The sequence below is a fragment of the Micromys minutus genome (genome assembly GCF_963924665.1).
Source record: "Micromys minutus genome assembly, chromosome: 1".
NCBI classification, from domain to species: Eukaryota; Metazoa; Chordata; class Mammalia; order Rodentia; family Muridae; genus Micromys; species Micromys minutus.
The window spans coordinates 241,753,760-241,866,635 of record NC_137969.1 but is presented as its reverse complement, the minus strand read 5'-3'; the positions used below and the strand labels follow the sequence as shown (position 1 = coordinate 241,866,635).

The 112,876-nt window shown below is 42.9% G+C and overlaps 2 protein-coding genes across 6 annotated transcripts; one reads left to right on the top strand and one right to left on the bottom strand.

The window, feature by feature from the left end:
* Positions 1 to 911: 911 nt before the first annotated feature.
* PTPN21 (protein tyrosine phosphatase non-receptor type 21) lies at positions 912 to 60,381 on the top strand. Of its 2 annotated transcripts, XM_080937076.1 has the most exons (19): positions 912 to 1,119; positions 4,634 to 4,993; positions 22,323 to 22,492; positions 26,675 to 26,772; positions 27,914 to 27,981; positions 28,657 to 28,727; positions 32,435 to 32,522; positions 33,002 to 33,090; positions 36,721 to 36,808; positions 37,584 to 37,663; positions 43,791 to 43,851; positions 44,434 to 44,518; positions 47,653 to 49,097; positions 53,329 to 53,466; positions 54,168 to 54,389; positions 56,698 to 56,826; positions 56,979 to 57,213; positions 57,792 to 57,952; positions 58,535 to 60,381. In XM_080937076.1, the coding sequence occupies exons 2-19, from the start codon at positions 4,814 to 4,816 to the stop codon at positions 58,661 to 58,663; spliced, it is 3,537 nt and encodes a 1,178-aa protein (XP_080793202.1). In that variant the 5' UTR covers positions 912 to 1,119; positions 4,634 to 4,813; the 3' UTR covers positions 58,664 to 60,381. The 2 variants fall into 2 exon arrangements, with proteins under 2 accessions (XP_080793202.1, XP_080793203.1); XM_080937077.1 differs by lacking the exons at positions 912 to 1,119; positions 4,634 to 4,993; positions 22,323 to 22,492 and adding an exon at positions 23,355 to 23,460.
* Positions 60,382 to 67,561: 7,180 nt separating this feature from the next.
* On the bottom strand, positions 67,562 to 104,404 carry SPATA7 (spermatogenesis associated 7). Of its 4 annotated transcripts, none has more exons than XM_080917559.1 (11): positions 104,292 to 104,404; positions 101,807 to 101,881; positions 96,496 to 96,543; positions 87,932 to 88,065; positions 77,350 to 77,783; positions 75,823 to 75,889; positions 72,828 to 72,943; positions 71,649 to 71,702; positions 71,002 to 71,079; positions 68,394 to 68,451; positions 67,562 to 68,169 (listed from the first exon to the last, which is right to left on the bottom strand). In XM_080917559.1, the coding sequence occupies exons 1-11, from the start codon at positions 104,308 to 104,310 to the stop codon at positions 67,600 to 67,602; spliced, it is 1,653 nt and encodes a 550-aa protein (XP_080773685.1). In that variant the 5' UTR covers positions 104,311 to 104,404; the 3' UTR covers positions 67,562 to 67,599. The 4 variants fall into 4 exon arrangements, with proteins under 4 accessions (XP_080773685.1, XP_080773688.1, XP_080773687.1 ...); XM_080917562.1 differs by having other exon boundaries at positions 101,807 to 101,856; positions 104,292 to 104,316; XM_080917561.1 differs by lacking the exon at positions 101,807 to 101,881 and having other exon boundaries at positions 104,292 to 104,366.
* Between the last annotated feature and the right edge of the window lie 8,472 nt (positions 104,405 to 112,876).

Here is a 112,876-nt window from a genome sequence, read left to right as displayed (position 1 = left end):
TAGCGGGGCCTAGAACGGAGTGAAACCATTCACATATATTATACTCACCTTTACTGGATAGTGATCCTTAGTCCCAGCTCATAGGAGAGGACGCAACTGTACAGAGGCTAAGGGATTTGCCAGTAAGAGTTGGAGCTGGGGTTTGAATCCCAACAGTCTGGCCCCAGAACTTCTCAATAGCTCTATTCTGCACAGAGGTACAGCTATCCTTGGGGGACCATGTACCTGAGGGGTCTTAATCCTCTGGAGTCCTGGTGGGGCAGCTCCTCAGATTTTCTCTCTGAGCTACTTCCATGGTTACACATTGACAGCAGTCCTTCCCAGGGTTCCCCAGGGTAAAGCTGAGGTAGAATTAGGGGAGATCTAGAAGGGCTTTCCTGGTCATCCCCATTTCTAGAACTCCTACGTGTCCTCTCCTGCCTATAGAGTGGATTCTGGGGAGCAGCACCTCCAGCCTGCTGCCCATTTGGGTCAGCTTTCCTCTTGTCACCGAGTTCAGAGTTCCTACAGAGAGGAGAGGTGTGGGCTTGACTGAAGGAGCAGGCGCTTAAAAGCGGGTGTGGGGTGGGCGTGTAGAAAGTCTTGAACTGTCTCCAGCAATGTACAAGAGTATTCCAGTAACCCCAGTTACTCTACAGACCACCACCTAATAATGCAACCGAGTCCTTTCTACCTGGACTCAAAATAACCTCCCCTTCACCTCTTTTTTTTTTCTCCCCTCCCATCAAAGCTCTGCTTTATTTGGAAACTTAAAATAACTGGTCACACGGTTAACTACAGCAGCGGCGCGCCCCCTCCCCGGCGGGCGGCCGCAGCTGTCCGGCCTCCCCCGCGCCCTGCCGCCCGCATTCCAACTCTCTGAGGTCACGCGCCGCCGCCTCCCCGGATCCGCGCGCCCGGCCCAAGGGGGAGGGACGCGGGCCCCGCAGCTCCGGCCCCGGTCCCCGAGCTCCCCCAGCGAGTGCCGCCGCGGCCCGGCCGGTGCGGGCAAGGCGTGCGGTCGGCGCGCGGGCCCGGGGCGCATCGGGCGAGCCGCAGCGGCTGCGGCGGCCGTGCGGAGCCCAGGGAGGCGGGACGCAGAGCCGGAGCGCGGCCCCGACCCGGCCGGAGCCGGAGCAGGTGAGGCGCGGGGCAACTCGGGCAGGGGCGTAACAAAGAGCGAAGTCTTCCCTTGCCACGCTCGCTCTGATCTCCTAGTCATTTCTAAAAGGAGTCTGGAACTTCTATTCCGGACTCCTCCGCGGATGGCTGCGGCTTATTTCTGGATCAGGGTTTGAAATCTTGGGCGTATTTGTGCCTCTCGGAATATGTGGAGTATGAAGGTTGCTGTGCAACTTTGGCAACAAGGGGCATAAAGGAAGGTCTATTTGGCAACTCCTTGTTTCGGTTTTGGAGCAAAGCGTCTTTACTCCTGGAAGAAGAATTCTTGGATCTGCAAATTCCGACTTGTGATTTCTGCAAACCCTGTTTAGATTGGCTGCTCTGAGCATGCTTGTCCTAGCCCCAGCCCCCGCGGCAGAGAAAGCCTTACGTTAAAGAATGTTAGGAAAAACGTTCTGAATCTTTATGAGCTCCTAGGGACCACTGCAGTATGTCTAATATTTGCTGGCCGATGTTTTTCCTTTTTCTTTTTTAGTTTTGGACAACAGTTTCACACTGAAAATAGTTGTTTTGTTTGTAGGCCATTTAATTATAGATGATCAATGCACAAATGTTCTGTGAGAGACACAAGATTGAATTAAGCACTAAGATATAGACGTTCTAAAAATGTCAGACACTTGCTTTTTAGTGATTATTTAATGTTAAAGGAATAATGGCAGAGCTCCTTGAACATGTGAGTGACTTGAGGTGTGGTATCTAGTGAGACTCAGAGTTAAGGTAAATTTGAGAAACCGTTGGAAGGGGATATATGGCTAAGAAAAATGAAAATGGACTCCATAACAGTGCAGACCACCTTTTGTAAACATGTGAGGCAGAATTTAATATGTATCTTTTCTTATTCTAAAATGAGATGGTTTTATAGAGAAATCATTCTGTTTTTTAAAAAGGCTATTTATAGCATTATTTTCATTTAGTAGTTGACACCTAAATCTACCCTCTCCAGAGTATTTTAAATTTCTACCTCTTGGCTGTAATATGCAAACATAATTTATGACATCATTGAGATATCTTAATCAAACGTAAAATCGTAAGCTACTAAGCAGTTATGCCACAGTTGGTTTTAAATGAATAATCAAGAAACCAGACATTCTTAGGAGAAAATGCACAGAAATTTAACAATCAAACGATAACAGTTGGTGAAATTTAAAAAAGGGAAGACATTGGCTTTTCCTCCTCCTCAATGCTGTGAAACATGACAAATCTCAGCGAAAACTGGAAATTTCAGTTTGCCTAAACAGAACTTAAGTTAATAATTAAGTTATATAGTGTTGTACACTGTGTTGAAGGCATGTTTCCATCTTTATAGTGAAGAAATTGACACATTTGACAGTATAGAAATCAGATGTCTCCCCTTTGGGCATATGAAACTTTTTAGGTATACCTTAATGTGTCAGTTGCCGCCGTGTGAAGACTGAAATCTACAACTCTGTGAGGTAATGCTTTGCATACTACTCCGTTGTTGTTTGGGTCTAGAGAAGCACTATTCATGTATCTTCTGGTTAAAAGCTTGCTTACATTTTAAAAAATATTTTCACTTTCTTGATTTCTTTTTCATTTTTGCTCCATTCATACTCTGGAGACAGCAAGGAATATTGAAAAATATTGCAGATAGGCTTTGTCTTATTATAGTACCCCTCCTCCCACCTCCAATTCTTTCTATGGAATAGTGCTTTGACCCAAGTAAGGCATTCAACAATTACTAACATACTGCTGCAAGTGTCTCCTTTTGTTCGTCCTGGCCTTCTTCAACCCCAAATTTTTTAAACTTGTCTTTCTGGAGAGGGAGGACTCTCACTAGATAGCTCCAAAAAGCAAAACAAACAAAAATTTTAGGAACCTTGATCATGTCCCTATTAGTAATACAACTCTGAATATAATTATAGATGCCTGCAATCTCCTTAAGGACAGAGACGGCTTAGGGTTCGTCTTATATTTCCTCAAGATGCTCATTACGCTGCCTTGGGCTCTGAAAGGCAGAGCACATTTGTGGAATGGAATCCCAAGACGTGAAGTTTGCCAGTCTAGGGTCATAGCTAAACCTCATTTTCTAGCTCAGCCATTCTGCAAGCCAGGTGCTGATAACCTCTGTGGCTGAGTGTCAGATGGTGAGCAGGACAGAAAGGAATAGTGGGAAGAGTGATGGAGAAAGCCAGGAGGTGGGGGGGATACAAAATAGGTCATTATTAGCTTGAAACCTAGAAAGCTGTTTCTGTTGAGGCCTGCGTTCGGTTTGTCCTGTGAGGCTTAGGGACGAATTGTCCCATCGCGCAGTCTCACACAAATAGGTAATCGGCTAGGATCCAGCCTTGCTAAATGATTTATCCTGGGAGGAAGGGGTGGAGGTGAGAATGTTGGCAGTGTGAGGGATGGAAATACCTGAAATTTTTGTCAAATTGTTTAGAAAATGTTTCTAGTTGACATACATCCCAAGTTGTTGCTCGCCCCCAGTTCATTCATCGCAGAAGTTACTATCAAGAAGCATGGTTAAAAAGTAGTATGTTTTGGGGGACTGCTGTTACGTGGATAAGGCCTGGAAATGTGCGCCCAATCTCTCTCTGCCTGAAGGACTAATGCCGGCCCCTTTAAATCCTCCCTCCTCAGATCACAGGGGGCCGGTCCTTCGGAGCACGTCCGCCCGGAAACGCGGCTGCAGGCAGAGGGTTCCGGGGCTTCTGACATTCCCGGTTGGCCAGGCAACGCTGCTTGTGCTTTTCTCCCTGGGGAGGGGACTTGGAAAATCGCGAGCGGCGCCCCCCCGCTGCCTGGCTTCGTGGGCTTGCCCAGCCTTGCCTGTCCTCTTTAACCAGATGGTGTTTAAGGCCTCGCCCTTTTCTGTAGGTGAGCGCCCACAGCTTCCTTAGGTGTCCCTGCTCAGGAGAGAAGTTCAGAGCAAGCTTATTAGAACTTCTATTATATGGTTCGAGAACTAGCATCACTAGTGCGCTTATAATTTGTTTATACACAAATCTTTGTGGTGATGTTCATAATGAACCAGAAGGGACCTTAGACATGCTCGTTAAGCTCTTCGTCCCCGTTGAGCCTCACAGTTGCCATATGGTAGTTAGAGGGGATTAGTCTCCCCATTTGGAGTTCAGAGTTAATTTGCCTGGAGGACTGGTTCTCTTGTGCACTTAACAAACACAGGAACCGAAGACACCTGAGTACTAAGAAACTCAAAAAGAGTTATCCATGAAAAACAAACTAACAAATTCTGTACCTCCAAACTAGCAAGATGACCAGTAATGCTTTGTAGTTAGTTATAGAGGTGCTGGACTTTATCTCATTTAATTCTAACCAGCAAGGTCTGGTGAGGTGGAATAAGGGGTGGGGTCTAAGCCTCAGCCCCACCCCCAGCCCGCGAGATAAACTGTCCTGCCACCTCCCTGCGCCTGTTAGAGCCTTATTCCAGCAGAGAGGCAAAAGCTATTCTTTATTCTCAGTTCCATCTATTTTTATTTTCGACTTTCCTCAGCGCTGGCGTGGATGTTCCCATCACTTGGTCTTTGGAGACTCCGTTGCTTTTTAATGGCAGCAGCGGCTGTTGGGTGAGCAACTGGAGACTAGAGTTTATTTTAACGAGAGGGTCGCTTTTGCTTGGCACCATCACTGCTGGATTGGTCCTTCCTGGCCCTTCCACTGTTGAAGGGAGAAGATGCCGCTGCCATTTGGATTGAAATTGAAACGCACCCGGCGCTACACTGTGTCCAGCAAGAGCTGCCTGGTTGCACGGATCCAGCTGCTCAATAATGAGTTTGTGGAGTTCACTCTGTCTGTGGAGAGCACTGGCCAGGAGAGCCTAGAAGCTGTGGCCCAACGCCTGGAGCTGAGAGAGGTAAGCTGAAAAGGAGGCTGCAGGTTTTTCTGGCTTGTTTTCACTCCTTACCTCATGGTCTACCTGACACCAGAAGCATGTGCTTCCCGTCTGTGATTGCAGGGTGATGAATCTGAAAGCCCTCCTCCCAGTGAGGAAGAGATCAGAGCAAAAGCACCCATGGGGGTGCTCCTAAAAGAATTTACAGTGTAGCTTTTGAACGTTTCTGTATCCTATGTCTCTCATAAAGGTTGTGGACAATAAATTGTGCATGCATTTTGCATTATCCAAGTTCTCACTTATTATTAAATCCCAATTTCAGGTCGCTCTGACCAGTTTTCATGCATGCACGTATGTATTTATTCATCTGTACAACATATATTTTTCTATTTTCTGTAGGCCAAGAGTCATACTGCTTGAAGCTTGAAATTTGATTTTCTTACCAACTAGTTCTATAACCTTAGGCACATTACTTGAGATCTCTGAGCGCCAGTTTCTCCATCAGAATTGTGACTCTTAACAGTGGTGCCTATTCTCAAGGTGGTTGTGATTTAGTGTGCATGTTTCACCATGAGCACCAATTCTCAACTATTACAGTAATCATAGGAACTTGTGCCCTGGGAAACTCCTCAATTAGTGAGTAGAAAGCTGTTGAACTCTCAAATATCCCCAGGATGTCCTAAATTTAAAATCTTTTGTGAGTCCTGTTAAAAGAAAGCACTCTAAATGTGGGACCCTCCCCATGTTTGGCTCTCTGGACCAGAGGAAAAGAAACCAGGTCTAAAATACTCTTGTTATACTCCCGGCTGGGAATCCCACATAAGTATTGTATAATTCATAAACAGTCAGGAATAGATAAACTTTGCTCTAGGGAAAAATTAGCTGATTATTTGGTATTGAAAACCTATAAGTGCCTAATGCATATTGAGAGGTAGCTACCAGGAGTCTAGTGTTGAGACCACTGAGAAGGCAGGTGTGGTGCTTGCTCTAATAGGAGCAGGGTGGGACAGCAGAGGGAAAGCTGCTTACACAAAGCAGTATCTGACCTATGACCTCAGTGCTAGGACCATGGTCCTATCAGGCTGCAAATCACTGTTCCTTAAAAGTAACAAAAGCATTTCTCTGTCCTTTAAGGATTTAGACCTACCTTGATAGTCTAAAGATAAGATAGGCTTTTAAACCAAAGTGTGTTTTTGCCTCAGCCTGTCCTCTCAAGGATGATTTAAATGTGGTTCAGGTGAAGACAGTAGCCACCTGCATTTCCTGATAGAGAAAAGTGAGTGGGGTGAAAGCTGGGGATATTTAGGACCAAAGAACAACTGCTGGGAAGAATTAGCCAAGAGCTGGAGTTGGTACTCAGGTTATCAGTAGATTTGCGGGGGAGGGGGAGAGTTAGTCAAGAGCTGGGGTTGGTACTCAGGCTACCAGTAGATTTGGGGGTATGTAATTAAGAGAGGAAACATGAAAGAGCTGGGCTCAGCTCGAGAACTAAGACACTAAGTTTGAGGTGCCAATCGGTACTACTTGGTCTAACTGGAGATGTTGAATGGAGAGGTAGGTATGCTTTTTGGAGGGCCAGGCAGGAGATTTCGGCTGAAGGAAAGAGGCTTGGGAATCTCAGTCTAGCTGGGAGTGGTAGCCAGGATAGAGGTAAGGCTGTCCAGGGAGAATTGGAGGTGGGACAGTAGAGGAGAGAGAGCCTTGGAAGACATTTAATGGATTGGAAAAAACCCAAACCAAACCAAAAGAAAAACAACCTGGGAAAGTGGACCTCTGTGATTGTCTTTCTTATGTGCATTGATTAGGTTGCCTTTGTATTTTCTTCACTTATTTCTGTTCCCAAACCCCCATTTGTCTTTCTAATTTCCTCCACAGATTTTATCCAATTATACCACGTGTGCTATACAGCCTCAGAGAATCAGCTCCTTAAGGACTATGTTTTTTATGTTTGTAACCAGAGCATAAAGTGTGCTCAATAAATTCAGGAAGAATTGAGCTTGCCAGCATGTATGTTTGTTTGTTTGTTAGTCAAGAAACTCAGGGCTGGAGACATGGCTCAGAGGTTCGGAGAACTGACTACTTTTGCAGAGGAGCTGGGTTCAATTCCCAGCACCCACATGGTGGCTCACAGCCGCCTGTACAGTCTCTGTGGGTACCAGGCATGAAATAAACATGCATTATTTAGACAAAAGTCTTGCACACATAAAATAAGTAAATCTTTAAGAAAACGACAGCAACCCAGGGAAATTGTCATCTTTTGTTAGAGGCTCAGCCTGAGGAATCCAACAACTTTATTCAGCTATGGGTATACCCTCAGCCCAAGTTACCTTCTCTTCCTCCTCCTCTTCCTCCTCCTTTTTCTCCTCCTCGCCTCCTTCAGAAATGTTACTGTTTTTGAGAGACAGTCTTATGTAGCTCAGGCTGGCCTGGAACTGACTGAATTGCTTCTCTCTCCTGCCTGGGCTCTGTAGTGTTGGGATTGTAGCAGTGTGCTGAGTGATTGTCTCTGAGGACAGTTTTTAAGAGTAGAGTACACAGGGAGAGGGAGACAGAGAGAGAGAAAGAGACAGAGAGAGGGGGGAGAGGGGAGAGGGGCAGGCATAATCCTTAGGGGAATGTCTTTTACTTGGAAAGATCATTCACTGCTTCAGTAACAACAACAGTCATGGTTAGAAAGTTTAGCAAACTTTCATTTGGAAAGCTCCAGAAGGTCTGCTCTGTAATGTGTAAACAGATGGCTTGATCACCAGGCCTAACCTTTCCAAATGAGTGTTCAGAAATAATCTGAGTGGGGTAACACCTGTTCCTAGATTGTGTACATTCAGCATGTGTGTGATTCAAGCAAGAAATGTCAGTGTGCTGGTATCTCTCCCGAGTCTCCCGAGCAGCAAACCTAGAATTATTGTTGTAGATTTTGGTGAAGAGTTTGGCTGCTGTCAATTATAAGCTGCAGGAAATGACTCCTTTTGCTTACTTAAATATCATTTTGCTTCCATAATACAATAATAAGGACTTCACAGTAATGCTCTATAATGTTAGAGACAGTCTCTAGATTCTAGAGGACTTTAGTAGCATCTATTAGCATTTTACTCAGGAGGCTGGGGCAGAAAGATCTCAAAAATTTTTTTTATTAATTTTATTTATTTACATTTCAAATGTTGTCCCCCTAACCAGTCTTCCCTCTGCAAACCTCCATCCCATTCCTCCTCCCCCTATGAGGGTACTCCCCCACCCACCCACTCACCACTCCTGCCTCACTCCTCCAGCATCCCCCTTGGCTGGGCATCAAGCCTTCACAGGACCAAGTGCCTCCCTTCCCATTGATGCCAGATAAGACCATCCTCTGCTACATATGTAGTGGGAGCCGTGGATCAACTCATGTACACTCTTTGGTTCGTGGTTTAGTCCCTGTGATCTCTGAGGGGTCTGGTTAATTGATACTGTTGTTCTTTCTATGGGGTTGAACTCCCCTTCAGCTCCTTTAGTCCTTTCTCTAACTCCTCCACTGGGGTTCCTGGGCTCAGTTGTGAGTATCTGCATCTGTCTTAGTAAGGTGCTGGCAGAGCCTAGGATCTCAGATTTAAGTTTGAGGCCAGCCCTGTTTCAAGAAATCAAACAGACAACAATTATAACAAACCGTAACAATCATAACCCCAAATAAGTAAGGATTACTCAGTTCACTCAGAATGATATGTCAAACCAGGACAGTTCAGGAACATAATGAGACCTGCAACTTCCAAGAGCCCCATGTTTTTGTGCTCTTAAGAGCCAGGCTGTGACCTACCTCCAACCCCAAAGGAAGCCAGCTGGGAGAAGGCAGAGCCTACTGGAAGAGGTATTGCCTGGAAAATGATAGGTTTTCGTTTTTATAGGGGGAAATCCCACTTCCTCCCAGGCAGGTTCTCTTGAGTGGGGAAAGCCCCTTTCAGAACCAGTGTATCAGTTTGCCTCTGGAGAGGCTGTTTAAGCAGTAAACTTCCAGAGACAATCTGTAGGCTGGGCCGATTAGATAACAGTTTTTGCACTTGCTAGGTATTAGATTACAATAAATCTATAGGTATTTTACACTGAGGTGAATAATGGTGTTGGTGGTGGTTAAAGAATTTATTATTAAAGTGTAACATTGAGCAGGGAACTGCTCTGTAGGAAACTCTCACTGTGTTAGTCCTTATCAGGACTTACCAGCCCTTATCTTTTCAGTCTCACAGTGTAGACCAGGTCTGGCCAGGAACCTGAAACCTCCTGCCTCAGCCTCCCTAGTGCTGGAATTCTAGGCATGAGGAACTACAGGAGCCACCTCCCTTTTGTATTTGCTTGTGGTGTCTGTGCTGTGCCTCTGTGGCCCATGTCCTGGTGGGCGGCTGACTTCTCTTTGCAATATCTCTTTCCTGTATAGAATCATCTCACAACAGCCATCAGTAGTCACACGTTGTGCACATTTCTACAATATTGAAACGGTAGCCTGCCATCACAGATGAACCACTGCTTCTGTTCAAGCTGATAAAGCACTTTATGCAGTGCCCTGTGCATTGTCCTGTGCATTGTCCTGTGCAGCGCCCTGTGCAATGAGTGTCCAGTGCAGTGCCCTGTGCATTGTCCTGTGCATTGTCCTGTGCAGCGCCCTGTGCAGTGAGTGTCCAGTGCAGTGCCCTGTGCATTGTCCTGTGCAGTGCCCTGTGCAGTGAGTGTCCTGTGCAGTGTCCTGTGCAGTGTCCTGTGCATTGTCCTGTGCATTGTCCTGTGCAGTGAGTGTCCTGTGCAGTGCATTGCCCTGTGCATTGTCCTGTGCAGTGCCCTGTGCAGTGAGTGTCCTGTGCAGTGTCCTGTGCAGTGTCCTGTGCATTGTCCTGTGCATTGTCCTGTGCAGTGCCCTGTGCAGTGAGTGTCCTGTGCAGTGCATTGTCCAGTGCAGTGCCCTGTGCAGTGTCCTGTGCAATGAGTGTCCTGTGCAGTGTCCTGTGCATTGTCCTGTGCATTGTCCTGTGCATTGTCCTGTGCAGTGAGTGTCCTGTGCAGTGCATTGCCCTGTGCATTGTCCTGTGCAGTGCCCTGTGCAGTGAGTGTCCTGTGCAGTGTCCTGTGCAGTGCATTGTCCAGTGCAGTGCCCTGTGCAGTGTCCTGTGCAGTGAGTGTCCTGTGCAGTGTCCTGTGCAGTGCATTGTCCAGTGCAGTGCCCTGTGCAGTGCATTGTCCAGTGCAGTGTCCTGTGCAGTGTCTCTGCCTGTTGCCTGCCAGCATAGCTTTGAACACTGGAGTCAGTCTTCCATTAGGCTCAGGCCAAATTCTAGGCAACAAAATATTGGATCCAGTTTATATTACTTTCTTTAGAGTATGCCTTTTAGAAAAATTTATATTTAACAATATTATCTCACCTTTTCACACTAACATGGACTTTAACTAGGTTTATTGCATACTTATTTCTTGTATATCTTGCCTTGATTCTAGGGTCCTTATGTGACTTAAATTTACATTTTCTTAGAGTTTTTCCAAAGTTTTTAAACTCTCAGTCAGGATACAGGGCAGTTGTAAAAAGGGGGCTGGTGTATGTGTGTATGTGTGTGTGCGTGTGTGTGTGTGTGTGTGTGTGTGCACACTTGAGCATGTGACCCTCTCTGTAGGTGCTCTTGGGAAAATATCCTTTGATTATTCTCTGTGCACACCCCGTGTGCATGACTGCACTTCTGAAGTTGAGTTAAAGGCTCAGCAGCCTCTAGAATCATCTTTAAAGCATGTTTTTGAAGATGGGATACTGCAGACAAAATCTTACCTCTCACGTTTTTACTCCCTGGCTTTGGGTATTTGTTTATAAGGCTTTGGTTTATTATAGATTTTCATGAAATGAGTTTTGACAGCACTATGTCAGAGACATCAACATTTTGGGTTTTAACATGTAAACTCTATTGGCAGTGGAGGGCTGTTTTCTGATGTACTTCTCCTGTCCAGAACTGCGCCTGACACCTTATTGCACGTAGTTCCTGGCTAAATACCGTTTAGTTTAAGCCTTGAGATGGTTTTACACTTAGAATGGTAAGTATGATTGCAGTTGGTTCTGTCATCTCTGCTCTGCACCACATTTTTACTTTCTGGAGAGTGGGGAACATTTCCAAAGCTTTGTAGGTAGTTATAAAAGCACTTTCTCCCCTTCCTCCTCCCCCCTTCCTCCCTTTCTCTCTCCCCTCCCTCCTTCCCTCCCTATCTCTCTCCCCTCCCTCCTTCCTTCCCTCCCCTCCCTCCCTTTCTCACTCCCTTCTCCCCCCCTTTTCTCTCTCCCTTTCTCCCTCCCCTCATTCTTTCCCTCCGTTCCCTTCTGCCTTTCCTTTTTCTTTGCCTCTCCTTTCCTATCCACACTTGCCATCTTCCTGCCTCAGGCTCTGAGGGAGTGTCTGGACGGGCCACCGTACCCAGCCTACCATTTTCTTGTTTATTTAAAAAAGATTTTGTAGGTTAACTTTATTTTATGCTGATGTGTGTTTTGCCTACATGTATGTGTGTGTACCACATGTGTGTCTGGTATCCACAGAGATCAGAAGAGGGTGTGGGATCCCCTGGCATTGGAGTTACTGAAGGTTGTGAGCCACCATTTGGGTGCTGGGATTCCAACTCACTCTAAACCACTGGACCATCTCTCTAGCTCCTATTACTTATTTATTTAATGGTGATACCAGTGACTTTATTGGACTTGCTTATAGAGCGCAGGTGAAGTTACTTATGGGAGCACAAATCATTCCCCCAAAAAGCTGTAGGACACGTTTAGTTTATTTCACGTTAACTTTGGGGGTTCTTCTGGGAAGTTAGGAGCACTCTAGTTCTCTGGCTTTGGGGAACATTGCTGTTTCCGGCAGAGTCGGCTTCCCCCCTGCACTAGGAAGCACTCCTGGCTGGCAGTGTACCATCTTAAGTCAGCCTGTCAGGGTATTCCACTCATCCACTGACCTTATCTCTGCTGCAATCTGAGGAATTTCGTGTGCCTTTCTCTTCCTGGGCTTTCATTTGGACTCTAAAAATAACCAAAACATGATAAAGAAAAAGTAGATCACATGGCAAACGTTTTGGGCTGAATAGTCACAAATTGAATTCAGGTATGTCTGTGTAATAGATGAGATCGTCGCATAAAAGAAAGAAAAGTACTTTGCCGATCTTCCGAAAGGTCTCCTGAGCCATGGACTTACTGAAGGAAGTGTAATTTTAGATTGATCTCTTCATCTGAGGAGTATTCCAAACTCCAGATCAAAGGAATTCTTAGATTTCTTTTACTTTCAATAATTTTTTTAAAATTGTGTTTTGATTTAGTGTGTATTGATGTGGGTATACACGTGTCCAGGTGAAAGTCGGGACAACTTCTCTCCACCACTTAGATTCTGGGGATCAAACTCAGACCATGAGTTTTGGTGGGCAAACTCTACAAGCTAATTTGCCAGCACAGGCTGTCACGTTTCTCCTGGTTTTTATCACGAGAGAATCGTATGTATGAGCATGTGTATAGGTACGCATTCCGCAGTCCATAATACAAAATCATACAAATTACTGTTAGATTAGAAAACCCGTTTGCTTAAATGGTAAGAGTGTTGTGCAGCTTTAGTTTAATGTTTAATAAATTTTAAGTGTAACCCAACTGATAGAGTGTTCTCCTGACACACACAAGAGCCCAGGTTCAGTCCCTAACAAGGCATAGGACTGACTATGGCGGCTCACACCTGTAAGCCCAGCCCTTGAGAGGTGGAGGCAAGATCAGAAGTTCAAGTGCTTCTTGGGCTACCTAGGTACTTGAGATACTGTCTCAAAGACCGAAAAGCAGAGCTGATGTAAAGTGCGTGTGTTCAGTGTTGGGGATTTCAAACAGTACAAGTGTTGTCCGCTGCCCTCAGCATGCCTCAGAGGTAGAGTCTCTGGGCTTTATGGAGTTGAGCTCCCGAGGTTTGGGGTGTGTGTGGGGTGCTCACTCAGTTCTGTCCTTGTCCCTGCAGTGTATCTATCTCACTGTGTGCCCCAGATTAACCCTTACCCCTCAAACCTCTTGCCTGAACCTCCTGACCTTTGTCTTTAAACATTGATACACATTTTTGGAGTAGAGTACGGTATTTCCACATGTGTACGTAACGTGGAAAGATCAAGTCAAGACACTTAGCGTTCCCATCTCCTCCAACGTTTGACGTCTCTGCATGCTGGGAACCTTCAAACTCTCGTGGTGATTTTGAGACGGGTTGTAGAAGGTTGTAGACTGTACCTACTGTGATAGTCTGTGTTTCCATAGTCTAGTCTCTTTCCATCTACCTCGCTTCACTATTCAGACACAAACTGCCTCTCAGTATAGTGTTCTTTCCTCTACAAATGCTCTTTTTTCTGTGGCTTTTCTCCACAGGGCTCAGGAAGGTCATTGACTATTATTATTATTATTATTCTTAGCCACTGCTTATTTACTTATTTGTTGTTTATTTGTTTTAAAGATTTGTTTATTTCAATTGTGTCTGAATGTTTTGCCTCCATGCCTGTCTGTGTGCCACTTGTGTGCAGAGCTGGGGGTCAGAAGAGAGTAATGGATCCTTTGGAACAGGAGTTACACACAGTTGTGAGCCACCATGTGGGTTGTGGGAATGGAACCCAGGTGTCTGGAAGAGCGGCTAGTACTCTTAACCACTGAGCCATCTCTCCAGAACCCTATTTATCAGAGTTTTGAGACAGGATCTCATTCTGTAGCCAAGGCTTGCCTGGAATGAATTCAGGCTGGCCTCCAACTCAGGGTACTTTGGCAGCTTCATTTCCTTGATAGGGCAACTTATTGCTAAGGTAAAAGCTCCTGGATGACAGAGAGAGAAAGGGAGGGAGGGAGAGAGGCAGGGTGGAGGGGGAGAAAGAGATGGAGGGTGGGGGCGGAGCGGATGGGGGCGGGGTAGTTGGGGGAGTGGGTTGTGAGTGAGAATTCCTCACTCAAGGATTATAGATCACCTTTCCTCCCAGGCATCACCTCTGTGTCCATCTGGACAGCGAGTATGTGACCAATCTTCAGTGTCTGAACTGGTGACTCACAGGTCATTTTAACGTTAATTGAATTCCTGGGCCGTTTACTAAGCCTTCTACTCCGTCCTTGTCAGATGTGCACTAACCTCTGCATGCTACCCTCTCTTCTAATAACAAGGACTCGTTGTTTTCTTATAGCGTGGTGGGTTAGCAAATACTTTCTTACTGTGTTCTTCAAGCAACTTGTGCACTCACAGCTGTTGGTTAGATTGTCCTAATTTAACTTTTCTCCTTTCTCTTGTTGCTTTGGAGTTGGAGGTTATACGCGTACATGCCTTTGAGCACACTCGTCCAGTACTGTAGCTCTGAGCCGCTTCCTGCTCATTTGTTATTTCATGTTTGGGAGTTTTCAGATAGGATCTTACTCTGCAGCCCAGGCTGGCCTAGAACCCACCCAGGCTAGCCTCCGATTCTAGGCATGGATACTCCAGGCTGAAATTAGACTCTCAGCCCTTTTGCTGGTTTAAACTCTTTTCTTAGCATCCATTTCTGTGCGTGCATGCTGCTTCTCTCCTTCTACCACGTGGTTCCTGGGCATTGAACTTGGGAGGTTATCAGGCAATATGTGTCACTACCTGTTGGGCCATCTCCAAGGCCCAGTGTTTGTTTTGAGGCAGAAGTTAACTGTGTAGGGCCAGGGTAGCCTAGAGCTCCAGATCCTTCTGCTTCAGGCTCAGGAATGCTGGGGTTGCAGATGTCTGCCATTCCTAATCCTCACATATCTTTTAGTGGACTAGTACAATATCGAGAGGCTATTGAAATTTATGCTGAAAATGCTAATTTCAATAGCAGAAATGGTATCCCATGTCCTAAGAACAGTTGGTATGTAAATTATATATACAAGGTCAAGGGTTTTTTTTTTTTTTTTTTTTTTGGCTTTCTATTAATTACCAAATGAGATTGCCTAGAAGGTAGTTATTATAATGTTTATTATGTGTGGACAGAATAAGAAACAGGCTAAGAACATTCTCAAGTAGTATCATACTGGGGGCAGATGTTCTTTTTCTTTGTTTTTGCTCTCTTGTCTGTTTCTCCCTCCTTTCTGAGCAGTGTCTTTCTTTGCAAAGGTTGGCCTTGAACTTGCCGTTTCCCGCCTCAGCCCTCTAGGTGCTGGTATTGTAGACAAGCATCACAATGTCACTCCTCATTTACTTGCCTAGTTGATCTCGATGTTTTGTGCATTTTCAACAAGTAGAACTTTGTACCACTAAATTAGATGGATATCGGGCACCAGACGGATTTTGGGTTGCATTCCTGAAGGGTAGCTTTTTAGGGCCACCGGCTGTGTACAAAGCCATGTTTGGAGCCTTCCATGTGCTGACTGGAACCCAGAGTAAGTGGCCGAAGATGAGCAGTGTCCCTGAGGCACTATTGGCAGACAACACACTAACACTCATGTAGTAGTGTAGAGTAGTTTGCCTTTGTCTTCTCCAGTTTCTTCTCACTTGTAAGTTTATTGATTGTAATCATACAGTAAGGGCGATTGGGTCAGAAAAAAATGAGTTTGGAGGTTCACTGCTTTTGAACAGTGTACCACCAAACATCTCTTTTCCTGCCGGGTTTGATGTATATTATGTAGGAAATAACTTAAACCCTCTGTTCCTCGCACTTTGTATCCACAGATACTATTTAAACAATTACATACTTGGCTTTACCTGCTTAATGACTGACACACCTTTTGAAGTGAATTTATGTTTGGGTGGCATAATAACAAAGAATGGACCGCTTTTGTTTACATCATTTACCTGTGTGTGTCCACTTGTGGGGTATGTGCATGCCGTAGCTTGCGTGCAGAGGGGAGTTGGCTCTCTCCCTCTGCTTTGTCAATGTCAGCGACTGGACTTTGTTAGGCCGAGCAGCAAGTGCCTTCAGCCCCTGAGTTGTCCTGCTAGCCCTGCTTGTTTAGTTGCTAGGGCAGGGTCTCCCATAGCCCAGACCTTGAACTTATTCTGTAGCTAAGAAAATGGCCTTGAGTTCCTGACCCTCTTGCCTGCACCTCCCAAGTACTGGTATTACAGGTGTGTACACCTCACATGCAGCACTTGTGGTCGTAAGGAGTATTATCTGTGGGCATCAGAGATGGCTGTGGTTAAGAATTCTTGCTACACATAGAGGAATGATTTGGTTCTTAGCACTGTGCTGTTTGCCTCAGTGTTATATGCTGGGGGTCAGGATGGCACTTGACCCCTAGGGGATGATCAGTCAAAGTGAGCTGAAGGTGTAAATAAGCCCAGAACATCTAAGAAATATTGGTAGACTTGTTTTATTTTTATAGTTAATTGGGTAGTGCCAGGACCCAAACCCACAGCCTGTTATGTGCTAGGACAGTGATTTACCACTTAGTTACATTGCCAGCCCAAGAAAGTGTCTTTTTTTTTTTTCTCTCTCTCTCTCTCATTTTTAGTGCTGGGATAGGACTTGCTAGGCAAGGTCTTTACCATGGAGTTACATTCTCATGCCCAAGAATCTAGCTTTAAAATTTTTCCGTTTACAGTAGTCACGTGCTTCATAGTGTCTGACTGGTATGTGAATGGGAAAAATGAGAGCGGTTTGTCCAGGTGGGCAGAAGTCCTGTTCACAGGGACTTCATTGTAATAAGTCTCCAGATTTGGCTTTTCCCACTTTACTTAAGTGTTAAATGTTATTTTCTGCCATGCTTAAATGTTAGAGCTACAGTAGAAGGAACTTGGACACAGAGAGTTTTAATTACTTGGACTTCAGTTTGATACATCTAGTGTAATTAGATTTGTTACTTTCCTGAGTCTTCCTTTATATGTGATAATATTTTCATATTGTATATTGTCCTATTTCCTATAAAACAATGAATATGTAATTTGATTAAAGTGAGGGAAGGGGCGAGCTGTGCTGGGCAGTCTGACCACTGCCATCTGCTGAAGGAAGAAGCTCCATCCTTTATAATTTATGGCAGACTCGGTGTGGAGGTCAGCTCGGGGCTTGAATTAGCTTAGAGCTTGCTAACCACCTTTGTTAGATGATCTCTACTGGGGTAGACTTTATCTTGGGCTGTCTCATCTCTGTCCTGATGAAAGCCTTCTAACTTCAGCAGGTCGAAGAAAGGCACCGGGATAAGATTATATTTGCAATTTTACTTGGGACTAACTCTTATTAAACATAATGCACTGGTGGCTTTAAAAACCCTCCAGCTAATTTGTGTATCTCTCTGGTCTGTTTTAAAAATAGAGTACAATCAAAGAGAGTCTTAAAATAATTAGACAAGAACCAACCTGGGAATTAGAAGGAGGTTTGCAGTCTGTTAGGGTTTGGACCTGCCTGGAGCAGCTGCTGTCTGTCCACTTAGAGCAAGGCGACCATATTGTCTGGAAAGAAGCCACGCTCTATTTAACTTTGTTTTGACTCTAGTTACACAGCAGGCTGCTAGCTACAAATTTAGGAGAATGGCAGGGAGACTTTTTAAACAATGAAAGAAGCCATCAAATATTTTTGAAGGTTATTGTGACTTTTTTTGGGGGGGGGGATAAACTAGAAAAAAAAGATAATGTAAAATATCTGACCCTGTAAAAGCTTCACAGAAATCTAGTTAATGATCACTGTAAATTTATGTAAGGATTCCAGAAAATTCAGTGTTTAGGAGATTTCTGTAGGGATGAGTTTTCTACTGGTGCTCACTACTAAATACAGACAGGAAGAGTAGGCACCTGAACTTCCTATTAAGGAAAGATTCTTATCCAGAAGTTCTTGGAGGTGGGCACCAGGTATGCGGGAGACAGGAACAGAGCCAGCGATGAAGGACTGTTGGCAAGTCACATGGTTGTTGACGTTCTTCATGCCTTTCTGAGGAAGGCAGAGCACTCCTTCACCCCTTCTGTTCTTTACTTTCCCCAAGAGGAAACTGAGGCTTGGTGATGCGGTTTGGTCAAGAGCTTGTTGACACGGGTCCTGGAATTCAGAGGCGGGTCTGCTCCTTAAGCGCCCTGAGGCAGATCTCCTCAGAGGAACTACAGTTAGTTCCTATGCTACCGGCAGGCAAAGCTTTCTAAAAACCCATAAATAAGGGTAGGCATCAAAAGAATGAGTGTTTGGCTTTGGGGAAAATCTGCTTGTCATCTAACTGTAGTTAGAGTCTTGTAAAGCTTGAGAGAGAACAAGTCATTCTTCTGTTTCTGGGAAATGAAGCTCACTGGGTAATGGACTTTGTTGAATAGTAAGTACAGCTTATCTCTTTCCTAAATATCACTGCTCATCTCTGGAACTATTTATACATTTCCCTACCTCTCCTTTTGCTGCTATTTGTTATTTTCAGGCAGGTTCTCTCTGTGCCCAAACCAACCTGAAGCTCATTGTGTAGCCCAAGCTGGTGTGGAACCCATGCCCATTGCTGCTTCAGTGCTGGGATTGCAGCTGTATGGCTGCTGTGTCTGGCTATTTAAAGTTTGAAGTAGCCAGTCTAGCTGTATTTAAAGGGTAAATTAATACACATAGAATAAATTTAAGATTCTTTAATTTTAATTATAAGAGATGGTATGCTGTTGGGGGATTAGGAGGTTGGTGTTTTGAGCCAGGATCTTTGGGAATTTAATGTGTAGAACAGGCTTGCCTTGAACTCAAGAGAACAGCCTGCCTTTGCCTCTTGTGGGTGCCACTATATCTAAGGGATGATATTCTTAATTTTTAAAAATAAATTAATTTTATTATTTTATGTATATAGGTGTTTTGTTTTCATTTATGTCTATGTACTGTACACGCAGTACATGCAGAGGCCAGAAGAGGGCATCATATTCCTTGGAACTGGAGCTACACATGGTTGTGAGCTGCCATTTGGGTGTTGAGAATTAAACCTGGGTCATCTAGAAGAGCACCATTCCATCCTCTTAACCACGGTCCATCTATCTATCTAGTCCAAAGAGCAAATATACTTACCTCCATGACCCAAACAGTTTTCAGTCCTGTAGCATGTCTGTCCTGGGCTTAATATCAGCATAGAAAAACATGATTGACTTACAAAGTAGAGGTAGGAGGATTGGGAGTTTGAGGCTAACCTGGGCCACAGAGTAAATTTGAGGTCATCTTGGGTTGCACAGTGGGACCCTTTCCCAAACAAAACTAAATGTAAATAAAGAACAAATGCCTAAAAGTTGTGTGCACATGGTGTATGTGTACTCCAAAGTGGGGGTCTTAGGATGCAGGATGGAGCCGTCACACATGCTTTAAAGAGAATTGTACCCATCCTTGGCCAAATTCCTAAAACTGTAAGTAGAAAAGACTTTTGGAGGAAGGAACCAATAATTGCTTTTTGTTGGCATTTGGCAGAGTTGGCAAAACTAAATCATCCCTCGTACACAGGGAGGGGTATGAACATAATATGTTATGTGAAAAACTAAATAAATTTAGTTAAAAAAATGTTACAGACAAATATAAAGTCGTTCTTTCGGCACTGTGCATTTGTCTCCCTTCCGTCTCTGTGCTGGAGTTGTGGCATACTTCTCATGGGAACAGGTCAGACCGGCTTCCAGTTCCCAGGTATCATCTGCCTGCCGTAAACCAAACCTGGAACTCTGGACTAGAAGCACCAACCATGTCTGTTCACCAGGCTTTTCTGTTCTATGAATTGTGGAAGGCTGAACAGTAGTTGCTTTCTCGTAAATGATGTACGTGGGATATAGAACACAGCAATGGTTCTGGACTTTTGACTTATTAAAGTTTGTGGATTAAAAGAAAATTGAAATCCAGGCACCTTTTCAAGCATAGGTGTGTGTCGGGGGCTGGGGCTGGGGAGCTCTTTCTATGCAGCTCAGGCTGGCCCGGAACTCACTTAGTGGCTCAGACTTGGCTCCAGTTTGTGATCCTTTTACTTGCGCTACAGCTGCGCTGGGCTGACAGGCATCACCCGGGTGGCTAAATTATAGGTTGTGGGCACAACTACCTGTATAATGTTGGAGGGACAGTGTGGTATGCTGTAATGTTTTAAAATTTTTAATGGCAATAAGGTTTACCTAGGAACTCAATAGCTTTTTATGGTCCCAGTAACATTCTAAGGAATTCCAGTAGGGTGGCCTATGGTCAGTACTTGGAGAGACACTGGCTTTGGAGTCTCTGCAGTGTCTCTGTGGTTCTTGGACTACAACTGAATCCATGATGATTAAACTGTGCTATTTATTTGCACTGTCTTGGGTGACAGGAAGAGGAGACTATTCATCCAGCCAAACTGAGTGAATCCCTGCAGTATTCTAGTTTGTAGAAATAGCGGGACAGTAGGAGCTCTCTGTCTGTATTCCGTGATAGACTAGCATTAAGAAGCTTTTCCTTTGTAAAAAAACGATAAGATAAACGCTGTGAGTATCCAGGGAAACCAAACATTCTTAGATTTTATGCGTCTTGCCTGCATGCATGTAAGAGTGCCATGCACCTGCCTGGTACCCTCAGAGGTCAGAAGAGGGCTTCCCTGAAACTGGAATTTAGAGGCTTGTGAGCTACCATGTGGGTGCTGGTGATAGAACCTGGGTCCTGTGCGAGGGCACCAATCACTCTTGGTGCACAACCATCTTCCCTCCCAGTCAAAGTTCTTCTTGAGATCAGGTCTCGTTTTATAGCCTAGACACCATCCTCCTGATTCTCCTTTCTAAATGCTTTCTAAGTTACAAGCCTGCATTACCATGCCCAGCTTTAGTTAATTAACTAATTAATTAATTAATGAGCTTATCTGCTTATTTTTTTAATTTTTGAGGCAGCTTTCACTGTATATCCCACCAGGATGGCCTTCAACTCACAGCGCAGCCAAGACGGGTCCCTGAACTCACTGCAGGCTTCTTGCCTCAGCCTCCAAATCCTGAGATTATAGGCATTCAGCACCGCGCCTGGCATAAAGTTTATTTTTATTTTAATAAGTAATTCAGGTCAAATAAAATACCCCAGATATTTGTAAGTTTGACTTATACTATGGCACTAAGCGTCCAGTCTGAGAACAGTAGCTGTTTCATTTGAGAGCGTTGGGATGGGAGTGGCATTGAAAAGTGCACTTTCTCAGTGGCACTAGTCACAGCAGGCACCAGTGCTACCTGTGGCTGGGGCTGTGCACAGTGCAATTACAGAACATGGCCATTGCTGCACAAGCTTCTATTTGGCAGTGTTGCTCTCAAGTCTAGAATAACAGAGCAGTCGTTTTCCAATAGCCTTGACCTGCCGATTGATTTTAAGGTAAATATTAGCAGTGTCTAGGGGAATATCACCTGCTGTGTGCTGTCATCCTTGTTCAGGTTGACCAGGCCAGGGCTGCTACTGAGTTATTCCCATAGTTCTGTTATACAACAAGTACAGACTAAATGCTAATCGCCCCCCCCACCCCCAGTGTGTGTGTGTGTGTGTGTGTGTGTGTGTGTGTGTTTTGGGGTTTAGGGTAAGACAGAGCCTTAGTATATAGGTAGCCCTGGCCTTAAAATCTGTGGAAGCCTATAGCAGCCTGTTGCCTTAACCTTCCAGGTACTGGAGTCACAAGCCTCTGCCCCCATGCCTGGCTGTAGTCCAAAGCTTCAGCCTCTGACTCAGTAATCTACCTTTATTGCACTACGTATAACTTTTCCTGTTGGGTGTGTGTTTATATGAGAGAGAATGATAGAAGTGCACACTCACACACACACACACACACACACACACACACACACACACACACACATAAGAGAGAGATCTCTACATCCTGCTCTTTAGTTCAAAGTTCATTCCTCATATTAAACAATAAGTTTATAATATTCCAGTTGCTTTGAATTTTTACCTAATGGACTTTGAGGGCAAGGAAGAGCTGTGATTGCATCTGTTTCTAAAATTTTTGGCAACTTAATGAAGTAGTTTTTTATTTATAGAGAAATCCCAGAATAGGGAAAAGTTGGATTAGCATGATGGTTTAGAATTAAACTGGGTAGAGCACTCCTTAAGACATTTAAAGTAATTTTAGTTATGGGGCTGCTGCCATGGTCCAGAGCGTAGAGTTTCTTATCATGCAAGCCAGGGGACCTGAGTTTTATTTCCAAGAATCCTTTTGTAGAGAAAAAGAACCAACTCCTAAAACTTTTCCACTGAACTCCACCCTGGTGTACACAGATGAGCAGGCACACAAATGGTGACGGCAGGGTTTTGGTAATGGAAGAAAACTTTTTTCCTGCCTCCATTTCCTGAACACTATTCTCTATATGCAGCTTGGCATTGCCTCTTTTTATTAATTTTTTTTTTCTGTAAGCCTTGGCTATTGTCCCTTCTGCAAGACACAGGAGGCCATTGCCGCTTGGTCCTGGGTCTTTGGGGGGTGGAGGTTGGTGGGATCTTTTTTTGCATGACTGCCTGCTTCAGTGACCTTCCTTCCTTCCAGGTCACGTACTTCAGCCTCTGGTACTACAACAAGCAGAACCAGCGCCGCTGGGTGGACTTGGAGAAACCCCTGAAGAAGCAGCTGGATAAGCATGCCCTGGAGCCCACTGTCTACTTTGGGGTGGTGTTTTACGTGCCGTCGGTCTCCCAGCTGCAGCAGGAGATTACCAGGTGAGAAGTTTCCGCTGCCTGTGGTAGAAATTAGTCTAGTGAGGTAGAAGAGGGAAGCCGGGGTCAAAGGTCCTTGATATAAAGGCCTGTGACCTGCTTTGCCCTGCGGCCCACATTTTTTAGTCACTGGATTACTAAGAGGTTCTGGAATGTGCTATGTCAAACCGAATTAGGGCTCGCTGGGCCCAAAGGCACAGGAAAGATGATCAGTCCACCCCGGCCGTGAACTCTTGTGATATCCTCTTTAATGTTTTTGTTGTTCTGTTCCTGGTTCCTTGTAATAAAGAAACAGGAGAGGGCAAATTTAAAACATGTAGCCCTAAACTCTGTGTTCTCTCCTCAAGGACCTGGCCAGGCTCTTAGAATTCTTCCCCTGGAAGCTGTGTTCTGTAGCTGGGTCGGCCATGGGGGACGGGTTGGGGGCCACAGAGAAGGAGGATGTTTGTGGGCAGAGTGTTAGCTAGTAGGCACACTTGCAGGCGTAAGCGCGGGAGGGACTGGGGGCTCTTGCTTTGCTACATCCTCCTGGTTATGTGAGATCTTTGTATGTGATGAATGATGCCCTGAGCATGTCCCCTCTAGTGTCTGCTTCGTGTTCGTCAGTCCACTTTGTCCCCCTACGCGGTTTCGTTTCTTCTTTCACTTCACGTACCTTTTATCTCTGTCCCCTAATCTCTCACACGTCAGTCATATTCCTCTGACTCCAGGAAGCCCTGGGATGCCCCAGGCTGCGTGCATGCACTTTGTCTGTGCCATGCTATCTCAGCACTTGCTTGTAGATCTGTCTGTTAAGGTGGCTGGTATCACAGCCTCCTATAATGGTCATTTGTGTTCCTGTCATATCTTCTTTCTGTATCTTCAGCCCGTGTTTTCCTTGGCTTTGCCTTCTATTTGAAAGCTGTAGTGCCCTGCAGATAGTAAGAGTTGCTGCTGCCTCATGCTTGTGGAATGCTGTTTGACTCTGCTAGGTAATTATCGGGAGACACCAGGAACCGGACGCAGCAAGGGTCAGCTCGTGGGTTTAGGCACAAACCGACTGTGGAACAGGTCTGAAATGTAAATATTGGAGAGAGTAAGTGGAAGCCCAGAGGGAAAATACTAGCTGGCTGCTTAACTCATTTAAACATTTACTAAAGATATTCTGTGCTCTAAGAGCTGTTGGGTAGTCACTTGAATCTGATCTTGGAGGAGTTGCTCACAGTCTGCTGGAACTGGCAGTTCATATACATTAGTAGTCACGGTATCCTATGATAACAAACATCTGATGTAAAGCTCCAGATTCCTAGGGGCAGGGCATGGAGAATGCGACTCAGGAGGGGAAAGAGCTGACTTCTTGACAGGCTGTAGAAGAAATTTTCTGGTTGGGAATGGCTTGTGGAAAGCAGGTAGAATAGAAAGCCTCGGATAATAGCGGAGAGGAGAAAAGAGGCTTAAAAGCCAGGTGTGTAATCATAAATACACGGTACACTAAGGCTTTTTCAAATTTTAATGGTGTGAAACCATCCAATTTGTATCTTACAAAGACCATTTACTTTAGCTGATAGATTAGAGATTAAAACCAAACAAACATACAAACAGCAAAACTTGTGAATTCAATTGGAAGTGACAGGAGACCAGTTAGGGAGCTGTTGTTAGACTAGAGTTCAGACCTTACTTCAGGAAGGCATGAGCCACTGAAGGGCAAAAAAAGGAATGGGTTTATTGGGTTCAGCCAGCAGGACAGCTCTGATCAGGTGTCAGAGACCTAGTAGAGAAGTTCTCGAAATAAGAAGTGTGCTCATGAGAAGCAATACGAAGCCTCTAGATCTGAAGTGAGGCCCCCAAGGTCAGCCATGCAGACTTAGGTGACAGCTCTGCAGTACAAAGCCGGTTCTTTTTCTTACATCCTGATGCCCTCAACATCTCCTTCAAGGTTTCCTCTCAGTCTAAGACATCTGGACAGGTTCTAAGTCTCAGAGTTGTAGAGTCAGGAAGCAGAACAGTGGTTTCTAGGAAGGGGGAAGGTATAGGAGGAGGATTACCTGTAATGCAGAGAAACTCTTGCAGGTGATTGGTACTCAGGCTCTTTGTCCTGTAGCAATGACTTCCTGTGTTTTTTATATGACAAAGCTGTAGTTGGAACAGTTTATTACATGCCGGTTATACCTCAGAAAGGTCTTATAAAAACGCAGTCAGGGCTGGAGATGTTCAGTGGAAAAGCATTAGCGATGCTCTGGGCTTAGTCCCTCCACCCTAAGAAAATAACTCCCTGCCCCCCCAAAAAAAACATTCAAAAGTACTTTTTTAAAAAAAGGCAGAGAACAGAAATCTGAATCACATGAAGACTTGTCAGGAAAATGTAGTCATAAGGCAGCAGAAAACTGTCACCCACATGATAAGACCTCACAGGGATTGTTTGCAAAAGATAGTAAATTTTGAGAATAATAAATGACTGTCTAGATTGAATTTTTACAAATTCATGCGTTGCTAGCATGTAATCTCTTGGTTCCGACACTAGTCCATTTCTGTTACTTACAGCAATGTTGTTACAGCCTGTCTGAGTCTTAATGGAAAGAGACTTATCTTGCCTCACCATTCTGAAGTATACTTATTTGTAAATGTGGCACTTTCCTGGTATGTCATTTACAAGGAAATTTTCACACGGGACTTTACATAAAAGATACTGAACTAGCAGCGAACAATTTATAGCACATATGGAAGAATCGGCTCTCAAAATAAAACCTGTTCAAGGCTAAGGTAGGAAGCAAGCCCAAGCTAGTTTGTTCTATGATGTAATGGACGCTGCATTCCAGGGTTTTTACTTGATGTAGTGAAAGAGTCTAGAATAATGAGGAGCGTGTGGCACATACCCACTAGATGTACCTCCGTAAAAACCATCTCTTTTGGCATTTGAAAGCCGTATAGAATGTTGCAGGTTTCCTCCCTCTGACACCCCAGAATTACCAGTGTTCTGTTCAGTTCACTGATTGCTAAAAACCTGTGATGCGTGCTAGCTGGTAGAAGGGGAAAGCTGGATCTAAATTCTTTTATGTGAGTAGATGGTGCGTTGGTCAGGCCGTTTGGTAACAGAGGGCAGAGACTTAAAGCCTAGCTAAAAGGGTGCCATAGGAATGCACATGAATTCTGGGGAAGTCAGATACAGTCTACACTTGGACCACTCAAAGAAACAAACTTAGACTCAGGCTGAGATGGCGCTGTAAACTGCACTGGCAGCGATGGGCCAAAGCTAACACTGTCTCCAGTGTCTAGAACCGTGCCGTAGAATGAACAGGGACAGGCTGTAGCACGGCCTAGTCAGGGAATAGAAGGAACATCAGGTTTTGACTCTGGAGCTTTATCCTAACGGAGAGATGATTGGATGACACAGTACTGCCTTACTGGAGATGCACTGCTGATAATCCCTTGCTGTCCGAGTGCCGGCACATGTCCATTGTTGCTAAAGGCTTTTTCAGCCCCGTGAAGGGGTGGGCACATCTTCATTTTATTGATAATAACATGTGAATCTAAAAACTATGACTTGACCAAGGTCCTGCAGAATCCCAAATTTCAGGGCTAGAATTTGCGCCTAGGTCTGCTTAATACTAAGGGGGCAGAAGAAGAAACTATGTTACTGAATATTAAAATCTTTTAAAAGTTATACTTTTTAGGATTATAGTTTAAAAGCTTAACAGTAGCCTGATCTGAAATATCAAGAATTATTTGCTTTAAATTTTACAGAGCTAGTGAAGTTTTTATCTAACTACATACCTAAAGTCTTATTACCAAGTTACAAGTGAGAGGCTTAAAAGTAAAGATTGGTCATTGAGCTTGTGTTTTCTTTATCATGAAGAATGGATAGCCAGGACTGTTTTACAGGGCAGAATACAAATGGGGAGCTCTACCAGAAAAGACTCTGAGGGGATGTGGCAAGCCAGGCTCACACATGCTAAGAAACATTCACCTGAGAGCTACATCCCTGATCCATTGTTTTGACTTTGAAATGGTTTCAGCAAGGGATAAAGAACAAGTCGCTGAACAGAGCAGATGGTGTGCTTATAGTGTTTGTAGCTGTCTTTCCCATTTTTGTAAACATCTAGGGCTACTTGACAGTTTCTGGTCCCACACTAAATTATGGTAAAGTGCAGTGAGTCTTGGCCAGAGATTATGGTGATACTGGTTTCATAAACTCATCCTTTAAAACAGGTATCAGTATTACCTGCAGCTGAAGAAAGATATTCTGGAAGGAAATCTTCCCTGTACATTAGAACAAGCCATTCAGCTGGCTGGCTTAGCGGTTCAAGGTAAGCAATGCATGTGAAGATGTGCGTTAAAACAAAACCTGTATAGGATCCTGTAAGTAACTGACTTTCTATATGAATTGTCATCATATTTATGTATTAATGGAATACTATGTTTTTATCTGGAGACTTGTAGGAAGGCTATTTGGATCACTTCAATGAAATGTGAGACTTCTGGACATTTCTGAAATACGAGTTATGTATCATGTCAAAGGAGCAAACATATACATATATGTACATATATCATAGTATTTAACATGCTAAATCTTAATTTCACTTCAAGACTTGATTTGAACTTAATATTTTGGGAGGAATGACATATCTATCAATGAGTTTGATGAGATTATATTCACTTATTTTTTTAAGAACATCCCATCTCTTTCATTTCTCTAAAAATAACTGCTTTAAATTATGGGGCATCCTCACTGATAATAGAAGTGGTTTAGTTTCATAAATTTTTTAAATCAACTGTATATGTCTATGTGTATATCTATGCTGCATGGAACTTTCTGCTGGTGCATTGTTTCAAGTGTTAACTGGTGTTTAACCATGAAAACTGGAATATAATCAAAAGAAAACCTAAGCTGGACACAGTGCCATATAACTTCAATTCCAGCAAGGAAGCAGATCTCTGTGAGTTCAAGGCCAGCCTGTTCTTCATAGCTAGTTCTAGGCCAGCCAAGACCACAGAGTAGGTCCCTGTATCAAAAGAAAACAAAACACAATGGAAAAAGAAAAAAATGATAAAATTCCTCCAGCTCCTAGCTGCATGGATACCTGTCACCTTGAGAATAACAAACTTCCGACACCGTGGTGTGCAGTTTCCCGTATGTTGCCTAAATATATGTATTCACGGGACACGTTCCCTGTCCCCACTTGGTTTCTTTTGACACTTATCTGTGCACATGTCATGTGCAGAGCAGGCTTGTCTCACTTTGTAGACATTTTCCCCAGCCAGCATGCATAAATCCACCTATTGTTCTGTAAAGGACACCCTAAAACCTTGCCCTATTATCTGTCAGACAGAATCGGTTTCTGAATCATATAAACACATCACCCATACTACTTACTGATTTTTGTTGTGCAAGTGTGTTGTTGTGAAAATTAAATGTAACCAACATGGATGTTTATTATTTTTATCTAGCTGATTTTGGCGACTTTGATCAGTATGAATCCCAAGATTTCCTTCAGAAATTTGCCTTGCTCCCTGTGGTAAGACCTCTTCTGGCATTGGGCCCTTTTCTGTGTAGTTTGTCCTTATACTCTTGCTGATCCCCGATTGCCCGAGTGGTAGATGCTCTGAGCAGGACTAGCATTATAAAGTCAGTTTCCTCCTGAAACATCTCGTGTGCCAATTTTCCTTGTTACAGTCTCCCTGGTCTTTGTAAGTCCACAGAAACTGAGGTGTTAGTTTCTGTGCTGTACCTACAGACATTCCTTTTGCCTTTGGTTATGAGTCTAAGGAAAGGGATTTGGTTTCAGTTTTGAAGAATCACAAAGCTAATGTTGGAACGAGCTTGACTTGTTAGCAGTGTTAAAAACCTGCCCTCTACTTTCTAAAGTTACTGTTGAAGAAATGGATGAGAGCATCTCATTGCACCAGAGGAGGATGGACTGTTCTGAGTAAGCGCTAAGCTCAGAACCAGCTCATGGATGTTTCCAACCTTAAAACTCAGCTGAAACGTCCCTTTGGAGGAGTGGAGAAGGCAGGGCAAACCTTTGGCTTCTGAGCAGAAACCACTCAGTTCATTAGATGCATCATGGCCATATATAAAAGCAGAGTCCCCAGTGCCAGCACTGCTGAGCATTGCCCGAAGCATGCTAGTCAGTGACTGTAGCATGACTCATTGTAAACCATGCACATGCTCACCACTGTGTTTCCTTCAGGGCTGGCTACAGGATGAGAAAGTCCTGGAAGAAGCAGCCCAAAAAGTGGCCTTGCTACATCAGAAATACAGGTAACAAAGACCCATGGCCCATGGCTGCTTGATTTTGAAATGTGCTTTGTGTATTAAATTGGGAACTTTACTGCAGCTTGTTTGTGAAGTGAGTGCGTAACGTTCACTGTGTGCCAAGTACTTTCAGTTATTGTCCATATACCAGTGAGGGGACAGGGGATGTTGAAAGCAGCCCGCCCTTAAGGTGCCAGTTCATCACCCATATATTAAGCGTGTGATAGTAACTAAACCTGTATACATTAGTACATGACCAGGGATCCTTCCTTCTTTCCTTCCTCCACCTCTCTTTCTCTGTTCCCCTTTCTCCTTCCCTCCCTCCCTTCATCCTTCCCTCCCTTCCTCCCTCCACCTCTTTCTCTGTCTCTCTCTCTTCCTTCTTCCTTCCTTCCTTCCTTCCTTCCTTCCTTCCTTCCTTCCTTTCTTCCTTTTTTAATAGTATTAGAGTTCAAACTTGGGCTCATACATAGTAGGCAGACACTTTACCACTGAGCTACATCCTCTGCCCTTGAGATTTTTGAGAACGAGGTTGGCCTCAAGCTTTCGACCTTGCTGCCTCTGTGTCCCGAGTGCTAGAAATGCATTGCTGTGACCATTGCCTCCCCTGTACACTTTTAGAAGCAGGATTTCTGTCCCCTGGGGAGCTTTGATGAGAGTCCTCATGTCTGTTGCCCAGATTATCCTTGTACATTCTCATCTATGCTGGTCCATGTTGACTTTCTTCAATGGTGAACCTCTATTGACTATAAGAATCTCCTAAGATGCGAGCTCTTACTCCAAGCCAAGTACAAAGAATTACAGTACTTTATATATGAAATTACATTCTGATAGCTCCAGTATTCTTTATGGAGAATATTACCTTCAGCTTAGAAACAAAGGAAACTAAACTCAGAATGACTTAGATCCCTGATTATGTTAAAAGTGACTTGAAAGTAAATGTGACTGGTCATAGCCTCAGCCTTTGTATGTAGTTGCAAAAGAGTAACTTCCAAAAGTACCATCCTCTCATCTCTCCCTGTGCTCCTTCCCAAATGCTCACAGTATTTTCTCTCCAAAAGTCACTATTCCCACTCTTCTAGCTCTGTGTCTACACAAAACTTATTCCCCTTAGTGCACTAACTTGATCCCAAAGGCACACAACCCAAAGGCTTACTGACCCAAAAACACACTGACCCAAAGGCACACATGACCCAAAGGCACACATGACCCAAAGGCCCACATGACCCAAAGGCCCACTGACCCAAAGGCCCACTGACCCAAAGGCACATGACCCAAAGGCCCACTGACCCAAAGGCCCACTGACCCAAAGGCCCACTGACCCAAAGGCACACATGACCCAAAGGCCCACATGACCCAAAGGCCCACATGACCCAAAGGCCCACATGACCCAAAGGCCCACATGACCCAAAGGCCCACTGACCCAAAGGCCCACTGACCCAAAGGCACACATGACCCAAAGGCCCACTGACCCAAAGGCACACATGACCCAAAGGCCCACTGACCCAAAGGCACACATGACCCAAAGGCACAGGACCCAAAGGCACATGACCCAAAGGCACAGGACCCAAAGGCACAGGACCCAAAGGCACACATGACCCAAAGGCACAGGACCCAAAGGCACAGGACCCAAAGGCACACATGACCCAAAGGCCCACTGACCCAAAGGCACACATGACCCAAAGGCCCACTGACTCAAAGGCACACATGACCCAAAGGCACAGGACCCAAAGGCACACATGACCCAAAGGCACAGGACCCAAAGGCATACATGACCTAAAGGCCCACTGACCCAAAGGCCCACTGACCCAAAGGCACATATGACCCAAAGGCCCACTGACCCAAAGGCACACATGACCTAAAGGCACATGACCCAAAGGCACACATGACCCAAAGGCACAGGACCCAAAGGCATACATGACCTAAAGGCCCACTGACCCAAAGGCACACATGACCCAAAGGCACACTGACCCAAAGGCCCACTGACCCAAAGGCACAGGACCCAAAGGCATACATGACCTAAAGGCACACTTGACCCAAAGGCCCACTGACCCAAAGGCACACTGACCCAAAGGCACAGGACCCAAAGGCACACATGACCCAAAGGCCCACTGACCCAAAGGCCCACTGACCCAAAGGCACACATGACCCAAAGGCCCACTGACCCAAAGGCACACATGACCCAAAGGCACAGGACCCAAAGGCACACATGACCCAAAGGCCCACTGACCCAAAGGCCCACTGACCCAAAGGCACACATGACCCAAAGGCACAGGACCCAAAGGCATACATGACCTAAAGGCACACTTGACCCTGGTTTTTGTCATTTTATTTCATTTGTTTTTACGGTCACTTAAATAATAGGACTTAGGAACCTGTAGGTACTTTCTATCCTTATGAGACAGAATGCTGGGTGGCTTGGCTTACAGATAAATAGACTAATTCTCTGCCTTTCAAGAATGTGTTCCCAGCAATCATAGGATAGGCAGCACAAGCCATTGCGATAGTATCTAGCAGTAGAAAAAGGGTGCTGTGGTGGAGGTGTGGACAGATTGTGCAAGGACTCCATAGGGCAGGGGTGGGTACTGGGGATCCCCAGAGAATCTGACAGTGGGAACGGCATAGTCACAGAGCCCCAAAGAAACTAGTGATTGCCGGGTCTGTGTGTGGTTGATAGGTGTGTGAGGAGGAGGATGTGCGTGCACAAAGGTTCAGAAGTGTGAGGAATGCAGTACAGCCAAAGCAATGCAGTCTGGGCTGGCCACAGTGGGAGGAGCCTCGGCACATGAGGGAGCAGCAGCTGGGAGGGGATTTGATGCGTTTAAGGATCCTTCCTTTCTCATGTCCTCCTAAGGCTCCAGTCATCTGAGCTAAAAGGGATCCGTGCGTAGCCTCTTCCTGTCCATTTCTCACACTTATCATTTAGTCTTTAAAAGACATTTTAGGGGCCTGGAGAGATGGCTCAGCAGTTAAGAGCACTGGCTGCTCTTCCAGAGGTCCTGAGTTCAAATCTCAGCAACCACGTGGTGACTCACAACCATTTGTAATGGGATCTGATGCCTTCTTCTGGTGTGTCTGAAGACAGCTACAGTGTACTCATATACATAAAATAAATAAAATAAAAAAAGACATTTTAAAAGATTTATTCATTTTATGTATGAGTGCTTTGCCTGCATGTATGTATGTGTATCATACACATGCCTGTGGAGGTCAGAAGATAGCACCAGATCTCCTGGAACTGGAGTTAGAGATGATTGTGAGCAGCCTCTGGGTGTGCTGGGAATCAAACCCAGGTCCTCTGGAAGCTCAGCCTGTGCTTTGACCACTGAGCCATCTCTTTACTCCCGTTACTTGTTTTTTAAACCAAATTCTCAGTATTTCCTGATATTTTGGGAACTGCTTGTTAGTTTAGGTTAAAAACTTGTGGATTTGCATTGCCAGCATCTTGATAGCTGCCTCGTTCCTTGACCCTTGTCTGTCCGTTTTTTTACCTCCCTGAAGCACAAGGTTAGGTATACTTGCTTTCTGCATTCAGCACAGCGCTTCATAGTTCATTTTCCATATGTTTTAGAGGCTCGATATAGCCAATTACAGATGCTTAGAAGCCTGAAATTTTTATAACGCTCTATTTCAGATTGATGTACGTTGTTTAAGAAAAGCGTTTACAAAGTTTAGATTTGGGGACAGTCTCACTAACATGTGTTGGATTGCAGAGGGCTCACTGCTCCTGAGGCGGAGATGCTGTATATGCAGGAGGTGGAGAGGATGGACGGCTATGGAGAGGAGAGCTACCCTGCCAAGGTAGGACGACTGCGAAGGCTAAGAGTAGAAAGCTGGGCGTGGCCGTGTGTGCCGCATGGAGTTTGTGCTTTCGTAGGGTCAGGAAATAGAGTTCTAAGAGTCTAAACTTGACTCAGAGGGTCAAGGCACTTGCCACCAAGTCTGATGACCTGAGTTTGATCCTGGGATTCACACGGTAGGAAAAGAAAACCAGTCCCCACAGGCTGTCCTCTGACCTCTGCATGTGCGCCATGGTATGTGTGCACCACATCCAAAGTAAATAAACATAAGAGCAAATCTATTTCCAAGAGTCCATACTCCTGCTCCTCCCCACTCCATACTTATGGCAGGACACTGGGTTTGCCCGTCTCTGTTCCTTCTGAGTGGTTGCCCTCTGGGTCTCCTGGACACTGTTCACCTGGGAAACAGGTTTAGGGAAGTGGATGCATTTGTCCCTGTGGTCTGTTTCCCAGGGGGCTCCCCTTTCTTCTCACGTCTAGGACAGCCAAGGAAGTGACATATCCATCGGTGCTTGTCTTGATGGCATCTTTGTGAAACACAAGAACGGAAGGCCTCCCGTGGTGTTCAGGTATTGTTCTGTGTTAAATACTTAGGTGGTTATTGCTGACTGATCTTCCCCCAGTTCTCACTGGAAAATGGAGATACTCCTTTTCTAAAGCTAAACAGCACCCAAGTACATCGCTTCATTAACCTGCTGCTGTCCTCAAGAACAGTTGTGCAGCAAAAAAGGCGTGCAGTGACCGCCTGCTTGTAAATGCTTAACATGGTCCACTCAGCCGCCACGGAGAAGCCGTTCTCTGCTTTAATAGGGAATTTTTCATTTGACTTCAGTTTCTGGGACTAGTTATTCACTCTGGAAAAACCTAGGCTTCCTTTAGACTATAGTTATGTGACAAAATGACTAAAATGCCAACATCTCAGCAAACTTCAGTTTTTGTAAAGTTGATTTCCCTCCAGTTATAAAAAAAAAACAGTGCTGTTTGTTTGTGTAACTCTTGGAGTGTATGTAGTGGGAAGGCACAATGACAGATAGGGCTGTGCTCAGAGTGGCATGCAGTTTCTGAGAAGTGGACTTAGAGGTGACTTAAGATGACTTGTAGAATTCTGTGTTCCAGTTATGTCTTTTTTTGGACACATAATAATATTTAGTTGATTCTTTGAGTTTTTATATCTTTATATAATGTCTTTAGACCATATTAACCCCCATTCTTCTCCCTAACTCCTTTGGATAAAATCCCCAACTTGGTAGCAATATACATAATATATTTGAAACCTATGGAATCCATCTACTCGTGGGTATGAAGCCATACACTGCAGCATAATCAGTGTGTTTTAAACAAAGCTGACTTTTCCTGCCCAGGAGGTGTCACCTGTCAGTAGCTCCTCAGCTAGGGTTGGAGATGAGTTTGAACTTGTGCAGACAGACACAGCTGCTGTGAATTCACAGATGCCAGCATCCCACTAGTGTCTAGATGACACCGTTCCACTCCATTCTTCTCTGACCTCTGGCTTTTATAATCAGCTTCCTTTTCTTCCGTGATGGGCCCTGAGCCTTGGCGAGAGGATGAGGGACACAGAAGTTCCATTTGTGACCGAATACCCCACGAACACTTACTCTATGCACTTTGACCAGCTGGGCTTCCTGTGTTAGCCACCTCCCACCACCGCACAAAGACCCTTCTCTAAGAAAGTCTGAGAGCAGCACTGATGGGAGGGCAGTTTGATATTGTGACCATTTAGCAAAATAGGAGGTTTCCCCCCCGGGGACAGTGAGCTCCCACCACATCCTTCCCCATGTGGATCTAGCCTTTCATTTATCCAGAAAGCGGTTGGTAGCTAGTACCTGTAGGCCTGTCCTGCCATGCCTGTCACTGTAGCTGAGCTCTGGAGGCTGGTAGGACCACTGCTGTCCCTTTCTCAGCATCCTGCCTCTCACCTCCAGGTACTATGAAAGCTGGCCAGCAGGGAGCAAGTTCAAGCTCTGATCAGAACGAGCTTGACCTCTCCCATCTATACTTAAAACTAATAAATCAGGTCCTGTTGTTCACTCTTATGTATAATTCCTTAAAATCTGTAACCTTAGAAAGTCTGTGGTACGATCTTCTAAAAATATTTGCAATTTCACTCTATTCCGTTTTCTGTTTTCCCATTCTGTTTTCCATTCTGTATTCTATTTTACTCTATTTCTATTTTCTGTTGATTTAAACAACACAAGGTGTATATTGTTTTCACAAAGTAGGGAAGCACTTTTGTGGTTGGTTCCTCTGTGTCCAGCACTCATTAGTGTGATTATCAGGAATCTGGTGCTGAGTTGACTGTTTTCTTTATATTTTCTCACATAATTGCCTTCATAATGACTCAGGGAGGGGGGCGGACATCACCATCAGTTTTCACACAGGATAAGAGAGGAATAAAAAAGCCAAGTAATTTTCCAAGGTCACTGCATTCACAGCGTTAGATTCTCTGCTGCAGCTGGGGCTCTTAGGCAGTGTACCACACGCCTTTTTATTTTTATAGCTCTTTTTATGCTCCTATCTTTTACTTTATTCTTCAGAACTGGTCTTTCCCTTTAAGAACTTTTCCACTAAAATGACAACTCTTCTCGGTCTTGCTTTGTTCTGCTGCCTTTGGGCCCTGAATTAATCTGAGTGACAGTGGCCACAAAATGAAGATCTGGCTTAAGGGAGCAGTGCCCCTCTTCTACACTGCACTGTGCGGGGCTGCACACTGGGGCTGCTTCTGTGCCATCGGGGCTCTTGTCCCCAACCTGCTTACAGTAAATCTTCCCAGTGTGCTGAGCTGGGGGCACAGGGACCTGAAAGTGGATCAGGATTTACTCAGACAGCCGGACTGTACCTCGAGGCCATATGGAAGTCTCAGGAATTCAGTTGGTTGCTTTCTTCATTACACAGGAATCTTCAGATTTGCCTCATTTAATACAATGCAATTAAAATCTTTAGGTTTAACAACTGAGCAGTAAGTCAGTAAATTAATTCTGATTTAACAAATGTTAGCTAAATAAATATGTTAGCTGAACATCCCGAGTCTAAAAATCCCCAATTAAAGATGTGGGGAACAAAGGATAGGGTTCAGTGGTAAAGCACTTGCTTTATGTTTGTGAGGCCGAGTCAGTGGGTGAGGGGAAGGAGTTTCCCCTTGAAGAGCTTCATTTTCAGGAGCTTTGGATTTCCAGGTTATGGCTGCCCAGCTACTGCTGGATTCCGAATATTTCAAAGCTTGCCAGTCCCTGGAATTAGCCACTGTTCTGATCCCCAGTGGTTCTGAGGGGACTGATGGCTCAGAACTGCTGAGCATCTTCAGACTCAGTTTCCTTCTGACAGTATCGCATAGCTAGGTAATAAAACCAAAATCTAGTCCCTAAAAGCTGAAGATGATAGAATTAGATGCAGGGTAGAGTTTATGCCCTGCTGACAACACTCAGAATAATTCGCCCTTGGTTTCTGAGCACTGCTTTCTCTTCATGCCGTAGATTTCCAGAGTCCACACATTTCTAGTCCCCCACTTTATCCTGTTTGTCTTCACTGCTCACCAGTGTGTTTGCCTGTTGTATGGTGCCCTCTGATTTTAGTATCCCAGGGCCTGGTACAGTTATCGTCATTGTGATGGTGGATGTCCTTTAAAGCGTTTGCTTACAAGCACTGAAGCATGAGCCACAGGCTAACATGAGGATCTTTGACTGTTAAACCAAGTCAGGTGCATTAGTTACTTTCCTGTTGCTGCGATAAAATTCTTTGACAGAAAGCAACTTCAGGACATTTATTTTGGCTTACAGCTCCAGAGGTTTAGAGTCCACAATGGCAGTATAGTGTGGCAGGAGGCATGGCCGGAGATGTGGTGGAAGGAATCTGAGATCACAGATTCAGGGCAGGAAGCTGAGATCACTCAGCTCACACAAGTGGAACAAGTCTATAAACTGTGTGTGTGTATGTATGCACATATATACACACATATATGTGCATATATATACACACATAGATATACATAAAACAAAACATATACTAGATGCAAATTCATATATAATATTTATATAGTAATATAAATATAATGTATATATTGACATATTTTTACATATATATGTAAAATAAACTATTAAGTCACATATCAAACTTGAGTAAAAATGACACATTACATGTCTCAGTGTACATGTACACACTCAGCATTTTCTGTTTTTCTTTAGATGGCATGACATTGCTAACATGTCGCACAATAAGTCCTTTTTTGCATTAGAGCTGGCGAACAAAGAGGAGACCATTCAGTTTCAAACTGTGAGTGAGCACAAAAATTCATGGGATGCTTCTCAAAAACATTGGCAAGTTAGCATTTCTGAGTTCTCTTTTGTGTATTAGGGTATAGGGAGTTTGGACTAATTTAGGACTCCACAATTCTATGTGTTATAAAAACTTAATGCTTTAAAGGTTACAAAATGGCACTTGGGGAAAATGCTCACTTGTTAAATGTTGTTAAGCAAATGAGTCTTAGAATCCATATTCTTTGATTCAAGTGACTTTTTAAAATGTATATGAGTGCACTGTAGCTGTCTTCAGACACACCAGAAGAGGGCATGATCCCATTACAGATGGTTGTGAGCCACCATGTGCTTGCTGGGAATTGAACTCAGGACCTCTGGAAGAGCAGTCAGAGCTCTTAACCACTGAGCTGAGTGCCTTGTGAAATAATTGTAGAGACCTAAGTAGGGAGAAAGTAAGCCTAGCTACTGGCCCTGTGCTGCTGAGCAGCTGTGCAATGCTGTTTAGCCTTTATTTGCTCTTGCTGTCCTAACAAAGGCAAAATTAAGACCCTGGAGCAGATATTTTGTTCAGAAAATCTCTGAGTGTTATTTCTTAGGAATAGAGTTGATACTTAATACAAACATGATGTTGAGGAACTGTTTGCTCAATGGGGGTTGGGATGAGGGAGTCACTGTGGGGATGAGGGACTCACCATGGGTGGGAGATGGTGTAGACACAGTGTATCTGCATTACAAGTGTATTTCTCTCTGTGTGCTTCCCTCTGTGACTCTGCCTGTCTTTTATCTGCCAGGAAGACATGGAAACAGCAAAGTACGTGTGGAGGTTGTGTGTGGCACGGCACAAATTTTACAGACTGAACCAGTGTAACCTGTGAGTATCTCCTACTACGGAAATTGTAGAAAATCATTTGGGAATGAAAGAAAATATAAAGTTGCATTTGTCCAGTTTGTATGTGTGTCAGGGAGGTAGCATCTAGCATGTAGAAGCCAGAGGACACCTTGGGGAGTCGAGCTCTCCACTGAGTGGTTTCTAAGGGTCTAACTTAACCCATTGAGCTTGGCAGCAAGCACCTCTCATTGTCATAATCCTTGAAGTTTTTTTTTTTTTTTTTTTTTTTTTTTTTTTTTTTAAAGGAAAGGATTTCCCCCCCTTCTCTCTTTTCTTTGGGGATCAAACCCAAGGCCTCCTACATGCAAGGCAAGCATTCTAACACTGACCTATAATTCCCAGTCTGAGGGCAGTAGTCTTTGTTGTTTTGTTAAGACAAAGATCTCAGTGTGGAGCCTTGAGGGGCCTGGAAAGTGTTATGTAGATCAGGCCTGGAACTCACAAACACCTATCTGATTGTCTCTGCCTCCTGAGTGCTGGGATAAAAGTTGTGGGCCCTTACTGGGAGTAGTATTCTTTATAATTTTTAGTAAATATCCTCATCAGCATTTTGAAGAAAGATTATTTGTCTTTTAATATATAGAAATTATAAAAAAAATAAGACGCTGTTGTGGCATGTTTGCACATGTGTGTAAGGGACTTGATGCTGTTGTGACATGTGTGCACATGTGTGTAAGGGCCTTGATGCTGTTGTGACATGTGTGCACATGTGTGTAAGGGCCTTGCTGCTCTTCTGACATGTGTGCACATGTGTGTAAGGGACTTGATGCTCTTCTGACATGTGTGCGCATGTGTGTAAGGGCCTTGATGCTGTTGTGACATGTGTGCACATGTGTGTAAGGGCCTTGATGCTGTTGTGACATGTGTGCACATGTGTGTAAGGGCCTTGTTGGTCGTTATCCTCTCTCATACACTCATCCCTCATCAGTCTACATCTTTAACACTTAGCTATTCCTTCAGTTTATTTGCTTGCTACAGAGTTTTGCTTTGTGGGTCTGGCAGGCTTTGTACTCACTGTGTAGCCCAAGAGGGCCTCAGACTCGAAGTCATCCTCCTGCTTCAGCCTTCCAAGTGCTAGGATTATTGCCATGAGCTACCATACCCACAGCTTCTTTTACTATCACATGTGCCCCCTACTTCCATGTGTGCACTCGCGCACACACACATACACACACACAGACACTGAGTCTTGCATATGAGAGGGAACATGTGATACTTGCCTTTTTGTGTCTGGTTTATTTTGCCTGATGGTGTCCAGCTCCCCATGTTCGTGCAAACAAATAATTTCATTCTTTGTGGCGTGGCCACCTTGTCTGCTTTCTGCTCAGTTTTGAATTTGTGTAAGAAATTGTTACATTTAGAGGAGCCAGGAGTTCTGAATTTGGGAAAGCTCTTTAGCTGGCCTGAAGATGAACGTTTGGGACATTAGTTTTGTGTATAATAATTACATCCAAATAATTGCAGAATCTGTTGGAACATAGCATCTTCATCTTGAAGCTTTTCACAAATGTAGGACCATTCGTGATGAGCCATCACCACCTCAGTGCATTTTCTTCTTGGAAACAATGGTGACAGCCATCATGAAGAAGCCATTAAGTGGGATGCTGTCCAGCAAACCTTGTACTGCATTGTGGCTAATGCCTTTTTGAAAAGCGTATTTTAGCAGTTTTCAATGTTAATGGTTTTAAAATTTAGAGACAGAAGCAATGAATATGTGTGGGAATTGTTATAAGTAGAAATATAATTCTTGGCATATTGCCAAATGTGAGTAAGGCTGCATGGATAATTTTATATAATTTTTAATAAAAGCCACATGTACTATTCTACGTGTATTATTACATGTATTATTAGTGGTACATATTATTCTTTTTTTTCCAATGACATTTTACACTTATTTGGGGAGAGAGACAAATAATCGCCACAGAGTTAAATACATAACTGGAAATTTTGTGGGGAGGCGGGAGACTGGAGGAGCCAGCACTGTAAATGGAGCACGGTGGCAGAGCGGGGACACTGCTGCAGCTTGGAGGGCTGTCAGGACAGCTTGGAGAGAGACCGACACCCTGGAGCAAGGATCTAAGGATGTGTGGACAGTGCTCTGTCCAGGGCTGAGGGGAGGCCGTCCTCTGCAGGGCATCATGTGTGGGACAGAGCGTGTTTCTGTTTCAATCCATTTCACATATGAAAACTTTGCAAACCCACCCCTGCAACTGCAAGTGTGGGCTTTGCTTGCTGGTGACGTCATTATTTTCTCTACGCTGCCCCCGATGTCCAAAAGCACATGTGTTATTCTTGTATGAAGAATATTTGATTCTCTGTAGAGCTACTCTGTATGAAGGAGCATTTTCCAAATTTTGTTTTTAATTTCTACATATTCAGGAACTATTAGTGTATTTATTTAAGAGTGTGTGAAACAAATATATTCCCTTGTGCAATTTGTTTTCTGGGTAAGGTAAATGAAGTGTATACTATTAAATCCTCATGATTTGATGGGTAAGAAAACCAAACTTTTAGAAACCTTAGTGTGGTAGACAGGTAGCTATGGCTAAGTGGTAGTTACCCCTGTTTTGGAGATGGAGTCTGCTTCTACAGACAGGAGTCACTGCCTCCTCCAGTGTCCACCCCCTCCTCATGTTAGGGTAGTGGTATTGGGGTGGCCCAGGTGATATTTACACTGACAGAATCCAGTATTTCTTTTTCCACCCAGACAAGGCACCGGAGGTAGCAGGGTCATCTTTTTATGTTAGCTTAAAAGCTCCCTTTATTTTTTATATAGAAACAGGAATAGTGAGACCTTCCTTGATATTCCTCAGGACAGTACTAGATATTAAAGGAGAATACAGTGTCAGTCACGTCAAAAGGCCTCTTCTGGTATCCCAAGCCCAGAGCTGGCTGGCAGCAGTCAACTCCCCAGGCTATTTGAGGAAAAGGTGAGCAGAGATACATTTCTTGGTGAGGGGGCTTTTTCTTCCTTTTTTTTTTTTTTTTTTGTGGATTGTATCCTCTAACCAGCAAAGCTAAGTGAGAGAGAGAGGGCCCAAGAACCTTGAGAAAGGCAAATTTTTGAGTCAGCAGCATGCTAATGGCTGAGCACAGTGAGATGACTGGCCCTGTAGTTTAAGGAGGAACGAAGCAGCCGGTCCACTTCTGTTTGGAGACTTGTGTGGTCAGCAGACTAACCACTGGCTCAGGGGAGTGGAAGATGTAGCACCCTCCTTCCCTTCTGGCTTCCTGGGTTCCCAGAGGGGAGAAAGGACTCACAGAAGAGTATCAGTCCCTGGAAAAAGTGGGAGTAGGAGATAATGGGGATTGTCAAAGGTCCCCACAGTCAGATGGGTCTCCCACTGTCCCTAAAAGCCTTGTGGACAGGAAGCTGTCCTGGAATTGGAGTTAGGCGTTTCCTTTTCTGTGCAGGTGCTTGGGTAGATGGGATCACTGTTACCTACTGTGAAGCTAGCCCCTAAGCTCAGTATTTCCTGTAGCCTGGTTTGGTATCTGCTTGCCCACAAAGGCAAGTTTGGGTAGGGATCCAGAGCCAGGTCATTGACCTTCTATATAGCCTGTATATGCACCTCTGGCCTGCCCTAAACAGCAGCTCGGAGTATTTCCACTCCCTAACACATGATCAAAGCCTGCCCTTTGCTAGCTGTGAATAAACCGATGGCCTACTGAAAAGAAGCTCACAGAGCAAGTGAGACATCTCTTACAGTTTTAAGTTAATAGATTATTTTAGTGCATAGTGTGTGTGTGTGTGTGTGTGTGTGTGTGTGTGTGTGTGTGCATTTGGAAGTTGGCTCTCTCCTGTCACTATGTAGGTGAGGTTGTTATGCTTGTGTGCATGTGCCTTTGCTCACTGAGACAGCTCACCTGCCTGAGAAATGTTCACTGAGCATTAATTTCTGTCCCTATTAACTATGCTATCCATGTGTTCCTTGCACACTTGAGGGCTGCTTACGTGTAGGCATGTGCTGGGCAGTGGTTGTACCCCTTGAACTGCACTCAGAAGAACAATGAGAAAACTAGGCAGAGTGTTAGAGAGGTTTGTCTTCGTGGAGCTTACTTAGAGACAGTCACTAAAATGACTGCAGGGACTGAGTGCACTGACATTCAGCAGACCTGCCCGTTCCAATGCTGGTTCTGCCACTTGTTTGCCTTGAGACCAGGTGTGATCTGCCTAATCTAAGTATCACTTTCCTCATTTGTAAAACAGAGATAATGACCTCCCCGATGGCATCCTTGAGATTAAGATAACTACAAGTAGTCTTAGCACAGTTTCACCAAGCAGTATCAGGTATTTCACTGGAGCTGACAGCCATTTTATGATTCTCTCCAGTGCACACTCTAGCTCCCAATCTAAGGAGTTCTAGCTGCGTCGCCTCTCAGCATCGCTGGCTAACACAGTGTCCCAAGAGTTTGAGACACGGAGCCAACTGTTGTTTTCCTTTACGTGGGAAGATGATGGCTGGCCTCTCCTTGAACTGCACTTAGAAGAACAATGAGAAAAAGGGGCAGACTGTTAGAGAGGTTGTCAGGGTCAGACCTTTCTGCAGGTGGGGCTCCATTGTTCTGTTTTTAGTAGAACTGGCTTCTGTTTTTCCCCTCCCACTAGATGCTGCCAGCAAATGCCAATGGGTAAGAATGGCTGCCACTGTTTGTAGGCCTGTGTCCTTGGGTTTTGTACTTCATTCTGAAGATGTGTGTTCTTGCCTGGCATGGCCATCTGTGCAGATGTGGCTACACATTTGTTGACAAATGTGTTATGACAGCAGTGCCTCCCACTTTTGAATATGATATTTGTTTTTTTGTCTGTCTGTTTTGGGTTTTTGTTTGTTTTTGGTTTGGAGAGAGCATTTTTTTGAGACAGAGTCTCTGTAGCCCTGGCTGTCTGGGAAATGGTGCTGAGCACCAGGCTGGCCTCGAATTCAGAAATCTGCCTGCCTCTCCCTCCTGAGTGCTGGGACTGAACACATGTGCCGTTACACTGCGCGTTGATGATTTTACAAGTTCAGGTCATCTAGATGGAGAGCCAGTGATAGGCTGAACACAAAGTCCCTTTAAACTAGGCCTGACTGTGGCCAGTGCCCAGCGGCGAATTCATATCAAAGTAGCAAAGATCAGAGTTTTGTACATGTTTAAGGGGTACTCTAAAAGACCCCCACACACCCTGCAGGCTCCGGCACTTGACATGATATTGGAAAGGCAGACGTGTGTTTCGGAAAACAGACACAGCCATACCATAAAGCCCTCAAGTTCACTGCCAGGAAACGAAAAGAGACCTGTGCTATTCTCCAACAACCTGAACACTTCTCAGGTGTAGGAAAGGGGGTTTTGTTTTTGTTTTCTAAATTGCCCAGTAAGTGCATAGGAATCACCTGATGTCCAAGAGTTTTCATTTTTAAAGGTCTTGTAAAACTAAGCTAATGTTCAGAGTGTATACAGATGCCGTTTTCAGAGTGCTAAGAACAATGTTAGTTTAGAAGAAAAGAGACTCTTTCTGGCACATTTGCTTAGTCCGTGAATTTATTTTGTTTACTCTGTGATGGTGGAGTTTTAGTAATGGTCCTTAGAGTGCAAACCAACGTCACAGAATGAATCAGTTATGAATCATATAAGCAACGAGCCAGGAGTAGGTGGTAAGTTAAAATGTCCTTAAAATTATGGGCATCATCAGCATTAGCAAGATTCCAATGCACATCTCCATACCATACCTGCTCACACTTACTAAGTAATACAGATGGAAAGAAAGAGGAAGTGTGTGTGTGTGTCCAAACAGAGAAATGTGTGCTTGTTTTATTCTGGGAGGCTGTGGAGTCAGTCCTACATGAGAAAGGACTTTTCTGTAATTTGTTTGTCCTTTAGTCATTTGCCTTAGAATACACCTGACTGTGTGTTTTTTTGTTACTGTTTTGTGACAGACAGTGTGTCACTCTGTATCCTAACTAGCCTGTAATTCAGGTGTCACCCAGGCTGGCCTCAGACTCCAGCATGCCTTACCCTCTTGCACGCTGGAGTTACAGGTGTGAGCCACCACAGGGCTCCCTTCCTAAATCCAGTTTATGGTTGTAGACTAGGAAGTGTCCCCTGGGCTCACAGTTGTCTTCTCCCACAGGCAAACTCAGGCTGCCACGTTGAACTCAGTCAGGAGGGGCTCATCTTCCAGGATGTCTCTGGTAAGAGAAAGAACATGCTCACCTTTTCTCTCTTAATTAACATGCTTTGGGCAGTATGTTTAGTTTGAGCCACAAATGTGTGTTGATGTTTGATGATTTTTATCCAAAATAAATAGTGACTTCTGTAAGTTCGACTTAAGATTTATTATCCATGTTTAAATATTAGAACAACGAAGTATAATGAATTTTTTCTGGTTAGCGAGAAATCCTAAGTAGGTATTTCATTTACCTGATGTCTTATAGGGTTGAGGGTAGTACATAGAAGGTTTTTCTGTTCATGAGTTTAGACAAGAAGGTTTGTATTCATTCCTTCTGTTCTTAACTTTTTGGATGCAGACTTTCTTGTGCTATCTAGTATCCTTGGTGTCAGTGCATAGAGCTTGCTTTTGCCACATGGGAGACATTGGAAATGACAGATATGTTAAGACCTCCTTCATCTTTATGTTTATTCTCCATTTGTTACTACCATTTAACTCCCGTAGAAGTCTTTTTAGTGAAGAGAAAGAATCCAGCAAAGAATGACTTTACCTTTTTCACCTGGGCAATGTGTTTTAACTCTATGTCCAACTTTCCATTCCTTAGCCTAAACCCCAGCCCTATGCGATGCCTCCCCCACCCCAGCTGCATTATAATGGACATTATACAGAGCCATTTGCTTCTTCCCAAGGTAAAGTACACTGAGTCTGCAAAGCTGTGCAGTTATTGCTATGACTAACTCTGTGAAGACCTAGAATCTTGACGTCTGGATGGTTTCTTTTGCAGTTGTATCCCAAATTGTTGCCCCAAGTACAGCCATCCTGGAATCACAGAAGAAGCCATTGCATTCATTTTTGAATGTGTGTTTCTCAGACGACCCCAGATGTATCCAGTGGCAGCTCCCTAAGCTGGTTTCTAAGTTCCATAGCTCTCCCCTATTAGTGCTGTTTAAGCCAGGCTTCCCTTAAGTTCATGATTCTCTGGTCTTTCTCTCCCAGGTGATGGGATTACAGGCATGTGCCACCACATCAGGCAACCAAAAATCCTTGGTCACAAAAGATACTCAGACTTGTTTTTGTTTTATCCCTCCCTGAGATACCCTAGTGTAATGCTTTAAGTTACTGCTACTGCAGTTGTGTGTGCCCAGCAACGCCACACGCCGAATCCTGACCATCTGTGTCATGTTGGCTTTGTAAACTGTATCTAACTGTACCGGAGACCAGAGAAGATGCATACAGACAGCAGTCAGTGTAAAGAAGCTTAGGATCTGATTGTACAAACAAGGCTTATGATGTGGTCACAGTTATCTTGCTAAGAGAGCATGTACTAGCATGCCATTCACCATGTTGTGGGTACTTGAGAAGTTTTCTGGATCTAGCAGGATGGCTGGATTTTATCAGCTCCAGGCAGGTCTGTGACTCGGTCTGCTGCTCTGGCTGGTGAGTGCAATGGTACAGAAGGGGCTGCTTGGAAGTGGGTCCATTGCCCATCATGTGGAGGCTGGGATCTGAAGGGACATAAAGAAAGGTGTTGACTGAACTTGTTGTTGTGGCCTTCTCAGTGAGGAGGGCAGTAGGGGAGCAGAGCTGTGGTGTGGATTAGTGTCCCCTGGGGCTGTGCCATTGTTGTCCCATCTGTACTTGCACGCTAGCCTCTCCAGCCGTGGGAAGGCTTCTGCTCACTCTCCTGCCTCAGTCTGTGCTGATCCTGCTGTTTCTTTCTTACCTCTGTCTTCAAACAATGGTTTGTGTTACTTTATCTTCCAGATTTTACTACACGGTGTCCGAGAGTGATGTCTCTGTGCTCTAGCCCATTGGTTCCCTCTTACTCCCTTTCAGGGGTTTTCATAAGTCTCTTCCTGTCCTATGGCTTCACAAGGCCTGTCTGTGCCTTTTCTTTCCTGTTGGGGCTTCCCCAGTAGCTCCTTCACACAGTTTCTATAATGGTGACTTAGTCTCTCCTTCCCACCCTGTCATTCCTGTGTCCTTCCCACTGTCCCATGGCCAGATGCAGGAACCCTGCATGGAGGCTCTCTAGCTAATAATAAACAGGCATTTAAGAAACGGGATCAGCTATCAGGGCTTGCTGTAAATTGAATATTAAATTTGAACTCATTGCTTACCCTCAGTTTGTTTTTATGGTCCTTTATTATGATGAAGTCACTCAACTCGCTTGGCTATTTGGATTCCAAGCTGCATGTAATTTCACCCAGTCATCTAGCTAGCTATGACCATAACACTGTATGCTTTGTTTTCCATATCCCTTTCTCCATGTCCCCTGCTCCTGCTCCAACATAGGTGTTTATCCTTTCAGACCGCCCACTAGCAGCTCTGTCCCATGAGCTGTATCCTCTGTCTTCAGACTCAGCTCACCCGACACAAAGCCCCCAGCTGACCCCTGTGATGAGCACAGTCATTCCTCGCCTGTGTCTAAGCTCCCTTAGCCTGCCCTCCTCTTTCAGCCTTTCACTGTTGGCTACTTTCTAGCTTGTTCTATTTGAGTGGACCCTGGCTTTGGCCCTTTGCTCTGCCACCCACAAACACTTACCCCGACCAGTCTGCAATCCACACACTACTGTGCAGCCAGAATGGGCAGATTCTGCTGTGTCAACTCTTAGTGGATTTACTTCTTGACCAGAGTCCTTGTCTGTCTGTTGTGTCCTGCCGGGTGGGGCTCTGTTCCATGTTAGCCTGATGGGGGCTCAGACTGGAGGAGCCTTTTCCACTGTGGAAGACCAACTCCATTGGCCAGGGCACTGGGGGATGGGAGGAAGAACTCCTCAGAGACTGGCTCTTAACTTTCTGCTCACGTTCTCCTTCCTGTCACAAGTCTCACATGTGTGATCGGCAAGCAAGGGATGAGGAGGTATATAGTCCTGTGTGCTCTTAGAGAGTATGGAGACAGGGGCACCGGCATGGGTGTCACTGGTCTAGACAACCTGGGTGAGGGCTCTGTGACAAGAAAGGCATCCAGAGATTTAGCAATGGCCAAGAGCTGTCAGGTGGAGAAGCACAGGGCGCAGCCGGAGGAAAGGACAGGCTCTGAGAGATGTGGGGACACCAGAACAAAATGTGCCCAGAGGGTAATCACACATCATCCCTCCATGGAGCTTCTGAAGTACACAAACCATACTTTCCACAGGACTTGACGGCTGATGTTATTTTTACGCATTGGAAGTGGTGCTCAGAAGGCGGTCCCGGTGAGCTGTAGGTTGATGGAGGAAACACAGTCTCTTCTAGCCCAGACAGGAACACAGTGCTGGAGAACAGCATCCTGAGCCTGGAGCCCTGAAGCCCTGGATCCATGTCTCACCCAACTGGAGGCTTGGTGGGGGCAGCTATAGTTACCCTAGTTATTCTTCTTGGCGTCGGGGCCTTTGGTGAGGCTATGACTACCAGTGACCCTCCTGTTGGGCAGGGAAGCTTTGTACCTGCTGTGCCCTCTTATAGTGGGATTCTTTTCATGGAAATGTGTATAGATAGTTGGTACTTTCCCGGGCTCAGTGTCTCAGGGTTGTATCCCTTCCCACACTGGCTCAGTCCGTCAACACTATTTCTTACCCGAGTTCCACAGTGCTCCAGAATGCCTTTATCAATACTGGACTTAGATTTGGCTAGACCCTAAGCACCTCACTTTAAGCAGACAGACCTACCTCATCCTGTAGGCAAGGAAGCTGAGGCTCCCGGGGCAACAGTGTGCCTGAAGATGTGTCACTTTGGCAAGAGAAATTACAGGCTCTTTCAGGGCCTATCTCAGTATTTGGCTGGAGTGATGGGTCCAACTTAATACATTTTCAAAATCTTTTAAAACCTTTTTCCTCCCCAGACAATGTCTTTGTGCCCAACAAGAATGGATTCTACTGCCGCTCCCAGACAAGCTTGGACAGGACCCAGATTGACCTCAGTGGTCGCATCCGTAACGGCAGCGTCTACAGTGCTCACAGCACGAACTCCTTAAACACACCTCAGCCCTACATGCAGGCCTCCCCTATGTCCTCCAACCCAAGTATTACTGGCAGTGATGTCATGAGACCCGACTACATCCCATCCCACCGGCACAGCGCTCTGATTCCCCCATCCTACCGCCCCACCCCCGACTATGAGACTGTGATGAAGCAGCTCAACAGAGGCATGGTGCATGCAGACAGGCACAGCCACTCCCTGAGGAACCTCAACATCGGCAGTTCCTATGCATACAGCAGGCCCGACCCCTTGGTCTACAGCCAGCCTGAGATTCGGGAGCACCCACACCTTACCTCTCCCCAGTCAGCCCACTACCCATTTAACTTGAACTACAGTTTCCACAGCCAGTCTCCATACCCACACCCTGCTGAGAGGCGGCCTGTGGTGGGTGCAGTGAGTGTGCCTGAGTTGACAAACGTGCAGCTGCAGGCCCAGGACTACCCAGCTCCAAACATTATGAGAACCCAGGTGTACCGGCCACCCCCGCCGTATCCTTACCCAAGACCTGCCAACAGCACCCCAGACCTGTCCCGGAACCTCTACATCAGCAGCAGCAATCCGGATCTGATCACCAGACGCGTCCATCACTCAGTGCAGACCTTCCAGGAGGACAGCTTGCCCGTGGCTCACTCCCTGCAGGAGGTGAGTGAGCCCCTCACAGCAGCTCGGCACGCCCACCTACAGAAGAGGAACAGTATTGAAATCGCAGGGCTCACGCATGGTTTCGAAGGTCTGAGGCTCAAGGAGAGGACGATGTCAGCTTCTGCAGCCGATGTGGCCCCGCGGACCTTCTCAGCAGGCTCCCAGTCCAGTGTCTTCTCTGACAAAACAAAACAGGAGGGGACTGAAGAGCAGGAGAATGGCAGATACAGCCACAAGAAGTCCCTTTCTGATGCCACCATGCTGATTCATAGCAGTGAGGAGGATGAGGACTTGGAAGAGGACAGCAACAGAGAACATGCCATCTCAGCTGTGTCTGAGCCCCGCCTTATGGCCGCTTTCTCTCAGGAACAACAGCTAAACTACCCCCGTGCCTCAGTGACTCCGGTCACCGGCCCTCTGCATATTTTTGAGCCCAAGTCCCAAGTTACAGAGCCTGAGAAGAGGGCGAAGGACATCAGCCCTGTCCACATGGTTGTGGACACCCATCGGCCCCGGAGAGATGGTCTGCTGACCCCCTCCATGTCTGAGTCAGATCTCACGACATCAGGGAGGTACCGAGCTAGGAGGGACTCTCTGAAGAAAAGGCCTGTGTCAGACCTCCTCTCTGGGAAGAAGAACATCGTGGAAGGACTTCCACCACTAGGGGTAAGCTTCCCTGGGAGCAGAGGTGCCTCAGACATGGAGGACTGGCCCCTTAATCTGTGTTTTCAATCTCTAGTTGGTCATCTTCCCTCAGTACCAATGGTTCTCAGTCTTTTCCTTTTCTCTGAACTGTCTTCCTGCCCCAGCTCTGAGTTTTGCCTTATTTGGGGCATGTACGAGTGTGTGTGGGGACAGTGTGAGTTGACAGGGTGGCCATGGCTTTGCTAGAGGGAAGTTGGGTGCAGAGAGAAGGCCTATGGACAGCAGTGGGAGGAGCCCATGTCTTAGTAGTGTGCTGAGGAAGAGGGAGCAGTTCAGTACTCTAGCCAAGATTGCTTTGCTAGCCACCCATTAAAGTACTGTGACTCCAGAACTGCATCTCTACAGATTTTCCAAGTGATGTCTCCAGAGAGGCATCTGAGACTGTGTCCCTAAATCTTATCCTTACGTAGTTGTCAAGGTTCGAGACTGGATCCAACTTGACTATCTCAGCCATGACCACTGTGGGCTGAGGCGACTGTGGACCCAGGAAGTGTGTCTCTTTAAAGGGATGAGTGAGTGAACTGGGTGTTCAGAAGAAGGCCCTTGTGGACATGGTGGCTCTCCTACTCAGGGAAGCACTTCCTACACATTTTAGCAAAATGCAAGAGACCAGTGCTGTTTTATGTAGCTACCTTTCAGAACATTCACCACGTGCAAAGATTTCATCTTCGCTGTGCCCAGTTTACAACGAGCCCATTGTTAGAGCCTCTCACAGACAAAGACTCTGACTTGCAAATATTAAGTAGCGTTTCCAAGGTCATACAACGAGCGTGTGACTGACCTGGAATTTTCAGCTTCTTTTATCTCTAAAATCTCCTCCTTCCACAGTATTCTTTGTCTGGGTATAGTATATAGGGCGTCTTAGTGAGTAGTAACTGCCCCCTGAAACCTGGCTGCTCTGCACTGAATCTCTGTTGAGCTCTCAGCCTTTGACTAAGCTTTCATGGATCTGCGTCCACGCATAGTCACTACCGTTGTGTTGGCCAGCTCTGTATGGCCCTTGCCTCCTTGGACCATGCCCTGCACTAGGACCAACTCAAAGAGATGTGTGCATTCGTTTGGCTCCCTGTATCCTGGTAGCCAAGGTTTTCCTCCTCCATCTCCTGTTAGGATGGACCCAAAGATTGAGGAGCCATCACAGGTGAACTTCTGTTCTGGTGTCTGAGGGCCTCGGACAGAGGCAGGCCTCCCGGCAGGACTCACATGGTCCTGATGCTTATGAAAGATCAGTACACACAAGAAAAACAGCTTAAAGGGCACAGGCTTAAGGGCATCTTAATTAGCTAAAGGATTATTTTTTTCCTGAGTGTACAAAGGCCAGTGCTCAAGAGGATCATGGTGGGGGTTACAGGCCGAACAGTATCAAGGCAGAGACAGTATGGGGGTTTCCAGCCTGAGTCCCCAAGTCAGGGGAATGGGGCGTTTGATGACTCGTGGTGAGAGAAGTCTAGCATGTTTTGAATGGAGTCTGGCAGGCTCAGCTTAGACTGGAGCTTTGATAAGTTACTTCTCTTAAAATAATATTTTTTTCTTATTGTTTTTTAAGACTTTTTAGCAAAGTTGTATAATTGGACCATCTTTTGGTCCCTTCTTTTTTGCACAGGGATTTTACCTATTCAAGGATATGCATCGAGGCTGTGCTCAAGAGGAAACATATAGGCCCTTACTGTGAACAGCTTGGGGCTGAGTATAGGTCTTGTGTACATTATAGTTCATCAGTGGACAGGACCCTTCATGGTCCTGCCTCCGCTCGGCTCTTCCACCTCCAGAGTTCCCAACACTGATCCTTTATTAAAGAGGGAGCTAGTGACCTTGGGCAAACTGTAAAGGAGGTGACCTCAGAGAGTTCCGGGGACTAAGATAAACCTTTTAAACATGGAGAGTGCTCAGTCAGAACTAACTCATGAGTGTGATGCTGCCTCACAAGTTTAGTTCCCCAACTCCCGAACAGTTGAAGAGGTCACCCACCTGCTGAATCCTTTGCCCCCTTCAGGGTGACATTACAAGACCTTAAAGCAAGGCAAAGTTAAGTAATGAGTAAGTAGCTGACAAGGAGGGGACACCTTAGAATTCCCCACCCATGGGCTCCACCCCCAGGACTAGATGGTTATCTCCAAGGCCCGACTGGTTTGGGTGCTCATGCATCTGCATACAGATTGGCTCTTTGATGCATCCTTCCTGCAATGCGGTTCTCACCGAAGAAGCCCTGCAGAAAGGGGTAATCACAGCTAGTCTTGAACATCTGGCTTGAGGATGTGAGGTGTTTAGATTTTAGGGTGAGAAACACTAGAGCCAGCTAATACTGGTCAGCAGGCTCTGTGCGGTTTGGGAAATCTTGTGAGCCAGATGACTGCCTTGGGCACGGGAAGTGGCTGCGGTCAGGCAAAGACAGAACCTTTCTCTTGGCAGCCGGTTGTTAAACTTGGTCTCGCCACTCTTTTCTGCAGACTGTGTTGTGCCTTCCTCACTGTCCTTTCTTCCTTCCTGTTTAGGTAAGGCTCAGACAGTAAAGGCAACTTACCTGAACGATGTTAGTTAATTTCATGCTGGGTTTTAACCCAGGATTCCGTCCATCCTAAGTCTGAACTGCATTATGTGGGAAGCTCATAGGCACCATGAACTATGAAGTTAAAAAATAAACTAGAGGCTGGAGAGATTGCTCCTTGAGTAAGACTGCTTGCTATGCAATCAAGGGGACCTGAGTTCAAATCCCTAGCACCCTCATGATAGCCAGTCCTGGTTGTGGGTGTCTGTAGGTAGCATCAGCATTGTGTGTGGGCATGGGTGGGTGGATCCAGGGGATTTCTGGGAAGTCAGACTGGATCCACTGAGGACTAAGGTGGGAAACACTAGAAGAGAACTGATTCCCATTGTTCTAGGCTCTGGTTATCTACACAGCGTGCACACATGTCTTTCTTACCAAATGTTTCTCTTTCTGTGCTTTTGATCCTGGGTGTCATGGCATTTTGGGCTAAGAGAGCTAGAGTAAGCTGGTTTCCTTACAAGAACCAAGAAAGGCTTTTCTTTGAATACTGGACGCTTTATAATTACAGAATGTCTGTGAGGACTAGTTCTCAGGTTTCCCTGCCACGGAGGGAAGTCGTGAGGCTTGAGCTTTGGGAAACCCATTTCCATAGGACAGCGTTCCACTGATGCATCCCTTCTACTCTGGCTCTTGATAGAGATCTCAGCTATGTGTCTTCCTTTCTTTTTATATGAGTACAGTGTAGCTGTCTTCAGACACCAGACCTCTGAAGAGTAGTCCGATGAGCCATATCTCCAGCCTTCCCCCTTTAAAATTTTCTTTTCTGAGCCATCTCTCCAGATCCCTCCCCCCTTTTAATTTTCTTTTTTCTTTTCTTTTTTTTTTCCTTTCTTTTTTAATTTCAAAATGTGGTCGCATTGAGAGGCTCAGGTCACATGGTTCTTCAAGACTGTAGAACGCAAGATGTGAAAGCAATTTACATTTCTTCTGTTTTTTTTTTTTCCAGAACCTTTGAAATGTTTATTTTAGAGATAGTAAAGGCTTCTGGGTGTCAGGGATGCATACACCTTCAATCCCATCATTCAGGAGGCTAAGGCTGGCAGATCACTGAGTTTGAGGCCAGCCTGGTTGGTCTACGGAGTGAGTTCCAGGAAGGCAGGGTTACACAGAGAAACCCTGACTCAAAGGAGCTACCAGGCATGGGTGGGGGCGAGATATGCATTTTATCCCAGCACTCAGGACAAAGTGCCCAGTGAGTTAGGACCAGGCTGCTATGTATAGAGAGTTTCAGGCCAGCCAAGGCTACAGAGTGAGACAGTATCAAAATTAAAAAAAAAAAAAAGAAAAAAGCTGTTACAATCCACAGATACCTTGTCTGTTTTTGGGTGGACTCCATCTGAGTTTTGGTGCTGTGCTTTGAGGTTGGGCAGCTCTGTAAGAACTGCCTGCCTACAGCCTCACCTTTCATTGCGACAGAGCCTTGTAACCAATTGGAATCAGAGCCTCTGATAAGTCAAGCCTTATCAGAACTCTGGCCTTGAAAGGATTTTCTTCCTAAAGCTCCTGAGGCAGCTGGGCTAGGAGTGGTGTCTCTCCTCTGGTTGACTGAGCAAGTTCTGCCTTGGTTTCCTTGTCAGCCCATTGACATTTTTTTTTCGAAAGGTATCTGGGTACACTTTCTATGCGTGTGTAAATATTTTCTTACAGGGAATGAAAAAGACTCGAGCAGATGCAAAAAAAATCGGTCCCCTCAAGCTGGCAGCCCTCAATGGCCTCTCCCTGTCCCGGCTGCCCCTGCCTGACGACGGGAAAGAAGTGTCCACCAGAGCGACAAATGATGAGAGGGTGAGTGCGCAGGGCCCGGCTCGCTGCAAGTCCAAAGGGCCCTTGTGCAGTTATGGTGGATGTTCTTTCTAAGACAGTGTCTGAGTTATACATGGATGTTAGGGAATGTCATTGTCTGGGTCACAGCTGGAGTGAGCGTGTGATTTTAGGCTCCGATGTCAAGGTTTTTGCTTCTGAAAGTTCTTGATTGTTTCATTTCCTCAAAGAACATGTGTATAAGGGTATATAGGAAAGAAAGCGGACATTTTGTTGAAAATTCACTTTGTTTTAAAATTAAAACTAAATATACTGAACTCAAAAAATTCTTTGTGAAGTTTTGTTTTAAATTAGGACAGGTGTTCATTTCCTATAGCTACACCCAAAGGTGACCCTCAGGGCTTGTTGCTGCTTTAGGTATTTTACAAACATGCCCACAGATTCTGGACTGGATTCTCCTAGTCCAGGAGAATTCAGTTTCTTAGGGATTACAAAAGACCACAGGTTTAGAAAGAACTCAAGTTAGCAGACTGCCTTAGGCCAGCATTCAACTTGAAACTGAGTTTCACATTCTACGTCTTGCCAGCATCATCTTGTCTTTTGTCCTAATTTTTGTGACTTGTAAAAATTTTGGTTTGGTTTCATGTGTAAGGTCTTGAAGCAGAAATCGAGACTTTTAAAAGACCGGGCAGCTGCGGTGTGTGACCCTACGCCCTGTTTTGTAGTGTAAGGTTCTGGAGCAGCGGCTAGATCAGGGAACGGTCTTCACCGAGTACGAGAGGATTCTGAGAAAGCGTCTGGCTGATGGCGAGTGCTCAATAGCCCGGCTCCCTGAAAACGCAGAGAGAAACCGATTCCAGGATGTGCTCCCCTATGATGATGCCCGAGTAGAGCTGGTGCCAACCAAGGAGAACAACACTGGCTACATCAACGCGTCACATATTAAGGTGAGGAGAGCATCCTAGGTAATCAGCACCGCTAACTTGTAGAGATGGTAAGATTTACACTGGGTGCATATTGTGAGAACATAAGCTGGAGATTCCAGACACAGTCAGAGCCACACCCACTCTCTCCATGTGGCCGCCTTTTCCTACCCACATTGTTGCTGGGACTCAGAGCCTTTCATTTATTTGTCTTGAATCTGAAGACTCTTTCTCACAGGAGCTGCTGAATCGGAACGACTAGTTTCCTCATCACATAGACGTGTACCTCGCATGTGACGGATGTGCCTGGAATGTCTTTCATGTCTTTTCTCTTCCCATCGACCTGGGAACCAGGCGACCAAAGCCAAGTCTTTGTGCTGGGAAGACCCTGGAGTGCTGAGCTGTATCCCGGTCCTGGGCCCTGGGACTTTGGGGGACACTCACACGCTTTTGCTTATGAGGATACCCCTGTTCTTTTCTGTCTTCCTCCTGATCTTCTGGTCCCCAGAACAGTCTGATGTAACATCAGGTGATGTTACAGTTGCTGAGTGGGAGGCTCAGCACAGAGCACTTGGCTCAAGCCAGGCACATGGGATTCTCTACTGTGGAAAGGAGAACTCCTTACAGTGAATGAGTTGTGCCTTTTTTTTTCTTTCTTTCTCAGTTTTCTTTAGCTTGTAAGTCATATTTGATAGCAGTCTGACCTCCAAGGATTTCTGAGGACTTGGCAACTATGTATGCTGCTTAGTGGTTATCTGTCTGTCTGTCTGTCTATCTGTCTATCTGTCTATCTATCTATCTATCATCTATCTATCTATCCATCCATCCATCCATCCATCCATCCATCCATCCATCCATTTATCCATCCATCCATCCATCCATTTATCCATCCATCCATCCATCCATTTATCCATCCATCCATCCATCCATCCATCCATCCATCCATCCATCCATCCATCCATCCATCCATCCATCCATTTATCCATCCATCCATCCATCCATCCATCCATCCATCCATCCATCCATTCATCCATTCATCCATCTATCCATCTATCTATCCATCTATCTATCTATCTATCATCTCTCTGCCTATCTTCCTACCTACTTACCTACATCTATCTATCCACCCATATATCTTGGTTTGGGTTTGGGTTTTGGTATTTTTGAGACAGGGTCTTGCTACATCTCCTTGACTGGCCTGGAACTCTCTATATAGACAAAGGTGGCCTCAAAATAATGGAGACAGCCTTCCTCTACACCCCAGGTGCTGAGACTAAAGGCATGCTTATGGTTTTGAGGATTAATGCATATACTGCCTTGCTTTTTATATGGGTATCGTATATTTAGAAACCAGCCATGTCTCCAGAATAACTTATCTACTCTCTTATTGTGATTTTTTTTATGGCGGTTTTCTGAAGTTCAGCTATCACTTGAGTCATGGAAGGAATATGAATTTCAGACCTGGACAGATTACGTCAGCTCCTAGATCTCAGCGATTTTGGGACCCCTATTTATTTAACCAACTGTATGATAACCGGTGCCCATCACATGCCGCTGCTGAAAGGGAGCCCAGTGAGAAGGCTCAGAGTTGGTGCTGAGGACTGGCAGCCTTAGAGGGAGTGTATGGATCCCGGCTTGGCACAGGCTTTAACATTTAATGGATACTCATTAAGAAGTGGGTGTCAGCAGTTACTGGCAGAACATAGTTTAACTTGGGTTTCTTGACTATAAATTATCATGTTAGCACTTGGGGGGGCATGAAATTGTGCCCCACCCAAGTGGGAACTTGGCTTTACAGAAGATGATCTTGACTCAGTTCAAGATGGAGACCATCCTAAATTGAAGATACTTTTCTCATAGACATCTGTCATTAGCTTAGGTTTTGACACACTTGCTAATACTTTCCTGTCTCAAAAACTAAGTGTATTTAGTATTTTACTATGGGAACTGTTTGTGACTTAGGGTACCATGATGTTGTGTCACCATCACAACAGGAGTAGCTATTTACCTAGGACTTGTTATGAGCCGGACACCATATCCGCCAAGTCTGTCCTCACAGCCCTGTGGATTGGGCAGTTATTGTATTTTGTAGATAAAAACTGAAAGTGAGCAGATGGTTCCAAGTCACACAGATGTATGAACCGAAGGCACATATGTTTATAGAGATGTCAGCAGTCGCAAATGTGTTAATGAGGGAAAGGTTGAGGCAGATTCTATCCCTGCTCTGCTGAACAGCCCCATCGGTTTCTGGTGCTCCCAGGAAGACATAAACAGCCATGCGCACACATTCCATGTACACACACAGTAAGCTTTTAACCTTCTCTGATTTTAGGTCTCTGTCAGCGGAATTGAATGGGACTATATTGCCACACAGGGACCATTACAAAACACCTGCCAGGACTTTTGGCAAATGGTGTGGGAACAGGGAGTCGCAATTATTGCGATGGTGACAGTGGAAGAGGTAAGTGCCTGTTCCTCTCAGTTTCTTTGTCCAGGTCTCCAGAGAGCTGCTAAGGTTAAGCACTCAGGTTAATGTGGCCTGGTAAAGGCTTGTGTGAAGAATGCCTCAGGCCGGGGCTTGTGCTGCTGCTGAATTACACTTGTCTTTAACAGGAGGGAGGTCGGGAGAAGAGCTTCAGGTATTGGCCACGGCTTGGTTCCAGGCACAACACTGTCACTTATGGAAGGTTTAAGATCACAACTCGCTTCCGCACGGACTCTGGCTGCTATGCCACTACAGGTTTGAAGATGAAGCACCTTCTCACGGGGCAGGAGAGGACAGTTTGGCATCTCCAGTACACAGACTGGCCTGAACATGGCTGTCCCGAAGACCTCAAGGGATTCTTATGTAAGTGTCTTTGTTTATAGGTGGGTCTCTAAAATAGTACCTCTCTGTTGTTTCCTGGAAGCGTTGGACTTATTTTTAAAATAACGTGTTTGAGGAGGCTTAATAGAGCGTGGATTTGTAGGTGTGTGTGTGTGTGTGTGTGAGGAGGCTTAATAGAGCGTAGATTTGTAGGTGTGTGTGTGTGTGTGTGTGTGTGTGTTCATCCATGTGCCACATCCTGTGTGTGGAGGTCATGCACCTTGGGAAACTTGCTCTTCTTTCCACTGTTGCTCCCGGGGATTAATCAGGTTGTCAGTCCTGGCTAGTGTCCTTACCCACACTGCCATTCTGCCAGTGCAAGAAGGCGTGGTTAAGGGATGCCTGGCCTTGAGCAGAACGGCACTGCTCACTGATATGTCTCCTCCGGCTACTTGTGTCTAAGGCACCAACTTTCCTTCGGCCACCATCAGGTTGGCCCTGGTATCTACGTGCCCAGTGCCCTTATCTGTGGTCTTCTCAGTAGAGAGAATTGAGAAGATGGCTGTTGGTTTTATGTGCTGTTGCCCTGAGTACTTTTGTATTTCACTGTCTCTTCACAGCATACCTTGAAGAGATCCAGTCAGTTCGACGTCATACAAACAGCACAAGTGAACCCCAAAGCCCCAACCCCCCGCTGCTGGTGCACTGCAGTGCTGGTGTGGGGAGAACTGGGGTGGTCATTCTGTCAGAGATCATGGTTGCCTGTCTGGAACACAATGAGGTGAGTTGTAGGGCTCCGTGTTCCTGGTGGGGAGAGTGAGCTCTGGGAAGGAGATGGGCGTGATGTCCCATAGCTCTCTGACATAGTTTTAGGACTGTGGTGGCCACAAGATTGATGTTAAAAAAAAGGCTTTGTCTTAGAGGTTCTAGGCTCTGCCTGTCAGTAAAGACTAGGATGTCATAATATCGAAGTCCATTCAATTTTTGTCTCATCTAGTGTTTTTCCACTGTGAGCCGAGTGCTTTTTCTGTAAACCAGTCACACTCCTAGCATTAGTGACAGCCAGCAGCCAGTGTGGGGAATGTTGGATTGATCCTAGCAGCACCCAGCACTGTTTTGTTGACTCTTAGAATCTTGTGAGATGTGATGTGTAACTGATTTACAAGTCACTGTGCTGCAGTAGGAACTGTGGAAGAAACAATCCACAGGCACATTGTATTTGTAGCTAAAACAAATCAAATCGTAGCTCATCACAGAGGACTCTCAGGTAGACCGTCTCCTCAGCAGATTTCTGTGAGGGTGGCAGTCTTTGCACTGTTGGTTTCCCTCAGAAGTGTTCTTTATCCCTGTGTCTCTCCACCAGGTGCTGGACATCCCCAGAGTGCTGGACATGCTGAGGCAGCAGAGGATGATGCTGGTGCAGACACTTGGCCAGTATACATTTGTGTACAGAGTTCTCATTCAGTTCCTGAAAAGCTCCAGGCTCATTTAAGCTCCAACACTTTTTTATGGGGACCCAATCATGTGAAGTGTTTACAGCTTTTAAAAAAAAAAAGGAAGGAAAAACGCACAGCTCCTACTTTTCCCCAGTAGTCCCATGTGGAGATCCTGAACAGGAAGTGTGTGAAGAGCTGAGGCAGCATGCTAAGCATGAGGCTGAGGAGGTCTGTGGGACCCGGGACAGAGGAGGCCCACGTGCCCAGTTTGCTGCACTTGCACACGTTCTGGAGATTGTATTTTCTAGACAGTTCTGTCTTACTAAACCTGTACTGGGCGGTTCTGGCAGTAAGTAAGGCGCACAGACCTCTGTCTTAAACTAGGTTTTCATATGTACTTTTATGGCTAAATAGGGCTTTTTCATTTTTAGCTAGAAGCTGAACTTTTCTGTGGGACAGCCACAGACTGTGTGGTTTCTTGAGTAACTGTATTTAAAACCATTATTAGCTTTTGTTTAAGAACAAAAACCATGGGGGAACTGTTTTATTCATGAAAATCCAAAACTAAAGAAAAATCTAAAAGTGTTATTTTGAAACATAGAAAGAATTTTTATATTCAGAATGTTTTTTAAAGTTATATATTTGTACCTTCTATATTTTCCAAATAAGAGCTCAATTTGTTACGATACTGAGTCAGTTAATGTAAAGTTGGGGATAAAGGCACATTATTTAAAAATCTAAGAATCAGATTCACTATTTTTTCAGTATTATCATTAAGCATAAAACGAGTTTGATTTTATTGAAAATGAAGAGCAATTGCATAGGATGGTTTTAAGCACTTTTTTGTTAAAAATGAGTTTAATATATGTGGCTTTATATTTAAGCAACAGTAGACACTACTTCAAAGAGAAGGGTCTGAGTATGTATGACTAGGGGAAGAGTAAGTGTGTGTGGTGCTCACACAGAAGGTTGTGTTACACAAACGCAGTATTGCCCATGCTCACACCGAGAGCTGCAATGGAAGGGCTGCTCTGAACAGGGAACTCAAGGCCTGCCGCCATCGATGACTGGCTTTGCTGATTGGGGTTCTTCCTGTCTTTCTTTTCCCCACAAACAAGTTCAGGTGTACATTACCATTAAAGAACCCCCGAAGAGGCTTTGTTTCCTTTAGAGAAAGAAGGAATATGAACATGAGGTTTCTTTCCCTAAACCACAGCCCAAATTTATGGGGCCACCAGAAATTGCTGTGGTGTTCAGGGGGAACTTGGATTTAGCACCATAATTCTGTCCTCACCCCAGGATCAGTTCTGGGTACTTGGCTCCCCTTACATCCCATTTGGGCACATTCTCTACTGGTCAGGTTTGAAGTGGAAAGTGTTCTTGGAGGACAAGCTGGCACCCTTAGCTGAGGTGTCATGGTGTCCAGTATACCCGTGCCCCCGCATCCTAGATCGTCACAGTGTAGATCTTCTAGAATGTTCGATCTACAGCTAGCTCCCACATATGTCCTGCCATCATTCTGATTTGACTGTTTGTGGTGAGCAGCACCCTCCATGACAAGTGTGCCAGCCCAGCTGAGCACAGTAGAGGCCAAGTGGATAGCACCCCCAGGGTGGGATGTGTGTGCTATAAATTCCACCTCAAGCCATGTGAAGGACAGGACTTTTCTGAAGCTTTTCTTCCAATGGTACGTTGTTTGAAGATGCTTTTCTATCATACTTAAACATTTGGAAATATCCCACTGACAAGAACATATTGTAAAACAAAACTTTAATTAAAGAGTAATATATGGCATGTTTGTGTTCCTGTTGCAATACTTTGATAAGTAAATTCCTTAAGGGCAAAATTATAGTTTTAATCTGTTATCCTTCAAATATCACATGCTTCACATCACTTCTATGGAACATTAATTTTGAACTTAATTACAGCTAGCAAATGAAAATTTCTGAGTGAAAATAACTGTTATTGCATGCATTTAGGAACAATGTAACTTTCAAGGGCCAAATCAAAATTGGAGTTTAAAGGTTTACCACGCCTGACTTGAGAATGTGACTGGTCTGTCTGCCAGATGTCTACAGTGCTTCATGTATCACTGAGGAGTTTAGTTTCTTGACAGTATCGATATCATACCAAAATGATCAAGATGTACAGTCCACAAAACCAGGCTGTAAGCCAGTGTTTCTCTTAGTTAACTTTGGTATTTCTGGCACCAGTGTTCCTGACTGCTAGTGGCTTTTGCTGACATTTCTGTTTGTAGTTTTGGGCCTAAGAAGCCACATCTTAGAGTGTAAAGTGTTAAAACTGTAACCAGTCATTGTTTTCCTCAGGAGCTCCTACTGTGAAGTACTCCAAAAATTATTGAATTTAATATTTATAACTTTTTGGCAGGTTAAAACATGTGCTTGCTCCCTTAGAAACTTCCAGAAAGAGAATTGTCTAGCTAGGAACACAGAAGTGGGGAGGACTATGTTGTGATACAGCACTTTGTGTTAACAGCATGGCATGGCCAAATTAATTTCAGATAGACAGATACATATCCCTTTTCCTTGCAGTGTAGAGATAGAAGTAAGTTGTTTAATATAAATTTATTATATATGTATATAGTATATAAATTATATAAAGTATATCCTGCATATGTAATATATAAGATATATACAATATTTATATAATATATAAAAATATTAGGTATATATATATACAGCCTCACTGTGTAGTCTGATGGACTGGAACTTACTCTGTAACTCAGGCTGGCCTTGAACTCTTTGAGCTCTGCCTGCCTCTGCCTTTTACCATCATACCTGATTTAAATTATGCTTTTAAAAAATGTTTATTTAATGTATGTACACTGTAGCTATCTTCAGACACACCAGAAGAGGGTATCAGGTCCCATTACAGATGGTTGTGAGCCACCATGTGGTTGCTGGGACTTGAACTCAGGACCTCTGGAAGAACAAACAGTGCTCTTAACCACTGAGCCATCTCTCCAGCTCCCTAAATTGCGCTTTTAAAGGAAACCCTCTTGAGTATAAATTTAGTAAGAAGAGAGCACATGAAACAAGTTAAAATGATCTTTTACTTGAAAATTCATTAAAAAAAAACTAAGCCTCAGATGGGTCTTTGATACAGCTGAGATAACTTTTTAAATTTCTACTCTAGTCCTAGTAACTGAAATAATGTCCAGAAAATGGATAGAGGATTTCAGAGAATATTTGACGGGTTCTTTAGTTGCATAAGTGGCATCTGGGCATTTCTGTCAACTCTCAAGCATTCTAAAGGCTTACTGCATGTAAACAGGATAGTCCCATTTACTTTTGCAAATGATGTAGTAAGTGCTTGTGCTAATTCTTTTGGCTTGTCCCCCAAAGCCACGGTAGAGTGGTAGGTTGGGGGCTGTGAGGCCAGCAGGGGAGGTGAAAGGTAGGAAGTGGTAACCATCAAACCTCCGTTGTGCCACCAGAGAACACAGAGCTGCTGCTCTTACTGCTTGCACCCTGGTGGCCAGAAGGGAGAATGAGCCCTCCCTGCTCTGCCGGGCACTGGGGACTGGCCTGAGGGTTCATAGGAAAACTCACAGAAGTGGTTGTCTCAGCATTTTCTGCAGGAACATGAATGGCGCACGGGCGGTGAGTGCCAGATGTAGGGCTTAGGGACAAAGCCAGCATGAATGCAGCCTGAGAACCAGGGTGTGAGGTGGGGGTGGAAGGGCGAGTTAGCATCAATGGCTACATTTCCCATCATGCTGATCTGCCACCTGCTTCCTGGGCTGGATTGAGATGGGAAGAAAGGTTTATAGTGCCTGCAGAGGGGCACCGCCAAGTACAACAGCGCCATCTGGAGGCCGTTTTTAAGATCACGGGTATAGGAATCAGGACTTCCTGACAGGATTTCTTTCTCTTTTCTTTCTGATTTTATTGGATATATTTTATTTACATTTTAATGTTATCCCCTTTCCAGGATTCCCCTCCGTATTCCCTATTCCATCATTCCTCCCCTGCTTCTGTGAGGGCGTTCACCCACTGTATTAGTCAAGAGTCACAGAACTAATGGTAGTCTCTATATAGTAAGGTATTTGTTGGTGACTTACAGTCTATAGTCCAACTCCCCAACAGTGGTCGGCAGCAGCTGTGAATGGAAGTCCAAGGATATAGCAGATGCTCGGTCTCACAAGGCAAGCAGGCAAAGAGCAAATGCCTTCCTTCTCCCAATGTCCTCATGTAGGTCTGTCTCTAACAGGTTTGTCCCAGATTAAAGGTGTGTACCACCTCACCTGGATCTGGGGCCTTACTTTGTTCCAGATGACCTTGAGCTCAGAGATCTTCTTGCCTTGGTGTTCTAGGATCCATAGCCGCTGTGCCTCAAGGTCAGGATCAAAGGTGAGCCTCCAAAATCTGGATTGTGGTTCATTCCCGAAAGAGTCAAGCTGACTACCAGGAATAGCCAGTACATCCTCCCACTGATGCCCAACAAGGCCATCCTCTGCTACAGGTGCAGCTGGAGCCATGGGTCTGTCCATGTGCACTCTTTGGAGAGTGGTTTAGTCTCTAGGAGCTCTGGTTGGTTGGTATTACTGTTCTTATGGGGTTGGAAACCCCATTCAGCTCCAATTTTCCCTCTAACTCCTCCATTAAGGACCCAGTTTTCAGTTCTATGGTTGGCTGCGAGCATCCACCTCTGTATTTGTTACGCTTTGGCAGAGCCTCTCAGGAGACAGCTATGTAAGGCTCCCCGACAGGGCTTCTAAAACCATTAAGATTGGTGATGTGTGCTCACAAAATTAAAGCACATTGAATAATCTGGAGTTCATGAACAATTTTTAATATACTGAAGATTAGGATAGGGGTATTAATAATATATCAAGAATGTGTGCATGTGTGCGTGTGTGTCTGTCTGTCTTCCTAATTCAAGCAGGGCCCTTTTGTTTCTGGACCTTTACCTACTAAGCTGTTTTTTTTTTTTTTTTAAACTGTATGTTATTTTAGTTGTGAGATATGAAAATACCCATGTGAGTATGCACATGTATTTTAGATTTTTACTTTTTAATAACGGACACACATCACAGGTTGGTGTTGTGGAGACATATCAGATCACTTGGAAATAATGGACATTGAGTGACACAAATCTTTTTACTGCATTAGTTACTTTTCTATTACCATGACAAAACACCATGACTAAGGCCAGCTTGTAAGGAAAACATTTCACTAGGCTTCCAGTTTCAGGTTAGAGTTCATGCCTACCATACAGTGAACATAGCAGCAGCATGGACAGGTGGTGCTGTTTCAGTAGTAGCTGAGAACTCACATCCTGCTCCACAAGTAGGAGGCAGGGTGAGCTGTTAAATGGCATGGTCTTTTTGAAACCTCAAAGTTTGTCCCCAATGAGACATCTCCTCCAACAAGGTCACACCTCCTTATCCTTCCCAAACAGTTGCCTTAGTTATAGTATTTTGTCATAGTAACAGAAAAGTAACAAAAATAGTCGGTGGTGGAACAAAGGCATGGTGGCAAGAACAGCTGAGCCTTTTGAAACCTCAAGCTTGACAATCCCCTTTCCCCCTTCCCCCCTTTCTCAGTAATACCTCTAACAAGGCCACACTTCCCATCCCTTCCTAAAACGTTCTATGAACTAGGGACCAAGTATTCAACATAAGCCTCTAGGGGGCCATTCACATTCTCATTCAAACCACTACATTTATAGTATTTTTTTTAATGTAGTTTAGAGTTGTGTGTAAAAAGGATTTTGGTAAATCTTAGAAAAAATATGTAATTATTTATAAAACACTTAAATTGTATATGTATAATTTAAGTATAGATTTTTAAATAGCGTTTATATAACATATACATTAATAGTATATATTTATATATACACACATAATTTTAAGTAACATAAGGGTTATGATATACCCCTCAAGAGTCTAAGTACCAGACATGAGAAATCCCTAGTTGGTCAGGGGAATTCATGAGATCCCCAAAGCAATATAGACTACTGCTATTGCCCTTGCCCTTGATTGCCTCCTTGACCTTAAATGTAAGTCCCTATTGCTGATAACACCACACACTATAGATATAGGACTTGGAGGAATTGAGCTGGGTCTGAGCTTCTCTCTGGACTAGCACAGCACCATAAGGTGCCATTTAAAGCTGCCAAGGAAAAAGAGTAATCAATAATCCTATCTAAAGATGATACCTACAAACCACAATGACCAGATCTGCAAGATATTTCCAAAGGTAAGACAGCAGCACTTAGATATTGTGTGTGTGTGCTTGTGTTGTAGTTAACAACTCCCATCACTGAAGGAGTCAGGGAAGGAACCAGAATTCAGTGGAGCAGAGATCATGGAGGAGTGCTGTTTACCAGTTTGTTCTCCATGGCTTGCTCAGCCTTTTTTTCCTCATACAATTCACCTGCCCAGGGGTGGCTCTACCCACATTAATCAAGAAAATGTTCCACAGGTCAATCTTGTGATGGCACTTCTCAGTTGAGGTTCTTTCTACCCATATGGCTAGCTTAGACCAAGTTGACATAACTAGTCAGAACAACTGTCAACACAAACATAACACTCTTTAACTATAGCCTTTCATGTTTACCCCCAAGATCTCAAATTAGTATCAATATCCCAGTGAATGTGGGAAGTTGGTATGGAGTGGTGGCGGCAGGCAAAGGGCATCAGCATTTATAGCTTGGGGGTGGGATGGGATAACCAGCAGGTGTGTGATTGGACTTAAGGCCCACACAATAGGAGGTAAATCATGCTCTTAAAAATATTTATGTCTACCTATCACCAATTAAGACTACCTGGATCTAGACCCTCCTTCTCCAGCTCCATCTTGATTCCTCCTTGAATCTTCCTTTCTCTTCCCCTCTTCAGTTTTCCTAGCCTTTTCCCCGCCTACCTCTCCATTGTCCAACCATGTATTACCTTAACATCAACCCACATAGCACCTTTTCTGTTTACTTAAAAAAAAAACAAAAACAAAAAACTTTAGCCTCAAATGTAAACTGTGTACACTATTACCACTTGAAAGTATTCTAAATGACTGTTTTCTCAAAGTTACTTAGCTTGGGTAGGCTATAAAACTAAATTAGTCTTCAACTCCGTCAGAAATCTGAGAGTGGCCAAATATCTAAAAACATAGCCCTACACGACGGTTTCCATAGCAGAGAGAGGTTGTAGAGACAAATCTTTACTAGTAGTCCCGTTAGCAACATGTGAGAGGAAGTCTTCAGCCTTCTGGCCCAGGATCACTGACAGACTTTGAAATGCAGAAAACTTGAAGGACTGATAATTTTGGCTCTGCAAAGATTATCAGTTGATTATTCTGCATAATGTGTCTCTTTCTGGACAGTATTAGTCTGTAGATAAAATAGGCAGTTTCCGCCCAGTGGCTGCCTAGCCACAAAGTACACCTCACCTGGAGGTAGAGATGCTCAATTTCTTCATTAAATCCACCAGAGGGGAACTGTAAGGAACAGATATGTCTCAACAAAAGATAAATAACATTAAATATCATAATTTATGGATTTCTGATGTTTTTGAAAATTAACTATAAAAAGCATTTCTGAAATGTTAAGCCTTGAATACTCTTGGCCATTTTTAATTGCAATATATCAAAAACACCCTTTTATTAACTCAGAACCATGAGTTTGCTATCTAGCCCTTAACTGGTATGGTTTAATCAACTAAAAACAGTGTATAAACCTTAAATCTGTATCAAATAAATTCTATAGCACTGTAAAGATTATAACTTTAACTTTGTATCAGTGAGAGTATTTTCAAGTGGTAATAGTTGTACACTGCTTACATTTAAAGGTAAAGTGTTTTTAAAGTAAACAAAAGGGTGATATGTAGATTTGTTAAGTTGATATATGATTGGACATTAGATAGGCGGGAAAAGGCGTGAAAGCAGAGGCAGGAGGAGAGAGGAGACATCAAGATGGAGCTCAAGAAGGATGAGCTGGGTCCAGGTGGACTTAACTGGCATTAGGTAGATATAAATATTTTAAGGAATTCTATAGGTCTTTAATATAGAAGGGCAGTTTGTATTTTTGTCCATTGGATATATTATTCTATAGAGGGTTTGTGAATTGAGAATTTAATATATAAACCTACATGAAAAGCTGTCAGGCTTTGGAGTCCTGTTTGTGCCGGGTGGTAGAGGAAAGAAAGTTCCGGGGCTGACGTATCCACCTGGGACAGAAACAACAGGGGTGGTGGAGTGAACTAGGCCCGAGTTCTTAGAGGTGGCCTGGAGTGCCAAGTGGTGTGGGGATGGCATGTGTGTGATCCACTCTGGTGCAGCGTCCACGGAGTGAGACCATGGAGGCCGATAAGAGGATAAAGCACCCATTTACTGCAACACATCCCAGATTATAAACCACTTCTCAATGCTCATGAGATCGCTATGTTGGATCAAACATGTTCCTCTGAAAAATGACTTTAGAATTGGTGGTTGAGAGAGCCTCAGTTAACCCAGTGATTTCCACCCTTGCGTCTGCACTCCTGTGTATCATCTCCTTACCCCTGAAGAGTACAAGAGACCTGTGACCTGCCTGCTTCTAACCAAAAGAGTTAAGGCAAAAAACAACGAAGAGTTAACTATCTTGCTAACAGACCTGCTTAGGGAGAGTGCACACACGGCAGGAGATGGAGAGCAGCCATCTATCCACCTGCCAGCCAAAACCAAGTGAAACTCAGATCTATGATGCAAAACAAGCGGAGAAACAGCTGCTCCCTCAGTCAAGCCTCTGATGTGATCACAGCCCTGATCTGCACAGTGGCTTTTCAACCCAAGGAGAGACCCAATCACTCTGCTTCAATCCTGAACCAGACTATGAGATACATAATAAATATGTGGTGTTTCAAGACACTAAATTTATGGTAATTTATTACATAGCATTGAAATTACAGAAATCTTAATATGTAAAAGGGGACCAAAGAAAAAAGTAATATTGCGTTACTGGCCACATGGAGTATTTATTAATGAAGATCCAAAGGTCAGTCTTCAATGCTCATTTCCATGATTTTTAGAGTCGATAATTCCTTATCATGATTACTGCCACCTTCTATGCTGGGGAATGGGACAGATGGGGACAGTGATGTGCTCAGACAACAAAGTTCCCTGGAAGGCTCATTCCTTTCAAAGTCACTGTCACCTTCAATGACATCCACAGAGGTTTCCTGGTCTATTAAACTATTAAAAACACCTGGATTGTTTTTGTCCCAGGGTAAGGTGTCAAGATCTGTTTCATCATTGACCTGCTGAATTATAACACCTTCTGAATGCCTGACTTTATGGGCGGGTATTAAAAATTCACCAGGTAACGAGAACATCTTGTTTTCATCCTTCGGCACAGATGACAGCATGTCCAGAGCCTCCTGGTACTGCTGACTTTCACGATGACTTACTGTTTCTTCATCACTTGTAAATTCATTTTCTCTTGAAATTAGAGCCTTTTGAAAATGATGTTGATTCAGCATTCTGAAATGTTTTTGCTTTGCTTGCTCTTCCTCAGTTACGCAGCCTAAGTCAACCTTCAGCCCATGCAGCAGGCAGCGCATCTTCCCCTAGGATTAAGGGGGAAAAAGCAATTCTGAGGATCATTACATTAGCTAAACTATTAAAACTGAGCCTCTTCTCTCTGCAGTGCTGCTAGTCTCAGAGGATTAACATGTCCACAGCCCTTGCTCCCTTTACCCTCATAAAAAGCACACGGGGGAAAGTGCCAGTTTTCAATAAAATACATTCTTTTAGAGGATAGAAGGACCTTAAATTACAAAGAAAGACAAACCTCCTCCAAATGATGTTTATTTTTTTTTATATGTCGCTCAAACAGTTGTTCTAAAAACCTACAAATAATAAAGAAAAATATTAGTATCTTAAAATCAGATAATCCACTAAATGTAAAACAGTTACATAATGTAAAAACCGACAAAGGCTGGAAAGTGCTTTTCAGATGAATAGTTTTCTCTGCGAAACTAGAGACTAATCTTTCCTGCTCTGTCAAGTTCTCGAACCTGGCAGACAGCCTGGCTTCTGTTAGGCATTTGTTTTTAAGTTATATAACAGATGCCAGTCTATCTGAAGGACTGTGTACTGTTTGTGTTTCTGTGAATGCTTTAGGTGAAGAATAGAACTGCCTGCCAAGCTCTCTCCCCATTAGACACACAGATGCTCAAAGCTCTCTGTGCCTTTCACCAGATCCTACAGAAAATGCTCTCACAGAACTGCTTAACCTTGACTCCTAAAGTATACACACCATTGATGCCAAGCCTACAAAACAACCTCCAAGTGAATGCCAGGTATTTATGCTAAATATAGCTAGATATACAAGTCTGCCCCCACTCACCCCAGACACAGTCTGTTATGTATGTAGCCTTGGCTGGCCCAGAACTCTAAGCAGTCCAAACTGACCTGGAATTCAGAGACCTGCCTCAGTGCTGTGATTTAAGGCGTGTGCTACCATGCCTGGCACACAGCAACAGTTTTACCTCTCTTCCTGCCACAGCCAGGATATGAAGGCCACTGAAAACCATGTTAAGTATGAGAACTTACATCTCTAGGATGAGTTTCCTCTCCCCTAAGGTTAAAGTCCCTTCAGAGAATTTTAACTGAGAAGCAATGAGCTTCAGGGAATGCATTTTTTTTTCTACAACAGGCCCAGTATCACATTAACATATTCACAAGCTTCCTAGAAACAACCAATTTCCTTGGTCACTCAAGTCACCATCATTGATGCTTGTCAATGACGTACAGTGATCCAGGGGGTCTGGGTTATTCTATCAGTTTTAAATAGAAACTTGTATCCTACTCTTTATAGTTACTGTTAACATTCTGGAATTGTACACCTTGACAATTTTCTGTGCTTATGTATTTCCTCAAGCTGGGATTAAATAATAAATATTATTTGGGTATAAGCGTGCGCACACATACACACACACACACACACACACACACACACACACACACACACACACACACACTCTCTCATCAAACAGATGCATACTGAACACCTTTCCGTATGAAGAACTCCATCTTGCACCATTTAGTTTCTTTCTCGGTCTGGTTCTATGTGTGTTCTTATGACAATGCTAAATCTTAAGACGAAAATATAAACACTTAAGAAAACATGTAAATGTTATGCAAATTTTGGGGTTGTATTAAAAACCATAAAAGTTTACCATTTCAACCATGTAAAATGTGTAGTCCAGTAGAGTTCCACATATTGGTACTACTGGGAAGTGGTTCTCTAAACCATCTCACTTGAAACTCAGAAACTCGTTATGCAGTTCTTACATGCCTGTGCATACACTGAAGGTCAAGGACGGCATCTTCATCTCTTTCTCTGCCTATTCCTATGAGCCAAGGGCTCTCCTCAACTGAAGTTCCTGTTTTTAGGTGGGCTAAAAAGCAAACCCCAGTAACCCTCTTGTCTCTGCCCCTGACAGCCCTGCACAAGACCATGTAGGTTCTGAGGTCTCACTTGGGTTCTCATGGTTGAATAGCAAGTGCTCCTAACCACTAAGCCGTCTCTCCAGCCCCCATTAAACACTGTTTTTTAAACAAAGAAAGGTTTGAGGGCACTGGTGCATTCACTCCTGATTTTTTATTCCAATTACAAAAGTGTCTTCCTTCATTAAAAAGCAAACCCTACTGTGCGGATATAAAAAGCCACTGCAATGTCTGCAGTTGCACCTATGACTGAGAAAGTGTGGAGTGTGCTTGGAGGCCTGTGTTCTGCTACATGGAGTGGAGTCCTGTGCCTGGGGGAATTTTAAACTAAACAGTGCTTGAGCTGCACTACACACAGCTTCCTTAAGCAGTGCAGTAGCAGATACGGTTTTTCTAACTCTATTTCACATTAAGTGTACAGTTTTAAATTTGTTTTTATTAGATCTTATATAAGATGTAGTAAACATGTTTGTGGGCTGCTAAGGTGGCTCACCAAGTTAAAGGTACTTGAAACCAAACTTGATCTGAGTTAAGTTTCTAGGACTCATGTGGTAGAGTACCGACTACCATGAGTTATTTTTTAACCCTTACTGTGACATGTGACCACACACACACATATAAATGTCATAAAATTTTGAAAACATCTTTTTGATTCCCATTACTGTTTCTGAAAGCAAAGGGGAATAAGGAAGGGTATCCAGATAGCAAAACTTTGGTTCATTATATATTCTGATATAAGCCAAGATATAATATTTGAATGAAAATCTATTGTTTCCTATGGCCTGTGAAACAGCTTTTATAATTTTCTATCAATGATAAGAATATGATCATAAAAACAATATAGCTTTTTGCAACCTTATAAGTAACTTAAAAAAAATCATACAGTGTGAAAAATATTTAACATACATCTCAAATACCATAAGCATTAAAAAAAAAACCCCTCTAACCTGTTAGAAAATAAACCAAGCTTCAAGATTTCGTCTGTCACATTTTCCATGAAACTGAGGTACAGCAGCTCTTCTTCACTGCAGAGAACACAGAGCATCAGAACCGCTGCACAGCGAGAGCCCAGGCAGGGGCGCCCAGCTCTCCTGTGCAGGGATGCTACCCCAGCTCTCCTGTGCAGGGATGCTTCCCCAGCTCTCCTGTGCAGGGATGCTAACCCAGCTCTCCTGTGCAGGGATGCTTCCCCAGCTCTCCTGTGCAGGGATGCTACCCCAGCTCTCCTGTGCAGGGATGCTACCCCAGCTCTCCTGTGCAGGGATGCTACCCCAGCTCTCCTGTGCAGGGATGCTACCGTGAGGACAGGGAGTGTTCTGAAACAATTTTTTCTCATGTTCAAAAAGGAAAAGAGTAAAAGCACCCAACAGAGTAAAATTTCATCTTTCTGGATGGAGTGTTCACAACAGAAAAAGACTAAGATGCCATCCAGGGAGCAGGGTGGGTGTGATGCTTACTGAGTACCAGCACTGATTAAATGACTGATATTCCAAAGCTGGGTGGAGAGAGATGAGCTCCAGCCTTAAATTATTCTGTTTCCCTCAGTCTTAATTCTGCTTCCCACCACAGTACGAAGAGGTCAACATGATCTTACTCAGAGTAGATTTTACTGTCTGGAGAAAACTGTGTAGAGAGCTTACAGGGTGTCCTAGAAAAAGAGAAAGGGAAAATATTTTAACAACATAAAAGGTTGTCATATAGTCTGTGACTGGTATTCTTCATTGGTAATGAAATGCTTTGGAATCTGTCTGTGCATTTTCCTATTGTGATTTAATTCTGGGGGTACGTGCATACATGTGTGTGTGCACATGTCCAATGAGTTTCCAGGACAGGGAAGTAGAACTCAGCCTACTTGAGGCCTTTGGCTCCCTAAGGCATGAGGGCTAAGCTGGGCCCTGAGGGTCTCTACATTCCTTTCTGCTCCCAAACATGTCCTTATTCTTCCTGTGTGAAAACTCTTCTCCTTTTATCTTATACCCAGTCTCTTTTAGGGGAAATGCAGTTGAGAGCCAAAACTTGCTAGTCCAATATTTTGTTGGTGTGACTGTTAGTCACTAAACATGAGAAGGGGTGTTGACAGAGCATCTCCCACCAGCAGGGCCAACCAAACACTGGCATGTGGGAATGGTCCACATCACCATCTTTTGGTTTTTGAAAATCTTATTATTGTGTGACTGTGTGCGTGTGTGTGTGTGTGTGTGTGTGTGTGTGTGTGTGTGTGTGTGTCTGTGTGTCTGTGTGTGTGCGCATGCGCACACATGTGTATAGGCAAGTACCATGAGATCAGAGGATGAATTTCAGGAGTCAGTGCTCTCCTTTTATCGTGGCTTTTGGGGACCAAGCTCTGTTTATCAGGGTTGCAAGGCACACACTTTCAGTTGCCAGTCTCCAAATCACAGGTTTCACTCACCAAGTGGTAGGTCTGCCAGAGAACTGGCTCTGCAGACTATCCTTTCTGATATGAGGAGAGAGAACAGCTACTGGAAACTAGTGTCCCTTTCCCTTTATCAACACATTAGCAAAACCAGGGCTAACCTTTATTGAGCATTTTTATAAAATTTCCTTATAAGACTAACAGTGCCATCGAGTTGTATAATACTATGTTAGCACATGTAATTACAACAGCGCTTAAGGGGAGATGCTGTATATCCATTACATAGAAAGCAAATGGAAACAGGGCTCCACTCTGTAACCTAGGCTGACCTCAAACTTGCAGTGATCCTCTTGCCTCTGCCCCGCCATGTTTGGATCCAGGTGTGAGGCTGCCACCCACCTTTCTGAGGTCTGCTGCAGAATCCCATCTTTAATCTTGTCCCATGCTAAGTTTTGTCCTTGCAAAGGCAAAGGAGCTATTTTGTCTTCAGCACCATTTCTCAAGTAATTAGGTGCCTGGAAGTGGAACAAAGAATACATTTTTATTTTGTTTCCAAAGTATTTTGTAAAAGAAATAAAACAGCAAATCTTAATGAAAATGAAAACATGGAAGTACCTGATATATTATAACAAAACCATTTTAGAATAGTTTACCTAGTCAGCATTGCCCCATGCCTATTTAAAGATCAAATGACTCCGTTTTATGTTAATGAGCAACATTATAAGGACCATTAGGAAATCACAAGCACGTTACAAGTCACAGGCTGGAGCAGGAGTCTGTATATATGTAACCAGCTCCGAAGAGCCTGAAACACGAGGGCACAGCTCTAGATAGACTGGGCCACCTGCCAAGACAACCTAGTCTCACTGCAAGGGCTCCACAGCCATACTGTCTTTTACATAAGGTCTCACTATGTAGCTTTAACTGTCCTGGAACTTGCTGTGTAGATCAGGCTGTTCTTGACTGCCTCCCAAGTGCCAGGGTTACAAGTGAGCCCTACACCTGGCTATCCCTGAAAGTGCCCGTCTTGTCTGATCCCAGAAACTAGGCAGAGTTGGTCTGGTTAGTACCTGGATAGGAGACACTATCCCCCTACACATACACATGTGCACATCCACATCAAAAAAGAAACAAAAAAGAATTGAAATCCATGAGAATGATACAAATTTGTAGCTTTTATGTAAAATGAAAAAAATCCATGATTAAAAAGCACATCTGGGTCAAATACCCAATATGTCACATATGAAAGCAGCTGCAGTAGTAATGCATATGAACAATATTAACAAGCAAAATAAAAGCTCATCACCTGAGCAGAATCTTATGTGTCATAAACCTGGCAATATTTCATTTCCATTATTTATAAGTCATGTTTTTTTCTTTTCTTTCAAACAGGTCTTCTGCAGCTCAGGAGCCTTAAAAATCCCCTTGTGCCTGAGGCTGACTCTTAACTTCTGACCCCTCTGCCTCTCCTTTCCACGTCCTGCGAGTACAAGCATGCACTTGGAGAAATGGCTCAGTGGTTAGAAGGACCCAGCTCCAGTTCCCAGTGTCACATGCAGCTGTCCTTAACTCCAGTCAGGGGATCCAGCACCTTGTCCTGACCTATTTGGGCACCACACACATAAACAAAACAAGCAAATATACCAAACAACTGCTGGGCATGATGGCACATGCAGAAGTGGAGCTGGGCTAGCCTGGACACCCAGGGCTACACAGATATCCCTTGTCTCAAAACAAAAACCCAAACAACATCGAAAAATGAAAGAAAGGAACAAGCATGTGCCATTTATGTCAAGTTCGGATGCACAGCTTACCCACTCTGTTCATGCTAGGCAGGCACTCTACCACGGAAGTCATGCCAACCCTACAAAGCTGACACATAAAATATGCTTCACAGTTCTCAAAGTGTAAAGTGTAGTACTGTAGTTAGTACTCCAGCAGCACTCTCAGCTCCTACACTACTGAGAGGACACAGACTTTTCTCGAAGGACTATGGATATTTGGATCCCAATGTAATAAACTGGACTTCTGAACATCTTCACTTACACTATGACCATCATTGCAAGGATGACGATGCTGTGTGCACTGTGTGAGTGTAGGCACATGCATCTGCATACCACAGTGCACATGTAGAAGTCAGAGGACACTTGGGAATCAGTTTTCTCCTTCCACAGTGGGTCCAGGGAACTAGGTCATCAGGCTTCTATGCTAAGTGCTTTTGCCTGAGGAGCATTCTTGCTTGCCCTAGGTCAATGTACTTAGTTATCTACAGCCCTAATTATGTTCATAAACACTCAGGTAAAACCAGGCATCATTTATGAAGCCTTTCCCAGGTTAGGAACGTTGCCTACTTTGCCTTCTCCCAAGGACACTGCAGGTTAGGTAATTTCTTAGGAAGACATTTGGCTCTCAGAGGATATTTTCTCTATGACCCTCAAGTGGTCCCTCTGTCAAAAAACTATCAATGGCTGAGATGTAAGCCTATCACTTCCTACCCATTTTCAGAGGAGGAAAGAGAAGTTGAGTGTGATTAATTTGTTTTTGTATTCCTAAATCTGTGCTTGACATTTAAATATGTAAAGTATGTTTATGAATAATAAATTACAATTATAAATTAATTAAGTTAGAGCATAAATACACGATTGAAATTACTCATATTAAATAAGTTTACCTGAAAAATCATATTTAAGCTATGATGTGTTAAAATAAATCATTGTTAAACATTCAAAATACAAACAGTATAAAAAATTATAAAAGTAAAGGCAAACATTAAGAAGATATTATCTTATATGATGCATGATTTATAATAATATAGTCATCAACAATTCTATAAAATGTACATGCATTGAAAATTGAAACTTCTATGTAGCTTTGATAGCACCGTTAGGAACTTATGTACTTTTTTGTGTCTGTCAGGAGTGGTACTGAACCCAGCTTTGTACATCTTAAGCAATTTCTTTACCACTGAGCTATAGCCCCAGTTCTTGGTTATTTTGGAAAACAATCTTGCTATATAGCTCAGGCTAGACTCGGATTGGCTATATAGTCCATGATGGCCTCAAACCCATGGTCCTGCCTTTACAAAGCACTGGGATTATAGGCAAATGTCAATGTCTCAGAATCTGTATTTTTGAAAATGTTACTAATATATTTTATTCATCTACCCGTTCAGCTGGCCAACCAGCCAGCTGACCACTTGGGTGCTAAAAACAAATAACTTCCTAGATTTGGCAGGATCTATCTGGCTATTCTGACAACATGGTTACCACCCGCAAACTGTCACATGTTGACTGTTATATTTAACAGTATCAGTGTCTCTTAGAGGTCACTCCTGTTATCTGTGTGCATTCTACACAAGTCAAAGCACCTACAACTCCAAAGATTTGTTTAGTACCTGTTTTATGTTCACTTCTGAATCCTTTGAGCTCTTTTTCTCAACTGTCCCAAGCTCAGAGTTCAAGCTACATTTACAAAGAAATAATTGTTACTTCTTTATAAATACAGTGACAACAAACTTTATTGTCAAGAAAAAGTATAGTCTAAACGAATAAAATTTCAACTATTTACTTTTTAAAATGTGTAATTTCTAGGTATGTATCTGAAAATAGACATGATTTGGTTCACATATGCTTTCTTTTCCCTACTTGAAAAGTAGATTTCAGTTAAATGTACAGTGAATAAGAGAAATGAGACTATAACATTATAAAGATATGATAATTTCTGCATCTTTCTTTTCTTACCGATTAAACTTGTTCTTGGGTAATTTCAGGCAAGTATATAGTCTGTTCTGTTTACTGTCCCCGCCCCCCAGCTCCTCCCTACTGTGGCTGCTGACCACATTCATGAAAACTATGGACTGCACCCCCAGTTCGTTGTCACGCTTGCACAGCGGCCATGCTTATCTGTCTCACTTCAGTTTTTGTATCTGTGCTGGCAAATCTGGCAGTGGTTTCTTCATTCGTCCTCCAGTTGATCATCTCTATTACAGATCTAATTCCTTTTAAAAATAAATACTTCAGATGAATTTGCTATCATTGCACCTCTTGTCTGTCCTCAGAAAACCAATCTTACAATGTTTGACTTTTTGAACAACTGAAACCTAGAATGAAATAAATTTCAATCACTTTACAAACTTACTGTATATTGTTCATGACCCATCTACTACAGCAGGAAACCCTACCAAGGCAAATCACACTTAATTTCTAGATGTTCTCTCAATGGTCATGCCTGCAGCTGTTACCATATTAGCTGTGAACCTGTGCCATGAAGAGACACAAAGAACTGAAAAGGATTTTATGTTCCTCTCTAGGCTTCACTGTTTTACCACTGTTAACACGAATACAACTATAGTATCTGGTAATATATCAAGACTTCTCTGAAAATGTACCATTCAAGAATGTCCAAAAGTTCAATAACTATGTTCACAACAACAATTTATATAGCACTCATAGTTATAAGAACTTAACAAATCTAACAGCTTAAACAAGTTACTGTGCTGCTTCTAAAGACCCATTGGAAAGTCTACTAACTCATTATAATGAAAAGGCCCAGCTGGATCTTAAGGCTTGCATATAAAGTATACAAAAAAATAAAAATAAAAAGAAGAAAGAAAGAAAGAAAGAAAGAAAGAAAGAAAGAAAGAAAGAAAGAAAGAAAGAAAGAAAGAAATCCTGGGGCTGGAGAGATGGCTCAGTGGTTAAGAGTACTGACTGCTCTTCCAGAGGTCCTGAGTTCAAATCCCAGCAACCACATGGTGACTCACAACCATTGGTAATGAGATCACATGCCCTTTTTTGGTGTGTCTGAAGATAGCTACAGTGTACTTATATACAATAAATAAATCTTTAAAAAAAAAAGAAAAAAATTCTGCTTATTAATCATTTCCATTGCCTTCAGTCAGCTCTGGACATGTCATACAAACCTGCTTAATTCAGTTTGGGTTTCGGCTTCCATCCGATGATCTGAAAAGTCCTTTCTCCTTTTGGCGGGTGTGTAATAGCGGTACTGTGACAGGAAGGACTTTGCTTCCGTTTTTAAAGTTCGTGGAGTGAATGGTGATTGCTTGTTAGAAAAGAGCTCAGAGTGTTTTTCCAAAAGATCTCCACTAGGTGTCTTGGAAATGACTACTCGGAACTGGTGGGCACTCCTTGGCCTCCTGGCACAGCCATGTCCACAGCCTGAGTACCTGGGCAGAGAGGTGCTGGGATGCTTCTGGGTGCCATTCATGAGGATTTTATTCGATCCAGGCAGACTTAGATGCAGTCCCTCTGAAGAAGGGACAAGTGACTTTGAAAATGATGGATATCTTGTCATTTCTTCTATTAACACATCCTGGTCTTGTGGTTCCCCTGAGGGCTAAGAACATTTGATATGATAGCCATCAACTGCACTGTCACTGGGGAATCTCGGGACTAACTCATATGTATCTTGGCTCTAATCTAGCACTTTTTTTCTAGTAGTGATGGGGCTGGATCCCAGGGCCTTGAGCTGTCAGGCAAGTGTTCTACAACTGTCCTTATTTTCTAGAAGGGAGGACCAGAGCCACAGATACAAGATGATTTACTTTTTAATATTATATTATTATCTGTTTTAAAAGTTAATCTGAAAAACTATCAATTTTAGAATTTGTTTACAGCACAAGGAATCTCAAGTTGATCTTAATTCCTTTCTTGATAATGTACAGGTCAGCTAACTTACAAACTGATATATTTAAATAAGGAAACTATATGACTACTTCCTAAATAGGTCTAGACACATAATTTACTTTTCAACCTTTCCTTCCCAAAATAAAAGACAAAATGAGTTAAAATGAGTATTCTGTCTTAAATCATGAGGTCATATGTTACTACTTCAGCACATTAGCTTTAAAATGTGCTCCCAAACTAGGTTCATATTACTGTTGGTGTACAAAGAGCTTGTCTCTTTGCAAAGAAATTTCTGAATTCTGCAGAGCTATTAATTAATAACCATAAGAATTATTTATACCCAGAGGAATGATGTAAGCTAATTCCAGAGTAAGGAGAAATATATAGGGCATTAGGTTGACTTTAAAAGGAAATTGTATCAGTGGAAAGTTTTACTAAAATGAAATACCAAAGAGAATCTTTAAGGACAGAAATACAAAGGCTGGAGGCCACTGAGATGGCTAAGTATATGTGATTTGTTATATATACTGTTTCTGTGATTCGGATTTATGTAAAGTTCATGTCAAGAACACCTACCCAATTTATAACCACAGAACAACTGAGTAATGAATCTCTTTCATGGACAACAGCAGAAGAATGCTGGACCAAGATCTTACAACTGTCAAATACTCAAACAGTTGAACTTAATTCAGTTGAAGACCAGGCTAGGTACAAATTACATGAAAAATCTAATACTTGTTTCACAAAAAGTCCCAATTTATTTATGTTTTATAAAAGAATGAATAGATCTTGTTTTTTATTATTTGGACTGCGGTGACATGTTTCATTCTCTATTCACAAACATGGAACACATCCATATATTTGATCAGAATTGCAGCCCAGAAGCAGCTGCATCTGTGGGACTGCAGCAGCTATAAGGGAAGCACTTGGAAGGGTTCTGAAAGCTGACATCATGTGAGCCAGGGTGAGTGGAGAGCAGCTTGGGCAGTGAGGACGTGTTCTGAAATATGAGGAGGTCAAAGCTGGCAGTTTTCATTGAAACTCTCTTTTCAGTAGGAATATTCTATAACTATAGTAAATATCTATTAACCATATAATCTACCCACTTGTTAAAATATACTACCTAAATTAATAATTTAAGATAATCTAAGTGTGTCTAAAGCATTAATCATTAAAGTATATTAAAAATGTAGGCAAACCGGGTCCTTAGCAGTGGTGAACAGAACCCTTGTCCCCTGAGCCATCGTCTAGTTTATGGCTCTGCCTGGATTCCCAGAGGCCTGCTGACACCAGGGACAAACAGGTAAGACCCTGCTCCCTGGATTCTCTGCCTTCCAAATCCCTGTAAAGCGATAGCAGTAAACTGCCCCCTACCCCCTGTACTTCATTTTCCAGCCCATAGCTCTGCCTGCATTCCTGGAGGCCTTTGGGTACCAGGGTCAACCAGATGGCTAACAGACAGTGTAAGAACACAACATCAGCCAGGGCAATATAGCACCACTACAGCCCACCTATCCTACTATAGCCCTGGATATCCTAACACAGCTGAAGTACAAGAAAATGACCTTAAGTCCAATCTTATAAAAATGACAGATGCCTTTAAAGAGTAAATGAATAAATTCTTTAAAGAAATACAGGAAAATACAATCAAACAGGTGAAGGAAATGAATAAAACAGATCAAGACCTGAAAATGGAAATAGAAACAATAAAGAAGACATAAACTGAGGGAATCCTGGAGATAAAAAACAGGTAAGAGAATAGAAAATACAGACACAAACATCACCAGCAGAATATAAGAGATGGAAGAATCGTTGGCATAGACAATAGGACGGAAGAAACTGATACATTGATTAAACAGAATGTTAACTAAAGTTTCTGACATAAAACATCCTAGAAATCTGGGACACTGAAAAGACTAAACCTAAGAATAATAGGAATAGAATAAGAATCCCAGCTCAAAGGCCTAGAATGTATTTTCAACTAAATCACAGAAGATTTCCATACCCTCAGGACTCATTGGAGGTGACCTTAGACAAAATGCAAAAGGCAACTCGAAGAGTCCACCTCCAGTAGATAAACAGCACCTCAAGTGGAGGGACAGAGTTACTACCCACAGTCAAAATTCCTGACCCAGAACTGTTCCTGTCTAAAAGAACTGCAGGGACAAAAATGGAGAAGAGACTGAAGGAAAGGAGGTAAAATGACAGCCCAACTTGGGATCCATCTCATGGGGGACACCAAGGCCTGACACTACTATGCTGTGATGTGCTTACAGATGGGAGCCTGACATGACCTTTCCTCTGAGAGGCCCTACCACCCACTGATTCAGACAGATGTAGAAACTTACACCCAACTATTAGACTGAAGTCGGGGATCCCTATGGCTGAAGAAACTGAAAGAGACAGAGAGCTACTCCACTAGAAGACCAACAGTCTCAACTAACCCAGACCCCCAGGGAGCTCCCAGAGATGAGTCACCAACTAGCATACACAAGCTGGTCCGAGGCCTCTGGCACATATGTAACAGAGGTCTACCTGGTCTGGCCTCAGCAGAAGAAGATGCACTTAATCCTCCAGAGCCTTGAGGCCCTGGAGAAGGGGGAGGTTTGGTGGGGGTGACCCTCTCGGAGCCAAGGGGGAGGAGGAATGAGATGAAGAACTGTGGGGGGGGGTCATCAAAAGCCCCCCCCCCCAAAGAAAGCCTAGGGGCGGATGGGTTTTCATATGAATTCTTCCAGACTTTCAAAGAAAACCAAATACCAATATTCCTTAAATTATTTCACAAAATAGAAACAGAAGGAACACTGTCAAATTCCTTTTATGAGGCCAGTCATCCTGATACCTAAACCACATAAAGATGCAACAATGAAAGAGAATTTCAGAGCAGTGTCCCTTATGAACAGTTATGAAAAAAATAGTCAAGAAAATAGTCTCAAACCAAATTTAGGACATATCAAAAACATCATCCACCATGATCAAGTAGGCTTCATACCAGAGATGTGGAGATAGTTCAACATACAAAAATTCCTCAATGTAATCCATCATATAAACAACTGAAAAAAAAAAAAAAACAAACAAACAAACCCCAAACCCACAAGATCATTTCATTGTGTGCTGAAAAAGTCTTTGACAAAGTCCAACACCCTTTATGATAAAAAGTCTTAAAGTGATCAAGGATACACACCTAAACACAATAAAGGCAATATACAGCAAGCAGATAGCCAACATCAAATTAAATGGAGGGAAACTTAAAGCAATTCCACTAAGATCAGGGCCAAGACTAGGCTGTCAACTCCCTTTGTATCTATTTAATATAGTGCTTGAAGTTTTAGGAAGAGCAGTAAGACAACTAAAGGAGATCAAGAGAATATAAACTGGAAAGGAAGAAGTCAAAGTATCACTATTTGCAGATGATACGATAGTATATATAAGTGACCCCAAAAATTCCACCAGAGAACTTCAGCAGCTGATAAACACCTTTAGCAAAGTGGCTGGATACAAAGTTAACTTTAAAAAGAAAAATCAGTAGTCCTCCTATATATGAATGATAAATGGGTTGAAAAAAATTAGAGAAACACCCTTCACAAAGCCACAAATAATATAAAATATCTTGATGTAACTCTAACTAAGCAAGTAAAGACCTGTATGACAAGAGAAATTCAAATTATGAAGAAGGAAATTGAAGAAGATATAAGATGGGAAGATCTCCCATGCTCATGGATCAGTAAGATTAACAATAAAAATGGCCATCCTACCAAGAGCAATATACAGATTTAACACAATTCTCATCAAAATTTCAGCACTGTTCTTTACAGATCTTGAACGAACAAGACTGAACTTTCACCAAAAACAAAAACAAAACAAAAACAGGATAGATAATCCTGTACAATAAAAGAACTTCTGGAGGTATCACCATCCCTGATTTCAAGCTATACTATAGAATAACAGTAATAAAAACCTCATGGTAATGGCATAAAAACAGGTTGATCAATGGAATTGGAGAACCAGAAATAACCCCACACACCTATGGACACTTAATTTTTGACAAAGAAGCCCAAAGCATAGAATGGAAAAGAGAAAGCATCTTCATCAAATGGTGCTGGCCCAACTAGATGTCTGCATATAGAAGAATGAAAATATCTATTGCTCTGCACAAAACTCAAGTCCAAGTGGATCAAAGACCAACATAAAACTGGATACATGAAATCTGATAGAAAAAGTGCGGAATAGCTTCAGTACATTGGCATAGGAGGGACTTCCTGAACAGAACACCAACAGTTCAGGCACTAAGATCAACAATTCATAAGTGGAACCTCACGAAACTGATCAACTTCTGTAAGGAGATGGACACCGTCAAAAGGACATGTCAGTTTATAGAAGGGGAAAAGATTTTAATCAACTTCATATCTGACAGACACCAAAATATCCAAAATATATAAAGAACTCAAGAAATTAGACATCAACAAACCAAATAACCCAATTAAAAAAGGGTTTTATAAAGATTTATAAAGAATTCTCAACAGTAGTCTCTAATGGCCGAGAATCACTTAAAGAAAGAAATCTTCAACATCCTTAGTCATCAGGGAAATGAAAATCAAAACAACTCTGAGATTCCATCTTACACCTGTCAAAATGGCTAACACCAAAAACTTAAGCAACTGCTCATGCTGGTAAGGATGTGGAGCAAACGGAACATTCCTCTGTTGCTGGTGAGAGTGCAAACCTGTGCAACCATTCTGAAATCATTTTGGTGGTTTCTCAGAAAATTGGGAATAGATCTACCTCAGGACCCAGCAATACCACTCCTGGGCATATACCAAAAAGAAGTTCCTACTACAAGAACTCCACTATGTTCATAGCAGCTTTATTTGTAATAGCCAGAAGCTGAAAGCAACCCAGATGTCCTACAACTGAAGAATGGATAAAGAAAATGTGTGAAGAAATGTACACAATGCAGTATTACTCAGCCATTAAAAACAATGACATCAAGAAATCTGCTGGCAAGTGGATCAACCTAGAAAAGGTTATCCTGAAAGACACACATGGTATGTACTCACTGGTAAGTGGATATTAGTCTCCACTCATAGCAGTAGGGAATATGGAGCCTGAACGGTCCATCTCCTGTAACCAGGCAAGACATCAATAGAGGGATTAGGACACCAGCCCAGCCATAAAACCTTTGACCTACAATTTGTCCTTCCTACAGGTGTGCAGGGATAAATGATGAAGCAGAATATGAGGGATGGGCCAACCAATGACTGGCTCATTTTGAAAGCCATTCCACAAAAGAGCCTTCCCTTGACACCATTGACAACATTAGTGACATTCTGCTATACTTGCAGACAGGAGGCTAGCATAGCTGTCATCAGAGAGGCTTCACCCAGCAACTGATGAGAACTGATGCAGATCCACAGCTAAACATTAAGCAGAGATTGAGGAATCCTATGGAAGAGGGGAGGAAGGTTTAAAGGAGCTAGAGGGGTCAAGGACAGCACTAGAAATCCTACAGAATCAACTAACCTGGATCCATAGGGGTTCATAGAAACTGAAGTGCCAACCAGAGAGTATGTGCGGTACTGACCTAGGCCCTCTGCATGTATGTTACAGCTGTGTAGCTTAGTCTTCATGTGAGACTCCTAAAGTGGGAACAGGGGCTGTCTCTGACCCTATTGTCTGCTTTTGGATCTCTTTCCCCTAAATGGACTTCCTTGTCTAGCCTCAACAGAAGAAGGTGCCTAGCCCTATTGCAACTTGATATGCCCAGACAGGTTGACATCCATGGGAGGGCTCCCCTTTCCTGAGGAGAAGTGGAAGTTGGGGGAGGTGAGAGGGAGAGAATGGGAAGAGAGGAGGGAGGGGAAGCTGCGATCAGAATGTAAAATAAATAACTCAATTAAAAAATGTAGGCAAACTAAAGGTTACTATTATTTGTAAATGGAACCATAAAAGATTAAGTATAAAGGCATACATGAACTACCATGGAGGCATGCAAGTTATAGGATTATAAATACTAAAGGGAAAACAGACAGTAACTAATGTTTGTTTATTTTACTTTATCATAAATGAGTCATAAAGTACATTAAAATATATAATTTAAATTTTTAATAAACTATTCTTATCTCAAAATAATTTATATTCAAAATGTCAGGAGAATAAACCATTTTAATAATCATAAAATATAGGAGTTGGAGAGACGAGTCCAGATTAAGAACATTTTTATTCTTGCTAAGGACCTGTGTGTAGCTTCCCAGGATCCACAAAGTAGTTCATAACTACCTCTAACTTTAGTTCTAGGATCCAATGTCTCATTTTAGCCTCTAAGGGCACATGGCATGTGTGTGGTAATACAACATACATGCAGACACTCACATACACAATAAAATAAATGTTAAGAAAAACCGACTTGTGAGTCCCTCATGGATGGACAGATACCAAGTAGTATCACAGCACAGGGCATGGAACAGAATTATTCTAAAGAAATCAACCTTCCTGGTCTCAAAACTATTCAGCAGCCTAGGGAGGTCTCAACCCTACCTGTAGACTCCCAGATCTCTCTCCTGAAAGAGATGCTTCTATCCAATGCCTCCTGAATACGCTCAGTGTTCCCAAAGCACTGATTATGCCAAACAAGAAACACATGCCTCTTATCAACATTCCCCTGGTCGTCTTGTTCTTATCAGGAACCTGGGAATCTTTTTCACTTCTGTCTTTCTGTTCATATCATCAAACCAGATCCCAAGTCCTGGCAAGTCCTCTTTCTAATAACTGTAAACCTCTCTTGAATTCCTTGTGTTCTCTATAGTGTCCAGGAGCAGCTCTTTTTTTCTTTCCCAGGTTACTGCAGCTGTCCTGTAATTAGTCTGTTGGTCACTGAGGCTACTTTAGTATTTGTTCATGGGATGACATCACTGCCTTAACTAAAAACTGCTTTGTAGCTCCTCCATAATTCTCAAGATGAAACTAGTCCAGATTCTCCAGAATGGCTCCAATACCCAAGCCTTTCTCACTGCCTACGGATAACCACACCTTTATTTGTACTGAGAAGACCTAGAGTTAAAAGTATACTATCTGGTGCTCAGTAAGTAGAAGGGAACCTGTTCTGTCAAGTAGGCTTACCTGCTCTTTCTCTCTTTTCCTATCTTGTTCCTTTCTTCCTCTCCTTCCTATCTTCCTTTCCCCTTTTCTTCCTTATGCCATAGATGCCAGGGCTTGAACCAACACTTACTTGAGAGCACAGGCACCCTCCACGCTGTTCTGTAACTGGTGAGTTGCCCATCTTGAACCCTGGCACTCAGTAGAGAGACTGCAGACCTTAGGGACCTAGCTTCCCACACAAGTTTGCAGTGGAAATTTTACATCATTTAGAATTCTACAAAATTTTAAGCCAAGATTTATTACTAGCTTAGGTTTTCCCCACATATAAATTATACGATGATAACAGGTATAGGAGGAGGAAAACTATACATTAAAAAAAAATCAATTAATTGAAGTTAACTAGATAACAATTCTAACAAACTCAAAAAATTATGAGACTGTAAAATCAAAACATGATATTTGGCAATATTAATACATTAAAAATATTAGATATATTTACATTTCAAATGTAATCAAATGTATCCCCCTTTCCAGTTTCCCCTCCATAAACCCCTATCCCATACCCCCTTCCCCTGCTTCTATGCCCCCTACACACACACACACACACACACACACACCCTCCTACCTCCCCCTAACATTCCCCTACACTGGAGCATTGAGTCTTGGTAGGACAAAGGGATTCTCTTCCCACTGATGCCCAACATGGCCATTCTCTGCTACATATGCAGCTGGAGCCATGGCTCTGTCCATATGCACTCTTTGGATAGTGGTTTAATCTCTGGGAGCTCTGGCTGGTTGCTATTGTTGTTCTTATGGGGTTGCAAACCCCTTCAGCTCCTTCAGTTCTTTCTCTAACTCCTTCATAGGGACCTCATTCTCAGTTCAATGGTTGGCTGTGAGCATCCACCTAATGGAATACTTTTTGAGAAAGCCTCACTACAGTGTCCACTGTCGCCTTGAGCCTGCAGTGCCCCTGCCTAGTGTGCCATGATTAGCTGGAATTGCAGGCATGCATTATATACTATGCCTGGCCAAATGATGGCTTCACTTTAAAGAAATATGCGAAATGTGTATGGGTAAAATTATACAGAATCTTATAATCACATCAAATACTGTGATCTACAGGAAGTTGGAAAGAACGCTGGAATGAGTGATCACTGCCACACTGGGTGACAGAAACATGTTAGGTCACTACAGGACTAAAGTTTGCAAAAGTGAAGTCAGATGTTCAGAAAAATAAAAGCATGAGGTCAGGCACCCTCGGCAGAGAAGCCTGTTTTTGCAGGAGATGTTAACTAACACAGAGACTCACAACTGGACAGTGTACAGAGGGTAAGAGCACTCTGTCCTAAATGGGATGTATTTATCAAACACTTCCACTCAAGGTCTAGGTTTGTGTGGAAAAGGTGGTGGAAAGATGGTGAGATGCATAGGTGGTGGATGATTCCAAAGAAACAGGGTTTTCAGACACAACATGGCGGATACACAGAGAAACAGCACAAGACCTGCACAGGTTCAAACCAGACAAGATCCCAGCATGGCGGAAGAGAAAATGAACACAAGTTCTACCTTAACCAAGAGGTATGTGCACCTGACGCCCGCAGAGAAAGGGGAAATCTGTTCTCTGGACTGACCCTGAGTATCAGCTGCGCACCAAGCCTAGGAGTTGCTGGCCGGCACAAAACAGACTCTGCCTTCTGTACACCGACTTCTTTTGTTTTATTGTTTGCTTGCTTTGATTTTCATTTTGTTATTGTTCATTTTAATTTTTGAGAGAGAGAGAGAGAGAGAGAGAGAGAGAGAGAGAGAGAGAGAGAACTTGAAATTGGGTGGGTAAAGATGAGGTAGGGGAAGGTGAAAGAATATGGTCAAAATATATTGTATGAAAAAATTTTTTAAAAAATTAAATAATTTCTAACTTCTATAAGCTAGAATACTGAAAAAGAACTATAACAAGGTAGAAAGAAAAATGAATACCAGTCACAACAGTGTCCAGATGCCAAAATCTTAAACAAAAGTTTAGTCACTGAATTCAGCAACACAGAAATCTTAGTCCTCTTAATCACAGCACTGGAGAGGCAGAGGTGGATTTCTGTAAGTTTAAGGCTAGCCTGGTCTACACAGAAAGGAATGTATAGAGATCATGTATCAAAACAAAATGAAATGAAAACAAATACAAAGAACAAAACAAAATCCAGAAGAAAGGACACTTTAATGCATCACTGCTGGGACCTGTTTATATTAAGGTCATTCACTGCATTAACAGATGAAATGAAAATCACAGCATCTTTGCCAAGAAAGGCAAAAAGAGTACTGGATAAAATTACTCACTGAGATCAAGATACATTGTATTAAAAATGTTTTTAATTAAAAAAAAATCTATCCATCAGAGAGACTCTGAAAACTGCAATCACTTCTCATCCAACTACGAGCAGAAGAATACTTCTTCAAACAAATGTTAAAGGGAATTCCAAACAAGAAAACCACAGTCCAGGTAGCCAACTACAGCCTGCAGGCCGCATTGTCATTTCTGGCTAGCAAATGGAGGGCAGCTAGGAATTTATTCCCGAGTTGTCCACAGTGGCTGCTTTCCACTGGCAGGCAGGCAGTTGTGACAAGATAGTTGGCCTGAAACCACACAAAAGAACCCCTTGGCCCTTGATGCTCAAAGTTTGCTGACCCAAACCTACCTAAACCTGCAGCCTAAGGCAATCGGCAGCAATGATTACAAACACCTGCTTTTAAGGAGCAAAAGAACCTTACCTTCTGTAGCGAGTTTACAAAGAACTTGGAATTCACCTTAGAATTGGTCTGCATTGCAGATTTACTTAATTTAAACTCCTTTTCACACCGTGCCAACTCCTTCCTCAGTTTCTCCCTTCGCTGTTGGTCAGCATCTAAGGAAGGAAACAAAATTTTTAAAACAGCAACAAAACATATGAATACTAACTTTTTGGCTTGTTAGACTAATAAAGTCCAGGATTTCCTCCTTTGCCTAGGGTGTTCTGGAAGTTGTGATGGTCTTCATCGAGGTCTCTCCAGTGCTACAGTCAAGGCCAGTACCCTGTGCACAGCTGGCACATCTTTCCTACTACACATATTTATACTCCCAGAGAGGAGCAAATACTTTCCTGTAAAAAGAAATTCTAAGTAATATGTAACTTATAGAAATTCCAAACAGAGAGTAGAGGCAGAAAAATCACTTGGGCCAAGAGTTCAAGGTCAGCTTGACAGCCACAACTCATCTCAAGTGAGCAGGCAAAACAACAAAGCCATACCAACATATTAAAAACATTTGCATTCAGGCAACTGACTTCTGTGCCTTGGACATTTCGTTCATTAGAAATGCTAGTAGAGTAAACCAAATAACCAATTTAAAAATGGGGTACAAAGTAAAGAGAATTCTCAACAGAGGAATCCCTAATGGCTGAGAAGCACTTAAAGAAATGTTCAACACCTTTAGTCATCAGGGAAATGCAAATCAAAACAACCCTGAGATTCTATCTTATACCGATTAGAATGGCTAAGATCAAGAACTCAAGCAACAGCTCACGTTGGTGAGGATGTGGGACAAATATTCCTCCACTGCTGGTGGGAATGCTAACCTGTACAACCACTCTGGAAATCAATTTGGTGGTTTCTCAGAAAACTGGGAATAGTTCTGCTTCAGGACCCAGCTATACATATACCCAAAAGATGTTCCACCACAACACAAGGACGAGAAACTAGAAACATTCCAGATGTCCCTCATGAATAAAACACAAACCAACAAACAACAAAAACTATCTTTCATTTATCCAATGGAATACTACTCAGCTATTAAAAACAAGGACATCATGAAATCTGCAGGTAAATGGATGAAACTAGAAAATATCATTCGGAGTGAGGCAATCCAGAGCCAAAAGGACATGAATAGTATGTACTCACTTATAAATGGATATTAGACATAAAGTTCAGGATTACCACTCTACAATCCAGACCCAAGGAAGCGAAATAACAAGGGCCCAAGGGAGGATGTTTGAATCTCACTCAGAAGGGGAAATAAAATGGTCATCAAAGGTGGATAAATGGAGGGATCTGGGTGGGAGAAGGAACTGGAAAGGGAAGGAGAGGGGGACAGGTATAGGGAAAGCAGGGGAAAGAGGGCAGAGAGAGTGAATGGAAAATGGCAGAAATGGGGTGGGGTGGGTAAGAGGTAGAAAGTCCTCTAGGACTTTCTAGAGACAGGGATCAGAGAAGTTCCAGGGGTCCATGAGGGTGACTTTAGTTAGCTGAGACTGCTAGCAGCAGGGGGTTGTAGCTTGAAGCTGCCACCTCCTGGTCTCCTGATGCAGGGATAAAAACACCAACCTGCCCACAAAACTTTCAACCCAAAATTTGTTCTGCCTACAAGGGGATGGAGCAGAGACTGAGGAAATGGCCAACTAATGACACTGGCCCAACTTGAGACCCATCTCAAGGGCAAAAACCAAGCTCTGATGCTATTAATGATACTCTATTATGGTTGCAGACAGAATCCTTGTCATCTGAGAGGCTCCACTCAGTAGCTGATATGCAGAGACCCACAGCCAAACATCAAAGCTTGGAAGTTGTGTGGAAGAGTTGGGAGAAGGATTGAGGAACCTGGAGGGGACAGAAACTCCACAAGACCCAACAGAGTCAACTAACGTGGACCCTGTGGGTTACCAGAGACTAAACCACCAAACAAAGAGCTAGGGCTGGACCTAGCTCCCTCTCCCACATATGTAGCAGATGTACAGCTTAGTTGTTGTGTGGGTCCCAACAACTGGAGCGGAAGCTTATCCTGACTCCATTGCCTGCCTGTAGATCCTGTTCCCTAACTGGGCTGCCTTGTCTGACCCCAGTGAGAGAAGATGAGTCTAGTCTGCAGTGTAGGGTGGGTTGGTACCCAGGGAGGACCTCCTTAGAGAAGGGGATCAAGGATGGCTGTGGGAATGAGGAACTGGGAGGAAAGGGGAGGACTGTGATTGGATGTAAGATTCATATACATTTTTATTTTATGTGCAGACACAAATGATTTTTTACATATGTCTAGAAAAGACAACTTGAAAGAAGAAAATAATTTCCCAAGGTTAGGGGTGGAAATTGTGTGGCTCCAAATTGGGAGAAGGGATTTATGTGGCAATGAAAATGTTTTAATAAAAATAAAATAGTTTTAGACTGGGGAATAGCTCTGTGGATGAAGTGCTTGCTAAGCAAGCATAGGGACCCACAGAACCCATGCAAGGCCAGCAGCATTCCTCTGGTGAGACTGGAGGCACAGTCAGGCAACAGGCTAGAGGCTTGCTGGCCAGCTAGCATAGCACATCCAGTGGTGAGCAATAGACTGTCTCCAACAAGGTGGATGTTGAGGGTTGACCATGACTTCTACACGCACAACATTGTACTCACATGCCTGCATATACACATATGCACAAAGATTAAAAAATAAAAAATGCAAATAAGAAAAACTAAAAAAATTAAGAGAACATGTTCAATCAAAAATGTGAAAGCTGGGTCTGGAGAAATGGTTCAGCATTTAAGAGTACTGTCTGTTCTTTCATAGCACCCAAAATGGCAGCTCACAACTGTCTACTAACTCTAGTCCTGGGGATCCAGTGCCCTCTTCTGGCCTCTCTGGGCACTGCACATATTGTATACAGACATATATGCAGGCAAAACACCCATACACAAAAATAAAAAGTTTAAAAAATCGGTAAAGCTTCTCTCATGTGTTATATAGGACACTATTTAAACAACGGGGTATATTCCAATGTGCATAATGCAGAAATTGAAATGATCAAAGCAGTACTAGCCATATCAGGAAGGTATAGAGCATGAGAACTCAGATGGAAACACAGAGAACACACAAGTCCAGGGATTTATTGTTTTATGTCATAAGCTTATTCCTGAGTTATCCAAATCAATTATGAGCATAAACCCAATATAAGGAGCAATGATGGCTATTAGCCAGCCATTTGGAGAGTACAGTCTTTCCAAATGTAGCCTTTATGCTTTACATGGCAAAACCAACAAACTCATGCCTTAAATGATTTAGAGCGATATAATGTATATCATGAATAAGCGAGAATTAAGTTGAAATTTAATAAGAAAATATGAAAGCTAGACTTTAAATACCACCCAATTCTGTTATCTCTCAACATTTTATCTCTATCCTGAACTCCAGACTCATTCTGTGTTCAAGACAGAACTGAATTTATTATTTCAGTTACATTTACTTAATTTATTGGGAGCACACATGCCATGATACGCACACAGAGGTTAGAGGAGCCACTTCTCTTCACCATGCAGTCCTAATCAATCTCATGTTGTCAGACTTGGTAGCAAGTGCGTTTCCCTGCCAAGCGATTTTTCTGTCCCCAAACAGCTAATAGGTACTCATTTTGACATTAAGATGATGAAGATTGAAGTCCTAGTTCATTTTCTCCCCCAAATGTTTTCCTACCATACTCTGTAGTCTAGCAAATCACAGTTCTCATGGCACCTTATGTGCTCGAGTACCTACAATAAAGTGGTCCTAGGCCCCACAAATTAGCAAAATCAAGTCCCATGTGTATTGTCTCCTATATATCTTTGCTTTAAAATAGTTTTTATTGTGTTTTCAGTTCTATGCTTGGGTTTGGGCACAGTGTTTTGCAGATGTAGGTGCTGGAAACTGAACTCAGATTCTGTAGAAGAGCAGCAGCAAGTACTCTGAGCAATGGAGCCATCTTCCTACCTGTCTTCCTATAGACTTTACACTATCCCTAGACTACTTGTAATACATAATACAAAGCAAAGTGTATGCAAATGATTTTTAAGGAATGACCAGACCAAGAACTAGATACTATATGCCACTAACAAAGTTTATTTTTCTGAACCTTTTTTCAAAATATGCATTTGGTTGAATCTATATTATTGAACCTCTAGTAATAGAGAGCCAATTGTATTTTTAAATTTACCATCTGCATTTGACTAGTTTTTCCAGTTATATTTTTAAATTTACCATCTGTATTTTACTAGTTTTTCAGCCTGTCAAGATTTATCAGTTACCAGAGTCTTCTACTTTTGGTTAATATATTCACTGCTATCCTGACAAGGTAGTTATTCTAAGATAAATGTGTATCTATAAGATCAGTTGGTAAAATTTTAGCTTTTAATGAGGTATAATTGATCAGAATTAAATATAATGTATATAAAGTAGTATTTTGATGTCTATATACATTATGAAATGCTAATCAAGACTACTGTAAACTCACATATTCACTTTTTTTTTGCATCAAGGACACAAGAAATTTAAAACATATAGTAGTGTTGGTAATGATGCTTCATATTACATTCTAGAACTATGTTTTCACAACTGAACATGCTACCCCTTGACAAACATCTCTCATGCCCATTCTATGCTCTCCTAACTTCACCACCTGGAGTTCTTGACTACTCGGTGTCCACATGAAGGGAGATGATGCGGCCTTTGTCTTTCTGTGTCTGGGTTATCTGCTTGGCAAAGGTCCTCCATCTTCCAGATTCATTCACACTCTAGAAAATGTTGCCTTTCTCTAAGGCCGAAACAGAGTCTGTTGTATCACATACATGTAAGGCTGTGCCTGTTTGACAGGTTGCTTTCATTCCATTCGGATACATAGCCAGAAGCAGGATTGCTGAAACACACAGTACTTCTAGCACTACATTTTAAAGAACTTACACATCAGATTTTTAAATGACTATCACCTGGATTTACATTCTCACTAATAGTTGGATGTGGATTGATTCCTGTTTCTTCCACATCTTTGCCAATCCTTCTTATATTTTTTTCATTTTTATGTATATGTTTGTATGGATTGCGCACGCACAAGCAGAATCAATAGTGGGAGTCAGTTTTTTTTTTTCTCCAACTTTTCATGAGTTTCAGAAATTGTGTGAACTGAGGTGTACCAGGCTAGCAAGGGAAAGATTTTAGCCAATTCACCCTAAGTTAGTATATTCTAGTAGTTTTTGATGGTTGAGTATTCAGGGGTTTTGATATGTACAGTCTTGTTTGCAAGCAGTTATTTTTACTTCCGACTTTTATTTTGCAGTCTTTCATTTCAGGTTTTGTGTAACTGCTGTTTAAACCTTCTAATTCTATGTGAGAAGAACTGGTATCCTTGCCTTGGGTCATATCTTAGAAGTCACCTCTCATGTTGGTACTATGGGATTTTGATATATAACTTTTATTATGTTGAGGTTAACTTCTTTATTGAGAGTGTGCTGACTAGTAGTTTGTGTACAGGCAAGAGTCATTTGGGAAGAAGGAACCACAGCTGAGAAAATGCCCCCAGCAGACTGGTATGTGGGCAAGCATATGGCACATTTCCTTCATATAGGAGGGCTCAGCTTCCTATGGATGGTGCCACCTTTATGCACGTGGTTTTGGGTTGTATAAGAAAGCACGACGAACAGGCCGTGAGGACCAAGCAAGTAAGCAGCACTTCTCCAAAGCCTTTGCTTCAGTTCCTGCCTCCAGGTTCCTAAGTTCCTATCGTGACTTCCCTCAGTGATGAAGTGAGGCCTGAAAGCTGTAGGCTGAGATAAACCCTCCCATCACTAAGTTGCTTCTGGTCACAATAAAACCAAAACTAAGACAAGAGTTTTTAAAAACCATGAATGAACCAACTTTATCAAATATTTCTTCTGCATATATGGAGCTATTCACAAGGTTCTTCTCTTGCTCTGTTGATGTGGTCCCAAATGACTGCTTCGTGTGTGTTGAACCATGTTTGCATTCAAGGAATAATTTGGTCACTGGTTAATTGGTCATAGTGTAAATTTCTTTAAATTGCTACTAAGTTAGCTTGCAAGTGAATTTTTCCATCTATATTCATCATGGACATGACTCATGGTTTTCATATATTGTTTTTGTCTAAATTTGGTATTGGTGGTATGCTGGTCTCATGAGTTTGGAAATGTTCTCATTTGTTCTAACAGTTCTAGGATTTGCTGTTTTTCATCCTTCTCTGGATATCTTGGAATCTGCATAGTACCTCATTTGCTCCTGGCTCGTCTTTACTCGGGGTTTTTAAAACTTATTGATTACATACATATCCTTATGGTCTATTCAGGTTTTCTATTCTTGGTTCAGTTTTGCTAGACAGCATGCTTCTCATAATCTACCCATTTCTTCATGGTAGTCCAATTTGTTGGTATAAACTGTTCACAGAAGCCACGGCCCTCCTTACCTCTATTTTTGAGTCTTCATTCACTTTCTTCAGTTTTCGTTTGAGTGGCTGTTTTGTAAAGTTTGGGACTTTTGCTTTTGTTTTCATTTGCAGACTGTCTCACTGTGGAGCCCAGGCTGGCCCTGTGTCACCTCCCAGGTGACAGGTGTGCAGCACCCCATCTCATCGAGAGTTTTTTATATTTCCTGACATATGTTAAGATTAATTTGTAACTTGATATGATAAACTCCAAGAATAAGAATGTTCCACGTGCTTTTAGGGAAAATGTGTATCATGCCCTGAGTGAAGTCTGGCACGTTTTTTAGGTTCATTTCATTAACTGTATTATTTACCACAACTGCTTCTTTGCTGATTCTGTTTGGATATTCCTGCCGTGACTGAAGTAGAGGATGGGATCTACTGTCACTGTATTGATATCAGTTTTGAGATTTAGATATTTCTGTTACTATTTGCTTTTTATATTTCAGGAGATCTGAAATACAATTGCTAGACCTTCCTATTGTACCTTAATATGACCATCTTTTTCTCTAAAGAAATCTTCTGACTTAAAGGGTTTTTTTTTTTTTTTGCCAACAGTAAGCACTACTGATTTCTCTGCCCTGTGTACTGCCTTTGCTTTTTATTCTTTCATTCAGAGTGTGTCCCCACATCTACACCAAGACCCCTAGAGACAGCACAACCCTTTTTTCCATTGTGTTTTAGATTGAACCAGATGTTATACATTTTTGGACTGGTATGTTTAATTTATTTATATTTAACACACACGTATATATTTGGGGTTTTTGCTTTGTTTTGATTTGAAACAGGGCTACTTTGTGTGTAGCCCTGGCTGTCCTGGAATATGCTCTGAAGCTCATACTAGTCTTGAACTCAGAGATCTGCCTGTCTGTGTCTCCTGAGTGCTGGGATTAAATAAAGGTGTGCACTACCACCAACCTGCTTAAAATACATTTATAAATTAGAATTTATTACCATTTTGTTGTTATTTCCTACATTCTTAGCAAATGTTTTACCTCTTCTGTTATTTGGTAATTCCTTTTTTTTAAAATTATTTTACTTTTTTTCCCCTTTATATCTGTTTATTTTTTAGTTATTTGTTATATATAACTACACTGTAGCTGTCCATGAACACACCAGAGGAGGCCATCAAATCCCATTACAGATGGTGTGAGCCACCATGTGGTTGCTGGGAATTGAACTCAGGACCTCTGGAAGAGCAGTCAGTGCTCTTAAACTCTGAGCCATCTCTCCAGCCCGATTATTTACTTTTGTAAACCAGGAGAACATGGGCATTTAAAAATCCTCAAACAAAATTAAACTACCCAACCAACCAAACCAGAAAACCCCAAGTGTTGTATTTGGAGAAACTGAAAACCTTGCATGTGACTAGTAGATGTAAACCTGTAAATGCTGTAGAAAACATGCCCGCTCCCAACAAAGCACGGAGAGTTACTAGTGACCAGAAACCTCACTTCTGGGTACATCCTCTGAATCTCTACGCACCCACTTCACTCTCAGCAATGGAAGACAATTGAAGCTGCTAATGATGAACAAAGAGAATGAGTCACACAAGACTTTATTCAGCCTTAAAAAAGATTTTGGGCTGCCGAGATGACTCATGGGTAATGCCTTGCTACATAGGTCTGGTGATCTGAGTTTGAGCCCTAGAGCCCAATTAAAGTTAGAAGGTGAGAACTAACTCTACAACGTTGTCCTCTGACCTCAGTTTGCATGCCATGGCTCATGTGCTCACATATACATCATACAAACATTGTAGAGAAGATTCTGATCCATTACAACATAAGTGATCTTGAGAAGTAAAATATAAGTGTGCCAAGTGAAATATGCTGGTCTCAGAAGAAACACTATAGGATTCAACTTAATCAAGGAGCTTAGAAACATGAAGTTCATGGAAAGTAGACTAGAGAGAACTGAACTTAGAGCAGCGTGTAGACATGTGGTTCCTACGTAAGTGCTCCGAGGTATCTGTTGACAGTGAGGACTTTTAAACACACACAGACTCAATGCCACTGAAGTAAATACTCAGACATAGTTAGGATGGTGTATGTTTCATATTTTTAAAGGGTGTTATGTTAAAAAATTACTTACATTTGATGCTAGTATTCACACTTACTGGAATTGAGCAGTCCACTGCGGCTGAAAGAGAAAAAAAATGTTTAATAATATTCTTCATATTTATAAACATTGAGAAACATTAAATTTACAAATTATAAAAAGCGCTGCAGGTTTGAAGTTCTTTGTTTTATTACAGTATTTCTATAGTTTAAAAATAAGATAGCAGAATAAAAATTACTAGGTGAGATTACCAGCTCCCTGGAAGAAAATACTGGTCAACTTGAAACCAGCAGCATAACCACTGACAACAAAGTGTAAGAAGATTGGGCAGGAAATGAGCAGAGCATTGGTGGCCTGCTGCCCCATCACCATGGCTCACCAGCACACTGGAGCCGCGTCACCATGGCTCACCAGTACACTGGAGCCGCGTCACCAAGGCTCACCAGCACACTGGAGCCGCGTCACCATGGCTCACCAGCACACTGGAGCCGCGTCACCAAGGCTCACCAGTACACTGGAGCTGAGACTTAGAGCTCACTGGAGAGATCAGAGCGAAGGGGAGCATTTCCACACTTAATTCCAAGACTTAATGAAAACAATGCAGGACATGTAGATACACTCATTTATATCTCAAGACAGATTTACACATCAGGTCAAACGATGCTGAATTTAATAGGGAATTATTCTTCACTAATGGACACCAGAAACTTTATATATGAGTAGGCAAAGATCAGTAACCTTCTTTTCATTCTATATACCAAAACTCAAAATGAACCACAAATGGAAATGGAAGAGTCACAAGCAGAATGCTTCTAGAACAGAGCAAATCTGGAAAACCCGAAGATTAGAGAGAGGTCTCTTAAACATGGAGTTTAAAATACAAATTCTAAAGTATCTGAAAATTGACCTTATTTGACATGATTTTAAAATTTTCCAGTTGCTATTTTCCTCAATTATGTAAAACATAAATGAAACATTTTAAAATTCAGCTCTTGAGACTACATAGTGAGATCCCAGTCACAAAAAAAAGGAAATAAAATTAGGTAAAGTTAGAGAAAAAATAAAGTTTATAGCTAAGTGTGGAAATATTCAGAGACGCCACTCCTTCCTGGTAAGAGCAAGTGTTGCTGAGGATGCGATGGTGCAGGAAACAAACCAGCAGCCACTCTGGGAAGGACTCGGTCACAAAGCTAAATGTACACAAATATACTCATGGTTCTATTCCTAGTAAAATAAATTTACCCATGTGAAACAGAAACATATGTTCACAACTGTATGTGAACACAATAATTTAATTCCCAATAACTCAAACTGAGTTAGAACAGCTAAAATATTCAAGTCATGAATCAACCAATTATAACAGATTCATTTATATAGATTTTTCTTTTTTCTTTTTCTTTTTTTAGACAGGTTTTCTCTACATAGCCCTGACTCTTGTGGAACTCACTACATGGATCAACCTGGCCTAGAACTCAGAGATCTGCCCCCTCTGCCTCCTGAGTGCTGGGATTATGGGCATGCACCATCAATTAGAACCCAATTTATAAACAAGCGTAAATACATATGAGGGCTGGGGAGATGGCTCAGTCAGTAAAATACTTGTGCAAGCACAGGGCTGAGTTCTATCCCCAAACCCATGTAAAAAAGCCAGGTGTGGTGGTGTACACTAAGAGCCTCCTCCAGGGAGGCATGTGGATCCTCAGGGATGGCATCTGAGGACGTGCTCTCACACGCACACATGCGTGCACACAAATATATATACCCCACACCCAAAAACTAAGGAAGAAATATTGATAAGTACACCATGGATACCTCTAAGTGTTATGCACACTGAAAGAAGCCAGACTCAAAGTATAAATACGTATTATTCTATTAACATGAAATTCTAGAAAAGGCAAAAGTGTAGGAACAAAGAACAAATTGGTAGCTTCAGAGGTGAGGGGGGACTTTTCGGATAATAAAATATTGGGGTCAGCGGGTAAATGCTCTGGCTTTGCGTGGTGATACAGCTGGTCACAACCAGTTGACTGCACTTCAGTGCAAAGGCTGCTGCAGCCAGACTGAAAAAGAATGAACAGGACTGTACTGATGGACATTAAATTCAAATCTCATACTATTTTCAAATGCTACAAAATACCCTCCCCCGCTTTTAGCAGCTATTTAAAATATATACACCCTTCTCTCTCCTGAACTGAACAAAAGCAAATGGAGGAAGACAGCCACACAAGCCAGAGTTAAGTGATCTCTCATTTACTGGCAATACTCTAAGGGTTATAGAAATGGATACATTTTCAGCATAGTCCCCTATATACTTACAACTAGTCCATTTTATTCTATGTATGTTATCTCTTAATAAGATCACCAATAAAAGGAAAAATAGCAGCCAGCATCTTCGCTGTAGAACTTCCAAAGTGAAAAAGCGGGTTACATTATATTAAAGCTGGGTATGGTGCCACAATGCATGTACTTCCTTGGGGGCCCAAAGCAGAAGGACATTGATGTCAGGTTGGCCTGGCCTTTATATTAACATCTTGGGTTTTGTGTTTTTTTTTTTTTTAATTAAAAAAAATGTAGTAGGAATTGGTATGTCACTAAGAATCTATTATACCCGAGGACTCCAACGGGCATGGCTGCACACTTTTGTACTCTTGGTCCTAGGGAGACAAAGATGAGGATCTCTGGGGCTTCCCTCCTAGGTAGTTTAGCTTAAAATGTCAAGACCAATGTCTCAGTGAGAGACCCTGTCCTAAAATATGAAATGGGTGGCTCTTGATAAATGACATCTAAGGTTAACCTCTGGCTTCTATATGCATACACACACACATACATATGTACCTAGATACACACTTGCTTACACACACACACACACACACACACACACACACACACACACACACACAAGCATGCCCCAATACATATACATAAAAATTTAAACACAAAAAGACAAATGAGCAATCTCTAACAAAAGAATATTAGAATAGATACACTAAAAGCTATCTAGGTATTATGTAATTGTAAATATTGTTCAAGTCCTCTTTGAATTAATGTAAAACAACTTTTGCCACAGGTTTATCACAATGAGAAGTAAAGCTGGGGTTTACACTGGCACAGGAAATTGCACATTTTTACCTTTGGCTGAAAGGATTTTATTATAGTGAACAGCCATGTGATTCTTGACCAGCTGGAGAGTGGTTAGTCTGAGAGAAGAGGAGTCAGTGCAAAAAGCTAAAAATTAAAACATATTTAATCATTACACATGTAAACTTAATATAAACATCACAAGATAGTTATTGATGTCATTCTCAGTCACGTTCTGAAGTTCGCCGGAGGAGGCTGAGAGTACACTTTCATGGCTCTGTGTCCAGTCTTCGTCTTGCCCTGGGAACACTGACTAGGAATTCGTTACCTGGCTCCAACCTCTTCAAGAATTAAGTTTTACAAGCTTGAGAGTTTGGAAGAGAGTCTAGAATATAATCTATTAAAACATCCTAAAATATAATCTAATAGATTAATAATGTTAATCTACTATTAAATTATTACATCTGTTTTATCTTTTTATCTCATGATTGAAAATCTTTAGTCATTTGCTTGATTACGTACAAACTGCTGAGTCTGGAAGATCAGACAAACCCCGAAGCACAGACTGTACATGAAGATAGTGGTCAGAGAGGCAAGTCTCCAACTTTACAGCTGGGGTCAAGATCCACAGACTGCTTCAGTTTATGTATTCAACGTTTCCACCTTCTCTCAAATTGTTTAAAGGGAATCTTAAAAGCATTAAGCATCAATATATAAGTATAAATCACTATCAAGGTATGTTCTTAAACATTAAAAACACTTTTACATGTGTATGTATATGGTGTATGTGTATGCCATGCATGTTCACATGTGTGTGGGTACATGTATGTGTGCAAGAGTGAGTGTGCATGTATAGGTGTCAGGAATCTTTCTTGATCATTCTCCATCTTATTTATTGAGGTAGGATCTTTCATTTGAAGCCAGATCAGCTGATAAGGCTGGTCTAAATAGCCAGCTTGCTCTGGGCATCCATCCATGTCTCCCCAGTAGGTGGGCTGCCACTCCCACCATGCTTTTCTATAGTCTTGGGGATCCAACTTTCAAATTTTTACAGAAAGTACTTTATCTATTTACCCATTGAGCTATTTTCCCAACCCCTGAAAAAATTGAGAAATAACAGAAGCATATACTTAAAAAAATTCAACAGAATATAGAATATAATATATTAATATAAATACAAAACATATAAAATAGAATATAGAGTTTGCAAAATGATTGACTCTTTTAAACTGAAGCTTAGATTTCCCTCCTACATCTATATTTCAATACTTCATTGTCACACTCTCTCTACCAATAAAAAATGTTTTTTGACTTTACTATCATCATTTAATACAAGTACAGAGGTGTGCACTAAGTCTGTGTCATATTCCTGACAAAGGAGGCGGCGCTGAGATAAAAGCCAATGCAGCTGCATGCTGACCAGTGCTCTGCCTGCACTAGCTCTGCAAGTGCATGCTCTGTGTCCGTGTGTATGTGTGCACACATTCCTGAATCACACATACTCTGTAAACACTTTACCCCCAATCAATAGCCCCAGTACTCTTTACTTTTTGTTTTGAGAAAAGGTCTCATTAAGTTCCCAGAATGGCCTTGATCACAAGCTACACCCCAGGCAGGCAGACCATAAACTTGCTATCCTTCTGCCTCAGTTTTCTAGATAGTAGTTCACCAGATATTGCTTCAAAGGTTTGTTTGCCTCCTTTTCTTTTTTTCTTTTTTTAAAATCAGCTTTCCTAGCTGTTTCTATGTATGCACTCTGGTACAAAGAAATTAAATGAAATAATGAAATATTTCATCATTTTTTCTTATTTAGAGGGGACAGTGTGAAATATTTTTCATAGAAATAAGAACAATAGGTTTAAATTGTTTTTTTCTAAAACCTGTGCCCAAAGATGTTGAAGTGATAATTACCAAAATTATTTTAGAGTTAATATTAAAATTTTACTTTGGAGACCTTTATCACTTGTCAATCATCCCCTTAACAGGCAGATGTGCCTTAATCCAGACCTTGTACTGGCAAAAGCAGCCCCTGGCTCTGGCAGGGTGGGAAAGCAGGGGGAGGCTAGGTTCACATTCAGGGCACAGAAATAGTTCAACATTATGACCCCCAAACTGAATCCAAAGAATACCTACAACATTCAATTAGTTCTAATTACTGCTGTGAGGTACAGATACATGTTCCTGAAGTGTTTCCTCTGGTCATGTGGTCTCCCAGCACAGAGAAGGGAGCTTTTAAGGATGCTACAGCTGGAAGTAGCTCACTTACCATTGCTCTTGGTGCTCAAGTGTCCTGTAAAGAGGCATGGTGGGCTGTATCTGGGAAGGACAGAGGTTGCTCTGACTTTCAACAACAACAACAACAACAACAACAAAAAACACAAATTAGGACACGTGAAACACAACTTTCATAAAAAAACAACAAAGAATTTTAAAAATAACACATATATTTTTAAATAAAGTTGCTGAAACTTTTATTCAGCACACCTATAATCCCAGCAGTTCAAAGACAGAGGCACGCAGATCTGAATTCCAGGCTACCCTGGTCTACATAAAAAGTTCAAATCCAGCCAGGCCTAAATAATGAGACCATGTCTCAAAACAACAACAGCAGATCGTTGTTTTGTCACTACCAACAACAGTATATCAAATGGAAAAGTCCATGACCACAGACTGAAACATTTCCCTTTTTTGAGACAATAAGGGCTGGAAGACAGCTCAGTTGATAAAGTGGCTGTCACACAAACACCAAAGACCTGATTTTAGAATCCACGTAAAAAGCCATGCATGGCAGCACATGCTTTTAATTTTAATTGCAGCTTTGGAGAGGACGGGGTGGGCACAGATAAATCCCGGACACTGACAAACTACCATAGCTGAATGAGCTACAGAAGTTCAGGCACTGACCGTTGTAGTTGTAACTTGAAACAACCTAAAATTACTCATGAAGAGTCTCAGTGAGGAAGTGCCTAGGTCACCTCCAGTGCTTCAAGTTCCTCATGTTGGGGCTTCCATGTAGAGAGGGAAAATACCTATCAGGATATTTTATCAGCAACAGAAACAAAACAGTGGGAGACCCTGTCTTAAAAAATAAAGGTGGAGAACACTGGAGGAGAGACACTTGACCTTAGCTCCAAACCTACGCATACGCGCACACACTTTTTTACAAAAAGAAAACAAGCTATTCTATGTGAAACACTGTACAGATGGGGTCTGTGCTTGGCAAGTGCTCTACCATTTAACTGTTTCCAAACTAAGTTGTTTTCAGAACGGTTTACTTTGATATTTTAGTTTTACTGGGGCAAGTGATCAATAGATCATTTACATCACTTCATATATAATGATGTCTTTTTCTGTTCACTACTGTCACATTAGATTTTTTTGTTTTGAGATAATATATATTCAAGTTATATTTATTATATTATTTTCTTTTGAGATTAGGTCTTATTATACTGCCCAGGCCCAGACTGGTCTTGAATTCCTGGGCTCAAATGATCCTACCTCAGCCTTCCAATCAATTGGAATTACAGGTATACACCAATGTACCCAACTAAACATGCTATGTTTGAAGAGAATTGCAATGATATAAAAATAGTTGGCCTGCGTGCGTGCATTCGTGTGTGTGTGTGTGTGTGTGTGTTGCCTATTTCAGTCTTAAGAATACTTGCTTAGGCTGTGGATTTTCAACTTCGACTAGGCTGGTAGAGGTCACAAAATATTTCATACACTCCAGTTGACTCAGAATATGACTCAAGGTGCACTGTGATTATGGGTAGTCTTTTGCTATTAAACATTCAATCTACCAACCAGCCACATTGGAAATTTATTACAAAGGCAGTATCCCAGCTCCCACCTTGTAGCAACTGAATTATAACTGTCAGGGAAAGGATGAAGAGAGTTGGGGGGATATGGCCCATGGAGGTGCTGTGAGGCCTGGAGGCAAGGGAGATAGATGCCTCTGAGAGGCCCATGTTGGGAATCCCTTCCCCCTGAGGGACCAGCCACAGGACAGTATAGTACAGAATAGAGTTTATTCAAGTCATGGGAGAGTTAAGAGAGTAGTAGAGGGAGGGAGGGAGGGAGGAGAGAGAGGGGAGAGAAGAGAAATAGAGGAGTAGAGGCCGGCCAAGAGCACGTGGAGAGAGGGGGAAAGGGAAGGGGAAGAGGAGGGATGGGGTGGGAGAGCCAAGAGGCAAGAGAGAGAGAGAGGAGGGGTCAAGCAGCCCCTTTTATAGTGTCAGGGCACTGGGGAGGAGCATAGCTTGGCTATTGCCAGGTAACTGAGGGGTGGGGTTTACAGAATTCCAACAATAACCAGCTCTGGGTGAGTCAGTTCAGGAGGGAGGGAGTGGGAGATTTCATGTACTTAAAATGCACCATGAGCTTGCTACATATTATCAGCACTTAATCCCCAAGAACTCGGTGGCATGGGTATTTACCTATTACGTTCAAGATGAGGAAACTGAAAGTTGTTTTTGTGAAATCAGCCGGCCTGATATGGGGCACAAGTTGCATTCAAAGACCAGGCTTGGTATTCTGCCTAGGAGATACTCGGGTGATAAAGGCTGCAGGGTCCCAGGATCAGGGGATGGATGTGAGGGAGACAACTCAAGATCAGGTAGATCAATGAGCTGGGCATGCGGCCCCCCTGAGTTCCGGGCCTTTCCAGCTCCAGCCATTACCCGGAGACACTGGAGGAGCTGGCAGGCAACCCGAAAGGCCAGGGCGCAGCCTGGACCCGCGCAGCTCCTTACCTCTCCGGCTGCCCTCCATGCTTAGTCCTCCTGCGGCCTGCGCGGTAGTGGCCCCTTGGTTCTTACTGGGACCAAGCCGGCCCCCGCCCCGCAGCGGAGGTGAAAATAGAAAACCAGGCCTGCGGGGGCGCAAAGGGCCACAGAGACGGTCGCCAGGCCGGTTGCTAAGGGCCGGCTTGCGGCTACAGATTATGACGTCACATCAGAGCGACGCGTGCTCCTAGGCCCCGCCCCGTCCCGAGCCGCCCTGGTCCCCAAGCACTCCTGGCAACTGCAAGTGCCAGCACCCAGGAGGACAAGGGCTCCGGCTGCCAATTCTTTGTTCTGGGAGCCTAGCAGTTATCCAGAGTGAACTGTCAGGAAAACGAGTCACATCTGTTTCCGTCACCATAACTACGTTTTACTTGGGTTTTACCTGGGATTCGAACTGAGGTCCCCAAGCATGCATCGCAAGCTCTCTTGAATGTTCTCTCCAGCAGCTCTGTCTTAAGTTTGTAAGCATTAGGTTGAATTTCCTCTCTGTCTGCTCAGTTCCTCACTCAGCTCCTACACTCGTTCTTCCTTTATCTTAAAGCCACAAAGATCGTTTCATTTTGAATGGAAGAAGGCAGTGAAAAAAGTATTCCGCGGCTCTCTGCGAGTTGTTTATTTTTGCAATAGTTAATTGCGAATTCTTGGAAATTAAATCAGAACGGGGTAGAGGGAGTGCAGAAAGCATTCTGTCACGCTAAGTTTCTCAGCAACCCATTCTTGAACTTTTACGCTGGATGTCCTTGTTGTAGCATCATATAGCAGCATTCCTGGGCTCTGCCCACTAGAAGATCACAACCCACTGATTGCAACCCAATTCCTGGCAACCAAACATGTCGTTAGATATTGCCAAAGGTTGCCTGGGGAGGAAACTACATCCCATCTAGGAACCTCTGAAATCACTAAAAGCATACTTGATTCCGAGCCAGATGTGCCGAACTTTGAGCATCTATGTATTATGGTTGATTTTTATGGCACCTTATTGAAAGTTAGGACCTCCAGAATAGAAGTTTTTTTTTTTTTTTGAATGCCTTAAATGATTTGGAAGACCCACTCTGATTGTGGGTGCTATCTTCTAGTAGCAGTCCAGATTTAAAAGGTCATGGCAGAAAAGAAAGATAGCTCATTTCTTGCTGGCTGGTCCTTTCCTTAGGTTGCCCAGTTGATTTCCTCTGCTGCTATGGTTGACTCGTGTCCACACCAGAACCACCAGCTTTTTTCAGTTTTCTATCAGGATATAAGGATTAGCAGGTCTCTAGGATTCTTTCAGTTTTTTGGCACCAGATGGGGACAACTGAACCATCCAGCCTTGTGGACAGAGCAACTATGTCAGACTCCCCAGTGAGAGGTGGTGGTGGGTTGTTACTGTGGGCAATACTATCTCTAGGCAGTTGGTGTAGAGAAATTTTAATCCAGCACCACAGCTACTCTGGCTGGAAAACACATACACACCTTTAGTATGAAAGGAAAAGGTTAGTAATTTTCCCCTCCCCTCAAAGAAGGAAAGCTTGAATCTTATCTAGTCACAGTTCCTGGAATGTCTCCAGGGCACCAAGCAGCCCTTCCTCCCAGGAAGAAATGTCCTATTATATCTAGCAGCAGCCCCTGGAATGTAGATCAAAGGCCCTGATATGGCCCACGTTGGCAACAGCCAATTGCCTTAAAAGTCAACTAAACCCATCAATGCTTGCATGCTTAATCACCATTGCTGTTGCCTACCCTTTACAAAGTGTATAAAACTTTGCCAACTAGCAGATAGCTCCGGGTTGCCTCTCCTCTAGATAATATAGTCCAACCCCAGTGCACTGGACTAATAAACCTCTTACTTTTGCATCGATCTCCAGTCTCTCGTCTCATTCAAGGGAATCTCCTGGTACATAAGGCTCGAGTCTAGTCTTACAAATACACACCTTTAATCATAAGCAATGAAAGTAGAGTTAGTTTATAGAAGGAAGGAACATGTTTGAAAGAACAGGTCAGTGAGTCAGTTCATTGAATTCGGTGATCCAGTTGGGGCCAATGCAGTGAGTGTGGTACAGTGGAGTTGAGTTTGTTCCTGAGTTCATGCAGATCAGTCAGTGCAAGTCCGCAGAGGCAGTTGAAGTTGAGAATAAAAACGAACCAGAAGATTAGAACAAATTGCCAGAGTTAGTTTGAAGACAAGCAGAGCAATTCAGTGAGAAGCTGAGAGAAACCAGATTGAATCAGTCAGTTTGAAGAAGAGTTTGAGCCAGAACTGCTGAGTTGAACCAGCCAGCCAGAATTTAGAAAGAGCTAGTAAGGGTGAGCTTATTTAGCAGTAAACCTCTAAGACTACAACTGCATCAGTTGAATAAAAGTTACTTTTACAAGATGGTTCTGGGTTGTATAGAAAAGCAAATTGAGCAAGCCTTGAGGAGCAAGCTGGTAAATATTCCTCCATGGTCAGCCTCTAGGTTCCTGTCTTGAATTCCCATCCTGACTTTTCATGATGCACTGTAAATTGTAAGATGAAATAAACCATTTTATCCTCAAGTTGTTTTTAGTCACAGTGTTTTATCATAGCAATAGACCTAACTAAGATATCCTGCAAGTTTGATCATAAATTATATTTTAAGCCTGGTGAACTGAGTGAGGTCCATGTTTATATCAATGAAAGGGATGCTGGAAGTTGTGCAGATAATATTATGATATTGGCAGTGGCTGTCTGAGAAAATGTGGTATTGTGTAGGTGTTAGGTTTCCTTTTTCTGAGACTTCTATTTCAGAAAAGCCAAAGTTAGGAGACTTAGGTTTAAAAGGAAAGTAAATCAGAAATCCTATAACAATGAAAGGAGAAAAAAAGATCCCAGAATCCCAGTTTTGATAATGTCTGGAATACAGGTCCTCTAAGACATAGGGAGGGTAGAAAATTGGACTTGAAACATGACAATTCTATGTCTCCAACAATATTTCGGATGATACAGAATAAGGGGACCAAAGGAGACTGCAGCTGTGGCCCAGAAGTCAAGAACATCTACTGCTCTTGCAGAGAATCCAAGATCAGTTCCCAGCTAACGCATCAGGGTAGCTCACAATGAACTCCAGCTTCAGGACATCTGATACTTTTGGCTTCCAATGACTGCTGCACTGATGTGTGCACACACATAAACTCAGCTAAGAATAAAATATTTTTTAAGTGACAGAATTGGATAGTGTGCAGTATTCCTCCTCATTATTGCTGAAAACTCTGAGATTCCCTAAGGCATTCATTGCACCATTAGCAACTTAGAAATTCCACCTTGCTTATAATACTGTGTAAAACAGGTCTCCAGTAAGCATTTGCTAAGTTTGACAAGAGCTGAAATTTAGAGGGCACACTGAGGGCGGTAACACAATGATTTGGGTCACTAGAAAAAGATTGGAGCTCCTGTTATCAAAGCAGACATGGGGATAAAAATATTCTACTCTAGGCTCTTTGGGTATATATTATGGCTTCCATGTGTGTGTGTGTGTGTGTGTGTGTGTGTGTGTGTGTGTGTGTGTGTATGTGTGTGTGTGTTTTTAATGGAATTCCTCTGTGTTCAAGCCTGTATGTCTGCATCTATATGTGTTTATCATCGTTCTTCTTTGGCTATTTTTCCTATTTTATTGTTTTTGTATTATTCTCATTTGTTTGTCTTTTATTTGTCTTATTGTGTTTTACTATTTCCTGTTTTCCAACAAGAGACAGAACGGCTGTGTGAGTCTAGATGGAGAGGAGGTAAGGAGAAATTGGGAGGAGTAAGTGGAGAGGAAACTGCAATCAGAATATATTGTACAGGACAAAAACCCTAGTTTTAATAAAAGATAAAGCATATTCTACCTTGAGGTAGGAACGAGGCTGCCTGGTTGGGGGAGGGGAGGAGAGTGGAGAGGACCTTGAAGCAGCATTGCCTGGTGTTTGCCTTTCTCTGAGAACATCCTCAGTTTGGTGTTTCTCTTTAAAGCCTCAATCTTGTTCCATTCTATCAAGAATGAATAGAACAGAGTCTATTGATTTCCAGTTCTGCAAGTGAAATTTAATTTGTTCCTGAGTTTCACTTTGTGCATGTGAACAAGAGAGAGCATCTTTTCCCAGGGACAATCCAAGTCTTGACCACAGGCACACACACACAGTGGGTATGAACTTATTGCAGGGTTAAGCTCCCAAGAGCACCTTTCCACTGGGGATCAGTACCAGTTGCATTGACCTCTGGGAAGGAGGCATGATTCTGAAGACCCTTTGCTAGATGTATCAGCATGACTCAATATTCAGAAATAACTTCAGTAGTATATTGTTATTCATATTCAGAAATCCACACATCTGTGTTTTGAAAAGAAAAATATTATGCTCTTGAGTGAATTGTCCTTTGAAGGATAGTAATTTCTTTGTGTGTGTGTATGTGTGTGTGTGTGTGTGTGTGAGAGAGAGAGAGAGAGAGAGAGAGAGAGAGAGAGAGAGAGAGAGAGAGAGGGAGAAAGGGAGGGAGGGAGGGAAGGAGGGAGGGAGAGAGGGAGTTAAAAAGATGCTCAAAATTATGATTTCTGGGTTGGAGAGATGGGTCAGTGGTTAAGAGCACTGACTGCTCTTCTAGAGGTCCTGAGTTCAAATCCCAGCAACCACATGGTGATTCACAACCATCTGTAATGGGATCTGATGCCCTCTTCTGGTGTGTCTGAAGACAGCTACAGCGTATGTACTTGTGTGTAATAAATAAACACATCTTTAAAAATGTATGATTTCTATTTGGTTTGATGTTATTTTTAGGCCACTTTTTATCTTATTGGTTCTCTTTATTGAGAATGTAGTTTTTCATTTTCTACTTTTATTTGTGTGTGTGTGTGTGTGTGTGTGTGTGTATTCGACTTGTGTGTGCCCTTAGAGTCCAGATGAGGACTTGACCCTCCTAGAACTAGAGGTACAGGCAGTTGTGAGTCAGCATGTGAGTACTAGGAGAGAATTTGGGCCCTCTGCAGGAACAAGACATGCTCCTAACTACTGAGCCAATCAACTCTCTTGTTTTAGTGATTTAATTAGATATCTCTAGTTGAATGATTTCTAAGCCTTTGGAGTGGTAATATAAACAAAATCAATTATGTACAAACAGTCTATACCATCTGACCTAATAAAACATGTATTTTGTGTTTATTATATTTTTAATGCTTTATTATTGTACATTTATTTCTATTTTGCAGCTAATCCTCCATTTCACAATACAGAAAGCTCCTAGAATGGACTTACCTTTTTGGACATGTCTAAAAGTGTCAGTGAAAGTTATCCACTGAATGCAGAAAAGAGACACAAGAGACAAAAGTTCTAAGTTTTACTTTTGTTTTTATTGGGTTATTATAAAATAATATGATATTTTACATTTTAAATTACATTGTATTTATTTATGTGTGCATATGTATTTATGCATGTATGTATGTGCACACATAGCATAGCATGTGTCTTGGAATTAGAAGGCCAGTTTTCTCCTTTCTCTGTATGGGACATCAGGCTTGGTGGCGAGCATCTTTGCCTGCTGAGTGCTTTCTCCTGACCATGAATGTTTGTGGGATTTTTTTGGTTGTTGTTTAATTTTTGTGTTCTTTCTCCTAATGTGAAGGAGTATTTTGCTTGTCTGTCTGTGCACCATGTTTGTGTCTGGTGCCCATAGAGGTCAGAAGGCTTCAGATCCCTGGGACTGAAGTTTTAGACAGATGGTTGTGAAACACCATGTGGTTGCTGGGACTTGAGTCTAATTCCTCTGGAAGAGGAAAATCATAGAATAAGGGCCAAGTAAAAACATATAGAATCCAAAGATGTGTGAACACTTTGTGTAACCCCAGTTCTGTACAAAATCCTTCCTGTTTCAGGGACTGAAAACTGCTGGGGACTCTGAGCTGCCATTTTTTAAAGCCATTTTTCAATGTGATTCATTTAAAAGCTGATCCACACAATGTAAGTTTAAAGTGTGTCAGTATTGATCTGAAATGGTTTAATTCCCTGCTTGTCACTAGAGGGGGCTTTAGGAAAGGCTTAAGCTCCATCTGTGGGAGAAAAATCAGCTATATGCAAACAATATTAACTCACAGGTCTCTTACCCAGGGACTGTGAGGTGCAAACACTGTAAGAAATGACGCTTGGGTTGGGTTGTTTCAGTTAAAGACAGAACAATAACTTATTTTTTCAAGGGTGGGGGGCAGGGGGGAAGCTTATGTTATTATCTAAAAGTCCCCAGAGGGGAAAAAAATCACTCTTCATCATTGTCAACCAATAATTTGATTTTTCTTAATCTTATTGTTTACAGCAAGAGGCAGAAGGAATGCCTACAATTCTTTGTGAAGTAATAAGTATCTGATGGGAATACAGGTATACAAACAGTGAGAACAAGACCCACTGACCACAAGTGATCATTTTGAATTATCTTTAGCAATAGAACGCCGATCCCTGAACATAATCAGACTCTTGTCCCTGATCATTCTCATGAGCTATGAAACCACATGGGGTTTTAAGTACTTTTGTGGTGTCAGATATTGAACATTATACTTCAGGATCTTATGTTTTCTAGACAAGCAAGCACTCTGTTGCTAAGATATACCCAGCCCTTGGTTTTTGCTTATTTGTTTTGAGACAACGTTTCTCCAAATTGGCTTTTAGTGTATGATATTTTGGGCCTTCACCTTCTGAGTTCTGGGGTTACAGATTCAAGTCACAACATAGTGCTAAACCATAATGCAGTGATTCTCAACCTGCAGGTTGTGACCCCTTTGGGGGATCAAAAAATTCAGAGGGGTTGAATATATACCCTACATATCTGATGTTTACATTACGATTCATAACATTAGCAAAATTACAGTTATGAAGTAGCAATGAAATAATTTTATGGTTGGGGGGGTGTCACCACAACATGAGGAACTGCATTAAAGGGTCATAGCATTAGGCCAGTTGAGAAACACTGCCATAGTGTTTTGATTGCACTTTAAAAAAAGACTTATTTTATTTCATGTGTATGCCTGTGCACCATGTAAGTGCAGTGTCTGCACAGGCCAGAAGGGGGTGATGTTGGATGCCCTGAAACTGGAGTTACAGGCTATGAACCACCATGTAGGCGCTGAGAATCCAACTCAGGTTGTCCGAGAGAATAGCTGGTAGTATTCTGCTGCTAACCTAACTGCTGAGCCCTCTCTTCACCCCTCTTCACACATTTTAACATGCTTATTTCCACAACTCGGTTTTATTGTTCCCGTGTTTGAAAAGAGCACAAAACTGCATGTCAGTGCAGCTTGGCTGGCTTCTTGTCACCAGATTCCTTTCCATCGTGACCTTTTGGCAAAGGCTGCCAAGATTTCAGACATCTTTGGGCTCACTGAGAATTGTTACAGTCCTCCCTCTTTGTTTCTTCCCAGCTGTGTTCTGCAAATATTTCCATTTGATGAGAGAACGAGTCTCTGTGACGATAACTCACTCATTCGTTGGTTACTAGGCAACCTGTCTTGATTAATCATGCTCCCTCTCTCAGCACATGCTGCCCCAACAGTAGAAAAGTGTTGTTTATAAATACGCATGCTCACACAAAGTGGAAAAGGTAAGTCTGCTTAAGTGTTTCGCTGTAGACAAACCAGTCCTACGGCTGTCCTTGATAAGTGAGATAAATTATATTTTAAGGTAACACTTTTTATTTGGAGACAGCATCTTACTGTATAGGATTGGCTGGCCCTGGAACTTACTGTGTAGACTAGTCTTTCCCCAGACTCACAGAGATCCTTCGACCTCTGCCTCCCAAACACTGGGGTTAAATATGTGTGCCACCATGCCTGGCTTAGAGACATGTCCTCTAAGACCTGGCAGAGAGAGGGCCAAGGAACTCACTAGCTACATCTCTAATAGTCTTCATACAAGAACTGTATGGATGAGGATAGACAGCTGAGCTTCCTCACATCCTGGTGAGGAAAACACTAATATGTTCTTTCCTGTTGTCTGAGGTCCCTGGAGGGATGGAATGCTATCTGCAGACAGTGGCAACTTGCTCAATAGAAACCCCCTCTTTTTTGGCTTTCTTCTCCTCTCTGTCTCACTTCTGTACCGTGCTAGATGCTTAGTGAGATTGGTTTCCATATGACTTATTGCACTTGAGTCTTCAATCAGGGTCAGCATCAAGAGAGCGAAACTGTGACAGCCATGCACTCTGTAAACTAGATGTGTGCTGCCCATTCCGCCAGTCTCACTGGTGAAATGCTGTATGACAGGTGAAGAAACCAGGTCCTTCATTAAAGCTCATGCAGCCAATAGCGGAAGAGCCTGGTTCAAAGGAAGTTGGTTCCAGTCTGTGCTTACTGGCTATTCTTTGTCACTTGTCACTTGACAGGATCTAGGTAGGAATCCAGATCCCGACGATCCTGTTCACAACAGCTAAAAGCTCGGAGATGACCGAAGAGCATGTAAATGAACCAGAGAGAATCTCATCATGCTCTGAGGGAAACATGAGCCAAAGACCTGGTGCCTAGTGCATAATTATTACTGAAGTGATACATGACGGTTTTTCAGTTGATGGAAGCAATTGATGTGGCTTTTCCTTGTGTTCCATACAAATA

Coding starts and splice junctions, on each gene's coding strand:
- PTPN21 (XM_080937076.1), top strand. CDS start 4,814: ATGCCGCTGCCATTTGGATTGAAATTGAAACGCACCCGGCGCTACACT. Junction 49,098..53,328: donor AAGGACTTCCACCACTAGGG/GTAAGCTTCCCT, acceptor ATTTTCTTACAG/GGAATGAAAAAGACTCGAGC. Junction 56,827..56,978: donor CGATGGTGACAGTGGAAGAG/GTAAGTGCCTGT, acceptor TGTCTTTAACAG/GAGGGAGGTCGGGAGAAGAG.
- SPATA7 (XM_080917559.1), bottom strand. Junction 75,890..77,349: donor ACCCAAACTGAATTAAGCAG/GTTTGTATGACA, acceptor TTGTAAATGTAG/CTTGAACTCTGAGCTTGGGA. Junction 71,080..71,648: donor GACAGTAAAATCTACTCTGA/GTAAGATCATGT, acceptor TGTTCTCTGCAG/TGAAGAAGAGCTGCTGTACC.